The sequence below is a fragment of the Hermetia illucens genome, chromosome 5, assembly GCF_905115235.1.
Source record: "Hermetia illucens chromosome 5, iHerIll2.2.curated.20191125, whole genome shotgun sequence".
NCBI lineage: Eukaryota > Metazoa > Arthropoda > Insecta > Diptera > Stratiomyidae > Hermetia > Hermetia illucens.
Window position 1 is genome coordinate 99,362,085 of NC_051853.1, and position 144,179 is coordinate 99,506,263.

Genomic DNA, 144,179 nt, shown 5'->3' on the forward strand with positions numbered 1-144,179 from the left:
GACTTACCGCTTAGTGGCGCTAAGGGTGTGCAGCGCCTTCAGAACAATATCAGGCGAGGCAGCGTGTGTTATTGCGGGAATGATCCCGATAGACATTCTGGCAAGTGAGACACGCTGCCTGTACGAGACAAGGAAAATGAATCCTCTTGAAAAGGATGCAGAACGCCGAAAGGTGGCAAGGCGAGAGTCGCTGGAAAAGTGGCAGAAGCGGTGGGATGACTCGCAGAGGGGTCGCTGGACCCACACTTTGATTCCCCGTATTGAAGAGTGGATCCAGCGACGACACGGTGAGATTAACTACCATCTGACGCAATTCCTGTCGGGACATGGCGGTTACAGGAAGTACCTGCACCAATTCAGGCTGGATGATTCTCCCTTGTGTCCTGAATGTGGTTGCACACCTGAGGACCCGGAGCATGTTATGTTCCACTGTCCACGATTTCTCTCAGAAAGGAGGAGTCTGGAAGACTCCCTGAAAACCACTCTAAGCCCGCAGAACATCGTCGGGGAAATGTTGAAATCGGAGGAAAACTGGCGTGCGGTGAACACCGCCATCAAACAAATACAAGAAGAACTGGCAAGAGCGGAGCGCGCAAGGAGGACGCGAAGAACGGAAGGCGTGGTCGCGTAAAGCACAGTCCACCCCGCGAAGTAATGCTTTGCGGCGGTCCCGCGGGGAAGGAAAAAGGAGAAAGTGGGGGTGGTTTTAGTGGGTGAGAATCCCACACGCTGCTGCAACCTGGCGCGGCAGTGTCTTTCTAAGATTTCCACCTCCATCCATAAAAAAAAAAAAAAAAAAAAAAAAAAAAGACAGACAGACAGGCATCGAATCGATTCTAATAAGGTTTTGTTTCACACAAAACCTTAAAAACACCAGAATTCACAAAAAAAAGAGATTAACACGGCACCAAAAATTTATCTTTTAATATTTTTTAATAATCATAGTTTGCGGACAGTGGTTAAGTCTGCACGCTGAAATGTCGTTCAATTTTTTCTTTACGATGATCATAGCGCCCTCTAGCGTGGCAGCAGAAAAACCAAGTGGTCTTCTCCTCCACATCTTCGAGAGATCTATCGGTGGTGCTAGTACAATCTTTCACTATATGTCCGAACCCGAGGCGTTTGAAGCCCTCTTTTAGTAGAATTTGCTTTATCCGGACTTTACCCGAAGAGAGTGCTTTCGTAGCTGACGTTAGGGTCGCTGTTTGCGTTGGTGGTGACCTTGTCAAGATCTTTGCACTTTAGCATAACTATTAGCCGACTTACTCTGACAGTCATTCATTCGCTAAGTAAAGCCTCGATGTTCTTTTGTAGGTCACCGTGATGCTTGTTTTCCTTCGATAATTCGAGAACCAGTCCTCCTTTTCGCGTTCGCTGAATTCGCAAAACACTGTCGCTGAGCTTCTTTAATGTACTGCTGCTTCTGTTACTGCTATTACTAGCACTTCTTGGAAGTTCTGTTTCCAAGTTATCCTACCAACACTTCGCTCGTTTCTTGCTTTAACCAGAGTCCAACTTCCTGGGCTTCAAGCACCCATTTCCAGAAACCCAACCCAACAATATGGACAGAAATATAGCGGTCCTTGCACATGATATCTCGGCTTCGCAATGCTCCCCGTTGCGATCTCTATTCAAATCAAATTTATAATTATAATCGCTGGCGCAACAATCCAAATGGATCAGGGCCATGAAATGTGTTAGAGGACTTCATTCAAGACCGTAACAGTACACTACAGTATTACAGCACCCTATAAGAGGCAATGTGTCAGCACTGCGCTCACCCGAGATTAATAACCTGATGTGAGTCAGGTGCTCATTCATTGTTGAATCCACTGGTCTCCACCAGTGAAATTTGAAACGCGACCTTCCGTGCGACAGCCTTGTGCTCTAACCACTCAGCTATCCGGGCAAAACAGTATATTATTATATTTTAAAAATTTAATGCCCCCCCCCCATATGTTCATCCAAAATCGTACCCATGGCAGTAATATAGAATTTAATATGAAAGTGGAGTGGAAATCCTACTGTTGTTAACAAAGTTATAGTGGATTAAATTTGCCTCTTCCGCATCAAATTGCTACTCCATTAGAGATAAATGTTAGTACCAGGTCGAATTAAATTTAGGGTATATTCAACACCAACAACCATTCATACATTAAAAATTAACAAAACCTTTCATACCTGAGTGGTCGAGCTTCCTGTTTTTCGACTTAATTAGAATATATAAAAAAAAACCGGTTGGAGGTTTTTCTAACCTTTGCACCAGGTTCGCATTTACTTATATATCTACAATAAATAGCAATGGAAAACATATTATTAAATTAAATTTCATAGTCCTAACCTTGGATTAAATTAACTACTAAGGTTCTTGTTAGGTTAAGCATCTTTTTAATTGTGATGTCCATATTTATTAATAAAAATGTTGCTCCTAAAGAAAGGAAAAGGCCTTCAACTCCATCTGGATAAACAAGTTTCGATCGGGGTAATTAGACCTGTTTTAAGTTTTTTGGAGATAGGCACATTTTATTCGCATAGGAAATGAAATTTCCGATCTTTGGTCAGTAACACCGTTCTGAAAGGATCCGTTTCCAGCTCCACGCTATAAAGTATTTTTACTGCTGATATTCCAACTCCTGGCACCGCCCCCGAAATGATCCAATTTGCAGAGGCTACGATAATTAAAGGCAGTTGTAGCTATCGAGGTTTTGGCGAATCGCATGATCAGTAATGCCCGCAGTGCATTAAGGGAGGAACACACCTGTAAACTGCCATAGCTAAGCTTACTTTTAGATTTCATTTATATTTTATTTCAAATATTTTAAATAATACCATCTTATGTATTTAAATAAATTATTTCAGTTCTGTTTAAGGAAGTCACAATTGGAAAGCCAAATCAGTGTGCGATCTAGGATCCTCAATTTTTATCCGAAAAATTCGCAAAATATTATAAACATGTATAGTTGAACCTAGAAAACGTTGAAAACATTTTATCAGAAATGTTAAACTTTAAACAAGAAAGTGAAATTTTCGGCAAAAATTGAGAAATTTACGCTTTGAAGAAATATTTTCTTGTAATATTTGGCATTTTTGACGTTCAACTAGAAGGTACTAGCGTATAAAAGATGTGTGAAATATTTTAGCATCATCACTTTTTGAGTTATCTCGAAACGCGTTTTAAATGTCGATGATTTTAAGTAAAGTCATTCAGCAATTCCATCCCACACAGTAATCCATCAGTTTCCTTGTAAAGGTCGATATATACCTGTACACTAATTGAAATGATATCATGCAATCTGTCCAAAAATCGAATGATCGCCTCATGCAGCACAGTTTCATATTGAATCTAAATAAGGCTGAATTTTTAATGACCAATCGTCATGAAATAGCTACTATCACTGTCAATAGCAGTAACCTGTCCAGAAGTGAGCGATTTAAATATCTCGGGTCACTGCAATCAGCCCATGGAGAACTGCATTATGAAACTGCTTCACGCATTAGCGCAACCTGGATGAAGTGGCGTTCCACAACCGGTGTTTTTTGTGATCGACGTATCAACGAACGTCTCAAATTTAAAATTTACCGTAATGTCTTCCGCTCAGTCGCCCTCTATGGTTTTGGTTGTTGACCAGCAGTAAAAGACAATGAATGCCGTCTCGCGGTAATGGAGACGAAGATGTTGCGTTGGATTAGTGGCTGAACATGCCTTCATTACTCGAGGAAAAATTCCTCCTCATTGATCGTAGAAAAATTCTCAGAGAGGTATCTTCGATGGTTTGATTAAGGTAATTCCCTTTCCAGTCGATGGTAAGTTACCCAAAGGCTAGCCAAAATATGGCTTAATACGCTAGATGGAGATTTGATTTCTTTGATAGAACAAAATGGCGCAACCGATAACGATGGGCTGACCCCGTTCACAATGGACATAAGTTAAAGTATAAAAAAAGGAGAATATAACAGTTAACAGTTTAAAAACGAATTAGAATGTGAGAGATTATGAGAAGGTCAACACTCTCTCTCTAGTAGAAGCACGGGCAGTTCAAAGGCTGTAAAATATATATAAATTATTTCGAATTTCGATTTGAAATTTTCAGGATTTATTGTTCGAGTAGCATGTAAAATGTTCCTCATAAGAAAGTAGATCAGCCAACATCAAATTGATTGCCTTTTCAGTTTCGAAGCCACCACGACCTCCGATCATGAAATACTTCTCTTAGTAGGAGTTTCATTCTATAGATTACCAAAACCTCGATATAACAATATTTACGATATCCTGGTAATAGTCCAAAAAAATGTCCCTGAAAGACCTTGACAAAATTGATGTCAACAAGCCGAAATAAAATGCATATGATACTCAATCAAATTGCATATCATTGCCTTCAGATTTACATATTTTTAGAGATACATATTCGGTTGTAATTTAAATCCGTGAATCATTCATTCGTTGTAGAAACGGGTAGAAAATCTAATTGATGAGGAATAGTGAAATGTATCTAAATCAGAGAACAAATCAATTGTATCAATTTTGTTTTGATCGCGCACGCGTTCACCACTTTAACATAATCAACGAATACAGGGGAATATATGACGACAATGAACAATTTTTCACTCTATTGGTGTTGCTTGTTGGAGTATGTGCAACAAATCTCTAGTTCGTTTTTCTAAAGCTATGGTTTGAAATTACTGTTTTTTATAATCTTACTAATTAATAATTAATTAAATATTTATGACTTGACTGAAAAATATAAAATTTACGCCTTCAAATTAGCGAAAATGAAATGTAAAGCAAATCAAATATATTTTTACAAAATAAAAAATTGACAAAAAAAGGTAAAATGGAAAAGTTGCTCCAGTTTACCGTAAAAAGTGAGAAAGTGTTCCTATACTGGGTGATGTAACCGATGACAAAATGAATTGTGACACAAGTTCGTAGGGTGGACTTTGCCAGTCTTAATTAATTCTTTATAAAGTTGCTCATCTGTATTTATAGTACATTGTTTCCAAACCCGAATAGTGCAATAGATATTCGGAAGCTGTAGTACGATTAGCACACCACAAACATAAATATAAAAGGACATTCCGTAGGGCTGTGAAGAAATAAACATCTGTGAAGTTTCGAAAACAGGAATAACAAACAAATCTTTAAGTGTTAGTGCCAAATGAACTGCTGCGTTTGAGACTTGTAAGTTTCCTGATATTGTGATAAAGTTTCGTTTGACAGTTGTTTTGCCTCTTACGTTCGAAAGGAATCTTATATCTTTGATATACTGTGAAATTTGCATGGATTTGTATAAACCAAATTTCAAAAACGCCATTAAAAGACTTCCACTGCTGTATTAATGCGCTCACTCACAAGAGTTCTGTGTATTTACGGTATCGGACAGGACACCTTTAAAGAAACATAAGGAGAAGCAATAATGTTTTCAATAGTAATTATATATATATGCATGTTTTTTTAGGGGTTCGCGATCTCTGAGAGATTTTCCTCCCCTAAAACCACTTTTCGAAAAACCTACGGCTGAGATTTCCCTATCTAGCAGCTTTTTTTGCAAAGCTGTTCCCTATGAGACCATAGCACCTCAACATCGACCGTTGACTGCGGTCTTGTGAATCAAGCCACCGATAAAACAGCGTGAGAAACGCAGTGGCCTGCCGCACATTAAATAGTGGCCATTTCGTGAGAGGGAATGAGAAATGATCCCACTTACGCGATTACCAACCATTACGAATGTGGAAGAATCGTGGAATCAAGTTAACGACACGATCCACAATGTGGCTTATGCAACCGTTAGGGTCACCAAGCGATTCATCAACCAAGATACTTGGCTTTGGAATGACGATGTTGAAATAAAGGTTCATGAAAAGAAAACACCTCTCCCATAAGCTTCTCAACGATAAAACGCTGGCCAATTGCCAAATTTATAAGAATACTAAGCGGGTAGCAAAGAAAGTGGTCGCTATCACCCGAGCGGTCCATTCCAAAATCTTTACGATAAACTGGACACTCGAGATAGCGAGAGTGATATGTATCGACTTGTCAAAAGCCGACACGAGAGCACACAAGATGTTGCGTTAATGACAAGAACGGTACTTTGTTAATCGATCGGCGAACCGCGAAGAATAAATGGCGAGAATATTTGGAGCAGATTTCAACTGAAGAATTTGTTCATCCTCCACTTCCACAGTCATTCGACATTTGGAGCCATTCCACCTGTCAATGCAACTGAAGTTGAGGAAGCAATAACACGAATGAATTGGGGGGAAAGCCACAGGACTTGGCCCCATCGTATCTGGGCTCTTCAGAGCAAAGAGCTGGAACCCAACACTCAGGTGAATTTTTTATTGGGGTATTGAGGAAGGTGGAAAACCATCTGATTGGCAAGAAAGTACCACAGTTCCAATATGGAAAAGGGAAGTAGTAAAGCAGATTATTCAAATTAACGTCCGATCCGGTTGCTGTCCCATACCATGAAGATTTTTGAACGCATTCTTGATAACCGTATTCGCGAAATCGTTCAAATAACATATAATTGATCCGGGTTTGTCAAGAATTGCCGAATTACTGACGTAATACACACCACGCAGTTGCCCTTAACCTTGTGATAATCACCGCCCTCTTTATATTGTATTTCTGGAGTTGGAGAAAGAGTTTGACTGTGTACCACGTGAACTCATCTGGTATGCTCTCCGACAACACCTAGTACCAGAAGAACCCGTCCGCTGGAGTGAAGTTAGAAATGATCTCAAGCGACTTTTCCAACAATGGAATGATCGAGTCATGCAACATGGTTTCAGATTCCTATCACTCTTTGGTGGGGTATAGCGCGTCAACCACACCTACGCGCCATCGCACGCGGTTAGATAAAATGCGCTTCAGCTCCCCCACGACTTCCCGAGACACTCGCACTCCTCCTCTACTGTTCTGCCTCAAGTGCTCCTGTGGCGACCCACTTGTCGGCCATCTTGCTAGAGTGGATTCCACTGCATGGCTTAACCGGCAGTGCCATTGTCGCCCCTCCTTAATGTGTGACCTATCCACTGTCACTTTCGTCTTCCTGTCACATCGTATATGAGTGCCAAGTCTGTGCGGCTATCAAGTTCTTCATTTGAGATAGTGTCAGCTCGATACGACGCAGACAGGTATTGACGAAAGGTTGGAGCCTTTGGGTAACAGTGGAGTTCACTTTCCATGTGCTACTGCAATGCAGGAAGAACACTAGCACAGAATAATATCAACTTGATCTTAGGGATGAGATTACTGAATTTTCAGATTTTAGACAGGGCAGCGAAAACGTCGGCAGAAACCACGCTTCCTAGATGTACAAATTGATCGACGCCTTCGATGTTCTGTCCATGAATGCAGATAGGGAAAGTACGATGACCCGTCAGACTAAGAATCTTGCTTTTGTTTATATTTATCTTCAGTCCAACTCTACTTGCCTATCTTTCTAAATCCAGACCTATTTGACCAAGGCCCATGACCTGCTCAGAAGGCAAACAGTCTAGCATATTCGAGGTTTTTGTGAGAAGATGTCATCGACCATTAAATTCACCCTGCCCCTCCTGCGTAAAGCACTCCAGATAGATTCCCTGTTCACGCTATCGAAAGGTTTTTCGAAATCGATGAGCAGCAGGTGCTTTGAAGAAGTCCGGACACTGTTCCACAATAAAGGTTAGGATGTTGATGTGGGCAATGCATTAGGTTCCCGAGCCGCACTATTTCAGTTATTATCTTTTCAATAGCAGGCAGTATGCAGATACCTCTCCAAACAGGTTCCCTTCTTTGGGATGTTAACGATCATCCCTTCTTCCACTTTCTAGAAAAGGTCTTCCCTTTCGCAAGACCATCGAAAAATTTGCTACCATACGCAGGCTCCTTCGTGATGCAGTATACAGTTCTGAAATCATTGCGATCTGCGGCATCTGCCGCTTCCCTGACCAGCGCAATATCTAATTCTTTTCTATCACGGCGTACACTACGCTCAACTTCTCCAAATTCTCTCGGTATCATAGTTCAAACGCATCACGCCCGCCATCATTCGTAGTAGTCAGTAGAGCCTTCAACCCCTTCCGTTCACTGATCCGCATCCACGACTCCACAGTCAAACAGATATTATAACGCCCCCTCGGGACGTGACCGATGATCTGTGCAGCACCTGAGAAAAGAGTATTTTTGATTGCGGCCCAAAACTTATCTATATTCTCAGGGGTGTTGCCCAGTAGATCTGCCGTTCGATCAGCAAGATATCTCTCCCACTGGTCGCAGCTCCCCGACCGTGCGAGAAGTGGCGGACGCAATATGCAAGCGAACATAACCGACCATCAGATGGTTATCTCTTTTGAAGCTGATATTAACGCCTCTCTTGCTAAGCACATTTAGAAGATAACTCCTAAATCTACTGCTGATCCCGAAATGGTGGATCTGATTGCTCGCAGGGCGTCCGTTAGTAGAAACCCAACTGGTCTTATGGCAGGACCTGTGGGTAAACATTGTGCCACCAATGACGAACCGGCGGAAGTTGCAGAAATCCACGAACCACCCAACATTCCCGTTACGGTCGCCAAGACCGTGTTTCCTCATGACATGCAAGATGCAACATGCAGATTCCAGCTTGGCATTCAGATAATTCATCGCGATCACAATGACGCGTTTAATTGCTCATGGAAAGCATCTTCTCCGCTACATCGGCAGTGTCCGTTCGTGCCTATCACTGCACAATTATGATGCTCTTTAACCTGGACCGAAATCTAACAATAAGAAGTCAGTTAGAAACTGGCTCCCATGACAAGAAAACGCACTTGACAGTAGTCGTCAAAAGCATCCCGACACCGGATTCGCGTCTGCTACCACTTGGCTTTCCAGAGTATAAAAGCATATCGTCACTGGTCCAGCAAGAGGGGGAAGAGTAGTCTCCAGAGTCACACGATCTTGCTTCGCTTAGGCTCAAAATGTCCAGTTTATCTAGATGAAATACCCGCTCAAGTTGGAGAAAGCGAGCATTCTGAAGACCCTCGCTACCATTGTCAAGGAGTGTGCGCACATTCCAGAAACCAAAGTAGTCGGTTTTCGATAGTCGAAGATCGTTGCGGAAGGTCAGAGGTGTTGCTGACGTTTCAGTAGCACTAGAGTTTCAAATGTAGGTTGCTACCCGACAAATTTCTATCTCTTTTAATCGCCTTTTATGAGCAGGGAAGGCTTTGAGTATATTCTTAAGCCCCAACTCACAAGTATTTCATCTCAATAAAACTAAATTTTTGACGACCGATCCCCATGAAACATGCAAAATCACTGTCAATGGCAGTGACCTGCCCAGAACTGAGCAGTTTAGATATCTCGGGTCAATGCTATTAGCCAATCGTGAATTGCGTTATAAAATTGCTTCAAGCATTAGCGCAACCTGGATGAAGGTGCGGTCCACGACTGGCGTTCTTTGTAATCGCCCGTCCTGTCACCCTCTATGGTTCCGAGTGTTAGCCGACTATAAACAACAACGAACGGCGTCTGGCGGTGATGAAGACGGCAACATTGTCAGAGAGATGCTGCAGAGCACTGGCAGCTGGAATCGTGTTGCGCATTATGTGCGGGCTGTTCTTATTACGAAGAAGATTGAACTCGACCGGCGGAGGGATCGGATGGTAAGCGTTTCCCTTAACTAACAACTACCTTCCTCCCCTCCCCTCCCCTCCCGTTAGTGAAAGGGATTCCCAGACTTGATGGCTCCCAAAGCCAGGAGAGCCGGTTTCACGCTAGTTCTCTGATGACAGGGAGGCTTTTAGTTCGTAGCCCAACAGCGTACTGTTGGATAGGTACTGAGAACGAGGGCTGTTACACTTTTTGGGGGTCATATTTTGAGCCCTCACTCCCCTAAGTTTCACCCAACCAAATATGGAACCAGTTTCGAAAAGTACTAATTGAGCCATTTAGTCTGATACCCCATATAGCTGCGAAAAAAATTTTGCAGGCTGCTTTCACATGTGTGGGGAGCCAATCTCTCTTGTTTTATAAACAAACCCTTAAAAATGGAATTTTAATATTTGACTCGAATGTCAATTTGTATGGCTTAGGATGCTGTTAATTCGCACGAAATTGATAAGTTTGAACTGTTATAACTTTGACACTAATAGGCGGATTTTCATGAAATTGGTATGCAGGAGGCTGTCCTTTATGTCAGTGCAAAATTTAGTATACCTAGGATGAACATAAGCGGAGTCTTTCAGTCAATTCCTAAAAGTTGGCAATATACTGTTAGTAAATTTCTTTGAGCAGATACCGGAATTGGACATTTCTCGAGGATTAGATTTCACATAACTGTTTTACACAAAACCTTAAAAAGGGCTGGGGAGAAGTAGATTCGAAATCGCTTAGTTTGAACTGCTATAACTTTGGCGTTAATGGCCAGATTTCCATGAAATTTGGCAAGTGTATATAAAATATTATCCTGTATGCTGGTACAGTCCTAGAATGAATTTAAGGACGGTTTTTCAGTAAATTTCTGAAAGTTAGTAATATACTATCAGTAAGTTTATTTGAGTAGATATCGGAATGGGATATATTTTGAGACCTAGATTTCATCTAAGGATGGGTAGTTTCCGAAAATGAGTCCTGTCTCCCTTTAAGTCCGTACATTTTGATTCCTCACTCGCGCACTTTTCACTTCACGACTAAGCTAATATCAGTTGCGGAAAGTATTAATCGAGACCTTACCCTACACGATTAATCCGGTGAAAAATTTTTTTGAATCCCCCCTTTGGATGGATGCGGAGCCCCCCTTTAAACTCCACCTAAATTTATGCCACTCGGTGTATGCGTGGTATTTCGTAGTTCCCACTTGCCCACCAAATTTCGTTCTGATGAGTTTAGCCGTTTTGGAGAAAAATGCATGTGACAGACAGTGAATCGATTTTAATAAGGTTTTGTTTGACTTTACAAAAAGAAAAGAGATCAAATCAAAAATAAGAAAAGAAATCGAAATCCAAAATAGAACTCACACGCTGTTTCACTCCGAACTCGGCGTGACGTGTAGCAGTCCTTGACTCTTTTGACTCTGCGAATATTTAAGTAATCAATGTAATTAATTTCTTAATTAATTTTCGAAACGCTTTAGATGGTACCGAAGTTTTTCCTCGAACAGCCATAGCATCTGATCCTACTACTCCAATGATATTGCAACGAAATGGAAATAAACATTTCAAATGAGCATTGTTTATGATTTTCTGCAGCCAAAATAAATGAGATAAACAGAAAACTCGTCCCTTGGCAGGAACTCGACACGTAAAGTGCGTCAACAAAACGTTGCCACAATATTCAAAAATTCAAAAATTATTAACCGTTTTCTCAAATTTTATAACGCAGAAATTTAACCCACCATAGCGCGTCCTTTTCCACAGACTTTCTTTTAAGATGAAAAAAAAAGATCTCCTTGAACACACAATCCTCGATTACGAAATTAAATTAACCATTGGTAAAGTATAAAACCCGTTGAATTCACCGACAAAACTTTTGTGTCAATAAAATTTTATTTCGTGATTGAAACCATGGGTCTCTTGTTTTCCAATCGCACATTTTTTTGTTAATCACTGTTAATTACAGCAGTTTTAGACCGTTTTAAGAAGTTCTCAAACGCAGTCCATTTTAATTAGTGTAAACTCATTTGCATAATTAAATCCCCTAAGAGATTACTAGAACCTTAATTTGAGCAATTTTCCTTCTTTAGAAACTTCTCTGCTACATTTCTATCGCTTTTGCCAAACACACAACACGACAAGAATTCTGCAAACTTTGGTTGCTTGAATCAAAGGGCGTAGAAGATTCAGGAATTCACAACACTTCACCTAATAGAACTTTTGGAAGCGTTTCAAAAAGAACCCCTTTTCCTCTCGCGATGCCTAGCACTTGTTCTCAAAGGAAACTTTTCAAAATTATTTTCCACAGCATCACTTCACGGCTGTTCGCGGTGCCAATCAGAAACTTTCTCCGCCATCTCACCGGCCGTTGCACAGCTGTTCACCCACGAACCAGTCCCCATGCCGCTACGCTCGCCTTGAACTCTGTTGAACTCCGCGAATTCATGTTGCAGCAGCATGCGCGTGCACCTACGAATGCGACAAATCATTCCGCTCTGTCAGCATCAATTTGACCAAATGCATTCAATAATTGCAATCTGCGGGAAACATTAGGGTAATTGCACATTATGAAATGCATTATTTGAGAAAATTAATTCAGAAAGAGGTGAATGAGATTCCGCTCCCGTCGCGAAGCCACGGTTACTACATCTTGCTTCAGGTTTCCGACTTGTTGTAGTTATGCAGTAAGAACGCTACAAACTTAATTTTACTTGAAATATTTCACAGCCAGAATGACAGTCGGAATTCAGCTTATCTAATCATTTATCCATTTATCTTTTAGTGAATCACTTTCACGAGATGTCTTTTGACGAAAATATCCTCATCATTCCAAGCTACCTAGACAAACAATTTTTCAAAACTGCGCTCGAACATGAAACGAAGGTAAAACATATTGAAATCGTCAGCCTCAATTTGAAGAAAGGAAGTGAACTTGGGGAGAACTACATGAGCAACATTTACCGAGCTACCATAATTTATAAGCCGAACGGGGATACTCTAAAGAAAGTGTCATTGATCATCAAAACCATTCCGAAAACCGAAGATCGAGAGTTTCAGTACCATCTAGATATCCATAGAAAGGAAACAAGTCTATACATGACTGTTATCCCCAAAATGGAGTCAATTTTGAATGGAATAAAAATCGCTCCGAAGTAGTGGAAATAAAATATTTTCAAAAGAGGTAAATAACCAAAATTCATTATCTTTTTCTAGATGCTATTACGCGACGGATGAACCAGTTAGCACTCTCGTTTTTGAGGATTTAAGAGCAGATGGTTTCACCTTAGCCAATACACAGAAAGGTTTGAGCGAAAGTGAGTGCAAAATTGTTTTGGAGAAACTAGCGAAATTCCATGCAGCGTCTCTCTACTTGCTGGATAAGGTATGGAGTGATTATATTTTGGCTATTTCTAGATTTCTATTTACTTTTAGCACCCAAAACTCCTTGGACAAACTAAATACAAATATGGATTTTTCACACCTGAAAGTGTAGATGATCCCGTAGTAGAGGCATTTTTCGTGGATAGTCTGAAAACTGAAATCTCCGTTGTGGAGACTTGGCCAGGTTACGGCAAGTATGCAGACCAAATGAAGAGAATATACTTTACCATTAAAGAAAGGATCTTAGCTTTGATGTTTCCGGCTCACGACGAATTAAAAGTCTTGAATCATAATGATCTATGGGTTAACAATTTTATGTTTAAGTATTGTCCAGGAAATCCTTCTTTACCGGTCGATATTCGTTTCGTAAGTACCTTATAATGAATCAGAAGTCAAGTCAAGCCAAGATGAATTCCTAGCCACTCTACTTTTTGTTTTCAGTTGGACTTTCAGGCTAGTTTCCTTATAAGTCCAGGCATCGATCTTAATTACTTCCTTAATACAAGCGTACAATTTGAGGTATTGAAATCGCGACGAGATGTTCTTATCCAAAACTACTATTACAATTCTCTAAAGACAACATTGGAGAGCCTGGAATACGAGGAAATACCATCTTTGGAAACAATTAAAATGGAAATTCGAAGGAAAGAATTTTATGGATTTGTGTCTGCTGTTAGTGTGCTTCCTATAGTATGTATGAATCAAATAGACTCGGACGATTGTACCTTTGACACCTTTGCCAACAAGGAAACGGCTGAGAAAAAGCGGCTCGCAGCATGTAGGACTAAACGCTTCGAGGAAGTGATGAAATATATGTTGAAACGCGCTGAGGAACTAGGTGTACTAGACTAGTGGAGGATTTTTTAGGTGTGCATGAATAAATTAGATAGATTAACCTGATTATCCAACAAACATCAGAAACACAAGGTGCTAGTAAATGTTAGTTTCTCCCATTTGAAAATTTTCATTCCATTCGCCATCGACAAAGGTTGGATATTCGAGTTTTAAGCTAAGTAGAAAAGCAAAATTATGGAAACCACCTTTTCTGCAAATTGTGCGAGAATTCTAGCGACTGGTTGACCATTTTGGTGTTAAGCACGATAAGAAAGTGGAACTCCGGAAAGCGCTCATCTCCCCATGCTCCGCTATATTATTATTCGTTCGAAATATGTTTGATGTCGCTATCAAACACACTAAGAAGTGATGCTAAACTATAAAATTTTAGCGGGAATTAGAAGCTTTTACGCTTCAACGGTGAGTATTAAACAAGAAATATGGAAAATCTCGAAATGAATATCTAAGTTGCCCGTTGATAACTGTTGTGGCAGAAAGTTCAAACGAGTTGGAAAACCGGAATGAACGCTTCATGTATGGATGGTTTTGTGTAGTTCTTATATAAGAATGTTTGAGTGGATACTTTCCCCATTTGTATCTAGTTCATAATGTTTATGTATTTAGTTTTTTAGACTATTCACTTTAGTGAGATGACATTCAAAATTCTAGAATGCAATAAATTTTCAAATCAGTGTCAACTTCGTCCTATTAAAATTTTGTTAGTAATAGTGCGATTTTCACCAAACTTCGTGTCAAGGTCTAGAGTATACCTTCAATTTCTGCACTCTTGTTAATACTAAAAAGGTATAAACGTGGAGGGTATTTTGAAGCCTAGGTAGTGGTAGCCTCGTGATTTTTTTTCAAATTTTTGTGTTGGATAGTTTTTGGGTCCTTGAATCAAATGAAGAAACTGAATTGGAAAGAACTCATTGAGACCTTCCATTTGATATATTACTATATTCGGTGAAAAAAAGTTTCTACATTCCCCTTTTGCCTGTATGGGAACTCGATGTGCAAGGAGAGGGGGGGGGGGGGACTCAATATGTAAATATGTTAATTGCATGCAAAAGGAGTCGCAGTTCCCGTCTACTAAATTTCATGTCAACAGGAGAAACCGTTTTCTGAGATAATAGGGGTGACAAGCAGACAGGCTGCCTGTGCGGAACTGCCCAATCTCCCATCAGGCTTGGTCTCAGGTGGCGAATAGAGACTACACATTAATATGTAAATGTGTGTTCGTGTACTTTTGTTTTCTGCCTGTGCATGGGCACGTGTTTGCGGATACTCTGAAAGTAAAACCAACATGGAAGAAGTGAGGAAGTAACGATGTAGGGACTCGGAACCTCAGTACCGGCGGCATTTGGTAGTGAGCAAGTGGGCTCCTGGCCGTCAATATCCCTCGAACGCAGTGCCTCGGTGGTGGACAACTTTGCCACCGTGGCATCTAATGCTACTGATGTTTTAGATTTGGAGGAGGAAGTGCACAACACCAACAATAAAGGTAAGGAATGATGGTCTCGAAGGGGATGGCCGGTCCAAGAAGGCGATTCCGACACCCACTGCATCAACTCAAGAAGCATTCTAAAATCAGGAAATGGACCCATTCAAGAGAAGCTCATCAAGATCTCCCCCGATGCCAAAAATGATAAGAGCAAACTCGTGGGAACAATAAAGGCGATGAAGCCTCTAGAACGAGTAATCTGGCCAAAACTCATTGAGAATAGATCCCCGATTCGGAACAAGTGCCTTTCATGAAGTTCGGAGGAAAAGTAGTTCAACAGCCGCTTAAAAGGGAAAAAGGCATTTTGACCAGTCCAACAAAACAGAACTAAAAGTTCAGAAGGGGAAAACCTATGCCCAAAGTGGAAAAGTTGGCTAGCGAAAACCCGGGAAATATAAAAATGGTGGATGTGCTAAGATTGTAAATAAAATGAAGAAGAGCAAGGGATGGCTTTCATAACCAAGTTATAACCTCATGTGGGGAGAATGTCGCTGTACGTTCCCAAAAACATGAGATCTGCATACAGTGTAAGGATCTCACCAGAGAAGAGTCTTCTGTACTGCCTTGAAACATCAATTCAAGTTGGAGGAATTCTGTGCTCTATAACTGGCAGCGACACAATCTCCACCATCATCAGGGACTGTGTGGGAATTGAAGCCACCGCGGAATCTGGTGACCCAGAGAAGGCAGAGGCGGTGGCATCAATAAAAGCATGAGGTTCGGTATGAATTCCAAAGAGCGTATATAGAATTTTCGGAAAGGATCCTTTGCATATACCAGATATTCCCAGGTTCTATGTATCTCCAGCAACTCCGAAATTTCTACCTCAAATCAATGGTGAGATTGCATCTCGACTGTGTTCTGATATATCGCTGCTACAACTACAATCACTTATGTATTGTGGTCCAGTTTCGGCTGTCAGATTGCACGGTTAGAAGATTTGCTTTCGTGTTATTGGTTTGAGTGACCGAAGGGATATACCATGAAAAATTCGTCTAGAGCGTCGACCTGACTCACTAAGGCAGGACATTGCTAGATCAGTACTGGCAATGCAAGCAGACGGGTGAAAAAACAAAGTGCAGAGTGTTTACAGAAACTGCGCCTTCGCCAGTGAAACACCCGTAGTTGAAATTTTGGAGACATTAGAGCAGAAACTTTCTATCGTATACAGTCAGTTACGACGGTATGGCAGAAATCATTCCAGACGTGTCCAGAATGCAACATACGCGAGGAACCAGCGGAGCTTCCTCAGATCACTCAACGAATCCAAACAGAGCTTCCAGACAGTAAAGTTTTCGGTGACAGAAAGGAAAGAATATTGGTATGGACTTTGGGAGTTACCCGCCCAGATGCTGTGTGGGTCACCGCCGAAGGCACCCGCCATGGCACAACGTCTAGTATGAATTTGCGGATGTTAACGAAAAGAAAGTTCGACGAGCCATAAACAGCTCGAAGAACACACATTGTGGCGAAACAGCTGCAATAGGCGGAGCAATGCTTCTGGTCGTCGTGGTGCCTAGACGCCGCACCACCCCACAACTAGCGGTTTCGACGCCGTGCTGTATATTACGGGAGCCCAACCAAGTCACCAAGTCAGACGAATCCCGCCGGTTATCCGTACCGAACCTCCAGTTTCTCCTTCTGCTCATTAGACGGATTTGCTTCCTCAGTGAATAACCTACAAGGTCTGGATCGGGTGCAGAATTTCTGGTATTAAAAATTTTCCAGTATACACAGTCGGTCGCAATACAGCATAGATCAGGTTATGAGTCGGCCGGAGGAATTTCTACCATTCCTCACTGCGAGGATTACCCACTTTATCCCTTAGAAGGGCACGGTGCGGCACCCCGCAGACACAAGACCGATTACTTGCTTACCAATCCTCTATAAATTTATAACGTCCATTCTTAATAGAAGGGTCAACGCTTACCTCAAGACCAGGAACGTTCTGGCCGGGGAGCAGTAGGGCTGCCAAGTTAGGTTAAGGGGTTGCAAAGAGCAACTTATTATCGACTCGGTAGTTGGAGGAGAAGCAACTAGAAGCCAAAGAAACTTCTTTAGTTATTATTTCGATTATGCCCCGGTTTTCGATAGCGTCCCGCATACCTGTCTAATCGATTCCCCACGTCTGTATCGCATTGATCCGAAACTAATAGTTAGTTAAAGTTTTTGGGGACAGTCATGGAAAGGTGAAATACCGCCTTATCAGTGCGTACATTTGAGAGTGCTAATACTTCAGAGCCCATCCATGCACGGAGGGGTATCTACCAGGGGGATTTGTTGAGTTCCCTTTCATGGCTACTGAATGATGCTGGAGGGCATGGTTTTATAATAAAATATGGCCTATTTGCTAAGCGCGAATTGACACACTTGATGTACTTAGATGACATCAAGTTGTGCACTGATACTGACGACCACCTTAGAAGTCTGTTGCGAATAGGAGACATGTTCAGTCGTGATATTCGGAAGGAATTTAGGTTAGACAAATGTCGAGTCCAAACCATCCGCAGCCGGACATAGAAATGATTATCTCCACGTTCAAGGTATGTCCGAGATAGACTTCTACAAATGCCTAGGAATTCTGGAAGGAACCTATGTTCGAGTTGGTGATCTGAAAGATGCTCTGCTGTCCAAATTCTTGCGAATAATGAATAACCGGATTGAATGCATTCGCTATCCCTTCATTGGCTTATCTATTCGGAACATTGTATCGGAGGAAACGCGATCTGCAAAACGTACAACACAACTATATCCAAATTCCAAATGCATTATCCAAACTCTGCTGTGAAGCGAATGAACCTGCCTCGTGACATCGGAGATAGGGGCGAGGTTGACGTGGCCGCACAACATCATAGCTAAGTCGACTTGCTGCCCGCTTATTTTTACAGCAAAGAGCAGGCGAGACCCCTACATGCGGCTGCTTGTAAGGTAGACTATGGACTGACTCCACTTAACTGGAAGGATCGATCGTTCAATTCTCTGAGTGGGGTGAAGTCGGACCAAGAGGGAATCGATGAATGAAGTGGAAGGCAATGCACGTTTAACTTGGCAGCCATTTGTCGATTTGCATTTGTCCTACAAGTGGCTGTGTGCTGAGGACCTCTTTGCTGAGACGAAGGGAGAACGACTAGTGCAGAATGTGTGGTTCGACGTAAGAGACGTTGGACCATCTCATTTCTGGCTGCACTGCTATGGCACCGGTGCAATACATTACCAGGTATAATGCTGTATGTAAGGTGATTCATCAAAACCTTGCCTACAAGCATGGGGTGATCAGAGGAATATGTCCGGTTCACCGATATGTGTAACAGTACTTGATAGTTTTGCTTGCAGCATGTATTGAGACGGGCGAGTTTTAACTGATCGCCATATTCCGCACAACAAACGGTACTGATAGTCGACAAGACGGGTCGTTTCGCGTATATTATTGATGTTGCTTCCTCCATAATAGCAACATTGAACGGAAATACGTGGAGAAGAAGGTGAACTATGAGCCACTGGCTCGGGAAATAAAAAAAATTTGGCGTTTCGAGCGGGTGGTTGTAGTTCGCATAATATTATCAGCTACAGGTACTGTACCTAAATCCCTCACGGTTTCACTTGATGTCCTGGGGCTCTCACACAGTCTGGTTCAGATCATGCAGAAATACCCCGTTCTGCATACGTAGTGAATGCTGCGGGGTGTTCTCGACCGATTCTCCCATTGACCTTCCACCAGAGCCGATTTATAGTTTAAGTAGGTAAGATCGTTCGAGCCTAAATGCATGGCACTTAGTGCTAGCATTAGGTAAAATCCGATATCTGGCGAGATTGTGACAACTGGAAAATAACAATCGTTGACGCAACAGTCCATATTGGATCAGGACCTTGAGGTGTGTTAGAGAACTTCATTCAAAACCGTAACGGTACATTACAGCACACTGTTGGAGGCAATGTGGTCAGCATTGTGCTGGCCCGAGATTATTACCCCGATTTGACTCAGGCACTCATTTGCGGTTGAGTCAACTGGTATCCGAGATTGAGTTACGATAACAAATCTCTCTGCAACTAGTGAGATTTGAACCATAACCTTCCGCTACGACAGCCCAGCGCTCTAACCACTGGAGCCATCCGGACACACAGAATACATGTGGGTGAAAACAAAGCTCCGGGCCTGGACGAAATAGCAGCAGAAGGGTTTATATATTATATATATAATATATATAAGAACGGTTTTTTCAAGATATTTCTGTGAGCACATTTTAAAATTATATCAGTTCACAAGTAACATACGAATTCATTAAACAACTCTTGAGGAGTAAGGGAAAAATTTGTTATTGATAATTTTTTACAAAATGGAGGCCTGGAACAGTACAGTTCGTACAAACAAAAAAAGATTGTTTAGAAAAAATATTCGTTTTTTCAGCGAAAAAAATTCTTTCTTCATAAATTGCTGAAATCGTATGTACTTCACTAGATAATCAAACGAAGAAGTTACAATTAAATTTTCACGGCGATCGAATGAAAACTTTTCGAGTTCTACTGCTCCCCGATTTGGAGAAAAAAGCATTTTAAGTTTGAAAACGCTAACTTTTCAAAATAATAATAATATGATTGTATGCGCTGGAATGTTGCGTTCAGTCTCTTTGCCATATTGTAAAGTGAGTATTCTGTGGCTTAAATGCTATTTTCTTCTTAGGAATTACTCCAGAGGATCTAATTTGAAAATTACTTCTAAGTTGGTTTTATGCAAGACCTCCATTGATTATGAATCTAGGGATGTTTAAGCGTATTTTAAACCGCTGGAAACTAAAGAAAAAAAATCCAAACAGGTGTAACTCCTTAAGTTCGCCGTGGAGTCCAGTCCGAATATGCTCGCTGAGTCGATCCAAGCGTCCATTTTCGCGGGGATATTGTTTGTAGCATGGAAGTGGCAGAAGCTGGTACTGTTGCCCAAGGCAAACTTAATCATCATTCATCACATGTCATGTCATGTCAGACACTATGGAGGAAATTAGTGGTTCGTGTTCCTACCTATCTCGCTGATACTATCGATATCTACTTGCGAGAACCGGTTACCGGTTAGTATGACATCGATGCTGGAACGAAGGAGTACGTTATCTCCGTGAGTTTCCCACAGGACTCCACATTGGGCCAGTTATGTACTTAACCTTACAGTTTCAAAGGAGTGTTGGGCTACGCCGACGGCATTGCACTGGGTGTCGTAGTCAAGCATCTCAAAGATGTCAAGTTGTAGTTATGCGAAACAATCAGTTCTGTTGAGGCTTGGTTGGCTAGCGTTGGGCTGGTATGTGCTGGGACAAAGACGGAAGCGATCTTCATCACCAAGCGCCGGAAAAGAATCATCATCATTTCCAAATACTTGTGAGTGATAATAGATACAGAGCTCAATTTTATGTAGCACGTGGCATAGAGTTCCGAAAAGGCAACCGCCGCCAATTTGGTTCTGGCAAGAATAATGCCCCATGTTGAAGGTCCGCGGCATACTTGCGTGCGGCTTGTAGAATGGTGTGTTTCATCTTGCCTTTGGCCGGGAAACTGGAAGCTGGGCACTTTGAGTATAAAGGTTTTGTGTCCATCTTATGTGAGACACTCTCTATGAACCATTCGTACATTGCTAAAAATGCAAAATATTCCTTCATTAATTGCTAAACTTCAGATGTACATACATATCAAAGACATAAATATTGTACTAGTCCTAAATAAACAAACGTTGCCCGCCCAAATTGATCTAACGCATCTTTATGCATTTCCACTTTACTCCATGTCAAGAAGATTATACACAGGAAGAGCGACTTCAGCGGCAAAGGGGAATCTCATAGTGTACCTTTCGGGTAGGGACGAGGTGGGTAAGTGGTATTGGTGTGTTCATGGCGCCTAGATGATTTTCTTGTGTGTGTTTCTTCATCATATCCCAGCATTTCCTCATTTCCTAGGACAGAAAACATGGATATAATGTCGAGAATGTTCCACATGTTTGCCTATACCAAGCTTCCCATTGGGGAATTTTGAAGCATCATTCGCTCATTGATTCCATTAAAATCCATTACCATTAATCCAAAATGAATCTTTAAGGAAACTCTGCCTTTGGTTCCCGCTAAGATGCGCAAATCCATAAATAGCTGTGCAATGTCTGTTGTTGTGATAGATGCTGCCATATACTCGCTGTAACTCGCAGCCATGTGCTTGCAACCACGTCGAGGTACACCAATGCACTGCATCACATACAAGGCACTAAAGCCAGCCCTTATCCGCGGAGTTTTTCTCGTGCAACTGACATCGCGGTTGATCGTGTACAAGGCTTTTCCGTTCTACACAAAATTTCATCGTGGCATTCGGGAAGCCGAAATCCGCATCGAACTCAGACGTATGCTAGTACCATGGTAGGTTTGCATAACATACTAAAAAGTGAGTTCGCTGGGGGACGTGCAGCAACACCTTGCCTTACGGTGTACGACCCCCATAGCAGGTGCAATTATTTATTAGACACGGGCGCCGAGGTCCAGTTCTCCCTGTTCCCAAACTCAACTAGCTTTTTTTTTTCCAGCAGCTGAGATTAACGGCTACAAACTCCACGCCCATCACAACTTCCGGCTATAGGCAAGTAGCTGTGAGTCTTGGCTTGCGTGGCACTTTTTCGTGGCGCTTTATTTGGCTTACATCAGCAACATCACTACTGCAGTACATCACTACCGAGCGTAACCTCCCTGAGCGAGTTAAGTATGATACGAATCTTCTCGAAGGTACATCCTTTACTATACCAGAAGCTCGCCGTTGCGCGGAAAGAGTTTGAACAGCTACTTAAGCAGGGTATATGCAGACCTTCCAACAGTAGTTGGTCATCTCCACTCCATCATGATCATAAAGCCCAAAAGCAAATGGTAACCTTGTGGAATTATAGACGCCTGAATGCTTAGATATTTCCGGACCAGTACCCCATTCCACTTACCCAAGACTTTACACATTATTTAGAAAAATGTCGTGACCTTTGATCCAAGACCTATCAACGATTCCCTGAAGCTCTCCCAGATAATTCCAAAATAGGAATTTGCATACCTTTCGGAACTTTTCACTTCACACGGATGGCTTTTGGCCAGCGCAATACGGTGCAAAACTCCACTCTGTACTACGAAATCTTGACTTCCGTTTTGTTCACGTGGATGGCATTCTGGTCGCACCTTCCACCGAGGCCGAGCATTTGGCACATCTTGAGTGCATTTTTGAACAACTCCTTGATAATGACTCAATTCTTATCATTGAAAAGTGCCGATTTCTCCAGCAACTGGTGAAATTTCTAGGCCATTCTATCCTCCTGAGGGCTTATAATCCGACCCAGACAAAGTGCAACCGGTCGCGACTTTTCCGCCGCCAAAGACGGGTAAAGGCCTTAGAAGGTGCTTGGGTATGGTAGACTTTTACCGCCCTTTCGTGCTTAAAGGCGCTTATCGCCAGACATTACTTAAAGTCTTCCTATCATGGAGGTTGTAGGGTCCCCAGGAACCATCCAAGCATTTGAAACAATCAAGCAATCAGGTTGGTAGACGCTATTCTTTTGACATTCCCTCAACAAAGTGCACCTCTAGCCATGTTCGTCGACGCCTCAGACATCGCAGTAGGCGCTACTCTTCATGATGAAACAAAGCTAGCAACCGTTGGGTTTCTTCTCAAAACAGTTGAATCCCGCTAAACGAAATTACGGCATTTTGATCGTGAATTACTGACCGCCTGCAGTCGCACTCCAAATACAGTTTAAGGAGTTCTCCATTTTCGGCTCAACTTCCTCTATCCACTGCGAGATCTCCGAAAACGGACCTAAGCCATATATTCCGGCTGCTTTCCGTAACAAAGTGTTTCGATCAGTGCATAATCTTGCGCATCCCGGCATTCGGACAACGAACCGAATAGGCCCCAGCAAATATTTCTGGTCGTCCATGAACAAAAATGTAAATTTTTGCGCCAGCGGGTCCATCGCATGCTAAAGTTGTAAGGTCACTAGGTATGCTAAAAAGGAATTAGGTGTTTTCCTTAAGTCAACAAAGCGCTTCCGCACCATTCTTCTCGAAATTTTAGGCCTTTTGCGAGATTCGTAGGGCAACGAGCATTGCCTCACGATCATTTATCGGTCATCTGCAGTCCAATGGGATGCCATTATGGTGCGCGACAAGCCGTTCTGTTCTAATGTATGAATTGCCTAATTAATAGATGAATTATTACAACTCTTTGAATGAAACTTAAATCTTCAACGAACATTCTAAAATAAAGAATTTTGCCATTGGTTATTTGCAGAGGAATAAAATTTGACTCTCCCTTAAAACTGAAATGCAAAACTTCAAATAAAATTCGATATCGCACATTTTTTAGTAATTTATTAAATTGTTCAATTAGTGTAAATACTGAAGAAAATTTATTTATTTATGAAATCGATTTCAAAGTTCCCCGATTAAACAATGACATCAATCGAATAATCCATAACCATCGTATTCCATCAGCAAAATTTTATGACTTTCTAGGAATCGTTCTGAGGAGCAAGAGAGATCTCCGATTTTCTTCGCCGTATCTTCATTCCTCATTGTTTCGATACAACTATTGGCTGAATCCTCTTTATTCATTGCTACTACGGGCAAGACCAGAATTGAACTCAAGAATCCATACATTGCTTTCTTCCTAATTTCGTCTTTAACATTTTGAATGGTAGGAATGTTTTTATAAAAGCCTCGCTCGAGAGCTGCACGAAAGGCTGGGTAATAAGCCTCTTCAATCAGGTGATCTTTACCACTGCACAGAATATCTACTTGTAAGCTGCTGGCGAAAAAGTAATTAATGTCGAGCCCTATACTCCCTCGCATGCTTCCTTGGAAATCAACCTAGAAATAAATTAATACAAATAACTAATTTGTATCTACAGAATATTTATATAAATCTATAAATCTGTAACACAAACAGGATGTAGTTAAAGAATTATCTTTCGCCGAATACTTACGAAAACAGCATCATTTGGTGAATCCCCTTGGTGTCGGAAAAGGATATTGTTTACCCAACAATCTCCATGACAGATTGTTACTATATCATCTGATGCTATTCGAATGGCATCTAAAATCCTATTTGTTGGAGTTTCGTTTTTAAGATTATCTTTTAGTTTATCCACGATTTTTTCATGGCTGTGCCATTTTGATGCATGGCCGATAAGCCTTGACAGATTCAAATATAATCGTTTTCCTAAATTGGTTGGTGCGAAGAGAGCTGATGTAAATATTCCGCACTTCAATTCTTCTGATGTGTTCATCGACGGTTCCTTAATTAAGAAACTTCATTAAGAATGTTAATTTTTGAAAACAACAACAACCGATCCATACTTTTTCCAGAAGTAACATGCCACCAGCGTGATACTGCGCTAATTTAATTAAAGCAGCTTTGCTGTGATCCATGTCTAGGCCTTTCACCCGATCTGCTATTCTGTATCCCGGTACTTTCATGTCTTCGAAGACCATTGTTGCGATAGGTTCACTGGTAATGTAATAGCACCTAGCAATCAAATAAATTTAATACACTGCGAGGGATGGTCAATTAGTGATTTGAACTTACTTCGGCGCGATTGTTATTTCATCTAGGCAACTCTCAATTAGCGGCAAGAATTCAGAATACATTATCTTCTCTTTGTTGAAGACACCCATTTCAGCAATTGATGCTCTAGCTCCGTCCATGGGAATACTTTTGATAATGAAATTTATTTCGCTGCTCTCCGATCTCTTTTGGGTATAAACAACTTGCACACGGTAAATAAAGCTCAAATAATTTTCACCCGTGTTACTCCCCATTGAAAAATCCAGACTACATATGTCGACATCTTCAGATCCTGTTTGACTCGTTAGAACCCTTTTGAAAAATGTTTCGTCGAGGTATTCAGGAATGTTGTTATTATTCTTTTGGATAATCATTATGAAAGCTGAAATGCAGACCTGTGTGTTAATTTACAAATATCGATATGGTCAACTAATTTTTATAAAGGCTTCGTGAAAACAAAATCTGATTACGGTCTGTGTGTCAATCACATGCATTTTATTAGAAAACGGTTATGCCTTATTGACATGAAGTTTGTTGGGTATAGAAAATGCCTTATCCCACATATGAATACCGTGAATCTGCCTTGACGACATGTTCAGTTGGGGCTCAACATATCATACGTGAAAGGGGCAGGGTGTTTTTTTCTCTCCGAAATATTCTCCAAACTTTATGCCAATGTCAGGTTTTGATTAATAAATTCTAAATCTAGTGATACTTTTAGCTTCGTTCCCAAGCTAGAAGTGAAGAATCAAAGCCACACGATTCATTCTGAACAACAACATAAAAGTGGACCCCCAAAAAATTGGTTATCTGATCACTAACGCGGCCAAAATAGCTCACATAGTCCCTATAGAAACCACTCTGAAAAACAGGAACTGGTGCCTCCGTTGAGCGAAAGCATCAAAACTTCTTTAACACAACATGAAAATTGCTATGCGTTGTTGTTCTTAGAAATTTCACCAAAATTGAAGTATAACTCCTGAGTCTGGCACTTTTTTCTCAGACATCTCAATCGCTAAAATGGACCGTTAACGGCTCTCCTTGGCCTCTCTATTCCCTCCCGAGATTCTAAACTGAAATGCCGCTAGCGCAAAGCGTGAACGATAACGGCAAAAATTTTTAACAAGATCCATTTTGAAAAAATTTGACTGGAAGTGGTATAGTTGAAGTAAATGAAAAGGAGATGTTTGAAGAGAAATAAAACCAACAAATCGAAAGGGATTATCACATAGCGTTATTTGCCGGGGGTACGCAAAACCACGCATTCGCGGAATCATTGCAAGTGGGAAAGATGATTTTCTGTCTTGCCAAAAATACCATATACACATACCACAATGGGTCTGCTTTGTATCCACGAGAGAGGATGTTATAAGAATGAGAATAGAGGTGAAGTCCTGGTTCCCCCTTTTGGGCTCCTTATCAACCTGGTTAAAAAGTCTACCATGAATATCCTTCACCATATCATCGGCTATCTGCAAATCATTTAGTGGTACGGTATGTGGGTACTGATGGATTGTTTCAGTTTCCTATGGAAGAAACTATTCCTATCGCCAAATGACGCTAATCACGAAAAAATAAGTGTTCAATTTGGAATGCACAAATTCTTCCACACCCTCTTCCTATATTCAAACATAATTAATTGGATTTTTTTTTAAATTGGGGTCAATTGTTTGACAAACTTAAATCAAGGACCCATTCTCAGAGACTACCTAGCCGAAAAATTTGAAAAAGTAAAAGTGATACTCCTGTATAACGTCTAGGCATCAAAAGAATCCCATGCCAATATCGCTCAAACTAAGTTAAAAACAGTACATTACTAAATTTACTAAATTGTGTAACTGGAACCACCGTTTTTCTAAGATCATCAATAAGCAACATAAAGCATAATGTAAGGTATGATACTGGAAAGTTTGACGAAAACCCTCAACTATTATAATTAAAAAGCTATTATATAATAAATCTAAATTGTTATTCCCATGTTATTATAATTTCTCACTCTCACTCTCTAAGGCATCTTAAGATGTCAGTATCAAATTTAAGTGAAATCTGTCATATTTATAGGCCATCTAAGGGAGAAAGCTGAAAAAGGCCTTGAATGGCTGGCGCCGATGGCAATTACGGAGGAGAGGAAAAACGCAAATAAAAATCTCTTGAACTTACATCTAAAAATAAGTTTTACCTTAACCTAATTAAGAATTGGTAACTAATCCTAAAGGAAATTGATTAATTCAAGGATGTTATAAGGGGGTTGTTTATAAAAGATAATCTGTCATAAATTTTTTTCGTTAAATTATTCAACTTTACATATAATAAATCAACCTTGGCAGAGGAGTGCAGCGCACATTTTGTAGCAAGTATTTCACTGTTGTCAGGTGTCGGGATAGTTGAGTGGTTAGAGCACAAAGCTATCGTGGTTCAAATCCCACTGGTGGCAGTGGAATTTGTATCGTGATTTGACGCCGTATACCAGTCGACTCAGCTGTAAATGAGCACCTGAGTTAAATCAGGGTAATAATCGCGGGCGAGCGCAATGCTGACCAGTTGCCTCCTATAGGCTACTATAATCCTGTAGTGTACCGCTACGGTCTTGAATGAAGTGCTCTAACACACTTCAAGGCCCTGATCCAATATGGATTGTTGCGCAAACAATTTTTATTACTATTTCTCTGTTTTCTTTTAGCGCTGGCATATTTTTGTTCTTGCTTTTTTAACATTTTTACGATATTCCAGAAGGGTTTACCCGCTTTCTTAAGATAACCTATCGTATTGTTGTCAATTCCTTCTAAGGGCGTTTCTTTGAGCAATGAGTATGTTTTACTCTGAGGGAAAGGAAACGTTAACCATTTGTTTGTAGGGTGTTCGTGCTAACAAGAATTATGGTTCCCTAAATGTCGGTACTTGCAAATAAAAATCAACAGCGAATAGGAAAAACAAGTTTTTATTATTTCTAATATTATAATTAATCGCTAGAAATACTGCGTAATTACACTCAAAGTTGACCGAATGTTCGACTGAGAAATGCCTTGAAGATCAATATCGATGTTCAAAGTGGATTGACACCTTCCCCAATCAGCCTCTTTAAAGTTGGGCAAAAAATTTTTCTGGTTGAGATGGGAGAAGTATCGAGTTTAAAAATTACTAGTAGATGGTCTGAATTGAGTTCATTTAGTACTTCGAAAAGGGAACAAATGTTTGGAATGCTGCAAATTGCCACATTTATAATAGATTCTATGGTGATGCTACTAACATAGTATGCTGCTCCCAAGCCCAGGTAAAGGAGGAGTATACTCTGTACTATTCTCAGTAAAACAAAAATCAAATGCTGAGATCAGGGAAAGAGAAAAATAGAGTATAGTTGGAGTTATTCTACTATGCTAAATCCTACCTGATCTCTCTTGGTGGACAGGTGCCACGACAGGCCGACCAAGAAAATGTATACAATGTCGTTACAAACATGATGATCGGGTCACAAGCCTCGGAGAAATACTAGGGAGTCCATCTCAGTCGACGCGGCAGGACGGACCCCGGTCCTGTCGAGAAATGGGCAAGGGTTCTTGACGCATGGACGGTGTCAGGACGTAAGCAAGTTAGTCCGAACAAAACAAACAAAACAAATACCTGTCTGCGCGCTAAATGTTGGTACCCTAACTGGAAAGATGGGGAAACTCGCAAGAGCCCTTCGGAAAAGGCGCATTGACATCTGCGCTCTGCAAGAAACCCGATGGTCTGGTGCCAAAAGCTGCGACATTGAACGCGAACGCGGTAAAAATGGCTATAAACTTCTCTATTTTGGTAACCCACAAACTCAATATGGTGTTGGCATTGCCATCTCAGAGGGTTTCCGTGATGCGATTAAAGAAGTCGAACGATTTGATGATCGTCTGATGAAGCTCACCATTATACCAACTGATCGCACCATTCACTTCTTCACCGCGTACGCATTACAGACAGATCGACCTGATGCCGAGAAAGATGCCTTCTGGCAGCTTCTCGATATTATTATTGCCGGCGACCTTAATGGTCATGTGGGTGAAAAGGCAGACGGTAACAGGTATCATGGGGGAAAGGCGTTCGGAGCGCGCAATGAGGGTGGCGAGCGTATAATCGATTTTGCGGACACCCATGACCTTGTACTTATGAATACATGGTTCATAAAGCGATTGTCTCATCTTCCTACATTTTATAGTGGGAACAGTAAAACGCAAATCGATTATATTCTCATAAGACGCCGACATTTTACCAATGGCACTGATGGCAAACTCGTTCCCTATGAGACCATCGCACCTCAACATCGACCGTTGATTGCCGTTCTGCGAATTAAGCCACCGATAAAACAGCGTGAGGAACGCAATGGCTCGCGGCACATCAACTGGTGGCGATTTGGTGAGAAGAAAGAAGAAACGATCTCACTCATATGATTGCCGAGCATTACGAATGTGGAAGAATCATGGAACCAAATAAAAGACACGATCCACAAAGCGGCCCCTGCAACCCTCGGGGTCACCAAGCCGGATAAGCGGTACATTAACCGAGATACCTGGCTTTCGAATGACGATGTTGAAATGATGGTCCGTGAAAAGAAATGCCTCTACCACTAATTTCGCGACGATAAAACGCTGCTAATTGGTAAATTTGTAAGAATGCCAACCGGGAAGCAAAGAAAGCCGTCGCTGTCACCCGAGTGAACCATTACAAAAATCTTTACCATTAACTGGACACTCGGGATGGCGAGAGAGATTTCTATCAACTTGCTAAAAGCCATAACGAACGTACACAGGATATCGAACACTTCTGTTGCGTTAATGACAGGAACGGGGCTTTGCTTACCAACCGTCGAGCCGCAATGGATAGATGGCGAGAATACTTCGAGCAGATTTCAACTGAAGAATTTGCTCATCCTCCACTTCCAAAATCATTGCCAACATTTGGATCAGTTCCACCTGTCAGCGCAACTGGTGCTCAGAGGTAGCGGTGAGGAAGACGGGGCGGCAACCTTGTCGGCAGAACCAAAACCAAGTTGCCGAGGAGAACCTCCATAGTGGTGGCACCGAGGGACGCTGTACTCACTTTCATTTGCCGGCCGTGATGCAGAAGGCGAATGTTTCAAAGGCCTAATCAGGGCATTCAGACCCGAGTCTGCACGGGGACTCATCTGAAGTGGCAAATTGGTGACGAAACCTTATCAGGGGTATACTAGTACCATGGGAACCGGGAAAGCCCCTGGACTCTCATACTTCGGGTGAACTCCCGTTGTATGCGAGTACAGCTCGGTTATTTGCGGTAGGCCCCCTAATGGGAGTTTCATGGGGGTTGTGGTTATGCTCAAGCGAGAAGAGACCTTCGGGCCTCGGCGTGGTGTTGCGTTTCAACACGGGTGCGTACTCCTTAGTTCGGAAGAGATTTAGGTAATTCTTGCATCAACCAGTATGAATGCTAAGCCATGCACTTGGTATAGACTGGTACCGTTGTTGTTTGTCTCAGCGGAGGTCTGATTGTGGTCACAAAATCAATCCGTGTCTGAAGAGGACCGTAGGATCAAGTCTCCACGACAGGTACCTACGTGAAACACACAGGGCTTAGCTGTCAGCACAACTGATGTCGAGGAGGCAATAAAACGAATGAATTCGGGGAAAGCCACAGGACCTGACGACATCGAATCTGAGCTCTGGAAAGCGAAGAGCTGGGACCCAACACTGTGGCTCAGTGAATTCTTTAACCGAGTTATTCAGGAAGGAAGAACACCATCTGACTGGCAAGAAAGTCCCACTGTTCCAATATGGAAAAAGAAATGTAGTCCAGCAGAATGTTCAAAATACCGTCCGATCCGATTACTTTCCCATGCCATGAAGATTATTGAACGCATTCTTGACAACCGTATTCGCGAAATCGTTGAAATAACCGTGAATCAGACAGGATTTGCCAAAAACTGCGGAACTACTGACGCAATACACGCTGCGCGGTTACTCATGGAGAGACACCGCGATAAGCATCGCCCTCTTTACATTGTATTTCGGGATCTAGAAAAAGCGTTTGACCGTGTACCACACGAACTCATCTGGTATGCTTTACGACAACACTTAGTACCAGAAGAACCCGTGCGCAGGGTCGAATTGTTCTACCACGATCCGAAAAGTAAATTTCGAAGTATGACGGGTGTATCAAAACCGCTTCGTGTCTCTGTTGGTGTTCATCAAGGAAGCGCCCTCTCACCACTCCTCTTCGTTCTTGTCCCGGACACCGTCACACGGGATATCCAACGTCCAGCGCCCTACACACTGCTTTATGCAGATGATGTTTTCCTAGCATCTGATAGCAAAAATGATCTTGAGCAACCTGTCCAAAAATGGAATGATCGCCTCATGCAATACGGTCTCAGATTGAATCTAAACAATACTGAATTTTTACCAACCGATCCCCATGAAACAGGCACAATCACTGCAGTGATCTGCCTAGAACTGAGCGATTTAAATATCTCGGGTTAACGCTATCAACCAATGGAGAACTACCTTACGAAATTGTTTCACGCATTAACGCAACCTGGATGAAGTGGCGTTCCACAACTGGTGTTCTTTGTGATCGATGTATCAACGAACGTCTCAAATCGAAAATTTACCAGAATGTTGTCCGTAAACGGCGTCCTGCGGTAATGGAGACGAAGATGTTACGTTGGACTAGTGACGTGACACGTTTTGATCACATTCGAAATGAAGGTATCCGCGATCGTTATTTGGTTGCACCGATCGTGGAAAAGTTGCGAGAGAGGCGTCTTCGATGGTATGGTCACGCAATTCGTACTAACGAGAATTCACTTGCCAAGATTGGTCTGAACATTGAAGTCGGTGGTAAACGACCAAAAGGCAGGCCTAAACAAGGGTGGCTTGATACGACGAGCCCACCCCACTTGTGAATGGGACAAAGGCTGAAGAAAAAGAAGAAGAAGTGATCGGCAAATAGAAGAGGAGAGATAGGATGAGATTATAGAAAAATATTTAAGATGTTTCCTGACTTGTTGTTTTTTCTACAGCCCTAATTCGGGTGCTTGCAATTGATGTCCACCCATTTAAGAAGCTATCCTTAGTTCACATAATTTCCACAGATCATTCCTACACGATCTCTCACTAATGCCGTTCCTATTTTGAGCATATCTCATCTTATGTTATAAACTTCAACGCACATTTTTCTATCCGTATATAGCTACAAATACAACCTTTATTCAACCTCCTTTATATTTTTCCAATAAAACATACGTACATAGATATTATACTCTCCCTAAACAAACAAACTGCCTATTTCCGAATACTGTATCTTTATATGCACGTATGTAAACTCCTACCCATATTCCTGAGTTACTTCGTGCACAAAAGCATACATATGTACATATATAGTACGCATACTTATTACGGTTGGTTTAACGAACAAATATATCTATCTGAATTAGACACTACCTGCAAACCTCATTAGCACGCAGACATGTTTGTATATAGGTATTATACTATATACCTATATACAAACATGTCTGGTTAGAGTAATTGATATTCATATACAAGTGACAAGTGACTAAAACAAAATAATTCTTTGAGACCCCATTCATAAGAACTCATTTCGTTGTAGTATTGACGAATTTATATGTGATGATGACGTCATATAGGTTGTAGAATGCACGAAATTCACAAAAAAGACAGTTTCACCCCCATATAACTTTGTTATTAATAGTTGGATTTTTTTTCAAACTTATGCATTATGTTCTTTATTAAACCCATGCCAAATTATGTACTTCTGAAATGAACATAGGGGGGTTGCCGTGTAAATTTCTAAAATGTGGAAATATACTATTATTAACTTTATTTCTGCAGATATCGGAACCGGATGTATTTTGAGGCCTAGATTTCATAGAGATGCACCACTATGATTTTTTTCAGATTTTTCGGTTGGGTAGGTTCTGATAACGAGACAGACTACACTTTTTGATGGTCATATTTTGAGCCCCCACTCGACTATGTTTCACCCAATATCAAATATGGAACCAGTTTTGAAAAGTACTAATTGAAATTTTATGAAAAAAAAGAATTTTGCACCCTCCGTTCACATGTATGAGGAGCCCCCCCCCCCCCCCCAATCGGTTTAACCGTAGAGGTAGTTTCATGATTTTTTTCATTTTTTTCGGCGGGGTAGTTTCTGAGAATGAGTCCTTTAAAGAAATCATCACTTTTCAACCCTCCACTCCCCGCTTTTTTAGGAAATCTCAAAACTAAGACCGGCTTGGAAAAGTACTAATTAAGAGCTTTCATTTGATACCCCACATGACTATATCTGATGGAGACATGTATGGGGATCCCCCCTAAATCTCAACGCAGGAGGATATCACTCACTGCATGTCTGGGGGTCCACAGGTCGCACCTTCTCACCAAATTTCGTGTCAATCGGTAAAGCCGTTTCTGAGAAAAGTGCCTGTGACAGACAAATAGACAGACAGACAGATGGACGGACAGATAGACAGTGAACCAATTTTAATAAGGTTTTGTTTTGCAAATCAAAAATAAAGTTCTTATCACTGGAGACTCTTGGAAGTCTCGGTACTCATCACAAAAATGCCGTAATTTGAAGGTAAACATTTTAATAACGCAATCGTATGTTGACAATTCTAGTATAATCTGTTTTCACTGCCATTAACATAAACTTCACTAATTCACTAACTTTCGAAAAACGGACCTGTCAACAATACCTTTGTAATTAATTATTACTTGTTTGAACCTCCGAAAATTTAATTACAGCCAGAACGCGAATTTTTTGAAGACTCACACCTCTAAGCTGCAGTTGACTAGAAGATTGAAATAAAACAACGGCTGCTTTTATACTGGCTGATCATCTTCAACCATTAAAATAAATTCAAAGCAGTCAGACCCTGAAAGCCACCACATAATCGCCCATATCAGAAAAATAAATTGCTTTGTAACGATGAATGTTTTGGGACTCTCAAAATAAACCCACGTGGTCGAAAATTTCATATCAGATAATTTGGATTCATTGTCTTCTCCGACAAAAGCCGATGTACATAGACTTAGATTTTGTATGATAAGTTGATTTCTTCAGCTGCGAGTTGCTCGTAATTATGATTCTCTTGAACGGAGGCACTACCCATATTTGCTCGCTGCGAAAGCCATATATAATTTTAGCGGATGATTAGCGAAAATTTAAAATTATGGAATTAAAGAAATTCAATTCATTTGACAGTCGAAAGGCAGAAATAATGGCAAGTTAACATTAAAATTTCTAATGTAGATAGAGGCTTGACTTGGCTTGGCTTGGGAGAGCTTGACAGTTCTTTCACCACACTAGCTATTGTCACGCACGAGGACAGAATGTTAACGGATGTATTACAAAAGAGGAAAAGGAAAAAAAGGCTCCTTTGCACTATTTATAATTCTCCTTCGAAAAATTATTAAAAAAATAAATTTCTGCAGTGCTCTAATCACTTGGGGTTACTAACAATTGATAGAGTAGAATGGGGTCAAATAGCTATGGAGGGGCAATAGGTAGGTGACATGTTCGTCCTAATGTTATTGGACAAATTAAAATAAAATTCACTTTGAGTCCGTTTGGAAAGGATCGTATGACCACTTTATTTAAGTTCCAAATTTAGACTAAAGACTACTTACACTATTTCTTACAAAGTAACCTATCTTGTAAACATTATCTTATCTTTATCATGTGTCGCGCACATGTCCATATTGCATTTTACAATGCGCAGGTCAAAGTGTCTTCATTAATGAAGACACATTTCTTACGAAATAGGGTACAAGCAATATAAATAACATTATGCTTGTACCATTTTTATTATCAGGCCCGTTCACACATGTTACAAAACAAGATGCGTTCTTCGAACAAGGTCCTGTTATTATCTTAAGATAAGAATATGTCTACAACTATGGTACAGGCAATATAAAATACATTATGCCTGCACCCAATAATATTTATTCTATATGTATACCCTAAATATTTATATTGTGCTATTACTACCCCTCCCCTTAAGCTGATTCGTCCCGAATCTGTTTGTGATCGGCGATGTAGCGTACGATACGTTCGATTTCATTTTCGACGTCGAAATTCACAGGTCGGTTAGGTCGTCTGATCGTCGGCTTACCACGGCATTTTCTACGCATTACTATGATACCAGCCGGAATCACTGTTGCCACGACGAGGACAAATGCATACCATGCATACTCATTGTTGTTGACTTTGTCGGCATCAAATTGTCGGATCTTCTCCAAATTGCGGAGATGTACCTTATGCAGGTACGGCAATGTCAGCTGTGTCGAATGTGCTGACACATTAAGCTGGAACTGCTTTGAAATTTGCGGAACCACTGATGACACCTTACCTGTAACTTTGTACAGTGTGTCGTTGACGAGAATATCCTCTTCAAACTGTACGAGGAATGTACCCGTAACAGTCACCGAGTGATTTTTCTCTACTATTGTGGCTGTTGCATCATTAATGATCAATGTATCATCATCAACCCTTTCGATTGGTGAGATGTGATATGAAGTGACCGTTTTACACGTTGCGACGTTTCCATTGAAGATCATTGCAAGGCATTTATCAAAACGATCGTGCTTGCAGACTGCTTTGCCCTTACCTTCCTTACAATTAACCAGTGGCAGTGTGTTTTTTTTTGCACTCGGCAACATACCTATTACTTAAATCTAATATGGTATTGTTATGAATTACAGGGTACATAACTATGAGAGAACAAATAGTAATTATATTTGGTACTTTAACTAAATATTTAAACACATTATTACTAATATATATTTTAACAGTAGAAGATGAAGTCAATTCACTTATAGTAATGGGCATTTCTTCCTGTTTTACGATTGAGAGGACCCCTTGGTCTGTTAAAATGACAGGATTTACAATGTTTAATTGAACAAGGGTAACCGAGTAGACAGCGTTCGTTAATAAGGATATTACTCTTTGATTTCTAATGGTAATAATTTGAAATAACTCAGGAAATCTTGGTTCGCTGATATCATAATACTCTTTTTTTATTAAATTTATGCGCTTAGAGACGACAATAATCTAGACATTTCATTCGCATCTGCGTCCAGTGATTCCTTCTGTTCCGATATTGAAAACATTTCAATTCAGTTAAATTTATATTATGGATAAGGTATATATAATCTTCGTACAGTCCCACGTCCCCTTTTCGTAATGATATATAATTAGATGAACTATAGTCAAAGATTTTACCGGCGACGGTGGTGACCAATGTTAATCTGGGAAGAGAAACATTAACGAATATTATCTTTGTGCACCTCTTTACCATCTACTAGTACCGCAGTACCTAAATCTTTCTGCACATTTTTCCTATCATACTTATTCGAAAGCTTATTCCCACAACGTTTATTCCTTTTGACAAATATTTCTTGCCCCTTTTTAAATTTTCTATTGACCCTTTTTTTGTTGTGATAATTATTTTGAGCTTTTTGGGCATTTAACAAAAGTTTTTCCGTATTAAGTTTATTTGAATCAGAGATGTTCCAAAGTAAGTCAATAGGTCTTGCTTTTGTTACAGAGTGTATAGAATTGTTATACTTTATTAACGCTAATTGGATAATTTCACTAAGATCTGTTAGTTGCATATCCTTTTTTATCGCTCTCGATATTTCTGCTAGAGTTGAATGGAATCTCTCGACTTGTCCATTGCTTGTACTGTGCATAGCTGGAACTTTATGGTGAGACATACCAAAGTGGTCCCTAATAAGGGATTGTATAACATTTGAACAGAGTGATGGCTCATTATCCGTAACTAATGTTTTCGGATTTTTGAAGAAACCAATTATTTTCGTAAGAGGAATTTTAATATCTACAATTGAACGTGAATCAATTTGTTCCACTAGAGCATATTTTGAAAATTTGTCTATGCACGTAAGGAAGTAGTTATTCTGAGTACTGTAAATATCCATATGCAGGATTTCACCAGGATATTTGGGTAATGGCGTACACTTCATAATTTGCCTTTTCGGATGTCTTTGGTATTTAGACTCTACGCAAATTTTACAATTACTAACGAATTTTTTTATTTCCTTACGAAGTCCAGGAAAAAAGTATGTATCCAGAATTTGGTCATAGTTCTCCTTCGCTGAACGATGCGCTCTATTGTGTTCCATTGCAATAGTTTCCAGCTGATCATTTTCATTTATTAAATCCATCACAATCTTTTCGGTATGCTTAAAACGAACCGAGGGAAACAGATTGATAATATCATTCTGTATTTTTCCAAGAATTTCCAAAGAACAGTGGAGTCCATTAACTACCTTCGCGTCAACTATCTCCTTTAACTTTGAATATAGACTTTCGGTGTTCGAAAAATCAATTTCGTGACGTAGGTACCCATTAAACAATCTAATTGTTGTTACTTTTAGATCCTTGCCCACCGAAAGAATAATCTGACTTTTAAAGCAATTTATAGGCGTTGACACTGTCCTTATGACGTGAGATAGGGATACCTCACTGTTATAGCAATTTCCGCTAGATTCACCATTTCCAGTAAGATTCTGAATATACTGGCGAGATAGCGCGTCTGCGACAACATTTTGAGACCCAGGCTTATAATGAAAAGTCGGTGTGAATTCTTCGATAAAGCTTTTCCAACGCTTTAGCTTGGTGTTAGGATTTCGATCAGATATCGCGAATGTTAGTGGTTGATGATCGGTATAAATGTGAAGATTGTTTACTCCATAGAGATAATTTCTAAGAGACTGCAATGCCCATACTATGGCAAGCATTTCTCTCTCATTGGTCGCATAGTTTTGCTCAGTCGCACTAAGCGTTCGTGATACGAAAGTAATCGGATGTTTGTCCTGAGATAACACAGCACCAATTGCTACCGATGAGGCATCAGTTGTGAGCTCGAATGGTCTGCTGAAATCCGGAAAACGTAAAGTAACGTCCTCTGATACTAAAATCTGCTTTAACTTGTTGAAGGCATCTTGAGCATCCTTCAACAATGTAATTTTCTTTTTCTCTGACTTTTTTGTACTAACATTACTATTTTCTCCTCGCAATAATTGAGTCAAAGGTTTTGCAATTTTTGCATAATCACGTATAAACCGTCGATAGTAACCCGATAATCCTAAGAAGGATCTAAGGCCCTTAATAGTAGTTGGCTCTTTGAAATTAAGAATAGCACTTACTTTGCTATCTGCAGTTTTTAAACCATTTTCAGATACAACGAAACCCAAGAACTCGAGTTGCGTTTTGAAAAAATTACATTTTCCCAATGAAATGCGCATATTCGCATCTCGAAGCTTTTTTATTACTATTTCAATATCTTTTAAATGACTCTGAATATCGGAAGAAAAAATTATAACGTCATCAATGTAGACGTGGCAACGGACTCCTATGTCGTCCCTTAATACATCATCGATCGCTCTCTGAAAGATACTCGGAGCATTTTTCAGACCAAATGGCATTCGACAATATTCGTATTTGCCATTATTAACGGAAAACGCCGTTTTCTTACGATCTTTTTCTGACAACAAGATTTGATGAAAACCTGACTTTAAATCTAAAGTAGAATAATACTTGGATTTTCCTAAATTCGACAATATAACTGAAGTATCTGGAATAGGATATTTATCCGGAACAGTTTTCGCATTTAGTTTTCGAAAGTCAATTACCAGACGTAGTTTAGGATTTCCCATTTCATCTACACCCTTTTTATTAACTACCCAAATTGGGTTATTATAAGGAGAAGAACTCTTTCTGATTATACCATCACGTAGCATAGTTTCAACCTCAGAATTTACAAATTTAGTTGCCGTCATCTGGTATGGGTAACTCCTTGAATATATTGCTTCGTCAGTGGTAGTTTTAATCGTAGCCACAATGTTAGTATTATAAGGCAATGCTTCATTTGGATCAGCAAATGCTTTTTGATTTTCCGTAACGATTTTCTTAAACCCGTCTACGCCTTCCTCAGGAATAGAATTGTAATCTAAATCCTGTAGGAGATTTATTTGTGTGCTATTAGAAGGAAAAACCTCTTGAATTCCACCTATATAATAAAGTTTACTACCAGTGACATCAATCATTGCATTGATTTCCTTTAGAAATCTGTAACCTATAATTCCATCCATATCATTTATTTCAGACAATACATAAAAATCAGAAGTACGTCCCATAATGCTTATCTGACATTTCGCGGTGATACGTGTTTCCCCATGAATGGAATGTACATCAAATTCATCGTTTTTTAATTTAGATACACCAACTAGAAATGGAAGATTTTTCACATAGTTTCTTTCGGCACCTGTGTCCAAAAGAAGTTTAATTTTCTCACCGTTTAACAAAGGGTGTTGAACGTATGGAAGACATGCTTTTGATTGTAAAATGTCTACAACAGAACTATCCTTTAATTTCTCTACCCGGAATGTGTTCAATTGATGTCTTTTTGAAAAATTATTGTTTGATGATTTCGAACGAAAATTATTATTTTTTCCCGAATTTTGTCTAAATCGAGACGTTGATGGATCTACATCCATTGGTTCAGGTGGAGATTGAGCTTCATCTCGGGTAGTTTTGTTAACCACTTTATAATGTGGACTTTTACCCAAATTACTCGTATGTTCCCTATCAGAGTTCGAATTAGCAAAAGCAGCGGCGAAATTATAGCGTTGTCTGTTAGACTCTAGTTCCTGTGCGAGAGCCAAGGCAGATGGTAAATCCTTTGGTTGACTCGCAAAGAGAGTATCACCGATAGGTCTTTTAATACCAGAAATGAAAATACGCAATGCGTCGTCTCTATACTTTTCATTCAAGGATTTCAAAACTACGCTTTCATCGCCATATTGCATAATAGCTTTATTGGTTATTAAAGTCAATTGTTTTTCTACCATATCATAAAATTGTGGAATAGAAAAACGACCTTGTCTAAGAGTAGACAATTCCTGCTCGAGTAAATACAGTGGTCTCTTATCGGAATACGTATGGTCCAATCTAGCCAATATAGCGTCAAAATTCAGTGGTGTACTGAACGACGATAAAACCATATCAGCAGAACCAGTAATTTTGTTGCGGATAATAGCAACAGCTTGATAATATATATCAGAACCAACATATGGTTGATACGGCTTTATTGCAGCTTTGGCTGACTGTCGCCATGATGGATACTTATCCATAACACCGCTAAACTCGTGCATTGATTTTGGTAAGTCAAGCCTCATATTACCACCAACAACCCTACTTGTGATGGCAATTTCCTCATACCTCTGTACAGAAGGACCTGGTGTCTTCAGTTGCTGCAAAGAAGACTGAAATTCTTCCCTTAATTGCGAAACAACCACATTAATATCACTCTGTTTTTCAACAGGTGGTGCTGACGCTCGCAGTTCCTGTATGGTAGAATGAAATTCCTGCCTTAACTGAGAAACAACACTGTGAATGTCACTCCCTTGAGTTGACGGACCTGGCTGAGATTTCAATTCCGCAATTGCGTCTTGAAATTCCTTCCTAAGCTGAACAGCTAATGAAAGGTTAACCCTTTCAATCATATTCGAAATAGCTTCGGCAGATAAAGACATTTCTATTACTTTTTTTCTAAGAGATTTAAAAAATTTAAACTGTCGATTCGGTTAACCCTGTAATCGGCCCTTTTTAAGCTTAAATTTCTCAATTTAATATATTAGGATGTTTTTAAATTAATTGTACATACATAATACTCGTACAGATATTGATATCTGTTTGCAAGTTAGACACACGCCACCAGTTGATTCGATTCGCTTTGATTAGATATCTCGTTCACCCAGTCACAGTCACTTGTTGCAATATGTAGGTACGTCTGAAAACTCCGCTGCCAGCCGCTTCACTCGATTATTGTTTCGTTTTAAATTCGCACGATCGTGGACATTTATATAACTAAACTTTCACACACTTTTTTACGAAATGAATACCGACTCCTTATACAAGGATTAAAGATTGTGGTTCAAACCACGTTGGGCGCCAATTAAAATAAAATTCACTTTGAGTCCGTTTGGGAAGGATCGTATGACCATTCTATATTAAATTCCAAATTTAGACTAAAGACTACTTACACTATTTCTTACAAAGTAACCTATCTTGTAAACATTATCTTATCTTTATCATGTGTCGCGCACATGTCCATATTGCATTTTACAATGCGCAGGTCAAAGTGTCTTCATTAATGAAGACACATTTCTTACGAAATAGGGTACAAGCAATATAAATAACATTATGCTTGTACCATTTTTATTATCAGGCCCGTTCACACATGTTACAAAACAAGATGCGTTCTTCGAACAAGGTCCTGTTATTATCTTAAGATAAGAATATGTCTACAACTATGGTACAGGCAATATAAAATACATTATGCCTGCACCCAATAATATTTATTCTATATGTATACCCTAAATATTTATATTGTGCTATTACTGACATATCACACGTATTGCATGTATTGGATTCACGTTATCGATTGGATTCATGTTATCGACCATTATTCCGGCTGTCCGGGTGGATTTTTTTCTAGTTAGTTAGGTGAATGCATTTACGCACAGAGTGTTGTACTTCTGGTTCGGTACGTCGTCGGACTACCAACTATACACCTCCCCACCGTCAAAGAGCTAGCCTAAAACCGTTTCTCACATTACTTCGGACAAGTTTCCGAACTTTCCCGCCTTGCGGAGCCTTCAACTCTGGGAATTTCTGTCACCAACGAGAGGGCAGAGAAGGTAGGGAACTGTCAGTTCAAGGAACCCCTACCATCCGACTCCTCCACCGGTCGAGCTCTATCTTCTTACAAACGAGACCCACCCGAACATAATGGGCAACACGGCTCCACCTGTCAGCATTTTTCAGTATCTCTTTAACATTGTTGCTTGGAGGGAGATCCCCTGCGTTTAAATAGAGCTATTGACGAATCTCGTCCCACCTCCCACAAGAAAAAAAATATGTGATGGGCGTCGTTCACAACTCCATTGCAAAACACACAATCCGGAGATCCCGCCTTTCCAATCTTATGCAGGTAGGACTGAAAACCTCGATGCCCACTTAAAAATTGAGTAAGGAAATAGTGAGTTTCAACATGATTCAGCCACGCACCTAAGCTGCCGATGAGCTGCGCAGTCCATCTGCCTCTAGTTTCATTTTGCCAAGAGAGCTGCCACTCGTCTAGAGTGCGTTGCTGTTCTTCACAAAACAACCTCCCTTGACGTAAGACCCCATTAGCGTATTTAATGTCGAATCTGCAGCTGCAGTATTGTTCGCTGCCACTTTGATTTGCTCAAAAAAGCTTATCTTTGAGTGAAGAGTCAGCCTGAGGTACTTTACCGCTGATTTTGACTCGATTATCGACTGGGGACGCAGGGTCGGAATTCTCTTTTTAGTCAGAATGACTACTTCGTTTTTTTCCAGCGCAAGGTTGAAACCATGAGTAGTCGTCCATCCGCTTGCCCGTCACATCAATATGCCGAGTCTGCTTTGCGCCTGTTCTACAGTGCATCCACTACCAACCACGCCGCCGCCAACAAGCGCCGTGACATCATCTGCATAACCGACCAAGAGCGACTCTTCTGGCATGCCGAGTTTCAGTAGACTATCATAGGTAAAAAACAAATATTAGGCGAAAACGGCATTTACGGTTTCTTACCAGAGCAGAGGCAAATCGTCAGATGCTGCCTCGCCTCTGTCCTGGAATCAGCGTGACCGAATCGACTCGTAGGTGTTAAGTGCTCCTTTATATAATTCGCAAAACACAACATGACTACGAATTATATTGAGCGCAAATCCGTCCTTACTTTGGACCAAAGCTTGGACAGAGCTAAACATACTTTCTTCTTTTAGGGTTGTGGGGCCCTAAGTACGCATCGACTTGATGTCGGACCGGACAAAATAGGGAGCAACTTACTCCCTTTTTTTTTGGTTCACGGACCCCTCATAGCGTTCCAGAGGCCCGACCCAAGGATTTATCTCTGTGTTACCTGAGGTGACCTTCATCCTCCTCTAACCCTCTTGTGTTTCATAGAGCAGGAAATGGTTCTTCAGATAATCCCTCAATGTCCGTAAGAGATAGTTCGGCACGTGGACAGTATTGTCTAGTGTGCCTTGAATGTCTTTCCATCTTATATAAGTAAAGGTGTTTCTGACGTCGAGCAATACGAAGAGCACCACCCGTCCAGTTCGGCGGCTATGAGCCTCCGCTCGTCGAAAGGCATCAACGACAAGCATGACAGTATCAATTGCGGATTGCCCTGCTCTAAAACCAAACTGTCGGGAAGATAAATCTCCGGCAGCGCGTATCGCTGGTAAGCTTTTCTAGCACTTTTCCAGCGGTGTCAAGCATACATAATGGGCAGTATGAAGACGGCAACTCGGGGTCGCCTTTCCCTTTGTGGATCAGCGCAAGCCTTGCCACTTTCCAGTGAGCAGGGAAAGTGCCCTCTTTCAGGCAAGCGCTAAATGCGCCGGGCGGTAGGTCTGGCCAGTGTTGGAATACCAGCTACGAATACCAGTTACCTCTGTTAGAATACCATTGGGTCCTGGTGCTTTCTTGCTTTTCATAGAGAGGACTGCCTGTTCTGCTGATTACAGCACTCTGTAGGAGGTAATGTGGTCAACATTGCGCTCGCCAATGATTATTATCCTGATTACATATGTTTGATTTGATTTGAGTTGACTCAGGTTCTCATTCACAGCTGAGTCGACTGATATCCGACGCCAAGTCGCAACACAAATCCCTCTGACACCAGTGAAATTTGAATCGCGACTTTCCGTACCACCAGCTAATGATCTAACCACTGAACGATTCGAACAAAATAAACCTGGCGATACAAGATCTTTCCCAGAGAGCAGAAGAAAGGAAAGGAATGACCTTTAAGATTTCAAAAAAGGAGATCGTTGGATGTTGTCATAAAGATAGTTAATCTGGGAACATATCCAGGAACATCTCGAACCCTGATCGATACTGACCACATTGGAGTCCACTCTGAATCATTCTCCATTAACCACATCAGAACCCTGCGAATTACTTTGAAACAGTGCAAATTCTTTAGATCTGGTTCACCTGCTCTGCGAAGATTTTGAGAAGCCTTTCGACAGCGTGAACCTGCAATAAATGCTCTTCAGAGAGAGAGAGAGAGAGAGAGATTTTTAACTGAGCGAAATATAATGAAGCAATATGTCAAATATTACGGTAAAATTTCTGGAGAATTTGAGGTGGAAAGAGAAACCTGCCAGAGTTGCATCTTGTGACCAAGATTATTTCTTCTTGTTACCGTTGATATTCATTATGTTGCTTCGCCCAAAGATCGTGGAAGAGGTCAATGGACGATAACGTTTGTTCTCAAATACCTTGAGAACGTTTATTTGCTGTTTGCTCCCTCACCGAATTGTGGGTCTTGGGCAAGTGGCTCTGCATTTGGAGAGAGACGCAAGCAGAGTCGAATTGAGAATTATACAAAGTTATCAGTTTGTCGGATCATTGCACTATTTCCATCTACATTCATGAGCAGAACATTGAAGGAATTGATCAGTTTCCATATCGACGGGTGAATGGTAACCAAATATTATATTCCAGCTTTTCTTCCCGTAGGGCTAATATGGGATAACATCATGTTTAACAAGGGCCTGTTTCGATGGATATTCCGTTCTTCCTTCCTAAATTCACAAACTCCATGCACCAGAAATGTTAGTGTCGATAAGAGGAACCTTTCTAAGATTCCCGGCGAATCTCGATTCCTTCGACTTGATCTAATACCCACATAACTATTATCTTCACAAATGCCGTAGTCGCCAAGTTTCTTGTAAGTAAGATACGCTTTAATGCTGCCCCCTTGCTCCCCTTGGTTGGCGCAGGTTTGATGGTTATACCGTCAACCACCAGGAATGAAAAACTTAGGTGTCATATAGTTTGGACGAATCGATTTACCGTCCGCGTCTATTACCGTGTCACGGATTTAGAGCGGAATCCATCAGGATACCGACATTGACTTCATGCCTCGCCCATAACCCGATTCCCAGAGCTAGGGCATGTTCCGGAAGAGGACATCGTCAACCAGTAACGGGTGATAGTCAATAACAACCAATTTTCCCAACCAATTACGCAATAAATCGTTAAATAAGTTTTACTTGAGATCGGTGGGGAGTCGTCAATTTATCGGACTAGTTGTGCTCCTGTAGGAGCAATTCAAGTACTCCGGCAGTAACGCATTCTATGAACCCAGTAGCCCAGAGAAGCTGAGCAACTGTGGACGTCGAGCCAATAAAGAGGATTTGATCGTATTCCAGGTCGAAATCATAGAATATTCTGAGATTCTCCCAGACGCTGGGCCAATGGTTCCAAAACTAAAATTTACTTTGGCAACTACCAACACTATTTCTGCCGTTGAAAGAATTTCAGCTGAATCTTGTTTACGTTGCAGATGCCACGATTATCCGTGCTGAAGCAGAAGCTTGCGGTATGCTCCAATCGGATCCCTAACTATGAAACGAGCTTTCAGCGAAGGACAGACAATACCTTATTCTTCTAAAACCAAAGAGGATTTTATAAAAATCTTAGCAACTCATGTCGCGAAAGTAACCTCGATCTGGATTAGGCAGAAGATTTCCGGAGGAAGTGTTTGCAGCCAGCTGTGCCATTGCAATCGACATCTTAGGCGTTCATACGAGACCGTTCCCGAAATGACCGTGCCAATATAACTAAAGTCGACGTAGAAGCAGCCCTTGAAAAGACAGGTAATTGGAAATCACCAGAAGCTGACAAGATCCACAACTTCTGGCCAAAGCGATCTAATGGCACTCACAGGATATTGGCAAATCGTTTTAATCCGATGATTGTCGATTCGAAATTAGTTCCATAATTTTTCATCAGGTATCTTTACTCATACCCAAGGAACCGGTTGCTTCTTGCCCTTCAAAATGTTGACCAATTACTGGCCTTCCTACATCAACATCTTGATGTTCATAAATTAAAAGCTGAAGAGCAAAAAGGTTCCGCAAAAGGTCCGTGGCTCAAAGAACAGCTTATAATCGATACAGTAGCTGTAAAGCAAGCTATCCACCAAAAACGAAATACCTGGACAGCCCACATCGGTTTTATATCGGTTTTACTCCAAATCGTATTCGTGGTTCAACAAGTGTTACGCTTGTACAAAATCAACTCGAATGTCGTTCTTCTTCTGAGAACAGTAATGAAGAATTGGAGCACGAAGCTATCGGTATCCTCACAAACATCAGGAGAGATACCAATCAGGTGTGGCATCTTCCAAGGCGACTCTCTAAGCCCGCTGTGGTTTTGTTTGGCCTTGAATCCACTATCCCATCTTTGCATGAAAGCAAATAGGGGTTCCAAGTAAACCATGGCATATTGTCGAAATGTACATTATATCGTTAAATGTATATTGACATCAAATTGTATGCCATACTTTCGGTATACCGACTTAGAATCTGTGAGAATAGTTCTTGCAAGCGACAACATGCACAATAGAGCTCCCAGAAAACTGAGGATCAATCTCTTACGCCATTAGGGAGGAAGTGAGGTACTTGGTTTAAAAACATTGCACTAGAATCATGTGCATTCTCTTCGAGAGTCTTTCTTTGAGAGGCAATCATCATCATCAACGGCGCAACAACCGGTATCCGGTCTAGGCCTGCCTTAATAAGGAACTCCAGACATCCCGGTTTTGCGCCGAGGTCCACCAATTCGATATCCCTAAAAGCTGTCTGGCGTCCTGACCTACGCCATCGCTCCATCTTAGGCAGGGCCTGCCTGGTCTTCTTTTTCTACCATAGATATTGCCCTTATAGACTTTCCGGGTGGGACCATCCTCATCCATACGGATTAAGTGACCCGCCCACCGTAACCTATTGAGCCGGATTTTATCCACAACCGGACGGTCATGGTATCGCTCATAGATTTCGTCATTGTGTATGCTACGGAATCATCCATCCTCATGTAGGGGGCCAAAAATTCTTCGGAGGATTCTTCTCTCGAACGCGGCCAAGAGTTCGCAATTTTTCTTGCTAAGAACCCAAGTTTCCGAGGAATACATAAGGACTGGCAAGATCATAGTCTTGTACAGTAAGAGCTTTGATCCTATGGTGAGACGTTTCGAGCGGAACAGTCTTTGTAAGCTGAAATAGGCTCTGTTGACTGACAACAACCGTGCGCGGATTTCATCATCGTAGTTGTTATCGGTTGTGATTTTCGACCCTAGATAGGAGAAATTGTCAACGGTCTCAAAGTTGTATTCTCCTATCCTTATTCTTCTTCGTGTTTGTGTTTGACCAGTGCGGTTTGATGTTATTGGTTGATTCGTCTTCGGTGCTGACGTTGCCACCATATATTTTGTCTTGCCTTCATCGTACCTCTTGCATTTACCTCAGCATCACGGATCACTTTCTCGAGGGCCAGGTTAAAGAGGACGCATGATAGCGCATCCCCGTTGTTGATGTCGAATGGTCTTGAGAGTGATCCTGCTGCTTTTATCTGGCCTCGCACATTGAGAGGCAATCCTCTAGCCAAATACAAATACAGCTACCGTTATGGCAGATAATAAATTATCTCCTTTGAATTTAAAAAGCAGACAGTGGAATCCCATATCAAATGTTACTTCAGTTCAACAGAATATCAACATGTGGGAAGAGAAACAAATCCATTCACGGAGGTCATCTAAAAAATTGTTTGTTGCCAGGCATTGACATCTAAGCCTCTAACAAATGGTTGACTAATGGTGTACTATTTAATGAGCATTTCTAACTTGAATTCAGGATACCGCGCTTCCAATAAAAGATTACAAACATACAAACAGTATATCCTTCATGGCTCATCAATCACTAACTCCAGTTGTAGTGTATGCAACTGTGAAGAGGAGACCATCCAGCGCATAACACTTGCAGGATGTTGTGCAGTACCAAGCAGTCCGTCTGGAAGATTATCCATCAAAACCTTGCTTTGGGGTATAACTTAGTGGCATAAGGGTGATTTATCATAAGTATACTCTGCAGAGGGTCTTGGAAAATGATCGAGCCCACTATTATGGGATCACACTATTGCCACCGACCACAGTATTAATCACAATAGTTCTGCTTCTCAAAAAAGAATGAGCGTCCTTCATAATCAATGTAATCTTACCATTGGATCGAGACACTGTTGAAAAACAGCAAGAAATAATCCGGAACTACGACCTTTGTGCAGACGATATGAAGTAGACATGGAGACTACAAAGGATCGAAGCAGTGCCAGCTGTAATTTTAACAACAGGATTGATCCTGCAAAATTTACGTAAAGGGTTGAAAACATTCGATGTACATAAAGGCGAGACTATACATGGAGACGCAAAAAGCGGTCTTCCTTGCAACCTATGCTATAGTACGAAGATTCCTGTCCGGTAACAGTCTGGCCTAGTGGGCTCAAGTCTTGATTCGCATTGTCCTCCATCTATGTATGTATATGTCTCTGCAGTTTATAGCCGTCGAGTCACTGCTTGAAGTGCTTGGGACGATCGGGATGTAGCAATATATTTTCGCATGGACGCACACGATTTGCGTTGAAGCGCATCGTCGTTGTGATGCGGGCCTTTGGGTGTTCCCTTTAGCCCACTCTTAGGTTGGTTGCCCCTCGATCCGGTCTGTCAGAAAGAGGGTTCCTGGCATTTTTTTAAATATAGTATTTGTTAATATTCTTGAATGATGTGCGCTAACACACTTTAAGGCCCTGATTATTATTTGTTAATACTGGGGTGTATAGTGTTGGCTGAGTAGTTTAAATTGCCTTTGGATAACTCATATTTTTTTCATAGTTTAATACCTAAAGCCGTTACGCATTCGTTTATACAATAGAATGTCACATATCAGCCTGATGTATATAGAAATATATTCCAGGTCTTGACTACACTTGAAGAATGCGATCACCATCAAGTCTCCGAGGAATACATGAGGACTGGCAAGATCATAGTCTTGTACAGTAAGAGCTTTGACCCTATGGTGAGGTGTTTCGAGCGGAACAGTTTTCGCAATCTGAAACTGGCTCTGTTGGCTGCCAACAACCGTGCGCGGATTTCATCATGGTAGCTATCGGTTTTGATTTTCGACCCTAGATAGGAGAAATTATCAGCGGTCTCAAAGTTGTAATCTCCTATCTTTATTCTTCCCGTTTGACCAGTGCGGTTTGATGTTGTCGGTTGGTTGGGTTTTATTGCTGTTGTTGCTACCTAATACTAGCACTAAGTCCCAAGCATGTAGGCCTGGACGATCCTAACTATTTAAAGATAAAGGGTGGTGGTAAGTTAGTGGGACAATTCATCGAAAACTCCCTACAACATCAAGCACGTATGCAGAATGGTATATTTTTGCATCGTTTGAACCAGGCTGTATGAGAATTTCAAGACATTATGGGAAGTCGTGAGGGATTTAGGTGCAATACCTGTAGCTGACAATATTGTGGCAACTACAACCACTTTCTCGAGACGCAAAATTTCTTTGATTCCACGAGCCAGTGGATCATAGTTCATATTCTTCTCCATGTATTTCCGTTATAACAGCACGTCAGGCTTGTTGTGTGGTATGAGGTGATCAGTTAGAACTTGCCGGTCCCAATACGTGCTGTAAGCAGAACTAGCAAGTGCTGCTTGCAGCTCATATCGGTAAACCGGACATATTCCTGTAATCAGCTCATGCTTGTATGTAAAGTTTTGATGATTCACCTTATATGCAGCATTATGCTGCATTGCCCCGGCGTCATTACCATCATTACAGTCCAACTAAAAATGAGAAGATCCAACATCTCTAACGCCGAACCATACATTCTGCACTGGTCATTCTGCATCCGCGCTTCCATTACGAGCTTTTAAAAAGTCGCATGCGACCACGCCGTCTCAGTAAAGAGCTCTCCAACACATAGCCGTCTGTTCGCGAATTGCCTTCAACTTCCATTCATCGATCCGCTCATGATCCGACATCATCCCACTCAGAGCATTGAAAGTTCGATCCTTTAAGTTAATTAGCTTAGATGTGGAGATCACTTATTTCCGGCTTGCCGCTTTTATTCAACACTTGTCTAAGCCAAATTCCATCCGAATATCACCGTTGAACAGGTACACAATTCGCAACAGACTTTTCAGGTGGTCGTCAGTACCAGTATGCAACTTGATGTCATCATAATACATCAAGTGTGTCAGCTCGCTTAGCATAAAGGTCATATTTGATTGTAAAACCACGTCCTCTATCTAGCATCATTCAGTATTTATGAAACGGGGTTCAGTGCCAAGCAAAACCAAAGCGGACTCAACGAATCCCGCTGGAAGATACCTCTCCGTATATGGATAGGCTCTGAAGTATTGACATCCTCAGATGAACGCATCGACAAGGTGGTATGCCACCCTTCTATGACTCTTACCAAAAACTTTATGAGGTCAATGCTATGCAGACGTTGGATATCAATTAGCCAGGTATGCGAGACCCTGTCGAAAGCCTTGGCATAATCGATATAAACACCAACAGCTCTACTACCAAACCCTATCTCCACCTCCACGTGGTGACCGCTGGGAGCTCTTTCATAACGAAAAGCTGCAGACGGAGAAGGATGAAGGCGATGAACTGGTCCTCCAGGTTGGGGGTTGGGTAGGGCTGACAACCCTACACGGAAAACAACTTGTTACGAAGCCACAACAGGAGCCTCGGACAGGACGGATTTTAAAACGACGGACCCGGCAACGACAACGGAACAACGAGTTGCCCATTTTCTCATGGAACGTGCGCTCCCTGTACAGAGATGAAGCTGACAAGCAGCTAGCCAATACCCTGTCCCAATATAAGGCTGATATAACAGCGTTGCAAGAGAAGCGATGGATAGCGACCGGTCTCCTGGATAAGAGCCACTACACCATATATTATAGCGGTCATCCAGTAAACCATGTGCTCGGAGCAGGTTTCTTAGTCAGCCAAAAAATGAAACCTGCTGTTATCGGCTTTGAAAACATAAGCGAACGGGTATGCACTCTGCGCTTGCGAGGCAAGTTTAGAAATATAAGCCTCATAAACGTTCATGTCCCTACAGAGGAGACTGCAGAGTCGGAGAAGGATACCTTCTACGAGGAAGTATTATAGAACGAACCCTCGAAGCCTGTCCCAGACATGATATCAAAATCATACTTGGGGATTTTAACAGCCAAGTAGGGAAGGAGCCAATATTCAGGCGATACGTTGGCTCCCATAGCTTACACGAAAAAACAAATGATAACGGACTGCGGACTATTCAATTAGCAGGGTCACATGAAATGGTTGTTGGAAGTACCTGGTTTGCGCGGAAGGCGGTCCACAAACATACGTGGGCCTCTCCAGACGGGACTACTTTCAACCAAATTGACCACGTGCTGATCAAACGCCGCCACCTCTCAGCCTTGATGAATGACAGAACATATAGGGGGCCAATATAAACTCGGATCACTATCTCGTTGGCATGGTGCTCCGAGCCCGAATAACAATACCACCTAGAATCCCCTCTGACAATCAGGTGAGAGTGAACACTGAAGCAATCCACAACACAACCCTCCGCGACACCTATAAGAGGGAAATGGATGCCGCAATAACCGCAGTCAACAGAGGACCTGGAGATGAAGCATCAACAAATGATCTTCACAATCACCTGAAGAACGTTATCATGGATACGGCCACAAACCTACTTGGCCCCAGCCGCAAAAGGAGTCGGAACGGCTGGTTTGACGGTGAATGTAAGCTAGCAACGGAACGGAAGAATACCGCATACCGAGTAATGTTGCATTCTCAAAGAACGCGGGCACGCGCAGAGACTTATCGCGAACTCCGTCGAGCGGAGAAGCGACTTCACAGACGCAAAAAGGAAGCCTGGGAGAACCAACAAGTCTATGAACTAGAAAAGTACAGGGAGCAACCGCACCAGGCGCGGAAGTTTTACCAACAAGTCAGCAGGATGAAGCCTTATACATCTCGATGCTCATGCTGCCGAGACAAAGAGGGAAATCTGATTTCCGACAGAATGGGCATATTAGAGCGATGGGTTGAGTACTTTGATGAGCTACTGAACAACCAGAACATCGGCGAGTTGGAGGTCCCGCCAACTGAAGACGACGGACAAATACTGCCACCACCAAGTTTAGGAGAAACAGTCCGTGCAATTCATCGGCTAAATAATCATAAGTCGCCAGGAGCCGATGGAATTACAGCTGAATTGGTTAAATATGGAGGCGACCAGTTAGACCAAGTGGTTCATTAATTTGTGCTCAAGGTATGGGACAGCGAATTAATGCCTGACGATTGGCAACGAGGCATTATCTGTCTCATACATAAAAAGGGAGATATCACACAATGCAGCAATTATAGAGGTATCACGTTGCTGAGTACCATCTATAAGATATTCTCCACTATCTTGCTAGTCCGGATAGTCCCATACGCCCAGAACATCATTGGCCCATACCAAAGAGGCTTCACTCCAGACAAATCAGCGACAGATCAGATTTTCTCTCTGCGGCAAGTGATGGAAAAACTGTTGGAATATGGACAACAGTTGCACCATCTGTTCATCGACTTTAAAGCCGCCTATGATAGCATAGCCAGGGTAAAACTGTACACGGCCATGAGAGAATTCGGTATCCCGACGAAATTAATAAGACTGACTAGGCTGACCCTGACCAATGTGCGAGGCCAGATAAAAGCAGCAGGATCACTCTCAAGACCATTCGACATCAACAACGGTCTACGACGAGGGGATGCGCTATCATGCGTCCTCTTTAACCTGGCCCTAGAGAAAGTGATGCGTGATGCTGAGGTAAATGGAAGAGGTACGATCCTCTTCAAGTATACCCAGCTACTGGCCTATGCTGACGATATCGATATCATGGGAAGAACCACCCGAGACGTACAAACTGCCTTCATCCAGATCGAGCAGGCGGCGCGAGATCATGGGCTGCACATCAATGAAGGCAAGACAAAATATATGGTGGCAACGTCAGCACCGAAGACGAATCAACCGACAACATCAAACCGCACTGGTCAAACACAAACACGAAGAAGAATAAGGATAGGAGATTACAACTTTGAGACCGTTGACAATTTCTCCTATCTAGGGTCGAAAATCACAACCGATAACAACTACGATGATGAAATCCGCGCACGGTTGTTGTCAGTCAACAGAGCCTATTTCAGTTTACAAAGACTGTTCCGCTCGAAACGTCTCACCATAGGGTCAAAGCTCTTACTGTACAAGACTATGATCTTGCCAGTCCTCATGTATTCCTCGGAAACTTGGGTTCTTAGCAAGAAAAATTGCGAACTCTTGGCCGCGTTCGAGAGAAGAATCCTCCGAAGAATTTTTGGCCCCCTATATGAGGATGGACGATTCCGTAGCATACACAATGACGAAATCTATGAGCGATACCATGACCGTCCGGTTGTGGATAAAATCCGGCTCAATAGGTTACGGTGGGCGGGTCATTTAATCCGTATGGGTGAGGATGATCCCACCCGGAAAGTCTATAAGGGCAATATCTATGGTAGAAAAAGAAGACGAGGCAGGCCCTGCCTAAGATGGAGCGATGGCGTAGGTCAGGACGCCAGACAGCTTTTAGGGATATCGAATTGGTGGACCTCGGCGCAAAACCGGGATGTCTGGAGTTCCTTATTAAGGCAGGCCTAGACCGGATACCGGTTGTTGCGCCGTTAATGATGATGATGATGATAATCGATATAGCAACTAAAGAGGTTTGGTTGGCATCTAGAATAGTTGCTTCTACTGCAACTACCGATTCGATAATGAGTTGCTCATTGCAACCGTTTGACCCGACTCGGCAACCCTTCTGCTCCTCGGACAGAATATTGTTGGTTTTCAGGTGCGCATTGGCCCTTCTACTATTAATGAACCTTATGAATTTGCAGAGGGTTGGTAAGCGAGTAATCGGTCTTGTGTCTACGGAGTTCTGCACCTTGTCCGTTTTAAGGATAAGGTAGGTAATTAGGTAGGTACGTTATTTTTATTTCTATTTGCTTTATTCCTTTTATTTTTTTAGTTTGTTTTCTTTTATTTTATGGCCTTCCTTGGATTGTTTCTCTCCGCGTTTACCTGAATTTCTATTTATTGAAATGAATTCGGGCTAAATTCTTCCTCCTCTTCCCCTACTCCTCTCTAGTAGCGCAAAACGCTCTTAGACATAAGGAGCATCCTCCAATATAATGGCCTGAGGATGTCAAGGTAGGGAGGGAATCTTGAAGGCTTTCGCTTCACAATACATCTGACGCAGGGGAGACATCGATCGAGGATACGATTCGTCGTGGACCTTCCTTTCTAATCGCGGCGCTCGGGTCCGAAGTTTTACGGATCCATACGGGCGGTCGATCGGTGATTTTTTTTATTTTCATTCCAGCTTAGCTCGTGTGATGTCATTTCGATAGGCCGCCAATTTGTTCATTTTTCAAGGTCCGGTGCGTAACATCGCATCGGAGGACAGTTGATTTTTTTTGTAAAATGACACGTGAGGGGTCGAAGTGTTCGAAGCACCTCCCCTGCGATATTCCAGATCCTGGCTAGCACAGAGGCGCGCAAGCACATGTCGATAAAGCTTTGATATTTGCGGGCGTATCCTCAGGGTCAATTTCGCCATGTTTTTAAGTTTTTGAGATAGTTCTCCTCTCTTGACTGTCTCCGACCGCTGGGGATGGACTTTAGGCTATCACAGTCACTTTTTTGTTATTGTTAAGTACCAATGCCGAGGCAAGGGTCCATCTGCGGAGCCCATATATTTTGAAAGAACGTTTTATCTTTGCCTTTCCTTGTTTATTCTAGAGAAGGTTTCTTGTTAAAAATCACTCACACATTTTTCATTTCATTTCAGCATTGGAGAGCAGAGGCTTTTTAGTTTCCTTCTTTTCTAAATAACATCATTGTACTGCGTTTCCAATCCAAGAGCCCATTTAACTTTGCCTTATCCATTTTCCTACGATTCCATTGTAGTATTACAGCCTGATCGTCTGCAATAGTCCAATTGAATTCTAAATAACAGTGATGTGATAATGAGGCTTCGTCTGGCACATACCAGCCTCTTTTCAACTCCAACATTTTTCAAGTATAGAAATTCTAATTGAAATGTCAACTATCTCACTTCCGCGGTACACACTAGGTTCGCAAGGAATGAAATCAAAAAGCTTGATTTCCTTTAGGACTAGAAATATATTAAAGATTTGCATCACAACTTTCCGTGCGCTTGGCTACACATACGCTAACATATTCCTCAGTTCTTAAGCAGGCAGAGGATATAGAGAATCATAAAGGTACACAGAAGCAACTATGATGCTTATTCTCTTACCACCAACCTGGTATTGCAAGATAACCGCAGTTAAAATCGTCCCAATACTATTGTTTCTTCTTGTCGGTCTTGTGGAGTGTCCATAGTAGGTGATCGCGCTCCATCTCTTGCACCAAGAAGATGTAATGACCATTCTGCAGCCTTTCCAGTCTATGGCATGTCTGAATAAATTACACGTTTTCAGGTAAAAGTAGCCTTAAAAAAAACCGCTAATTGAAAACTCTGCGGCGCGCAGTGTGATGCTCACTGGAGTTAAAAACCGCCAGTAGTTCGCACATGCGATAGTTAATCGTAGCTCCCCTCTCCTTTATGTTTTGAGTTTCCTTCTGCCATGCCTTCTTCTTTCGTTCTTTTGAAGATTTAGTAACTGTACCACGGACCAATCAGTAATTGGGTTTTCAGTTCTTTCCATTACGGGGGGTGCTCTTTGTTCTGGCTGATAATTTCGTAGCCACTATTTGTACGCTTTTCACTAAAATAAATCTGGTGATGCCTCTAAAATTCGTGCTTCGTAAAGACTTGGTCCTTTACTGGGCTTGGGAAGGCTCTATTAGAAGACACCGCTAAGGTCGAGGTAGTTGATCAGTCCAGTCTTCGGGAAAAGGTCCCTCCCTGGTGAATAGAGATAGCATCATATTTCACTATACAATTACAGACTTTACACTGTATTTTAGCAGCAGTTGCTCCAATCTCTATAGTTCCCTGACTTTAACTCATATTCTTACTTGTACAGTCATTTGAAAGGCACCGAATTTTACTTTTCGTTTCTGAAAGTCGGGCAGTATAGAAAACTCAAGTCCTGAGTTACGGGCACTCATCCGCTTTCTCCCTATATGGTTTGAAAGCTCTCCGCTATAGCAACTTTTTGCCCTTTTCGAACTGCTCGCCTGACTTTCTTTGACAGAGTCTTATGGATAATATGTATACATATAAGTCAATTGTTTTGGTTGGCCATTCTCATAATTATTCAGATGTCTTGCTTCAAGTTCAATTTTTAAACATTTATTGGCAATTTATCAATTTGTATGTGACTCAAGCCAAATGGTACAAATACTGAATGAAATTTGTCAATCTGTAACACTTGTTAATAAAGTCTGTTAGTCAAACAATACTATTAATCAAACAATCCATAACTATCGTATTCCTTCAACAAAATTTTTTGACTTTCTAAGAATCGCTCTGATGAGCAAGAGAGGTCTCCAATTTTTTTTGCTTTTTCTTCATCTTTAGACGTTTCAGCAGTATTCTGAGCTGAGACTTCTTTATTCACTGCAATTGTAGGTAAGACCAGGATTGAGCTAAAAAATCCAAACATGGCTTTCCTTTTAATTTCATCTTTGACATTTTGAACTGTGGGAATGTTCTTATAAAAGCCTCTTTCTAGAGCTGCACGGAAGGCAGGGTAGTAAGCCTCTTCAATAAGTTGATCTCTATTGTTACGTAAGATATCTATTTGCAGGCTGCTGGCGAAAAAGTAGTTAATGTCAAGTCCTATACTCCCACGCATGCTTCCTTGGAAATCAACCTGCAAATAAATCATTAGATACATTCAGAAAATTTCTTTGAACTTCAACACAATTTAATGTTCATATGAAACAGTTTAACGTTTTTCCTTGCTGGATACTTACGAAAACAGCATCAATTGGCGAATCCTCATTGTATTTAAACAGGAAGTTGTTTACCCAACAATCTCCATGGCAGATTGTTAGTATATCATTTTGTGATGGTCGGATTGTATCGAGAATCTTATCTACTAGAGTTTCATTTTTATAGCAGTATTGCAGTTTGTCCATGATTTTTTCATAGCCGTGCCATTTTGATGCATGTCCGATAAGCCTTGAAGCGTTCATATATAATAGCTTTCCTATATTGTTTGGTCCTAAACTAACTGATGAGAATATTCCTCGCTTTAATTGTGCAGATGTGGCCAACGAAGGTTCCTTGAAAAAGAAGGTTTATATAGAACTGCAAAGTTTTAGAAGAACCGGTTCATACTTTTTCCAGAAGTAACATGCCACCAGCGTGATACTGCGCTAGTTTCGTTAAAATAATTTTGCTGTGATCAAGGTCCAGGCCTTTCACCCGATCTGCTATCCTGTATCCCGGCACTTTCATGTCTTCTAAGACCATGGTTGCGATTGGGTTGCTCGTGACATAGTAGCACCTAGCAATGAAATCAGTTTAATGTACCAAAATAGATGGTCAATGAATGATTTGAACTTACTTTGGTGCAATTTTCATGTTATCTAGACAATTCTCAATTCGTGGTAAGATGTCGAAATACATTACTTTCTCACTGTTGAAAATGTCGAACTCTACAAAAGCTTCCCTTGCTCCGTCCAGGGGAATACTTTTCACAATGAAGTTTGTTTCGATGTTTCCCGATCCTTTTAGGGTATAAACAACTTGAACGCGGTAAATAAAGCTAAAATAATTTTCACCAGGACTGCTTCCCATTGAGAAATCCAGGCTAAATAATTTGACATCTTCAGATCCAGTTTGGTTCGTTAGAACCCCTTTGAAAAACTGTTCGTCGAGGTACTCGGGAATGTCATTATTGTTCTTTTGAATGATCATTGTAGAAATTGGAATGCAGACCTGAAAATTTAAATGATTACTTTTCTAATCGGGTTGAGTTACCGTATGATACGTTCTAATAACATTCAAAATATATTTATTGCCTGAAACACAAATTTTATTCGGAAACGTTGGTACCGATTGGGATAAAATTTGATAGACGATAGACTATCAGAAATAAATTGCCTCATTGCGTGGATGCAGCATCCTTGCATACGTTCATGCTACGGGGCAAATGGCGGCAGTGACCACTATTTTGTTGAAGTAAGATATCGATGCAAGGCAGCAAATACTGGGAGTAGCAGGTATACCCCAACAACTGTTATCGAAATACGTATATTGGTATGTTAGAAGTACATATCCTGTAGACGCTAAAAGATGAAATAAATTGAAAGACGTAATTAATACGACTGCAGAGAAAACCATCAGATACGAACCTGGCACAAAAGGAACGTATAGTCTAACGATGCATATCAAGACCGAACCACAAAATCCAAATGAGACTAAAACGTATAATTAGGATGACCCGCTGACATCTACAGAAAAAAGAAACCAAAACATGCAAATAAGGAGGTCTGCAGATCGAACTAAAGCTTTCAGAAGCACTATTTAAGACCTTGCAGAGTCGCTGAGGGGAATTTTATTAAAGATATAGAGCAGTCGGTCAAAGGGGGCGAAACGCGGATTGGTACACACGATGGAGCATTAAACCTGGGAAACGTCTGCTGAACCAATAGCAACAGCTATCTCTGTAGTCCAAACTCCACCTTCACGTGGTGATCACTGTGAATTCTTTTTTAATGAAATCAACAACGGAAACGGACTCATAGAACGTGTGAACCCCGTACAGAAAACGGGCTGCCTAGCATCTAGCCGATACCCTGTCCTGATGTAGGGTTGATGTAACACCCTTACAAGAGATGCGCCGAAAGGGACCGGTTTCCTGGAGTAAAGCTACGACGCCGTTTATTATACCCTGCGCTCAGAGTAGGTTTACTAGTCAGCCAAAAAAAATGAAATCTGCTGTTATCCGCTTTGAACTTTGCGTTTTTGAGGCTAGTTTCGAAACATACGGTAAGGCTAATTAACGTTAACGCCTCTACAAAAAAGACTACAGAGTGGAAAAAGGATACCTCCTACAAGGTAATAGAACGAACCCTCGAAGCCTGTCCAAGGTGTGATACCAAAATGACCCTTGGAAATTTTAACAGCCAAGTTGGGGCGGAGCCCGTATACAGGTGATACGTTGGCTCCCATAGTTTACTAAAAACTACCAATGGCAACCAATGGATTATCCAACTAACATTGTCGCACGAAATGGTTGTTGGAAGTATCTGGTTTGCGCAGAAATCGATCCACAAGCATACGTGGGCCTCTCCAGACGGGACCACTTTCAACCAAATTGACTATGTGGTGATCGAACGCCACCACCTTGCAGTCTTAATAAATGTCAGAACATATAGGGGAGCCAATATAGACTCGGGCAACTATCTCGTTGGCATGGTGTTCCGAGCTCAAATAACAGTTCGAATCCGCTCTGACAATCCAATGAGAGTGAACACTAAATCATTCATAACAGAGCCCTCCATAATACCTATAAGGGGAAATGGATGCTGCAATAACCGCAGCTAACAGAGGTCCTAGAGGTTAACCATCAACGAATGATCTTCACAATTACCCAAAGGAAATTATCATTGACACGGTTACAAACATACTTGGCCCCAATCACAAAAAAAGTCAGAACAATTGGTTTAACGATAAATGTAAGCTAGCAGCGAAAGGGAAGAATACCCCAAACCGGACAATGCTACACTCCCAACGAACGCGGCAGGTGCAGGTACCTAATACGAACTTTGTCGAGGGAAGAAGCGACTTCATAGAAAGAAAAAGAAAGCCTGGGAGAACCAGCATATTTGTTAACTCGAAAAGCACCACGAGCAACCGCACCAAGCGTGGAAGTTTTACCAACAAGCCAGTAGGATGTAGCCTTGTACACCTCTACTGTTGAGACAACGAGTTAAATCTGATTTCCCACAGAATGGGTATATTGGAGCGATGGGTTGAGTACTTTGATGAACTGCACAAGAACCAAAATATCGACGAGTTGGTGACCTAACCAAATGAAGACGACAGAAAAGTGCTATCACAACTAAGCATAGAAAAAACAGTCCGTACAATCCATCGGCTTAAAAATCACAGCCAAGTTGGTTAAATATGGAGATGACCAAATAAGCTAAGCAGTTCATTAACTGATGCTGAAGATGTGGGGGAGCACTAGCGAAGAGTAATTACTTTTCCCGTACATAAAAAGGGAAATATGACGCGATGCAGCAACTATAGAGGTATCACGTTGCCGATTACCATCTATAAGATATTCTCCGTTATCTTTCCAGCCCGAATAGCCCCATATGCCCAGGATATAATTGGCGCTTGACAAAGAGGCTTCACTGCAGGCAAATCAGCAAAATATCAGATTTTCCCTTTGCGGCAAGCAACTGAAAAACTATTGGAATATGGCAATCAGTTGCATCGTCTTTTCATAGACTTCAAGACAACTAGGGTAAAACTGTACACGTCTTTGAGAGAATTTGGTATCCCTCTCCCTCCCCACTCTCGAGACCATTCATTATAATAATGGTCTCAGACAAGGGGATGAACTCAGGGAAGAGTAATCCGCGGTGCTGATGTTAATGCAAGTAGCACCATCCTCTTCAAATCCACCAAACCACTGGTCGGGCAGAACAGAAGCGACAACATGAAATCGCACTGGTCAACTAAGAACAATAGGTCGAAAATCCCAACCAATAACAGCGACGATGATGAAATCCGCGCCTTAACCTTACTGTGCAAGACTTTTCTTGCCAGTCCTCATGTGTTTCTCGGAGACTTGGGTTCTTAGTAAGAAAAATTCTGAACCCTTGGCCTCGTTCTAGAGAAAAATCCTCCGAAGAATTTTTGGCCATAACGACCATATCTGTGAGCGATAGCACGACCGCCTAGTTGTATAATAGATAAAATCCGAATCAACAAGTTGCGGTGGGCGGGTCCTCTATGATGAATCTATAGCGAAGATATCTATGCTGAAGAAAGAAGACGAGGCAGACTCTGCCTCAGATGGAACGATGGCGTCGGTCATCGAATTGATGGACATCGGCTCAAAACCAGGATGTCTGGAGGTCCTTACTAAGCCAGGCCTAGACCGGATACCGGTAGTTGCGCCGTTGTCGATGATGGAGCAGAAAAGAATATTTCGAGGAGCTACTTAATTCAACAATCTAATCCCGCCACTTCGAAGGAGTAGAGAACATACGGGCACTTATCTGACCACCTACACTGACAACCAAGCTTCTTAACCTCATAAACACTCATGTGATGAAACTATGTTGAAAGATTGGTGGAAAAGTGTTATTTGCCCTGTTTATAAAAGAGGTGATAAACACTGGTGCAAAACTATAGAGGGATATCGTTGCTGTGCACATTTTACAAACTGCTGTGCAAAATAATATAAATAAAGCTTGAACCCCGCTCAAATAATATTGATCCCGAATACCAGGGAGAATTTTAAACCGGAAAGTCGACGATTCTTTAGTCTCAGTGACGCAAATACTGAGAAAGTGCTGGGAATATAACATGAACGTCCATCAAATGGTATACGTCATCGATCGATCGCTCGATGCTATACAAAATGGTTTGCTGTCCTTACGTAACTGATTAGACTAATTAGAATGACAATGACTCAGTTTAGCGTTCAAATAGAGATACAAAGCGAACTATCGAAATGTTTCTGCACACACTCTGGATTAAAGCAACGCGATTGACTGGCCACAACTCTATTTAACATCTAAATGGCTACTGTGCAAATCATCCCAGGTGGTGGTATAAGTATCCTAGCTTGATCAAGAGTAAATACAAAGGAGACACTGAAGTTGATAAAGTAACGAAAAAATTGCCATAAAAAAAGAGGAAACCAATAATTTTGGCACAAACCAAAAGAAAGATGCTCAGAAAAGGAAACAACCAAATAGAAGAAATCAACATACATAAAAGTGTACGATGGAGACAAATTTCACATTATATAAAACTTTAATTCATCCTGTCCTGTGTTACGGCAGGATGAACCAAATTGGAGAGTAAAAAATTTATGTTTTCGAATGTCGAGCCTCCAGGCGACTCTTAAACCCAGTGAGGACGAACGCGGATGGCGAATGAGATATAACAATGAGTTGTACCTACTGTATAAAGATCCAGAAGCTGACATTCATAATAAGATTTGAAAGTTCGAATAGCCAAGTTATGTAGCCAAGTTATGGTCAGGTCGCGATCGCTCCACCGAGAAGAGTGGAGACGATAACTTCTAGAGGCCAAGGACCGGCATCGGACTATAGGATCACGGAAGCAGAAAAAAAAGCACACCAGAAGTTGGGACACGTTGGGTTTCTACTGGATGCAGTTACTTACCGTGCAACATAGAACTTACTTCATTGAAAATTTGTGCCGATGGATATAAAGATGCGAAATTAGTTGGGAAGTGCCAGACTCTATCGAAATTTTTGAAACGCACCAAAGACCTGCTCGAATGTTTGATCCACAAATCAGGCTAATTTCGCTATACTTCTTCTTATGCCGTAACAGGCGCGGAGTTTCTTCAAAAACCTGGTTGAAGACATATTTTTGCTGTCTCATCGAGTCATAGCTCTGGATTTGGAGTAGGAGGCAAGTAAAGTTGTTGTGAAAATAAACGCTTTTGTTGTTTTGTCCAAAATCTGCAAATGCAACAATTTCAACACTAACATCAAGTTGAATCTATTCAGTATGTTACTAACTTTCTTTTAGATGTTTCCTTCAAAGTTCTTCGAAAGCTTCAAGCCTTCTTTAACATTTATGCAATTTTGAACGATGGACGTGGTCGGTGTATGAGCCACTATGAAAGATGAATGACAATTCCATTAATGCTATGGCATTTACTATCTCAAACTGGCTGACGAGTGGATAAAGCAGCGCAAGCTTCGGAAAAAGTCCCAGAGGTAATGGAAGCACATTTCAGCGAACCGTTAAAAATGGAATATATATGTATATTGGAAATTTAGGATTGATTATGGCTGCGGTATGGGGATCCGAGGGATCGTTTTTTTTTGTATCAATTTTATCTAAATATAGTGTAGAATATATGAGCAACGTGATTTTTAAGGTTTTGTGTAAAACAAAACCTTATTCAAATCGTTTCAATGTCTGTCTGTCTGTCTGTCACACGCATTTTTCTCCAAAACGGCTAAACCGATCCGAGCAAAATTTGGTGGACATATGGGAACTATAAAATCCCACGCATACAGTGAGTGGCATAAATTTAGGTGGAGTTTAAAGGCGGGCTCCCCATACATGCAAAGGGGGGATTCAAAAATTGTTTTCACCGGATATAGTTGTGTATGGTATCAAATGAAAGGTCTCAATTTGTACTTTCCGAAACCGATATTAGTTTTGGCATAAATTGCAAAGCGCGTGAGTAATGAGTCAAAATGTACGCAGTTGAAGTGAGACAGGACTCATTTTCGGAAACTACACAACCTAAAAATCCGGAAAAAATCGAAGTGGTGCGCCTAGATGAAATCTAGGCCTCAAAATATGTCCCATTCCGATATCTGCTCAAATAAAGTTACTAATAGTATATTACTACTTTTCAGAAATTTACTGAAAAACCCCCTTAAATTCATCCTAGGACTTCTGGGTTTTGTACCAGCATAGAGGACAGTATTTTGTATATACGCGCAAAATTTCGTAGAAATCTGGCAATTAACGCCAAAGTTATAGCAGTTCAAACTTAGCAATTTCGTGCGATTTTACCGCTTCCAAAGCCATGCAAATCAGATGCTGACGTCATAATTACCCGGAATAATTGACATTCGCATTTATGAAGAATCTACTTATCTGCAGCACTTTTCAAGATTTTGTGTAAAACACTTATGTGAAATCTAATCTTCGAGAGATGTCCTATCCCGGTATCTGCTCAAAAAATTTACTAATAGTATATTATGAACTTTTAGAAATTGACTAAAAAACTCCCCTTAAGTTCATCCTAAGTGTACTAAATTTTGCACCGACATAGAGGACAGCTTCGTGCATACACATGCTAAGCTTCATGAAAATCCAACTATTATTGGGAGAGTTATAGCAGTTCAAACTTATCAATTTCGTGCTAATTAACAGCATCCTAAGCCATACAAATAAGATGCTGACGTCATAATTAACGAGAATAATTGAAATTCCATTCAAGAAGACTCTAATTCTCCCTAGCCCTTTTTTATTAAGGTTTTGTTTGTAAAACAAAACCTTATTAAAATCGGTTTACTGTCTGTCTGTCTGTCCGTCTGTCTGTCTGTCTGTCGGTCACACGCATTTTTCGCGGAGACGGTTATAGCGATTGACACCAAATTTGGTAGAAAGATGGGAACAGTGAACGCTCACGCATTTAGTGAGTTACATCCTCTTACGACGAATTTAAGGGGGGGTCCCCATACATGCAAAAGGCTGGTGTAAATTTTTTTTTATCAAATATAGTCATGTGGGGTATCAAATTAAAGGTCTCGCTTAGTGCTTTTCGAAGCCGGTCTTAGTTTTGACTTTTGTTGAAAAGGTGGGGAGTGCGGGGGGTCGAAAGTGGTCATTTTTTTAACGAACCCATTCTCAGGAACTACCAAACCGAAAAATCTGGAAAAAATCAGGAGGCTGCCACTATATAGTGCCTAGGCTCCGAAATACCCTCCATATCGATATCTTTTCAAATAAAGTTAATAATAGTATACTACTATAATTTTTAGTAATTGACAGGAAAACCCCCCTTAAGTTTACCGTAGAATCACAAAATTTTGGAGCAATGTAGGCTACGGTATAGATCATGATCTTGCCAAATTTGGTGAAAATCGCACTATTACTAACAAAGTTATACTAGGTCAAATCTGCGCTCCTCTGCAAATTCAAGACTATGAATGTCAATATCACTTGAAAGTGGCCATTTTCACATAATATATGCATATTTTACGTGCTACATGCTAATGGGACAAATGCACACCCAAATCTCATTATAAAAGAAATATACAAAACCTTTCATACCTGAAGCGTCTAGCTTCCGGTTTTCCGACTTGTTTATATTTGATGTTGGTTAAATTGTTGGCATTTGCTAATAATATTAAACTCAGAGTGTGAAGCGTATGAGGTTGACTATTTCAATACGGGGCTTTCCATCAAATGATTTATTTAAATTACTTTCTAAAAAATAGATGCCAATAGAATTTTTAACTATGTGACACGCAACTGTCAGGCTCACCGCTCCTCACATCTTCTTCTTTTTCTTGAGCCTTCAGTTCACAAGCGGGGTCGGCTCGTCGTGATCGGTTTCGTCATTTTATTTTATCGAATGCCTGATCAGGATGTAATCGCGAGACCTTCAAATCCCCATCCTCTGTATCATGCGACCATTGTTTTGGCCGGCTTTTTGGTTGCTTACCATTGACTTCGATGTTCTGACCAATACTGGTTGTTGAATTCTCGTTAGCGTGAATTACGTGACCGCACCATCGAAAACGCCTCTCTTGCAATTTTTCCACGATCGTTGCAAACCCATATCGACCGCGGATATTCTCATTTCAGACGTAATCAAAACGTGTCACGCCACCAGTGCAATGCAACATCTTCGTCCCCATTACCGCAAGACGCCGTTCATTGTCCTTTATAGTCAACACTCAAACTATAGAGAGCGACAGACGGACGACATTGCAGTAAATTTTAGATTTGGGACGTGCGCTGATACGTCGATCACAAAGAACACCAGTTGCGGAATGTCACTTCATCCAGGTGGCGTTAATGCTTGAAACATTTCATTACGCAGTTCTCCATTGGCTGGTAGCATTGACTGGAGATATTTAAATCGCTCAGTTCTTTCAATGGCAGTAATCTGCCCCTCCAGATATTTAAATCGCTGAGTTCTGGCAATGGTGGTAACCTGCCCGGAACTGAGCGATTTAAATATCACCGGTCAATACTATAAGCCAATGGAGAACTACGTTATGCTCCTCACATAGGGAAACACAAAACCTTTTATACCTGAAGCGTCAAGCTTCCGGTTTCCCGACTTGTTTTTATATTCGGAGTCGTTCGAAAATTACAATGTTAAACAGGTAAAATCTCACATGCCAGGTTCATGTCGACCGCCGTAATGAAGTGCGTATTAATCGGCCTGAATGACGTTCAAATGACTTTCATAAAAGGACAAGAAAGGCTTTACATGTGTTTCTTCAAGAAACCTAAGATTTATGGTCTAGGTGTAGCAGATTAATGGTCAGTTAAGGTTCGATGGCTGAAAATAGCATTCTACTTTTTAAATGCGTTTTTCTCGAAACTGCATGTTGAAAATCTGCTGCCACCATAGAAATTTTTTCTTTAAGATGATTACTGCGCCCTCTAGCGCGGCAGCAGAAAAACACCTTTCTTTTTGAAAAGCGTGCATAAGTTGCTCTGTATTTCCACAGTGAACTATGCTATCGAACAGGAAAATCACTACCCATGCTCAAGATATTAATGAATATACGATGATAAATTCGTATTTGTACCTACAGAATGCTAGCTTTCTTCAAGTTTAGCGGAAACTCTTGCGGTATAAACCTGATGTTTTGGGGTTAATCGTGGTAAGATAGCGGTAATCTGGGCAACAAGCATGTCCTAGGAATTCGTATTAGACAGAATATCAACTGCACGGCTTTAGACCAGCATAAAGAGAATCTAATAGTAAAGTACACATAAACAGAAACTTCCAATCCAAGACCTTTAAGCAACTTAACATGGTCAAAAAAAGTTTCTTAAAGATGACATTGCGAAAGCAATAGCTGAGCTGAATGTCCCGATGGGCTACAAATTATGCTGCCTATTGTTTGGAATATAGGAGATCCTTCATCAGACGTTGCCTCACTTCTGCCCTAGGAGCAGCGTGACCAGAAGTGGCAGCAGATGGAAAACGCTCCTTTATATGTATAATCGCAAAAATACGACAAGGATGCCAATTATATCCAAGTTAAACCGCCAAAAGTATGAGCCTAACCTAAACTAAAGCTATTGTTTGGGATATGGGGGATCCTAAGTTCATATCCACATGATGTTGGGCCGGACCAAATGGAGAGCAACTTCCTTCCACGTTTGCTGGTCCACGGACCCCTCGTTTGGAGCATAGCAACCAAGCATTCAAAAAGAGAGACTAACAGTTTCGTCCAGGGCAGAGGCAGCGTCTAATGTGTTTTATGGACCTGGAGGATATCTGTTGTCGCTGACAGTGTAGGAGAACGAGACACACGCACAAATTGTGGAAAGCAAAACGTAACGAGTAAAGTAATAAAACGGATTTTATCCTTTCACTTGGGGGTGTGAATAATAATGATTTGGCTGTTATACACTATACCACAAGAGAGTAGGTTGATTTTCCAGTCAAAGACGTCAAGGGGAAGTTCTTTATCAATGAGGATGAGTAGGAACATTCCACCACGGTGCTCAATAGAATAACATCCGATAAAACTTTAAACTCCATTTTTCGCAGATGAAGTAAATAATTGGCGAATACGAACTGTTCTTCCACGCAAAAATGAAGTCATCTCCAGCACTAATGCGTTCAACAGGGTTAAAGCTATTGGCTTCAATGTCTTTTCGCGGAATTGTCCATCACAACATCGGCAGTTTTTGCGGTTGCGCTACAATTAATTTACTCTGAGTACCTCAAGCCGTTTCCAAAGAATGAAAGAAGGGTATGACCATTAAGATTCCGAAGAAGGATATCTTTCTTGACTGCGACAATTGTAGAGGTTTTCGCGAGCTACATTCTGCCGACGATTTTATTCCTTGTATTATTAAGCTCAGACTGTTGCACGCGAAATTTCTCTTTGTATGTTGGAACTTTATACGTGCATATAGAATTACTGCCACCAATACTCGAAAGCTCCCAATCCTTTCTCTACCGTGCGATGCAGGTATTCTCGCTTCCCACAATATCAATCCGCTCAACTACTGGTATGGAAAAACCCTCCATGAATATCGGCTCTCAAACTTTTCTAAAGAAGTAGGATTCTGAGTTGATAAAAACAGGGAGTCAACAACGGTTTGTTAGGAGCCTAGAATTCCTCATTCAGCCAAAAAAAAAACAAGTGGAAAACGTGTCAGGTATGAAAGGTTTTGTTGATTTTTTATCTAAAAACATATTCGTATACGATGGTTCCATTTATGGTACATATGACTCTTAATGCGTATACGTTAGATGATATTCAATTCGATGTGGTACTGATATTTTATCTTTTAGGGAGTAGTAAGTTGATTCTACTACCAAACCTCATCTCCACCTCCACGTGGTGACCACTGGGAGCTCTTTCATAACGAAAAGCTGCAGAGGGAGAAGGATGAAGGCGAGTCTCCCGCAAATAAAAACGGGACAAATTGTACCAACTGGCCCTCCAGGTTGGGGGTTGGGTAGGACTGACAACCCAGCAAGGAAAACCGATGTTACGAAGCCACGAAAGGAGCCCCGGACAGGATGGATCTTACAACGACAAACCCGGCAACGACAACGGATTAACGATTTGCGCATTTTCTCATGAAACGTGCGCTCCCTGTACAAACTGAATGCTGCTGAGCAGCTAGCCGATACCCTCTCCCAATATAGGAATGATATAACAGCGTTACACGAGATGCGATGGACAGGGACTGGTTTCTTGGAGAAGAGCCACTACACCATATATTACAGCAGTCATCCAGTAAACCATGTGCTCGGAGTAGGTTTCTTTGTCAGCCAAAAAATGAAACCTCCTGTTATCGGCTTTGAAAACATAAGCGAATGGCTAAGCACTCTGCCCTTCCGAGGCAAGTTTAGAAATATAAGCCTCATTAATGTTCACGCCCCTACAGAGGAGACTGCAGAGTCGGAGAAGGATACCTTCTACAAGGCAGGAGAACGAACCCTCAAAGCCTGCCCCAGATATGATATTAAAATCATACTTGGGGATTTTAACAGCCAAGTAGGGACGGAGCCCGTATTCAGGCGATACGTTGGCTCCCATAGCTTACACGAAAATACAAATGATAACGGACTGCCGATTATTCAATTAGCAGGGTCACACGAAATGGTAGTTGGAAGTACCTGGTTTGCGCGGAAAGCGGTCCACAAACATACGTGGGCCTCTCCAGACGGGACTACTTTCAACCAAATTGACCACGTGTTGATCGAACGCCGCAACCTCTCAGCCTTGATGAATGTCAGAACATATAGGGGGGCCAATATAGACTCGGATCACTATCTCGTTGGCATGGTGCTCCGAGTTCGAATAACAATGCCACCTAGAATCCCCTCTGGCAATCAGGTGAGAGTGAACACTGAAGCCATCCACAACACAGTCCTTCGCGACACCTATGAGAGGGAATTGGATGCCGCAATAACCGCAGTCAACAGAGGACCTGGAGATGAAGCATCAACAAATGATCTTCACAATCACCTGAAGAACGTTATCTTGGATACGGCCACAAAGATACTTAGCCCCAGCCGCAAAACGAGCCGGAACGGCTGATTTGACGATGAATGTAAGCTAGCAACGGAACGGAAGAATGCCGCATACCGAGTAATGCTTCATTCTCAAAGAACGCGAGCACGCGCAGAGACTTATCACGAACTCCGTCGAGCGGAGAAGTGACTTCACAGACGAAAAACTAGAAAAGTACAGGGAGCAACCGCACCAGACGCGGAACTTTTACCAACAAGTCTAATACACCTCGATGGTCATCCTGCCGAGACGTACAGGGAAATCTGATTTGCGACAGCATGGGCATATTGGAGCGATGAGTTGAGTAGTTTGATGAGTTACTGAGCAACCAGAACATCGGCGAGTTGGACGTCCCGCCAACTGAAAACGACGGACAAATACTGCCACCACCAAGTTTAGCAGAAACAGTCCGTGCAATTCATCGGCTTAAAAATCATAGGTCGCCAGGAGCCAATGGAATTACAGCCGAATTGGTTAAATATGGAGGCGACCAGTTACACCAAGTGGTTCATCAATTTGTGCGCAAGGTACGGGACAGCGAATTAATGCCTGACGATAGGCAACGAAGCATTATCTGTCTCATACATAAAAAGGGAGATATCACACAGTGCAGCAATTATAGAGGTATCACGTTGCTGAGTACCATCTATAAGATATTCTCCGCTATCTTGCCACACCGGATAGCCCCATACGCCCAGAACATCATTAGCCCATACCAACGAGGCTTCAATCCAGACAAATCAGCAACAGATCAGATTTTCTCTGTGCGGCAAGCGATGGAAAAACTGTTGGAATATGTATAACAGTTGCACCATCTATCCATCCACTTTAAAGCCGCCTATGATAGCATAGCCAGAGTAAAACTGTACACGGCCATGAGAGAATTCGGTATCCCGACGAAACTTATAAGACTGACTAATCTGACCCTGACCAATGTGCGAGGCCAGATAAAACCAACAGGATCACTCTCAAGATCATTCGACATCAACAAGGGTATACGACAAGGGAATGCTCAAGCGTCCCATTTAACCTGGCCGTCGAGAAAGTGTTCCGTGATGCTGACGTAAATGCAAGAGGTACGATCCTCTTTACGTCCCCCCAACTACTGGCCTATGCTGACGATATCGACATCATGGGAAGAACCACCCGAGACGTACAAACTGCCTTCATCCAGATCGAGCAGCCGGCGCGAGATCTTGGGCTCTACATGAAGGCAAGACAAAGTATATGGTGGCAACGTCAGCACCGAAGACGAATCAACCAACAACATCAAACCGCACTGGTCAAACACGAAGAAGAATAGGGATACGAGAATATAACTTTGAGACCGTTGACAATTTCTCCTATCTAGGGTCGAAAATCACAACCGATAACAGCTACGATGATGAAATCCGTCCACGGTTGTTGTCAGTCAGCAGAGCCTATTTCAGTCTACAAAGACTGTTCCGCTCGAAACGTCTCACCATAGGGTCAAAGCTCTTACTGTACAAGACTATGATCTTGCCAGTCCTCATGTATTCCTCGGAAACTTGGGTTCTTAGCAAGAAAAATTGTAAACTCTTGGCCGCGTTCGAAAGAAGAATCCTGCGAAGAATTTTTGGCCCCCTACATGAGGATGGACGATTCCGTAGCCTACACAATGACGAAATCTATGAGCGATACCATGACCGTCCGGTTGTGGATAAAATTCGGCTCAATAGGTTACGGTGGGCGGGTCACTTAATCCGTATGGATGAGGATGATCCCACCCGGAAAGTCTCTATGGTAGAAAAAGAAGATGATGCAGACTCTGCCTAAGATGGAGCGATAGCGTAAGTCAGGACGCCAGAGAGCTTTTAGGGATATCGAATTGGTGGACCTCGGCGCAAAACCGGCCTAGACCGGATACCGGATGTTGCGCCGTTGAGGATGATGATGAATACTCGAAAGCTCCCAATCCTTTCTCTACCGTGCGATGTAGGTATTCTCGCTTCTCACAATATCAATCCGCTCAACTATTGGTGTGGAATAACCCTCCATGAACATCGGCTGTCAAACCTTTTCAAAGAAGTAGGATTCTGAGTTGATAAAAACAGGGAGTCAACAAAGGTTTGTTAGGAGCCTAGAATTCCTAATTCAGCAAAAAAAAAGAAGTGGAAAACGTGTCAGGTATGAAAGGTTTTGTTGATTTTTTATCTAGAAACATATTGGTTCGATGGTTCCATTTATGGTATATATAACCCTTAATGCGTATACGTTAGATGATATTCAAGTCGATGTGGTACTGATATTTTATCTTTCAGGGAGTACTAAGTTGACATCTGAGAGGCAACTTTACCTACAATAACTTTGTTAATAATGGTAGTTTACCGAACTTTCCGTGAAAAAAATGCCCTAGGTGGGTCGATAGCCGCCCCCCACCCCCGCTTAAGTTCAACGTACAGCAATCCAATTCACCGCATACATGGGGGTTCACAGACGCAACCTTTCAAGCAAATTTTACGTTAGGAGGTGTAACTGTTGCTGAGAAAAGTCCGTGTAACTGACAGATAATTAGACAGATAGACAGACAGAGAGACGTACAGAGAAATAGACAGATAGTAAACCAACTGTGAAAAGGGTTTGGTTTTCAACAAACAGCAATTTTGAACAGCGCTTGAGGTATGAAACACTTTGTTTGTTTCCTATGTAAGTATGTTTGAGAGTAGAATTATGCAACTTGTACGTAGCCATTAAAATATGTATACTTAGCATGTCAAACTACACTACTACTACTTTGGGATATTGATAGTTAGTATTTTGGGTGCAATGAATTTATACAACTTTATTCTACTGAAACTTGATTAGTAATAGTACGACTTTTACCAAACTTGGGGATATCATTCGTCATACTACAGTCTATGTTACTAAATTTTTTTTAACCATAGTATAAACTTAAGGCGAGGTTTTAGTCAACTTCCCTAAAAACATAGTAATATACTATTATTGACTTAATTTGAGTAAATATCAATATGGGGAGCATTTTGAGGCTCAGGCACGCAGAGGCGACATCATGATTTTTTCATATTTTTCGGTTGGGTGATTTCTGGGAATGTGTCCGTTAAAGAAATTGTCATTTTCCACCCCTCCCACTCCCCGCTTTTCTAACAAATCTTAAAACTAAGACCGGTTTCGAAGAGTAGTAATCGAGACCTTTCATTTGATTACCCACATGACTATATTCGGTGACAAAAATGTTTACACCCCCTTTTAAATGCAAATCTCAACGTGGAAAGATATCACTCCCTGTGAAGAGTGGCCAGATCTCCCATCAATCGCGACCCCAGCTGGCGGATTAGGGCATACCTATTGATGTGTAAATATGAGTCCATGCACTTTTCTTTTCTGACTGTGTATGGGCTAGTGTTTGCTCATCTCTGGTGCGTGGACCAAAATGGTTATGGGAAGGATACCTAGAACATAAAACCACCATGGAAGACGAGAGAAGGAGTAAACTTACGGTGCAGGGGCGCAGAACTCCAGTACCGGCGGCTTTTGGGAGTGAGCAAGCGGGCTCCCGGTCGTCGATATCCCTCGACCGCAGTGCCGCGGTGATGGACAATTTGGCCAATGTGGCATATAATGTTGTGATTTGGATCTGAAGAAGGAAGTGTTCAAGCGAAGTACGACCTTACCGAGAACACCAGTAGCAAGACCAAACAAGGATGAACTGAAGATGGATCGTTGGACGACAAGAACCATGACAACACCCATCGCACATGTTTAAGATGCGTGACAGCAGGAGGTGCTCCAGGAACAAGAAAGCGATTCATTCAAAAGAAGCTCATGAACTTTGAGATCTCCACCAATGCTAAAGACGGTACAGGCAAGATTAATAACCGCCAAAAGTGAAAAGCGTATAAAAGGAGTAACCTGTCGGGACTTATAGGGAGCGGAGTCCCGATCCGGAGGAATTACTCTCTATCCAGCTTGGGGCAAAAATAGTTGAGCTGTACGAGTTTATCAAGGACAAGCACAACGTCCACAAAGCCATAAAGAATATGATGAGGGCTATTAGAGTCCCCTATAATAGATCGCAGATGGAGGAAAGGAAGACTAAGGATAAGCCAAACCCTGCTGCACCAACAGTGTCACAAGCGACCCAAGTGACACCTAAGCGTACTACCATCGAATTACGGCGAAATAATCGAGTACGGGAAAAAGAAGGGAATCTTTGAAATAATCAGCAAGCGCCTAAGAGAAAAAAGGCGGACAGGAAACTCTGAAAACCAGCACAAATAGCTCTGAAGGAGGAAAGCGTACAGCGAATGTAGGAAAGTCGACCAGCGTTGCGAAGCCCAAGACGAATGGAAACGATGGATGGACTAAGGTTACGAGCAAAAAAGTGAAAGGAAAATCAAAAGTGAGAACTCGTCCGGACGCGATTGCTATCTTCAGTAAGGGCAATCTGTCCTACGCGGAGATACTCAGAAAGGTCAAAACTGATCCCGACTTAAAAGATCTGTGGGGAATTGTGAACCGAATCTGAAGAACCCAGAAAGGGGATCTCATGTTCGAGCTGAAAAGATCCTGCGTGGGCAAGGCTGATGACTTTCGCGCTCAGGTGAAGGACTCACTTGCGGGGAATGCCACAGTTCGTGCCCACAAATATGAGATCTACATTCAATGTAAGGATCTCGATGAAGTAACATCGAAAGGGGAAGGGAGGAGTCTGTTGTGAGTTTACGAAAAGCCTATGGCAGTACTCAAACGACCACAATACGAGTACCAGCGGAGGCAGCGCAGAAGTTGTTGGCGGCCGGAAAAGTTCGGATTGGATGGGTTGTCTGCCGTTTAAGAGAACAGACTTCATTAAAGAGGTGCTTTAAATGCCTCGTGTTTGGGCACTTCGCGAAGGCATGCACCAGCAGCATTGATAGATCCGATCGATGCAGAAGGTGAGGGGAGAAAGGTCGTATTGCCAGGGAGTGCAATAGGGACCCCAAATGCCTATTGTGCAAAGAAAAAGAGGGACAGGATAACCAGTATATTGCCGGAAGTAGTAAATGCCCGGAATCTAGGAATGAGCTCACTGCAATGAGAAAATGAAGTTTACTCAAATAAACCTGAATCATTGCAGGTTCGCTCAGGATTTACTTGAGCAGACCACGTTCGAATCTGAGATGGAAATCGCCATCATAAGTGAGCCGTACAGAAATCGTCACGGTCCCATATGGGTCATAGATTCGACTGGCGGAGCGGCGATATGGGCTTGTGGTCGACAGGCCATACAATGCACTGCAAGTCACGCAGCCAGTGGCTTTGTGTGGGCAAAAATAAGCGGTGTATATGTATACAGCTGCTTCGCCCCACCAGGTCTGACACCGCCTGAATTCGAGGAAATGGTTGATAATCTTGTTCTCGATGCAAGGGGACGAAGTGCAAAGGTGATTGCTGGTGATTTCAACGCTTGGGTCCTTGAGTGGGGTAGCAGAGAATCAAATGCCAGGGGGCACAGTTTATTAGAAGCTTTTGCGTAGATGGGCATAGTTTTGGCTAACGAAGGTGCTGTAAACACCTTTTAGAAAAGTGGGTCAGGTTCGGTTGTAGACCTGACCTTTGTCAGCCCTGCGCTGGCGCGTGGTATGTCCTGGTACGTCGGCGAACGCTACACCCACAGCGATCACCAAGTGATCTTCTTTGAGACATGTATCCAGCCATAGGGCAACGACCCATCATGCCCGAAACTGAGAAAGATTTCTGGGTGGTCTGCAAAAAATTTGGATAAACAGACCTTCATAGAGGTCTGGTTAGATCAACCTGATAAAGCAGGCGCCTCTATGGAAAGAGCCGTCCATGTGGCCCAATGCATCGCCAAAGCATCCGACGCGTCCATGCATAGCAGGTGCTCATTTCTCAGTAGGAGACCAAACTACTGGTGGAATGGTGAACCAGCTGGTTTTCAATCAGCCTGCCACCCGGCTAGAAGAGCGGCTCAGAGGGCAGTAGGTAGACTCGATCAGGGGCAAAAAGAGCGCGTCTATAAAGCAGCCCGCAAAATCCTTAAGCTCGCCATCTAGCGTAGCAAGAGGAAATGCTTTAAGGAGCTCTGCTCAGAAGCGAACGTAAACCTGTGGGTGGCGGGGGGTGCCTACGGACGATTCAGAGGCCGTTCATCTACACAGATAACGTGTCCTACCCTCTTTGCTGAAAATTATCATGTTATTCCGCCAGCAAGAGGAGAGCACCGACACATTCCAACCACCTCTGAATGTGACGGCAATTCCAGAGACAAGCTGCTGGATATATGCGCAAGAATAGGAGACAATAAAGCGCCGGGACTGGACGGAGTACCGAATAAGGCTCTTAAGCTTGCAGGGAAATCCAGACCGGACATGTTTGCTGAGTTATTTGAAGCGTACATGTCCGAAGAAGAAGTTGGTACTTCTCCCTAAACCTCCAGGTGAACCATCCTCATACCGACCCATATGTCTTCTGGACACTGTGGGGAAAATGTTAGAGCGGGTAATCTATAATAGATTACTCCCGGTTATTGAGAGCCAATGCGGCCTTTCAGGTCGGCGGTATGGGTTCTGTAAAGCCAGATCAACCATTGATACCACCAAATTGGTTACTGGCTTGGCCGAAGATGGAATTCACGGAATGGGTAGTACCAGCAAATATTGCGTGGTAGTAACCCTGGACGTGAAAAATGCATTCAATTCGGCCAATTGGAATCTAATACGCAAATCCCTAGCGAAGATTGGTATTCCCGCCTATCTCGCTGCTATCGTCGATAGTTACTTAACTGAAAGGAGGCTATGGTATGACACTGAAGACGGACCGCAGGAGTACGTTGTTTCCGCGGGTGTCCCACAGGGCTTCGTATTGGGCCCACTACTGTGGAACATCATGTACAACGATGTACTTAATCTTCCCCTTCCGGAGGAAGCCACAGTGGTGGGTTACGCTGACGACATAGCGTTGGTTGTTGTCGCAAAGAATCTCGAAGATGCTGAGTTATACACAAGCGAGTGCTGTTAAAAGTTGGCTAAAGAGCTCTGGTCTGACACTTGCGGAGGAAAAAACGGAAGCGGTCCTCATCACGAAGCGCCGGAAGAGAAACCACGCCTGTATTAGAATCGGGAATCATATCATCATTTCCAAGCCGACCATCAAAAACTTAGGGGTAGTGGTAGACAGGAAACTCAGCTATAAGCAACATGTGCAGTATATTTGCAGAAAATCATCCACTGCTAGTATGGCCCTCACGAGGAGGGCCACGGCATACCTTCGTCTCTCTTGCTCTATGCAACCCTAGTTTGGAGGGAGGCGTTGCGGATGTCAGGGAACGCTACCAAACTGAGTTCAGTCTACAGGAGAACAGCCCTGAGGGTATGCTCTGCCTTTAGGACTGTCTTAGATGATGCAGCATTCATCATCTCTGGAATGATGCTGATCGACATCTTGGCAGATGAGATGGCGGACATACACAATGCGAAGACAACCTCTTCCACATCGCGGACGAAGAAGACTGAAAGGGAGAGATCCATAAATAGATGGCAAGAGCAGTGGGAACGCTCGGGAAAGGGTCGGTGGACTCACAGGCTCATTCCTGCAATCAAGGAGTGGTTGGAGAGACGACACGGTGAGATTAATTATAATCTCACCCAGCTTCTCACGGGACATGGAAGATATCTCCAATACCTTTACAGGTTTAAATTGGAGACCTCACCCGATTGTCTAAATTGTAATATTCACTATGTATTTTCCCATCGAATGGGAATCTAACCTATCTAAGCTACTAATCAATCTCGATTCTACCTATATACAGCCAAAGGAAAGAATAGAATAGTAGTAGTAAGATACGAATCTAAATTCTAATAATAATAATCTAATAAAGGAGAAACCATGATCAAATAGATGATAACATGCTAATTTATTTTCAAACACGTAAAAGTAAGAGTGGAAATACCCACTCGTTATTGGAGGAAAGCTGTATGTAGTTAAAGATCGATAAGGGAAGAATTCATTAATATAGACACGTCAATGCATGGGACGTTTACCCACTATGGTCGATAATTAATTGACAAACAAATAATCAAACAAGCAAAGAGAAAATTTACCCTACCAGAAACATGTCATATCACCAACTAGTGTTACGTAAAGACAATTGCATTTTAAAACTACGCTCACCTCTGGCAACAAACTGACCGTGATATTTCGGAACTTATTAGGAACCATCACAATTATCCAGTGCTGTGTATGCAGGGTAAAACTAGAGGTGGAGATATTGAGGAAAAAGGTGGAGTCTTTCTATGAGTAGCTAAACTTAGTTGAGGCGAGATTTCCTAAAAGTCGAAAGTCGAACTCTGTTAATACCTCGGTCGAAGATGTAATGGGAAGGCTTGGTCATGGTGTCAACTATGACAACGGTGAATAGTTTGTAGATTTTTGTAACTTTCGAAGCCTTCTCATTGGAGATAAATTGTTCGCGCACTGGGACTATTACAATCATAATCAGACCACACCGTGGTCAGCAGTACATTTAGAAGTTATTTCCTGAACGTAACAGGAGGACTGACTTCGTCTTCGAAAGGAACCATCATTTAGTGGTTGCTTATCTTTGAGTAAATGTCGCTCCTGCGCATGCTCGCATAGGAACACAGCCTGGGACACCAAACTGAATATGACTTGGCAACAATGAGAAAACCTTCCAGCTACACAAGCGATGCAAATTCTAAACAAATCGCTTGAGAATGTTGGTGGGCACTGGGGGTGGAATGGTCTCCTGCGCCACATGACCTGGCTGAATGTGGAAGCCGACCGATGAACGGTCGCTATACTACAAACGATCTCAAGTCAGCCTCAGGCATTCGAGAGTGCCTTTAATGTATTCTGTTCTGCAAGATATAGCAAAAAAACATTGCTACCATTAGGGAATGAAGGTCTGATCAACCTCAGGAAGCTGCTCAGGGAGGACTTAAACTGCTGCTATTCCCACAAATACTACCAACCATACAAGCACTTCTGGAAGATATACAAGTCCGCCTGGAAGCGGTGTTAGCTCAGTGAGATTTTGGCCAAGGAACATAGAAGGACATCCATTCTTAAAGAGTCAGAACGGACGAAATCCTCAGAACTATATTTCGTTTAAATGTATTCAGCACTCCTGCGGTCGCGCGGGCGTAGTTTTCATAACGAAAGAGGGCAGGCGCGACTTCGTGTTCACGATCAATTAGTCTCATTTTATTCGTGATGAAAACGCTAGCGCGACCATACAATGGACGCCCTTTTTCGCATCTGAGCGCGCTTACCGCAAAGGTGAATACCCCGGAACCGCTCTTTTCGAGGTAAATAGTTGGTTGAACAAATATAAAGTTTATGAAGTTGAATTTCTCCATATGTACTGCGATGTTATCAGTAACTGTATGCTTCCTGAGCAAAGAGTTATATCTTTAAGAACCAATTGACTTCCTTTATTTTATTTACTATTTTACTCTGTTCTGTCCTCAGCTTTGCAACATGGCGATATTTTATTCGCCTTTTCAAAGGTCAATCTGACAAGAGAATACCGTCAATAATATGTAATATTCCCTCTTTAGCCCTTAGCCTTCCCAAATACTCTTCTCAATTTCTTAGTTCCGATCCCGAATTTTATTTATATTCATTCAACATTTAAAATAATTAATTTTATTTATTTAAAAAAAACTTAAAAATTGGTCGCTTTTAATTGAACAATTCTAAATGTTATTTTTTAACAATTTTTGAACGGTGGGAGGCAAAAATTGACCCAGCAAATCGTTCGTTGACCTTCATAGACTTGCCCATATTACCTATTGTTTGATGCGTAACGATTGGCCTTTGTAGGAATGAGATCCACTTGCAATGGATTGCAAACGGTTGCACTTGCTGTTTTCACCGTATCAACGTTGAATTTTTAAGTTTAAGGTCGGGGTTGACAAGAGTACGAACTAGCGGGACTGGGACTGACTAATGAAGGTTGGTAGCTGATCATCTAGACAAAGCAGAGGAGATCGTTTTTGCCTGTCCAAGGAAGTGGGAGTTTGGAAAGGATATCAACTGTTTTTTTTTAGAAAGGAAGGTGGCTTTAACTTTTATGAATAATAATAATTTGGTAAGCAAAAGTGTTCCTGATACATCTGAGAAGAAGAAGATCAAGTGCGCGATGTTGTTCGCATCTCCTTCCGGATAGATCACTTTATGGAATTTCGTGTGAGGATGTGGTGCTAATGTGAACGCGGTATTTACTAGTGGTTCGTTTTTAAGGTTTTGTATAAACACAAAACCTTATTAAAATCGGTTTACCGTCTGTCTGTCTGTCTGTCCGTCACACGCATTTTTCTCGGAAACGGTTACAGCGATTGACACCAAATTTGGTAGAAAGGTGGGAACTGTGAACGCTCACGCATATAGTGAGTTACATCCTCTTAAGTCGAATTTAAGGGGAAGTCCCCATACATGCAAAAGGGGGGTGTAATTTTTTTTTCATCAAATATAGTCATGTGGGATATCAAATGAAAGGTCTCGGTTAGTACTTTTCGAAAACGGTCTTAGTTTTGACATTTGTTGGAAAGGTGGGGAATGCGGGGGTTGAAAGTGACCATTCCTTTACGGGGCCCATTCTCAGAAACTACCCAACCGAAAAATCTGAAAAAATCAAGAGGCTGCCACTATATGGTGCCTGGGCCCCGAAATACCTGATATCTGTACAAATAAAGTTAATTATCGTATATTACTATAATTTTTAGTAATTCGCTGCAAAACCCCCCTTAAGTTCATGCTAGGACCACGAACCGCAACCGCAACAGTATAGGGTGTAATATAGAGCATGATGTTACCAAGTTTGGTGGAAATCGCACTATTGCTAACAAAGTTATAATACGTCAAATTTGTCGCTTCTTTGCAAATTCAAGGTTATAAATGTCAATATCATCCGAAAGTGGATATTCTCACATAATATTGTATATGCATATATTACGTGCTACGTACTAAGAAATTCACAAAACCTTTCGTACCTGAAGCGTCCAGCTTCCGGTTTCCCGACTTGTTTTTTGTTGAAAACAAAGCCTTACTAGAACCGGATTATTGTCTGTTTATCTGTTTTTCTGTCGGTCACATGCACTTTTCTCAGTAATCGTTACACCTATTGATATGAAATTTGGTAGAACGGTGGTAATTCTGAACGTGCACGCACGCAGTGAGTTACATCATTCTAGCTTGAATTTAAGGGGGTCTCTATACATGCAAAAGGGGGTTTAGATTTTTTTTTCAATTAGTAGAATGGTCATCAAATGAAAGATTTCGATTATTTATCCTAAATTGTCAATTATTTCCGATTCGTGCTCGGAAACTATCCAACCGAAAAATCAGAAGAAAGAAGCATGATAATATCTCCATACGACATCTAGGTCGGGAAACCCTCTGCATACCGATATCTGCTCAAATAAAGTTAAGATTAGTATATTAATGTATTTTTAAAATTTATTGTGAACCCCCGTCAGATCGATTTTAATAGGATGCATCATACTGGAAATCCTATTATTATTGACAAAGTTATAATAGATCGAAGTTGATCCTTTCGCGTCAAATTGCTACTCCCACTAGAGAAAATATTATTTCCACGTCGAATCGGATATCGGGTATATTCAACGTGTGGTTACAACGAGCTTTATATAAGTGGCACCATCGTGTTGCCAAATATTATTCCATAAACAAAACCTTTCATAGGTGAAGCGTCGAACTTCCGGTTTTACGCTTGTTTTATTTTGACTTTTCAGTTTTGGCTAGTGTGAATTCTGAATTTTTAAGATCCGGTGCGGTCTCACTCATCGGTGGAAAGGACACATGAATTTTAGTGTAATGACATGTGAGGGAGCGAATTGCTCAAAAGACAATTCTTATTGGATTGAGGACTTCCTCTTTCCTTCTTCCTCCTCCAATTTCAATAGGCTGAGAATTCCAAGCCAGGGAGGAAACCCCAAAGGCAAAGGCAAATTTTTTTTTTTTTTTTTTTTTTTTTTTTTTTTTTTTTTTTTTTTTTTTTTTTTTTTTTTTTTTTTTTTTTTTTTTTTAGCTTCAAAAGCTACCGCAGGCTCCTGCCACACGGTTATGTGGGACTCTTACCCACTAAAACCACCTCCTTCTCCTTCTCACCTACTTCGCCGTGAGGTCGTTCGATCCATTTCCGGATATCCCATATGATTTTGTGAGTCCAACGGCCTTTTTCTGACTCGTCCCACTTCTCTTGCCATTCCGCGACAGTTTCACCTCGTGCGAACTGTCGCCGACGGGCAGGAGATTCTCCGGTGAGGTACGTTCGATCGTAAAGTCGTTGTGTTTCTTTCGCCAGAATCTCAATCGGGATCATTCCTGCTATCACGCAAGCTGCTTCAGTAGAAATTGTTCTGTAAGCGCAACATGTTCGGAGTACACTTATGCGATACGCAGCTCCAATCTTTTTCTTATTTATTGTATTTTCCAGTGCATCTGCCCATACTGGGGCTGCATACAGTAGGATCGAACTGACCACCCTTGAAATAAGGAGTCGACGGCTCGGCCTTGGGCCACCTATATTTGGTAGCATTCTCGCAACCAGGGCTCCGATGTTATATGCCTTGGTTGCTGCACCCTCCACATGCAATCTGAAATTCAACCTCTGGTCAATCATTACACCTAAGTACTTAAGTGCAGGCTTGGAATAAATTGTTTGCGTTCCAACTTTGATCTTCATGGAAGTGCACTTTCTCCGCTTGGTAATAAGTACTACTTCCGTCTTATGCTCTGCGAGCTGTAGACCAGCATTCTTTAACCAGGATTTAATCTCATAGACTGCTTCATTTGCATAGAGCTCGGCTTCCTCGAGAAGGCGTGCAACAACCGTCACACCAATATCGTCCGCGAAACCAATGGAAGCCACACCAGTAGGAAGGTCTAGGGTCAGTACCCCGTTATACATAATAATCCACAAGAGTGGCCCTAGGACAGACCCTTGTGGAACTCCGCATGTCGTTTGGTAGGATTTCATTCCTTCATCTGACTCGTAGCACAGAGTCCTATCGATTAGGAAGTCGGCAACAATACGCACCAGGTACTTCGCCACGCCTAAGTTCATTAGGGACTCAAGTATCTTGCTCCATCTGGCGGAATTGAAGGCATTCTTCACATCAAGTGTAATCACTGCACAACATTTGCCCTCGTCAAGTGCGGTCTTAGCTGTGTTAGCTACTAGGACAAGTGCATCGGTTGTAGACCTCCCCTTTCGAAAACCGAACTGATTTTCGGAGAGACCGCCATCCTTTTCGGCAATTCGAATTAATCTGTTATAGATTACTCGTTCGAATAGTTTACCAGTATTATTAAGAAGGCATATCGGCCTGTAGGACGAAGCTTCACCCAAAGGTTTGTTTGGCTTGGGGACTAGAATTAATTTCTGCTTCTTCCATTGTGTAGGAAATACTCCTTCTTTAAGGCATGTGGTGAACGCCTCGGCAAACATATTTGGAGCTATTTTTACTGCTGCCTTCAGAGCTTTATTGGGGATGCTATCCAAGCCAGGTGCTTTGTTTCCAACAATTTTATCCGCAGCTTCGAGGACCTCCTTTTCGCTTACCATTGGAACTTCGGCGGTGTCTATCTCGACAGTGGGAAGGTCAGCGGTACTCACATTCTGTGGGAAAAGATCCGTTACTATCTCATCAAGCAGAGTAGGGGAAGAGATCGGTGGGGAGCGTTTGCCTTTAACTTTCGATATTACGGTTTTATAGGCGCCACCCCAGGGGTTCGTATCAGCTTCATTACACAGTCGCTTAAAGTGTTCGCTTTTACTTTTCATGATGGCCACATGTAGTTTCTTCCGAGCGTTTTTATATTCTTCATGTAATTGCTCGTATCCAGATCGGTTTCTATTTCGCTGACTGCGCCTTCTGGCCTTGAGGCAGGCCTTGCGGCATTCTCCGATTTCAGAATTCCACCAAAAGTTCGGAGCTCGCTTCTGTGATACAACATACCTTGGCATGGATGCGTCACATGCCCGTCGCAACTTCTCGCCAATCTGCAGAGCTTTATTTTCTGCGCTTCCTTCAAGCGCTGTATTTTGCTGCAGAACCTCTACGAAAATCTCCTCGTCAAACCTATTAGCTGCCCACCTTTCAGCTCTCGTCCGAGACCGTTTCAATCGTTTTCCATGTCTGATTTCAAAAATGATGGCCTGGTGGTCGCTATGTGTATATTCGTCACTGACATACCACTGCAGATCCTTAGCTAAAACATCGCTAACAAAAGTGACATCTATCACGGACCCCATTTCTCTCTTACGAAAAGTGTTCACGCATCCAGTGTTAGCCACTACAAGATTCAGACGAGAAAGAGCTTCGAGTAATATTCGTCCTCTTGCGTTCGTTTCTCGGCTGCCCCATTCGTCAGCCCATGCGTTGAAATCTCCAGCCACTATCTTAGGACTATGGTTTTGTGCGTCTGTTACTAGCCTCTCCACCAAAGAATGGAACTCCTCTGTCGTAAGGCTTGGAGCCGCATAACAGCTGTAAATAGATATTCCGCCTATTTTTGCTCTAGTGAAGCCATTCTCGAGGATCTTGGTGGTTCCTTCTATGGCCCGATTTCCGCATGTCCATATCGCTGCCTTTCCGCTCTTATCCGCGACCCATACTCCACTGTCCAGGTTTTTGTACTGCTCGCAGATAATAGCAACGTCTATTTTGTTTTCGAATATCGTCTGGGAGAGCAGGTCCTGAGCCGCTTGGCAATGGTTTAGGTTTAGCTGTAGGAACCTCATTTGCGCATAGTGTTGATCGCCTTCCTATACACCGGACATGTGCTGCTGCCTGTGACATGGGCGCTGTCAATGTCGTTTTTTTTGCCTGCAGAACAGACAATTGGGTTTTTCTTCGCAGGCTTTTGCAATGTGGCCTTTATTTCCGCATTTACGACACAGGTCGGACCTATCGTGAACGCTAGTACACTTCTTCGCCACGTGCCCAAATTCCAAACACCTGAAGCATCTTTTTAGAGTTATCTGCTCTCGTAGTCGGCAGACGACCCAGCCAATCCGAACTTTACTGGCTGTGATAGCCTTTTTGGCCGCTTCAAGTGTTAGGCTTATGGACGCAGTTTGTGTGCCGCCATATGCCTTCCTCAGCCGTAGAATATCTCGCTCCTGGACCGACTGTATTCCCAACTGGGATCGTAGCGCTTGACAAATTTCGTCCTTCGTTGTGATCTCGTCCAAGTCTTTACACTCAATGACCACACGATTTTGACTGAGCTTCACTTCTGCCGCCTCACCCAGTGACGACTCGATTTTTTTCTGCAAGTCTTCCGACTTGTTTTCGCCTGGTTTGAATTCCAGCAATAGGTCGCCCTTCTGTGTTCGCCTTATGCGGTTCACACTTTCACCTAGCTCCATTAACGAGGTGTCTGTTTTAACCTTGCGCAGAATATCAGCGTACGTAAGCTCACTTGTTTTTGTTATTATTAGCGCATCGGGCCTGCTTCTCTTCTGCAGCTTTTTCTTCTTTTCCACCTTAGTCCAAGTAGAACCTTGATTGGAGTTACCGTCTTTCGCCGTAGGCTCTGGTAGTCTTTCGCGAATTTGCCATGGAGGCGTTTTCTCCATTTTGCGTTTTTGGCTACGCCGAGGAGATTCCGGTTCCCCATTAGCCTCTCTCGGTCTTTTACGGAGCTCCGGAGTTTCCTTAATAGTGAAGGGGCTGCCCCTAGATGGAAGCAGCACTCTAGGCGTTGACTGCAGTTCTACAGTTTCTCCCTGTTTCTTCCGTTCGCTACTTTGTTTTAATTCTTCTCGTACTTCAAGATACTCAGCTCTAATAGCACGCACTTCGTTTTTCATCGCGTGATGGACATTATGCCGAGCGTTTACATACTCCATGAGGTTTTTTATCATTGCCCCTAGCTTAGTTATCGCCTCCGGCTCACTACTCGCATCCTTAATCGAGGCGCGTTGGCTAATTTTGTCAGCATTATCGGGCTTTGCTGCCGGGGATCGCATGACTCTACTGCTCCTCTTAAATGGGTCGCCTCCAATATTTACCAGTGGCGTCTTCTCGCCGACGCCCTTACTAGTGGGGACCAGTCTGGATGTTGTGTTAACATCCAACGTCCGGGCGGATGTCTCTTCTCCGGGTTGATTATATTCACCTTCCATTTTCTTAAATAATCTACTAATCAAAACAAATCAAGCAAGTTACCTACCGTAGCACTGCATTCCATAGTGTTTGTGAAGATAATAAGCTGTAATTCTTGACGAATAGAAAATTCAAATTTCGTTTTTAGTGGGATTCAAACCCAGGGTGGAAATGGAATTCTGGTGAATGAGAATCAATAAGTTATACGCAGCATTATACGAACAGAATTCAAGGTTTAAAATGTTGATAAAAAATGCGCCGTCCTTGCGCAGGCTCGAACCCGAGACCTCGTGATCGACGAGCAGACAAGCTCGCACCGCACCACGTATATCACTATCGTCAGCTTCCTTTTTTATTCACTAGTCAAGTTTGTAGCCGCTAATACATTCAGTAAACGGCTAATTAATATCTAGCTCAATACAGAGGGCAAACAAAGGAAATGAAATGAACAAAGAGAAAAATTATCACTGAAGAGTCAATGAAGAAGAATTTCTTGCAAAGTACTCAGATAATTATACACTTTTGTTTGTCACTTTCACCTTATTCACCAACTTTCACTGTTTTTGTTCTTTGTTTTGCTCACTGCTTCCAAAATTGTTATTAAACACCAAATAGACGCGGAGCGTTTTAAAGTTCGCCTGGCTCAGTCGACTGTTACTGTCTGTCTGTCTGTCTGTCTGTCTGTCTGTCTGTCCGTCTGTCTGTCTGTCTGTCTGTCTGTCTGTCACAGCCGATTTATTCGGAAACGGCTGGACCGATTGTCACGAAAATTGGTAAGAGTATGTGATCTGCCGTTCCCTTTACATGCAGTAACTGGCGCCATTTTGTGTTAAGTTTAAGGGGGGGCTCCCCATACATGTGAAAGGAGGCTGCAAAATTTTTTTTTACAGAATGTAGCCATGTGGGGTATCAAATTAAAGGTCTCAATTAGTACTTTTCGAAACTGGTTCAATATTTGAAATTGGGTGAAACATAGGGGAGTGAGGGCTCAAAATATGATCATCAAAAAGTGTAACAGGTCTCGTTCTCAGAACCTATCCAACCGAAAAATCTGAAAAAAATCACAGTAGTGCATCTCTATGAAATCTAGGCCTCAAAATATATCCGGTTCCGATATCTGCACAAATAAAGTTAATAATAGTATATTTCTACATTTTAGAAATTTACCCGGCACCCCCCTTATGTTCATCCCAGAAGTACAAAAATTAGCATAGGTGTAATGAAGAGTATGGTGCAAAATTCGGTAAAGTTTGAAGAAAATTCAGCTATTATTAACAAAGTTATAGGGGGTAAAACTTTACCATTTTTTGTGAATTTCGTGCACTCTACAACCTGCATGACGTCATCATCACATATCAATTCGTCAATACACAACGAAGTAAGTTCGTATGAATTGAGTGGAAAAGGATTATTTTGTTTTAGTTTTTTATTCATTTGTATTTGAATATCAATTATTCCAACGAGACATGTGTGTATGCAGGTATATAGTATATGCGTGCGAATGGACTCTTGCGGGTAGTGCCTAATTCAGATAGATATAAGAAGTAAATCGGAAATATGGGTACGATCAATTCATATATGTGCATATATGTGTACAGTATTAGGAAATAGACAGTTTGTTTGTTTAGGGTGTGCGTAATATCTACGGCTGTAATATGTACGTATGTCTCGTAGTTTGGAAAAATATCAAGGAATATGTTGGATTTGTAGCTATATACGGATAGAAAAATGTGCGTTGAAATTTCTTAGATAAGATGAACACAAAACCTTTATACCCGAAGTGCGAGCTTCCGGTATTCCGACTTGTTTTAATTTCCAAGTTTAGCTGGAGTATTTATCTTTCAGTAGGTTCTCGCGAAATCAAATGTATGCACTCTTCTTTTCAATCAGATGCCAGAACTGAAGCCAGCCAGAAGGTACTAATTGAGGCTTTTCATTGGGTGTCCCACATTAGCATAGTAGTATATTAATTGGAAAAAAAGTTATACCACTCTTTCACATGTGTGCCCCCCCCCCCCTTAACCGCAATCAAGAGAAATGTCACTTCGTGCATGGATGGAATTCATACATTCCAACTCCTCACCAACGTATCTGCGGAGGTTGGCATCCACACCTTACACGCACATAATTGTGACTCCTGCATTGAATAGTCAATAGGTAGAAGACAGAGAGCAGATCAATGACTGCAAAAATTTTCGATCAGATTTGATCATCGGAAAAGGTCCCTGTAAATGAAGAACATTGGGAAGAGTGGATTGCATTTTAAATCTGATAATTGGAATTTGGATGGATGATTACCAATATCATCTTACCTTTTTTTCTTCACTTTTAGTCTTTTTCCTAAAAGAAAACCAGTAACACAAACACATATGATCCTCTCAGTAGTTTTCAACGATGGGGAAATCTTTTGTAATTAACCTGTAAATAGTAGGTGAACACGCAACACCATCAGATGTAAAAAGAACACCAGGTTAAAATTTACGTTTGCAGTTTTTAAAGCAAATAAGTTTGTCAATGAACCTTGAATTAGAACCATTTTGGATTCATGTGGAGCATGCAACGTTATGGAATAAATCCAACACACCTGTCTATCAAAACTGCACCAAAGTTGCCTCTAAATTATAATCAGTATCACTATGATTTTGTGACTCTCGTTTGACCAAAATACTATCTACATATGGCATTTGCGTCAATAAGATAACACCAATGAATCGCAAGCTACAACAAGTATTTCGAAAACTGCTGAAACTCACAATTGATATCCGATATCTTTGAGAAAGTCGAAGCTGAAATGATAATTACTGAAACGAAAAGCGCGAGTGACTACTATCAAAACAGCACTCCAGCATATATACGTACAACCCCTAACAAGTTCAAACTTTGAATGAAATCTGTCCTGCTATACTATCTGAAAGTTTTGAAGCGTTTGAGTAAACATGATAGTAACGTAACGTCGATACATTCACAATATTTTGTATCTTATCGTTTAATGGTTTGAGATAATTTCTAGAGTGATTCATTTAATTACGCAACACTCATTCTTACATAATCGGAAAATGTATTCTCATGTTTTCTCAGTTCTTGAAAACAAGGTACAAATTGGCCAGATTCGTGACGTGCTTAGAGTAAAAGGATGCGGCATCCAACGCTTTAAAAAGTAGTGTCGCCTCAAAGTGGCGTTTTTTAATTGTATTATGGAAAAGTTTGAATATCAACCCTACCCGGAGAAGAAGAGAGGATGGGGAGGATATGAAAAAGAATCAAGAAATTCCCCCCTTTCTAATACCTCAAATCACTCAAAAAGTCAGGCTATTTTCGTGTCAAAACGGTTGGGTTTAACTTCAAAGCCCAACCGTGCAAGGGTAAAGGAGGTAACCAAAGAAGAAGCGGGATATCCCCTCTCTCAAGCTCCGTTGGAAAATCGTAGCGGTCAACTGCCCTTAGAAAGCTGTGATGTCTAAAATGGGGAGAGGGAGTTTGATATCCGTGTACAAGGTGAAACAACCTGTCCTTTAACAGTAAATGTTTTTGATGATCATATCACCATTCATATATGTTGATGATTATCCACTTCATTTGTGAATCAATTGTACATTGTTCATTCCACCGTAGTACCCGATCGGACAAACGCTAGTCTTTCAACCACGTCTCGCGAGTAGCGCGGTACCCAACCGAGTCTGACAGTTCGCCGCGCGGTGAACCGCTAAGACGGTTAATCGCAAGTGCATATGAATCATTATTGTCAAAGAAGCCTTTTATTTACTAAGGCAAATACGTTTATAAGATGATAAATACACATGTTGTTCAAAAGATCTGTTTGTTTCATGTATCTTCTTTATATATGTTCCTTTAATAGTAAATGGGTGTTCCTAGCTACTTGGCTCGGCTAATCGAGAGTTACCTTTCGGACAGATTTCTCTGGTACGAGATGGACGACGGGCCGAAGGAGTACATTGTGACAGCAGGTGTGCCTCAAAGTTCTGTATTGGGACCATTGCTGTGGAACATAATGTACGACGGAGTGCTTGGCCTACGCGTGCCGGAGTAGACAACGCTGGCTGGTTTTGCGGACGACCTGGCGATAGTTACAATTGCAAAGCATCCCGAGGATGTGGAGCTTTATGCAAATGAAGCCATTCATACCATCAAGTCATGGTTACGAATGGCCAAGCTAGACCTGGCGGACAAAAAAACGGAGGCGGTCCTCATTATCGACCGTAGGGAGAACAACACGGTTAACATCTGAGTTGGTAATCGTGAGGGCGTCTCAAAATCAATTGGTGATGATCGATGACAAGCTGAGTTTCAAGGGACACTTGGATTATGCGCGAGAGAAGGCAGCAAATGCCAGCTCATCCCTTGCAAGGATGATGCCTAACGTGGGAGGGCCGAAGTATAGTCGCAGGCTACTCATCGCGGGAGTAGTGAGGTCGATCCTGCTAAACGCGGCCCCTGTCTGGGCGGGAGCGTTGAACCACGCTGTCAACCGGAGGAAGATAAGTTCGGCATACCGGCCAATAGCGCTAAGGGTGTGCAGCGCATTTAGGACGGCGTTGACGGAGGCAGTGTGTGTCATCGCAGGAATGATCCCTATAGATCTTCTAGCGAGCGAGGCACACTGGATCTACGAGAAACGGAAGGCAAATCCAGTCGAAGTGAATGCGGCTTTCTGAAAAGCCATCAGGAGAGAGTCGTGTGGCAAGTGGCAACAACGCTGGGATAACTCCGACAAGGGCCGGTGGACCCATACATTGATCCCGTGTATCGAGAAATGGGTCAACCGAAAGCACGGAGCATTGAATTACCACCTGACACAATTCCTTACGGGACACGGTGGCTATAGGAAGTACTTGCATCGCTTCGAGTTGGACGAGTCTCTCAACTGTCCTGAATGCGGTGCTACACCCGAGGACCCGGAGCACGTTATGTTTCATTGTCTCAGATTTCTGCAGCAGAAAAGGAGGTTGAACAGCATCTTAGGGGCGGACATCGAGCCCTCGAACCTGGTGGAAAAGATGCTGAAGTCGGAGGAAAGCTGGATGGCGGTAAATGAGGCAGTAGCCGTGGTGCACACAAAACTCCTGGAGTTGGGTCGAGCTCGGAAGGCGGCGCGACGGAGACGTGACATGGACGAGCTGGTATAGCGAACCAGAGCCTCCCCCGCGAAGTAATACTTCACGGTGGTCCCACGGGGAGGGGCGGAAGAGTGGGAGTGGTTTTAGTGGGTGCGAATCCCACAAAGTGCTGCAACCGGGCGCAACAGCGTCTTTCTAAGATTTTCACCTCCATCCATAAAAAAAATAGAAATATAAACACATGAATAGTTGACACAATACTTAAAGATAATGACCACAATTATCTACATAAATATATATAAGCACCTGTTGCAATAAAACTAATTCGTAATTCTGTTTGAGAGATTTCAACAATAAATTTCTAGTGTGCTCAGCATTCGTCTTATTAATGACATAGATAAAGAAATAGTGTAGACGTTTGTTTATTAGGCACCCTTTTTAATAAGTTACACATTTTACTTTAGGGTTTCTAAGTATTGGCTTAGACCTATGGGGAAATACAGCATTAGACGGGTCATTTGGAATACTGAATCCAATTTTTACCATACCTTCCCATTCTCGGATGCAAGAAACATAGAGAAAGCTTAGAATCGAGGCGAGACATATGAAAGTCTTCCACATAGATGGCTCAAAAGCAGCCAGCGTTCCGGAGCATGAGTCTATCTCTCAAAAAAATCGAGAAGTGAGTTTTTCTCATGGGTCAATTTGCAATGGGTTTTCAGGCTAAGGAATATGCAATCCTAACGGCGGAATAACTGATTAAGGAGCAGTTGAGCAGCACGTGCGTCGCAATCTGTGGCGATATCCAGACTGCACTGACTAGTCCTTTGATCACTTAGAAAATCATTTCGGAATACATAAACCGATTGAACTTAATTTCTAGATTGAATACGGGGGATCTACTGTGGGCACCTGATTACTGTGGTAGAGAGGGAAAAGAAATCTTGGATGTCTTAGGAAAAGAGGGTTCAATTGTGCTTCCCATTCACTCCCTGGTGGGTGCCTGAAACGCGCTTCAGTTCCAGCCCCTACTTCCGAACGCTCCTGCACTCTTCCTCCACTGTTCTGCGCTAAGTACCCTTGCGGCTACTCACTCATCGCACATCCTTAATATGTTACCTATCCATTGCTAATTCCACTGTGCATCGACCTGATGCCACGAAGGCTTTGAGCCTTTGAGCACATTGCTACTCCAATATAGCAGCACAGAAAGATCCTCAACACAGAACAATCTCGACTTGATCCAGGTGTTGATATAACTGCATTCCCAGATTTTTGACAAGGTGACGGATCTAGCGCCGTTAATGCATCGGATAACATCCAGATCGGTGCCACTGTCGGCAAAAATCACGCTTCCTAGAAATACAAATTGATCGACACCTTTGCTTTGCTTTTTAATGCATAGGGAGAGTGTGATAACCCGTCAGAATGAGATTCTTGGTTTTGTTGATGTTTATCTCACCTCTCTTTCCATATCCAGAGCCATTTGGCCAAGGTCCATTAGCCGGTGAGAGAGTAAAGATATGTTATGGTATCAGCTTAGTCGAGGTGTTTGAGCAAAGATATGATCGTCCATTGAAGCTTTCCAGCTACCCCGGCCAAAGCAGCATGACGAACGTCACCGATAACAAGAATTATTCCTTCGGTGACAAGATGCAATCCTGGTGGATACCGCGTTGAATCTCGAAATCCTCTGAGCTTCTACGTGCGCGCAGCACGTGTCATTTGCCATATTTCGCCTCGATAATAGCTGTTAGTTTCTCCGGAATGCCCTGTGTAGAGCACGACGGATGCATTCTCTGATCACACTGTCGAAAGCCTTCATGAAATCGATGAAGAGCAGGTGGAGTAAAGTGACATGATACATAGAATAACAGGGACAGAATACTGTGTACAATAATACACAGCACAAGCAGTTTGTTTAATATATAAAATAATGCACAACTACGTGTCTGCACATTTTAAATGATGGCACCCTAATTGGAAAGACCAAAGAACTCGCAAGAGCACTTCAGGGAAGGCTCATTGCCAAAAACTGCGACATTGAACGGGAACGCGGTAAAAATGACTATAAACTTCTCTGTTCTGGTAGCCCACACAATCAATACGGTGTTGGCATTGCCATCTAAGAGGGTTCCCGTGATGCCATTGAAAAAGTGGAACGATTTGATGATCGGCAGATAAAGCTCACCATCATACCAGCTACCACTTCTTCACCGCGTATGCACTACAGACAGGTCGACCTGATGCCGAGAAAGATGCCTTTCAGTAATCTCTCGATGAAAGGATTTGTCACGTACTTGCTGACGACTATGTAATCATAGGTCATGTAGGTGAAAGGGCAGACGATAACAGGTGCCATGGGTGAAAGGGGTTTGGAGCGCGCAATGAGGGTGGCAAGCGTATAATCGATTTTGCGGACACTCATGACTTCGTACTTATGAATACATGGTTCTTCAAACGATTGTCTCATCTTCCTTCATTTGATAGTGGGAACAGTAAAACATAAATCGACTATATTCTCATAAGGCACCGAAATTTTACAACCGTCACTAATTGCAAAGCCGTTAACTATGAGACCATCGCACCTGAACTTGCCTTTTGAATGAATGTCTAAATAAAGATCCGTTAAATGAAACGCCTCTACCACAAGTTTCCCAGCGATAAAATGCGTACCAATTGGCAAATTAATAAGAATGCCAACTGGCAAGCAAAGAAAACAATGGCTGTCACCCAAGCGGACTATTACAAAAATCTTTACGATAAACTGGACACTCGGAATGGCGAGATAGGTCTGTATCGATTTGCCAAAAGCGAAATGAACGCACCCAGGATATCGAACACTTCTTGCTTCTTGCTCCGGCGGGGGTCTGATTGTGGTCACAAAATCAATCCGTGTCTTAAGAAGACCGTGGGATTATGTCTCCATGACAGGTACTCACGTTAAACCCCCAGGACTATCGTGTCAGCATAACTGAAGTCGAGAAAGCAATAAAACGAATGAAATCAGAGAAAGTCTCAGGACCTGGCGATATTGCATCTGAGTTCTGGAAAGCAAGGAACTGGGACCCAACACTGTGTGTCAATGAATTCTTTAATCGGGTTATTCGGGAAGGTAGAACACCATCTGATTGGCAAGAAAGTACCACAGTTTCAATATGGAAAAAGGAAGGTAGTCCAGGAGAATGTCCAAATTACCGTCCGATCCGATTACTTTCCCATACCATGAAGATTTTTTAGCGTATTTTTGACAACCGTAGTCGCGAAATCGATGAAATACTCGTAAATCAAGCCGAATTTGTCAAAAACTGCGGAACTACTGACGCAATACACGCTGCGCGGTTACAGAGAAACACCGTGAGAAGCATCGCCCTCTTTACATCGCGTTTCTGGATCTAGAGAAAGTGTTTCACCATGAGCCCCACGACAACACTTAGTGCCAGAAGAACTCGTACGCTAGGTCCAATTGCTCTACCAAGGATTCGAAAAGTAAGGTTCGAAGTGTAGCAGGTGTACCAAAACCATCAAAGAAGCGCCCTCTCACCACTCCTCTCTGTTATGGACATCGTCACGCGGGACATCCAACGTCCAGCGCCCTATACTCTGCTTTATGCAGATGATGTTTTCATAGCATAACTTGGCAAAAATGATCTCGAGCAACTTGTCCAAAAATGAAATGATCGTCTCATGCAACACGGTCTCAGATTGAATCTAAATAAAACTGAGTTTTTGACGACTGCTCCTCATGAAACTGGCATAAACATGGGACCAGTTTCAAAAAGTACTAACTGAGTCCCACATTGCCACATTCTGTGAAAAAAAAAATGTTCACCCTCCTTTCGCATGTATGTGAAGCCCCTTCTTTAAACTTAACACATAATGGCGCTATTTACTAAATGTAAAAGGACCCACATAGCACACGCTCTAACCACCTTTCGTGACATTCGGTGTAGCCGTTTCCGAATAAATTGGGTATGACAAACAGACAGAATTGAGTTTGGAGAAGGAGGTGTTTAAATGAAGCACAACTCTGCTAAGAACATGAACTCTAAAGGCGAAGAATGATGGGCTCAAGGGAGATAGCTGACCAAAAAAAACGATTTCGACGGAAATCGGATCTGATCAAGAGGTAATCCAGCAGCAGCAAGTAGATCCATCGAAGAGGAGCTCATCAATTTTACGATATCCTCCATTACCAAAGATGATAAAAGAGAAAGCTCATGCGAGCTTAGCAATTGCAAAATATGAAGGAACCTGTAAAAGTCGTAATGTGGCCAAGACTCACCGAGAACAGAGTATTGACCCAGAAGAACTACATACAGCCGAAAATCCTAGCGCCAACAATGTCATTGGCGACTCAAGTGACACCAAAGCACAAGATCATCGCCCTTCGCTCAAGAGTGCGAGACAAACAGGGGAAGCTTTAGGAAATCAACAGACACCAAAAAGGAAAAAAAGGCGTCTTCACCAGTCCAAACTAAATGAACTAAAAGTTCAGGAGGGGGAAAACATGTGCACAACGTGGGAATGCCAGCTAGCGAAGCGAAAACGAAGGAAAAAAAACGGCGGTTGAACTAAGGTCGAAAACAAAAAAGGAACAAGAAACCAAAGGGTCGAATTCGCCCGGAGGCAATTGTAATCTGCAAGAAATCTATAGTATGCGAAGATACTGAAAAAGGCGAAATCTGTTGAAGTTGGAGGAATTCAGGGAACAATCTATTGTGAGCCTCCGAAAAGCTTGTGATGGTACTAAAACGGCCATAATGCGACTGCCAATAGAGGCAGCGCAGAAGTTATTGGCCATGGGGAAGGTTCGGATTGGATGGATTGTTTGTCGACTAAAGGATCTCTCTAAAGAGGTGCTTCAAATGCCTAATGTTTGGACACTCCGTGACGGCATACACCAGCGCAATCGATCGGTCCGTTCGATGTCGACTTCAAATGCATTTTGTGCGAGGGAAAGAGAGACGGGATAACCAGCATATTGCCGAAGGTGGTAAATACCCGGAATTTAGGAAGGCGTTAAGTGCCATGAAAAAATGAGGTTAATACAAATAAACCTCAATCATTGCAGGGTCGCATAGGGTTTGCATGCGCAGACCACTCAGAGGTAGTTAATGAGTATAAATCTCACACTGGCGTGCCTAGGCAGGAGACTTTTGAAGATTCCCACCTCCCTAAACGAAAAGATAGACAGATATCGAATTGATTTTAATAAAATTTTGTTTCACACGAAACCTCAAAAATAAAATAGAAATCCAGACAAAATAAGGAGGGCATAACAGCACATGAGACAACATGGAAACTATGCACACAAGATCATGGGGATCTTACATGAAAGAGAAGTTTTGCTTTTAACAATAAATCGTTGCAAGGGTAATATTGTTCGGATAGCTGAGTGGTTAGAGCTCATGACTGTCGTACAGAAGGTCGCGGTTCAACTCTCACTGGTGGCAGCGGAATTTGTATCGTGATTTGACGTCGGATACCAGTCGACTCCGCTCAGCTCAGGGTAAAAGTGAAAAAGGGGAAAAGTGAAACTAAGGTCAGCTCATATGCTGACACTAACCAATACCACGTCCCTGGTTACCACTTAGTGCCTCTTTTCAATAAGGATCGCTATTTATATTCGTAATGATGTGTCCTTCTCCATTGTCCCTAATCTAAATTCCACTAATCCGGACTACGTCTGAATTAGAATTAATCCCTCGAAGCACATCATATTCCTCTGTTGCTTATATCGCAGCCCTAATTCATCTGATTCCGATGCTATACGTTTCTTTGACGCACTCTCCTCTAATATTGATAATTTTACCCAACAATTCCATTTGTCGATTTCAACGTGCACAATGCACAGTGTCTCAGATTTTCAGTTAACACAAGCCTGGTGGGAAGATATGCCGAGCTTCTGTGTGAGTTTCATAACTTAGGGCAACTAGTGGATTGTCCAACAATAATTCCTGATAAACCATGTGAAAATGCTCGCCTCCTGGATCTTTTCACGTTGTTAAACCCTGAAAAGTACACAGTCTCCACAGCAACGCCCTTAGGAAGTTCGGACCACTGCATCATTTCTTCAAAATTTAGTACCACATCTCTAGCAAAAAGTGCCCTTATTTCACCAAGCGCTTAGTGTAGTATTACGCCAGAGCCGACTGGGTCGCGTTTAATAAATATGTAAGAGTGGTAAACTGGTCTGTGTTGTTCGCTGTGAAGTGTGTGGTCTTCTTATGTGACTGCATGAATAATATAATTCAAAATAGCATATACTAATATTATATATATATATATATATCCATTCATAATATGTAGTTTAAAAAACTCTAAATCCTCCACCCCTTTTTGGTTTACAAGCGATTGCAAAATAGCTATTGATGGGAAAAGAGCGGCATGCCGGGCATAGTTATAAAAACTGCCCATCGGAAGAAATGGGGCAAACGTAACATCTGCAAATCCACTAGTGAAAAGTCAAATTTCAGTTTGATCAAAGTATAAGGCAGAAAATTTTCACAAGCCAAAAGGCTAGCAAAAGTTTTTGGTCGCTTGTAAAGACACTGATAAATAATTTCGGAAGCTCCTCTGTTCGACCTCTCATACATAATAATAAAATTTTCAATGAATCAATGGAGAAGGTCAACTTATTCGCCGAAATTTTTTCTGCGAACTCTAACCTACCATTTTCTTCGCAGAGCTATCCCAACATACAAAGTTGTGTCTCTCATCAAGGACTCTTGCACTTTTGCACAAGGAAAGTCTTTAAATGTTAGCCAAGCTCGATGTGTCTAAATCAGCGATCCTGATGGTATCTCGTCCATAATCCTAAAAAGCTGCGGCTCTTCTTTGGCTAGACTTCTGCGCAAACTTTTTCATCTGTCTTACGCCTATACCTAAAAAAAGAGAGACTTGTGATCCCTCTAGCTACCGAGCAATAGTATTTACTTCAATTCTGTCAAAAGTTTTCGAAAAACTTATCAATTCTAAATTAACGACCTACTTTGACTGAAACCACCATATCAAAGGCAAGCAGTGCGAATTTCGTTCTATGCGTTCGACCGGTGACTTGACGACAATTCTCACGGAAAAATGGAATCATTGTCTTAATTACGGCAAGGCCAAAGTTGTTGCCCATGGTATTTCGAAGGCTTTTGACAGAGTATGGCACCTTACCCTCCTAGTGAAATTTCGCACATTTGGTCTTGATGACAAGCTTGTCAAATAGAATGTAAGTTTCCTCAATGGTCGTTTCATTCGAGTTCTATTTGACCGTATTGAATCAGAACTTCATACCCAAACTGACGGAGCACCTCAAGGTACTGTTCTGTCACCCACCTTCTTTCTCATCTTCATTAATAACCTATTAAATTGCACTTTCAATCCAATCCACAGCTTTGCTGATGACAGCACCCTTGACGTCGCGTATTTCTTTTATTCGCTGATTGACTCTCTTCGTAGTACATTGCGTGTCAACCCGGAACGCATGTTTGAGTCATCGAATGAGGACATATCGTCTATTACTGCTCAGGGCAAAGCCAGCAGTTCACTGCTTTGAAAATCCAATGCTGTCTAATTTCGAATAAACTATGTGCTCCCCACTCCTCACGATCTATTCTTGTCAATGGTGGGAATATTGCTGACTCTCCCTCACTTGTCTTACATGGCTCACCACCGATCAGCTCCGCCAGAAGAACTACAACATCTGACGAATACCATAGCAACAAAGAAAGCCAATCTGTTGATAGGCTGCGACACAATTGGATACTTTTCAGTCTAGATCCCACTGCAGAGGTCTCCAAACCCTTTAGAGACCCCAGGAGAATCAACTGGAAAAAGTTTGGTCAGGTAATTAAGAACAAACTCTCCTTTGCGCAAATTGGTAAGATTGGCACGACAGACGAACTGGAGTCAAAGGTCGGGGCTCTGGAAAGGGCGTTCGATACCTCCTTTAAAGTCTCGTGCCCTACTAAGTACAGTAAAAAGACACGGCCACCGTGTCTCCAGCCTCAGGAAACTGACCAGAGAAATTTTCAACATCTGCTACAGGCATAAATTTTGGCAGCCATACCAGGACTGCCTGAAGAAGTACAAGTCGGCCATCAGGACTGTCTTGGTTGGAGTATTTTCAAAATACCGAAAACACCAGTAAATCCGTGAGGCTCAGTAAGATTCTGTTCAAGGAACATAAGAGCCCATCTGGAGTAATAAAAACTTGTCGTTTCTTTTTCGTTGGTGTGAATATTTATTCTTGCAAATACCGATATCTCGGGAACCACTTGTTCCCTTCATCAGTGCTAACAACACCGCATAATTTTACTCAGATAAGAGCCCATCCTTTCTTAAAAAGTCGGAAAGCTCGTCGACGGAATCCGCTAGCGAAACTTTGGAGCTGCTGGTTCAAACGCACTTTCCTGCCAGTGAGAGGACTGTGAGTTAGAACCTTGCTTGGAGGGTTTGCTGCCACCCCAGCTGTGCGAGACTGTCAAATCGGTAATAACCGAGGATAAGATCGGATGGGCTATAAAGAGTTTCTACGCATATAAATCTCCAGGCCCAGATGACATAATGCCAGTCATGCTACAAAAGCAGCTGGAAAGGGTTGTGCCGTGGCTTGTTCAGACTTACTGGAACTGCATCACTTTAAGATACGTACCACAGTCCTGGAGACGCACACGAGTGATTTTCATACCGAAAACGGGCAGGCGAGGTCATGAAACCAAGAAGGACTTTCGACCTATCCGCCTCACCTCTTTCGTACTAACGACACTAGAGCGCTTGCTCGACATCCACTTAAGGACGATTATGGAGAGAACGCTTTTCTCTAAGTCCCAGTATGCCTACCTCAAAGGAAAATCCACAGAAACCGCTCTCCACAAGGTAATTGGCACGGTTAAGCGGTCGCTGTAGTACAAGCAGTATACCCTAGCTGCCTTCTTGGATATAAAGGGAGCTTTCAACAACGTTATTACCAACGCCATCAAGTAGGCCTTGACGAATATTGGATTGGAGGGGTATCTTACGCATTGGATTATATCCATGCTAAGTACCAGGATAATCCAGTCGGATCTGGGAGGCAACCACTTAACCAGAGCTGTGAACAGAGGCACGCCCCAGGGTGGCGTCATCTCTCCGGTGCTCTGGTTAATGGTAATGGACGAAATTTTACGAATATTGGACAGCAGGGGGTAAAGGTGGTGGCGTATGCCGACGACTTGGTAATATTAGTATCAGGGATGTTTCCGCCCATTATGAGCGACATCATGGAAGGAGCGTAGCAAAAGGTGTGCCTGTGGGCCGCAAGATGCAGGCTCAGCATAAACACAACCAAAATGGAACAGATGCTATTCAGCACCAAGCCAAGGATACCTCAATTCCACCTATCACGGCTGAATGTGAAAAGATTGGTTCTTTCCTCTAATGTAAAGTATCTGGGTGTAATCGTGCATCCAAAGCTAAATTGGAGATTTAACATAGAACTGAGGGTTAAGAAGGCTCGTATAGCCTTTGAAAATTTGCAAAGAAATGGGGTTTCCGGCCGAGGATGGTTCTCTGGATGTACACCGCTGTTGTGCATCCGATACTAACGTACGGCTCTATTTAATGGCAGCAGGCTTTGAGCAAAAAATACAATAGGATGAAGCTTAATAGGATTCAAAGAAACGCGTGTGAAGGTGCTACTGGCGCTCTGCAGTCCTGCCCGGCAGATACTCTCAATGCACTCCTGCATCTCCTCCCCATAGATCTTTACATTAAATACGTTGTAGCGTGCAGTGCCGTCAGACTACGTGAGTCCGGATGCTGGACAGCGAACTCCTACGGCCACAGCAACATCATAGACGAAGTACCTCGAGAAATCTGGGCATTCTCCACGGACTATGCCATATGCAAGCTGAACTTCACGAGAAGCTTTGATGTGGACTTTCCAACCAGAGCAAAGTGAAAGCCCGGCGGTGTGTAAGGTAGTAACTCAGTATTCTTTACCGATGGATCAAAGATGGCCTGTGGAGTCGGCGCGAGGGTCTTCTCGAATACACATAGTGTATTCAAGTCATACGATCTCCCAGGGTTCGCCAGTGTATTGCAAGCAGAAGTACTAGCGATATTGAATGTCTGCCGGTGGCTGCAACGAGATTCAAGCTGGAAGCGGAACATAGCCCTTTTTACCGACAGACAAGTGACCATCAAGACATTATACTCAGCGGGCCTGAAATGGCGAAAGCTTACCAGCTGTGCCAAGTCAAGGTGAATTTTTCCCGCTCATAATATAGCCCGATGACGAGAGTTCCTGTGCTAGGCGTGTGCAAATGCATTCATGCCGCCAGGCTCGGCACACCCTACAATTCGCATTGCCGAAACTGCGGAAAAGAAAGGGAAACCCTGATGCACTTTCTCTGCGACTGCCCAGCTCTAGCTAGAATCAGGCTACGGACACTGGGTACACCGTTCTTTGGGGACCTCAGAGAGATTTCTAGCTGCAGGGTGGGAGAGATGCTTTCCTTCGTGAATGCTACGGGATGGCTCTGAAGATTCAAGCCGGCTGGACTCGCCTTCCTGCTCCCATAACAGCAGTCACAGTCTTAGGAGTTTGTGGCATTAAAACGGCGCAGCACAGCGGTAACTGGGTTCCTCGGAGCGGCTACTGATTCCTACCTACCTCCCTCACTCAACATACTTTTCTATTCTTTTCTTCGTCTCATTCACAAGCGGGGCCGGCTCGTCGTGATCGGATTCGCCATTTGGCCCTATCAAATGCCCGATCAGGACGCAATTTCGAGGATTTGAAACCCCCATTCAGAGACTCAAGCCACCGTTGTTTCGGCCGCCCTTTGGGTATTAACATCTCTAGTAAGATCAGCTGGACCGACCACATCTTCAGCGTTGCGAAAAATTCAATGAAATGTTTGGAAATGTTTGATTCATTGCAAAAAATATTTTCCACCCATCAACCTAGCGCAAATCTTCAAGACTCACATTAGACCTAGACTAAAATACAGCTCTCACATTTGGACGGGCGCAGGTATAACTGCACAGTTTGCTCTTGATAAAATTCAATGAAGAGTTTCTAAACTCATTGGTAATGTGAGCATTACTTCACAAATTGAGCCTCTTGAGTACAGACGAAATATTGGATGTCTTTCTCTCCTCTACCGTTATTATAACGGTCAGTCATCATCATCAACGACGCAACAACCGGCATCCGGTCTTGGCCTGCCTTAATAAGGAACTCTAGACATCCCGGTTTTGTCGAGGTCCACCAATTCGATATCCCTAAAAGCTGTCTGGCGCCCTGGCCTACGCCATCGCTCCATCTTAGGCAGGGTCTGCCTCGTCTTCTTTTTCTACTATAGATATTACCCTTATAGACTTTCCGGGTGGGGTCACCCTCATCCATACAGATTAAGTGACCCGCCCACCGTAATCTATTGAGCCAGATTTTATCCACAACCTCACGGTCATGGTACCGCTCTTAGATTTCGTCGTTATGTAAGCTACGGAATTGTCCATCCTCATGTAGGGAGCCAAAAATTCTTCGGAGGATTCTTTTCTCAAACGCGGCCAAGAGTTCGCAATTTTTCTTGCTAAGAACCCAAGTCTCCGAGGAATACATAAGGACTGGCAAGATCATTGTCTTCTACAGTAAGAGCTTCGACCCTATGGTGAGACGTTTCGAGCGGAACAGTTTTTGTAAACTGAAATAGGCTCTGTTGGCTGACAACAACCGTGCGCGGATTTCACCATCAGAGCTGTTATCGGTTCTGATTTTTAAACCTTGATAGGAGAAATTTTCAACGATCTCAAAGTTGTATTTTCGTATCTTTATTCTTCCCGTTTGACCAGTGCTGTTTGATGTTGTTAGTTGGTTGGTTTTCCGCGCTGACATTGCCACCATATACTTTGTCTTGCCTTCATTGATATGCAGCCCAAGATCTTGCTCCGAAAGCCGCCTGCTCGATCTGGATAAAGGCAGTTTGTACGTCTCGGGTGGTTCTTCTCATGATGTCGATATCATCAGCACAGGCCAGTAGTTGGGTGGACTTAAAGAGGATCGTACCTCTTGTATTTACCTCAGCATCACGGATCACTGTCTCGAGGGCCAGGTTGAAGAGGACGCATGATAGGGCATCCCCTTGTCGTAGACCGTCGTTGATGTCGAATGGTTTTGAGAGTGATCCTGCTTTTATCTGGCCGCGCACATCGATCAAGGTCAGCCTAGTCAGTCTTATCAATTTCGTCGGGGTACCAAATTCTCTCATGGCCGTGTACAGTTTTGCCCTGGCGATGTTATCGTTGGCAGCTTTAAAGTCGATGAATAGAAGGTGCAACTGGTGTCCATATTCCAACAGTTTTTCCATCGCTTGCCTCAGAGAGAAAATCTGATCGGTTTCTGATTTGCCTGGAGTGAAGCCTCTTCGGTATGGGTCAATGATGTTCTGGGCGTATGGGGCTATCCGGCCTAGCAAGATAGCGGAGAATATCTTATAGATGGTACTTAGCAACGTGATACCTCTATAATTGCTGCACTGTGTGATAACTCCCTTTTCATGTATGAGGGAGATAATGCCTAGTTGCCAATCGTCAGGCATCGGTTCGCGGTCTTGTCCCTTGTAGAGGCTTTCCCAAACGCAACACCTGGTTAAGTAGCCGCTATCATCCCCATACTCTAAGGGTTAGTGCTATACGAATGTAAAACAGTCTACCATCTTCTGTCTCGCCGTCTGACTACAACATCCCGATGTTTAGGCAAGGAGTGTATCCCTGTGGCTGTGCTATCACTTTATAGCATCAAACGGAATCCCCTGGGCTTTGACATCATCATCAAAAAAAATCATTGGTTTAATTTGATTATGCCATAAAGCCGGTTGAAAAACATCTGCTGCAGCTCACTTATCGCATCTGGTGATATCACTTGTTGGAGGCACGTGAGACTTAATCACTAAGTGTAATTTTTACTTTTTTGCATCAAGCACTGGACTTTACTCGCTTCCAAATCGCTACAAAGAAAAAAGTTCCTCAAAGAAACACAAGACTAACATCAATATAAATGATGTCATTAGAAACTCGAATTTCAGATTAATGATGTCCGTAGACCCGAAAGCGGTGCAAGAAAACTGATGGTCACATATTACTTATTATCGTCACGATCGTCGCATATTACTAATTATTTCAATGAATATAATTGGTTTCAAAGTAACTACGTATGTAACATTTTGTAGTAGTATAAAATTGTCGAGTTCTATTTGTTTCATTCATTAAAAATAGTAGCCATGCTATCTATACTATGTACTTTTTAGTTGATTTATCGCACGAGGGGAGATTTTATCAGCTGAGTCAATTTCAATGATAACGGTGCTAACTATAATAAACGTGCAATCTCGGGGGAATTCAATCACTGATATTATATCTATTTGTAATTCGAACATTAATAGAAACTGAAAATCGGTCCCCAAACACTTCTATTCTGCACATTAGATCACATTTACTTATCACCCTCCACTGTTATGTATGTATCTTGATCTGCAAACAAGTCGGAAACCAAAAGCTGTTTCTGCTGTGTTCTAAAGATAAATGAGTTCATTCAGAAAACAGTTTTAACTTTAAGTTTATCATAATCGTGTTTACTACACCATTGTTTCCCATTCCTCAAGTTAACTTAAGGGGAGATGCTTAGCTATATGTAGGTAATGAGTGGATATTATTGATGGTGTTAAAGCGGATATTAAATGGCGCCTATTTCAACGCCTACATTACGAGTTAAAATAAATTTAGCAGATGTATCGATTGTTTACATTCTAAAATCTACAAATCAAAACTAAATAGTACGAATCAAAACTTTCGTTCGCTATTCCACCTTTTTCATAGCCATAGTAATATAACTTTTCACCGTATTGTTCTAGAAAAGTTCAAACAGGAAAAATCAGACTGGATGATCAAGCACCGCTAATGCCAACAGAGATATCGAGTATATCTATTCACTAAAGTATAGTATCCAAAACACAATCTTATCACTCTCGGTTTCAACCTGTGCAAAAACCCAAGTTCAGTACTGTGCTGATAATTCTAATGTAATTGTTGGGCTGTGTTGATAATTCTAGATTATTTACGTTCACTGCCACTGACGTAAACTTTTCACATATTCACTAATTTTCGAAGAACAGAAGAATGCTTTACCTTTCAGCAGTAGTTATTAATGATTACTCTTTCGAATCTTCCTAATATTTATACGAAACAAAGTGTGGAGGAAGTTTACAGCACAAGTATTATGATCAATCACAGATCTAATGTGTTGTTGGCTAGAAGGCAAAGACACGAATAAAATAACTGGCTGAAGGTCTTCAAAATTTATAATAAAACTGGCGGAGCTTCTCCAAATCAGAGAAATACGTAAGTTGCTTCGCGGAAAAGAGATTTAGAATCTCTCAAAATATACGTCGACCGAATATATTCGATATATCATATCAAAACATTTGGTCTCGTTGTCTATATACCATACTCCGACTAAGGCCGATGTAGAATTCGCTTCAAATTTACTCGCATGTACAATGGTATGATAAGTTTATTCATTGAACACTGAACTCTCTGATACTATTATACTAGTTGCTTACGATACTCTTGAATAAACTGATTATTTTTATCTGTTAACAGACATTGGCTAGAACTTTAGAATGATGGAACTCACTAAATTAATGTGCAGGACACTGGAATAATGGAAGACGGAAATAATGGAAGCATTTTATTGAAAGGTGCAACATGCAGCGATATCAATTTAAAGGTCTGTAATAAACACGGGTGAAAGGATAACTACCATTCCAGTTTAATATTGCCACCAATGAAAGCAGACCTACTATATACCTGACTTTGCGAAATTTGTTATCTATTAACGAAGGAAGATAACACATCTTGTTTCGTGGTAAGTATAATTCTTGATTTCTGGCACTGCGGAAATTCAAAGGGGCCAATAAAGCAAACGATGGTTTGCTCCACGAATGTTTTTGGGTTATTAACAGGGTAAGCTCTGATAAATTTCCCAAGCTGCTGAAATTGTCATTGCGCAAAGTAAGTACGGGGCCGAATTGAGGAACAAACAAAAAGGAGTACCGGAAGCTCGTGCTTCGGGTATAAAGGTTTTCTGTTCATTTTATGTAAGCAACTTCAACGCACATTTTTCTATCCGTATATAGCTACAAATCCAACATAATCCTTCATATTTTTACAATCTACAAGACATATGTACGTATTACAACCATGGATATTATACTCACCCTAAAAAAACAAACTGCCTATTTCCGAATACTGTACATATACGTGCACGTATATAAATCGATCATAACCATATTTTTGAATTACTTCGTGCATAAAAGCATACATATGTACATATATAGTACGTATTTTAAGTTAAGTTTCACCTCTTATAACTTTGTCAATAATAATTGAATTTTTTCAAACTTGACCAAATTGTGCAATATGTTATCTCTTATACCCATGCCGTACTTCTGAGATGGACATAAGGGGGGTTGCCGGGTAAATTTCAAAAATATGGAAATATACCATTATTAACTTTATTTGTGCACATATCGGAACCGGATGTATTTTAAGGCTTAGGTTTCGTAGGGATCCACCACTGTGATTTTCTTCTGACTTTTCGGTTGAATAGGTTCTGAGAACTAGACCTGTTACATTAAATATGGCCATCAAAAGATGGTCATATTTTGAGCCGTCGCTCCCCTATATTTCACCGGATATCAAATATGGAACCAGTTTCGAAAAGTACTAATTGAGCCCTTTCGTTTGATATCCGATATGGCCATATTCGGTGAAAAAAAAATTGCATCCTCCATTCACATGTATGGTCCAGACATTTCCGAATAAATCGAGTGTGACAGATAGACAGACGGACAGACAGACACCGACTCGATTCTAATGAGGTTTTTTTCACACAAAAATTTAAAAAGAGAGAGAACTTTCTCTTTCTCTATATTTAATTTCAGATGATGAGACAATTTGTTTTTATGTAATCATGTCACAATGTGGATAAGACGTCGATCAGCATTTTGCTAGATGCATGAGAAACATATTTTCAAATATTGTTCATAGGATCATGTTTATCTAATAAAACACTTTGTTTACTGGAGTCATATTCTTGGAATGTAGACAGTATCGCATCTTCATGTTTTGAGAATCTTGTATTTGGATCGTACATATCTCGCATGGTGTTCATCATCTGTCATTCATTCTATTATATCACATCAGGTAATGAAGAAACTTTACACCGTGGTAGATTTTATTATTTTCCGCTCTTAAATGAACTTGTAAATCAAACATTATAGCTCTTCCTTGCATGAAAGCAAAACAAGACGGTGCAACAGCACACACTTCAAGAGCATCGATGGCTGTTTTGAGGTAACTCTTTCCAGAGCGCCTTATCTCAATTAGAGGCGATTTGGAATTGCCGGCACGCTCTCCCGGTCTGTCCCCTTGTGATTTTTTTCTATGGGGTTTTTTGAAATCCCGTGTTTATGTGAACCGTCCACGAACCCTACAAGATTTGAAAACCAACATCCAGGAAGAAATTGCCAACATAACACCTGCTATGCTAACAAGAGTCATGACAAACGCCAGAAATCGGTTTACGCAATGTATGGAGAATGGGGGACGTCACCTAACAGATTTGATCTCCAAAACAATGTAAACAAGTCGGGAAACCGGAAGCTGGACGCTTCAGGTACGAAAGGTTTTGTGTATTTCTTAGTACGTAGCACGTAATATAAGCATATGTCCACTTTCGGGTGATATTGACATTGATAGTGTTCAATTTTCAAAGAAGCAACAATTTCGATGTATTATAAATTTGTTAGTAATAGTGCGATTTCCATGAAACTTGGTATGATCATGCTCTACATTATAGCCTACATCATTGCAGAATTTCGTGCCGCTAGGATGAATTTAAGGGGGGTTTACAGCCAATTACAAAAAAATATAGTAATATACTATTATTAACTTTCTTTGAACAGATACCGGTATGAAAGGTATTTCGGAGCCAAGGCACCATACAGTGGCAGCCTCCTGATTTTTCTCAGATTTTTCGGTTTGGTAGTCTCTGAGAATGGCCCCCTTAAAGAAATGATCACTTTCAACCCCCCGCACTCCCCACATTTCCAAGAAATGTCAAAACTAAGACCGGCTTCGAAAAGTACTAACTGAGAGCTTTAATTTGATATCCCACATGACTATATTTGATGAAAAAAAAATGTACACCCCCCTTTTGCATGTATGGGGACCCCCCCTTAAATTCGACGTAAAAGGATGTAACTCACTGTATGCGTGAGCGTTCACAGTTCCCACCTTTGTACAAAATTTGGTGTCAATCGCTATAACCGTCTCCGAGAAAAATGCGTGTGACGGACAGACAGACAGACAGACAGACAGACAGACAGACAGACGGACAGACAGACAGACAGACAGACGGTAAACCGATTTTAATAAGGTTTTGTGTTTACACGAAACCTTAAAAATGAATTTTTGACGCAGTCGTGAAAAAAAGTTCAAATTTACACCCTATAAGCATTTTGTAAAAACCCAGTCGCAATATTCCAGGCATCGTTTCACTCTTATTTTTGACAAACTTTTGTGTAGAACAAAACCTTATTAAAATCGATCCATTATCTGTCTATCTGTCACACGCACTTTTCTCCAAAACGACTGAACCAATCCGAGCGAAATTTGGTGGACAGAAAAAAACTATAAAATCCCATGCATACAGTGATAGCCATCAATTTGGGTGAAGTTTAAAGGGGGGCTTCCCATACATGCAAGGGGAGATTTTAAAACTTTTTTCACCAGATACAGTTGTGTGAGGTATCAAATGTATTAAATGAAAGGTCTCAATTAGTACTTTCCGAATCTGATATTGGTTTTGACGTGAATTGCGAAGTGCGCGAGTGCGGAGCTAAAATGTACACACTTAAAATGAGACAGGACTGATTTGTGGAAACTCTCCAACCCAAAAATCCGAACAAAATGAGGAAGTTGATATAATAAAACTTATATAAAATTTACGGGTCAAAATATATCCCATTGCGATATACTCAAATAAACTTACTAATAGGTACGCCAAGTTTCACGAATATTCGGCTGTCAGTGTCAAAGTTACAGCAGATCAAACTTCTCAATTTTGTGCGAATTAACTGCATCCTAACCCATGAAAATACTTTGAATTAATAAAAACTTGTGTTACCTATTCGCTAGTGTTAATTCATTTGTCTTGCAAATACCAACATTTCGAGAACTACTTGTTCCCTTCATCAGTGGAAACAAGACTTGTTAGAAATACCGCGCAGTTACACTACATGGAATTAAGGTGCTGACGTCATAATTAACGAGAATAATTGACATTCGAGTGAAATATTAAAATTCCATTCCTAACAAATCTACTTCTCCGCAGCCTTTTAAGGTTGGTCGGGAGTGGTTTTTTTACCCACTAAAACCACCCCCGACTTAAATAACCGGCTCCAACATTTTCCCCATAGTGTCCAGACGACATATGGGTCTATAGGAGGACGTGGAAACTGTTAGTACCTCACTCTTGCTGTCCAGAACTGCGTTCTCCATCATACCGGGAAGTGAACGCGATGTTGTTTTGGGGGCACATGGGTTGCAGCGTGGATAGGGGGACCGCCTTTTTGCGTCTTCTGATCTCGAGCTGGAAGAAATGCTCTCTCCGCTCGAGAACAGGGTACGGGCCTTCATATGGAGACGGCAGCGGCTTCCGGACGGCATCCGTCCTGACCAGGACGCGCGTGTACGTGTCCAGTTCCTTGAGCGCACAGACAGATGCGGACGAGTGTCGGGTGGGAGGCGTGGTTTTGATTGTGTCGAAGATTGTCCTTCAGCAAACGCAGCAATCCCGACTTTGTGAGACCCGATCTCTTGTCGAAGACCGGATCATTTGGGAGCCTTGGGTTCTCCCAGTATACCAGCTCGGCGGGGCTGACAGCAAATTCCTCTCGGCGGGTTGTTCGTAGGCCGAGTAAGACGAGAGGCAAGACTTGACTCCAGGACGGATCGTCGCGTGCCATAATGGCGGTTTTCAGCGTCCGGTGTCAACGTTCTAGCGCTGTCGTTTGAATCCCAGAAGTTTGCCTAACCCCGTGAAAAGGGTGGACTCAAATTGAATTCCCTGGTCAGTGATGACCACTGCAGGGACGCCAAGGCGAGGGATCCACTTTCGACAAAGGGCTTCGGCACAAGATTGCGCCGTAATGCCTTTAGAAGTATTGCCTCGGGCCATCGCGTAAACCTGTCGATGATTGTAAGTCAATACTTGAAACCGTGCGAGTCTCGCAAAGGTCCTACTATGTCGAGGTGTATGGTGCGGAATCGCTTGGTGGTGCGGGGGAATGAGCCCACCTCTTTCCTTTCATGCCTGGTGATTTTACACTTCTGGCACACGATGCACTCTCTGGCCTAGGAGTTGACATCCTTGTTCATGCAGGGTCACAAGTATTTCTCGATGACTAGCCGATTTGTTGTCCTGATACCTGGATGCACTAAGCTGTAAACCGCGTGGAACACTTCCTTGCGAAAGGTGGCCAGGATGTATGGCCGGGGTCCCTTTTCCGAGTCTTCGCAGCAGAGAAAAAGGTTCGAGCCGCAGATGGACAACTCCCGAAATTTGTATTTGGGGTTGGATTTGAAGCTCTGAAGTACTGCGTCATCCTCCTGCCGAGAAATCGAGTGCGCCGGGGATGTTAACCTCGGAGACACGTGACAAAGCGTTAGCAATTATGTTGTCCTTACCGCACACGTGCTGGATGTCTGACATAAACTGGCTTATAAAGCTCAGGTGTCGAAGCTGACGAGGGGACGCTTTGTGGGGCTTTTGTTTCGAGGCATATGTGAGAGCCTTATGGTCCGTGAACACTGTGAACGGCCGCCTGTCTTCATGGGAGAAGCGGAAGTACTTAATGCTCAAGTACGCGGCGAACAGTTCTCGACCGTAAATGCTGTAGTTCCATTGAGCGGGGTTTAACTGTCTGGAGAAGAAGTTCACCTTTTGGTGAAGAGTACCACCTACTGCGATGTCAGAGGCATCAAGAAAAACGGCTAGGGGTGCATCTTGTCGGGGAAATGCCAAGAGTGTAGCATCAGCTAGTTGCTGTCGGGATTTATCAAACGCGGGGACAGCCTCTTCAGACCACACAATCTCGACGTGGCGTTGCGTTCTGGGTGGCCGTCGCCAGAACCCCCCGCGGACCTAGTTTTTTGAGGTAGGCGCGAATTCACACGTGATCGTACATTTGGTGGCTTTCTCGTCGAATCTGCGATGGTACTAACAAATACTTCGGCCCTTAGGTTGTCCTGACGACCTACTACCCGATCGCCCTTTGCGAGCTCGCGATCTGGCGCCCGAACGCTGAACGTCCAGCGTCGCCATACTGGCTGCTAAGGCGGCTATCTCGCGCTTCAGCTCGTCAGCTTCGTCCGACGGCTATTGAACAGCCGCTATTGTCGGGCGTGCGTGCACCTCGTGCACCTTGTCGGCCGCAGCTGCCAGTGCCTCCAAACAACCGGAGATGCAAGCGAGGACCGCCTGGGTGCCCTCCGGGAGTCGACGCAGCCAGAGCGACTTTATCAAGTCATCGATGATCTTGCTCCCACCCAATTCCCGATTCCCGATTTTACCACATCGTCCACCAATAGGATGGACTCCTCATCCAGACCGACCACCGCGCAATTGAAGGGGGTCCCATCCGCCGTTATTCCGGACATCTGGAACTGTACTTCCAGATGGATGAACCACAGCTCCGGGTTCCGCCGCCAAAATGGAGGAATGCGCACGGCGAGGGCGGTCACTTACGGGTCCGATGGGCCTGCCGCGTCTTTATTGTCTACCGACATATTCAAACGCTAATGCTACGATGCGAGTTTTCTGTCGAGGACGCGGCGATACCGAATTCTGCGAAGCCCTAAATTGACTACGGAAGGCCGCACCCACAAATGTCCGCAAGAGCGAAAAAGAGAATCCAACGACGCTCCCCGAAGCGGACGTTTGATGGGCAGACCAAAAAGAACAATAGCCCGCCAAAAGAGTGGAAAACCCGCAATGAAAATTTCACAAACACGTCGACGCCGTCTCTTGCAGCCGTTTAATTTTTATTCTTATATAGTTCTATTTCTAAGGACTACCTAACTAGGTCTACAAATAAATTTCGAATGTTGCTAATCCTGCTGCGCCACACGCTCACTTTCCTTGTTTAGGCTCGCTTCCTGATTTTCGTTCAGACGACTTGCCTCATCGGTTAGAATATCTACCGGGATCATCCCCGCAGTCACGCATGCTTCCTCATAAGCAGGCTTGCCAGTGTTGAGCTGTCGCTTTCTGTCCAGTAAGTTTTGAGTGGGGATTAAAACTCAGCTTGGAGTCGAATGTTACTCCCAGGTATTTCAGCGATGGCTGAGAGCTAACAACGTGCGCCCCGATGCAAAGTCCAATAGTTTTATGTTTCCGCCGCTCTGTAAACAGCTCCAACTCCGTCTTGTGTGCGGCAAACTTCAGCCCGTGGTCTTTAAACCAAGCCTTGGTGGTCCGTATAATCTTGTTCGGATATATCTGTAGTTCGTCGGGGTGATTGGATGTTATGACCATTCCAACGTCATGTGAATCTGACGACAACGGCTTGTTTAGCTACTGGAAGCTGTAAAATGCCATTGTGCATTTAGTTCCATAGCAGAGAGCCCAGAACAGACCCCTGCGGAATTCCTGCCATTATTGCATAGATCTTCGATCCTTCGTCGGTATCATAAAGTAGCTCTGCTGTTGGAAGTAATCGATGATAATATTTAATATATATTTTGATATTTGTGCCGCGATGAGCGCTTCGATGATGTGGTTCCATCTGACAGAATTGAACGCGTTCTTAATGTCAAGAGTCACCAGTGCGCAGTATTTCCCTACGTCTTAAGCTTTTCTGGCTAGCCCAAAAACCAGTTTAGTAGCGTCAACCGCTGACCGAGCCTGCCGGAAGCCAAACTGCCTATTCGATAAATAACCCCCACTATCGCTTAATGGATATAGTCGGTTATAGATTACCGGCTTGAGGGCCTTGCCTATTGTATTCAGAAGGCAGATAGGTCTACAGGAAATTGTTCACCTATCGGCTTACCTGTTTTCGGAACCAATACAAGCTTTTGTATTTTTAACTCGGCGGGGTCGGACCCTTCTTTTAGGCAGTTGTAAATATCCCTGCGAACATGCTTGGGGTTATTCTCATTGCCAGTTTCAGCGTCTTGTTGGGAATTCGATCAATGCCGGGGGCTGCGGTATCCCTGACCCTTTTCACTCCGTCCAAGACCTCGTCCGTGGTTACTGGAGGTATGTCTTCAGCGCTCATTGGTGTCATTGTGAAGATTGTTTCCATATGTTGGGGGAATAATGTCGAAACAATCTCCTACAATAATCTAGGGCACATATTAAGAGGGGACCTTTTACCTTTTATTGCTGACATAACGGATTTGTACGCTCCTCCCCAGGGATCTTAGTCTGCCTCCTCACAGAGTCGCTTGAGGCAATATTTTTACTCCTCGTGATGACCCATTGGAACTTTTTGCATACTTGTTCATGTTCGAGGTACCTTTGCTCATACTCTTGCGTGTTTCTTCGGCGTTGACTCCGCATTGTAGCTTTCAAGCATTCCATGCGACACTACGCTATTTCAGCGTTCCAACAGTACTTAAAATTGCACCTCCGAGAGCGTGCATGACACATATTTGTCGTCATTTCTATTAATCATCATGCTATTTTCACTTCTTCTTTGATAAGTATACAGATAAGGGCTCTACGCACTCTCCATTTTGGAACAATTGAATATGACGTTAATAGAAACGTTTCTAAACGTTTTAAGATTCCCCGAAACGATAAGAAACATATGAATGGGCAATTGAAATGTTGGAGTTGGGCAATACATGTAATTATACGATAAGGCTAATGAGGCTATACGCAACGCCTCGTAATTCAAAATGACAATGCAACTTGAATGTCGGACACTTTATATGATATAGACATATTTGCAGCAAAAACTGATAATTAATCGATGATAAAAATTTATGATGAACAAAAAAATATTAAGATACTCGTATATGAAACCAACAGGAAGTCAAAGATCATAAAATAAAGACATGAAAAGGTCAACCTGTAATTCAGGATGTCAATATCAAAATTAAACAAAATGAGTGAACGTAGAGGCCAATTTTATTTCTTCTTTGATAAAATAGAATCTACTTCTGCAATTTGAAATGTTTTTGCCTAAGTTTGTTTCTTTACACTTACATTCATTAAAATCTTCCATAGAAAGTTTAACCGGAACTATCTATATATTCGGCGTTCAATAATCCATGTTTGTCATATTTCTTAATTGAAATTTTCATCGCTTCCAGAAACCGCTTTGTAGCAAATTGACTGGGTTTAATCTCCCCCTCTCGAACTTTCTCAGCGGACATTTCCGCAGAATCATCTTAACTCATTGAAACGACTGGGAGCATACTTGCTGAAGCAAACAGTTCGTATATTTCCTTCTATTTGACTTCCCCCTTGATGTCGCTCAAGCTTGGAATCATTTTAAATGCATGTTTTTCTAGAGTATTTTTCAAGCCCAAGAAGTATGCTTTCTCGATTAGTTCCTCCTTCTTGTTCATTAGTACATGAGGCGATGGGCTCATAGCTAAAAAATAGTTTACATCAAGCCCCAGACTAACAAATGCACTTCCCTGGAAATCAATCTGAAAAACACAATTTGACATTATACTTAGTGGTATAGCAGATAATACAGTTAAGATACTCACCATAACTACATGAGTTGGACTACCTTCTTCATACTTGAACATAATATTATTGACCCACATATCGCCATGGCTTAAGACTAAAATATCCTCCTTTGATAAATGTGTGGCTTCTATAACCCTTTCCACAAATTTCTTACTATCAGATTTTTCAGTTTTTCTACAATTTTTCCATATTCCTGTGTATCACTAATATGATCGGCAAGAGAGTCTAGATTCTGTTTGACAAATTGTTAGAATCTTTCTTTTTAAGGTTTTGTGTAAAACGAAACCTTATTAAAATCGATTCACTGTCTGTCTGTCACACGCACTTTTCTCCAAAACGGCTTAATCGATCCGAACGAAATTTGGTGGATAGCTGAAACTATGAAATCCCACGCATACAACGAGTGATAGTCATGTGGGGTATCAAATGAAGGGTCTCGGTTAGCACTTTCCAAAGCCGGTCTTAGTTTTGACATTTGTTGGAGAGGCGGAGAGTACGGGGGGTTGAGAGGCTGCCACTATATGGTGGCTAATCTCCGAAGTACGTTCCATACCGATATCCCTTCAAATAAAGTTAATAATAGTATATTACTTTAATTTTCAGTATTTGGTTGCAGCACCCTCCTTAAATCCATGCTAGCAATGTAATATAGAACTTGATCTTACCAAGTTTGGCGAAAATCGCACTATTTCTAACAAAGTTATCATAGATTAAAGTTATCATTTCTTAGGAAATTCTAGATTTTGAATGTCAATATCAGCCGAAAGTGAATATTCTCACAAAATATATGCGTATATTCCGTGTTACGTACTAATGGGACAAATTTACATCCAAATGTCTTTATAAAAGAAATACACAAAACCTTTCATACCTGAAGCGTCCAGTTTTCAGTTTCCCGACTTATTCATCGTTGCTGAGGAGAATATCCCCCTGCAATGCAGGTGAATCTCGAATCGAGGGATTCGATAAAAATAGTCTAGTTTGCAAGCGCCCTTCTCACGTTCCGCAGAAGTAGAATGGAAGCAGCATGGTATTGACCCAATTTGTACAATGCTACCTTGCAATATTGTTCATTTAATCCATTGACTCGGTCCGCAATGCTGAATCCAGCTGCTCTCATATCCTCAAATACAAATGTTGGGGCTGGGTTCTCTGGTAGGTAATAACATCTTTACTGAAAACAAAAATGTGTCATAAAACAATAAGAAAATAGAAATTTAATTGATTTTGTATTATTATGCAGGGTGACTTCAAACAAATATTATAATTTGAATTATTTACTTACTTTCATTTCGTTTTTAAGGTTTTGTGTAAAACAAAACCTTGTTAAAATCGATTCAATGTCTGTCTGTCTGTCTGCCTGTCTGTCTGTCTGTCACACCCATTTTTCTCCAAAACTGCTAAACCGATTCGAACGAAATTTGGTGGACAGATGGGAGCTATGAAATCCCACGCATACAGCGTGGCATAAATTTAGGTGGAGTTTAAAGTAAAAATGTACGCACTTGAAGGGAGACAGGACTCATTTTCGGAAAGTACCCAACCTAAAAATCCGAAAAAAATCAGGGTGGTGCGCTTAGATGAAATCTAGGCCTCGAAATATGTCCCATTCCGGTATCTGCTCAAATAAACTTACTAATAGTATATTATCAACTTTTAGAAATTGACTAAAAAACAACCCTTAAGTTCATCCTAAGTGTACTAAATTTTGCACCGACATAGAGGAGAGCCTCGTGCATACACATGCCAAGTTTCATGAAAATGCACCTATTATTGGGAAAGTTATAGCGGTTCAAACTTATCAATTTCGTGCTAATTAACAGCATCCTAAGCCATACAAATAAGATGCTGACATCATAATTAATGCTGACATCATAATTAAATTCCATTCAAGAAGAATCTAATTCTCCCTAGCCCTTTTTAAGGTTTTGTGTAAAACAAAACCTTATTAAAATCGATTCAATGTCTGTCTGTCTGTCACACGCATTTTTCTCCAAAACGGCTAAACCGATCCGAACGAAATTTGGTGGACAGATGGGAGCTATGAAATCGCACGCACACAGCGAGTGGCATAAATTTAGGTGGAGTTTAAAGGGGGGCTCCCCATACATGCAAAGGGGGGATTCAAAAATTTTCGGATATAGTTGTGTAGGGTATCAAATGAAAGGTCTCGATTTGTACTTTCCGAAACTAACATATCTGTTCAAATAAACTTACTAATAGTATATTAATACTTTTTAGAAATTTACTGAAAAACCCTGAACCACCCCTAGAACTTCCGAATTTTGTACCAGCATAGAGGACAATATTTTATATACACCTGCTAAATCTAGCCATTAACGCTAAAGTTATAGCAGTTCAAACTTAGCAATTTCGCGCGAATTTACTGCTTCCAAAGCCATGCGACGTCATAATTACCCGGAATAATTGACATTCACGTGATATATTGAAGAGGCATTTATGAAGAATCTATAATATTTATCTGCAGCCCTTTTTAAGGTTTTGTGTAAAACACTTATGTGAAATCTAATCTTCGAGAGATGTCCCATTCCGGTATCCTCTCAAATAAATTTACAAATAGTATATTATCAACTTTTAGAAATTGACCGAAAAATTCCCCTTAGGTTTATCCTAGGTGTACTTAATTTTGCACCGGCATAGAGGACAGTCTCGTGCATACACACGCCAAGTTCGATGAAAATCCAATTATGATAATAGCGTCAAAGTTATAGAAGTTCAAACTTATCAATTTTGTGCTAATTAACAGCATCCTAAGCCATACAAATAAGAAGGTGTCGTCATAATTAACCAGAATAATTGAAATTCGAGTGAAATATTAAAATTCCATTGAAGAAGAATCTACTGCTCCCTAGCCCTTTTTAAGGTTCTGTGTAAACACAAAACCTTATTAAAATCGGTTTACTGTCTGTCTGTCTGTCTTTTTTTTTCCTGATGGAAGGTGGAAAGCTTCAAAAGCTACCGCGGGCTCCTGCCACACGGTTATGTGGGACTCTTACACACTAAAACCACCTCCTTCTCCTTCCACTCTCCCCGCGGGACTCCCATTTAGTATTACGTCGCGGGGCTGGATCAGAATTTATTCTGCGCTCATGTCAACATTCGTGTTCCTCTCGCGTTCATTCTTTCGGATGACTTCCTCCTGCCTAAGCTTCTTTCCGATGACTGTAATCACTTTTTCAACTTCGGTCCATATCCCCTTGGCTTTCACCATAAGCTCCATGATATTTTCGGGTGTAAAGTGCTCCCCGGTACTACTAATGTAGCCCTTTGGGTTTCGAATCTGAGGCAGTGAAAAAAGACGTGTTCTGCGTCCTCTGGAATGTTTGCACACTGTGGGCAATATGGCAAATCATCGCGCCCAAATCGGTACAGATATGCTCGATAGCCTCCGTGTCCGCTCAATAATTGAGTTAGGTCGAAACCTACTTCGCCGTGAGGTCGCTCGATCCATTTCCGGATTCTCCGGTGAGGTACGTTCGATCGTAAAGTCGTTGTATTTCTTTCGCCAGAATCTCAATCGGGATCATTCCTGCTATCACGCAAGCTGCTTCATTAGAAATTGTTCTGTAAGCGCAACATGTTCGGAGTACACTTATGCGATACGCAGCTCCAATCTTTTTTTTATTTATTATATTTTCCAGTACATCTGCCCATACTGGGACTGCATACAGTAGGATCGAACTGACCACCCTTGAAATAAGGAGTCGACGGCTCGGCCTTGGGCCACCTATATTTGGTAGCATTCTCGCAACCAGGGCTCCGATGTTATATGCCTTGGTTGCTGCACCCTCCACATGCAATCTGAAATTCAACCTCTGGTCAATCATTACACCTAAGTACTTAAGTGCAGGCTTGGAATAAATTGTTTGCGTTCCAACTTTGATCTTCATGGAAGTGCACTTTCTCCGCTTAGTAATAAGTACTACTTCCGTCTTATGCTCTGCGAGCTGTAGACCAGCATTCTTTAACCAGGATTTAATCTCATAGACTGCTTCATTTGCATAGAGCTCGGCTTCCTCGAGAAGGCGTGCAACAACCGTCACACCAATATCGTCCGCGAAACCAATGGAAGCCACACCAGTAGGAAGGTCTAGGGTCAGTACCCCGTTATACATAATAATCCACAAGAGTGGCCCTAGGACAGACCCTTGTGGAACTCCGCATGTCGTTTGGTAGGATTTCATTCCTTCATCTGACTCGTAGCACAGAGTCCTATCGATTAGGAAGTCGGCAACAATACGCACCAGGTACTTCGCCACGCCTAAGTTCATTAGGGACTCAAGTATCTTGCTCCATCTGGCGGAATTGAAGGCATTCTTCACATCAAGTGTAATCACTGCACAACATTTGCCCTCGTCAAGTGCGGTCTTAGCTGTGTTAGCTACTAGGACAAGTGCATCGGTTGTAGACCTCCCCTTTCGAAAACCGAACTGATTTTCGGAGAGACCGCCATCCTTTTCGGCAATTCGAATTAATCTGTTATAGATTACTCGTTCGAATAGTTTACCAGTATTATTAAGAAGGCATATCGGCCTGTAGGACGAAGCTTCACCCAAAGGTTTGTTTGGCTTGGGGACTAGAATTAATTTCTGCTTCTTCCATTGTGTAGGAAATACTCCTTCTTTAAGGCATGTGGTGAACGCCTCGGCAAACATATTTGGAGCTATTTTTACTGCTGCCTTCAGAGCTTTATTGGGGATGCTATCCAAGCCAGGTGCTTTGTTTCCAACAATTTTATCCGCAGCTTCGAGGACCTCCTTTTCGCTTACCATTGGAACTTCGGCGGTGTCTATCTCGACAGTGGGAAGGTCAGCGGTACTCACATTCTGTGGGAAAAGATCCGTTACTATTTCATCAAGCAGAGTAGGGGAAGAGATCGGTGGGGAGCGTTTGCCTTTAACTTTCGATATTACGGTTTTATAAGCGCCACCCCAGGGGTTCGTGTCAGCTTCATTACACAGTCGCTTAAAGTGTTCGCATTTACTTTTCATGATGGCCACATGTAGTTTCTTCCGAGCGTTTTTATATTCTTCATGTAATTCTTCGTATCCAGATCGGTTTCTATTTCGCTGACTGCGCCTTCTGGCCTTGAGACAGGCCTTGCGGCATTCTCCGATTTCAGAATTCCACCAAAAGTTCGGAACTCGCTTCTGTGATACAACATACCTTGGCATGGATGCGTCACATGCTCGTCGCAACTTCTCGCCAATCTGCAGAGCTTTATTTTCTGCGCTTCCTTCAAGCGCTGTATTTTGCTGCAAAACCTCTCCGAAAATCTCCTCGTCAAACCTATTAGCTGCCCACCTTTCAGCTCTCGTCCGAGACCGTTTCATTCGTTTTCCATGTCTGATTTCAAAAATGATGGCCTGGTGGTCTCTATGTGTATATTCGTCACTGACATACCACTGCAGATCCTTAGCCAAAACATCGCTAACAAAAGTGACATCTATCACGGACCCCATTTCTCTCTTACGGAAAGTGTTCACGCATCCAGTGTTAGCCACTACAAGATTCAGACGAGAAAGAGCTTCGAGTAATATTCGTCCTCTTGCGTTCGTTTCTCGGCTGCCCCATTCTTCAGCCCATGCGTTGAAATCTCCAGCCACTATCTTAGGACTATGGTTTTGTGCGTCTATTGCTAGCCTCTCCACCAAAGAATGGAACTCCTCTGTCGTAAGGCTTGGAGCCGCATAACAGCTGTAAATAGATATTCCGCCTATTTTTGCTCTAGTGAAGCCATTCTCGAGGATCTTGGTGGTTCCTTCTATGGCCCGATTTCCGCATGTCCATATCGCTGCCTTTCCGCTCTTATCCGCGACCCATACTCCACTGTCTAGGTTTTTGTACTGCTCGCAGATAATAGCAACGTCGATTTTGTTTTCGAATATCGTCTGGGAGAGCAGATCCTGAGCTGCTTGGCAATGGTTCAGGTTTAGCTGTAGGAACCTCATTTGCGCATAGTGTTGATCGCCTTCCTATACACCGGACATGTGCTGCTGCCTGTGACATGGGCGCTGTCAATGTCGTTTATTTGCCTGCAGAACAGACAATTGGGTTTTTCTTCGCAGGCTTTTGCAATGTGGCCTTTATTTTCGCATTTACGACACAGGTCGGACCTATCGTGAACGCTAGTACATTTCTTCGCCACGTGCCCAAATTCCGAACACCTGAGGCATCTTTTTAGAGTTATCTGCTCTCGTAGTCGGCAGACGACCCAGCCAATCCGAACTTTACTGGTTGTGATAGCCCTTTTGGCCACTTCAAGTGTTAGGCTTATGGACGCAGTTTGTGTGCCGCCATATGCCTTCCTCAGCCGTAGAATATCTCGCTCCTGGACCGACTGTATTCCCAACTGGTATCGTAGCGCTTGACAAATTTCGTCCTTCGTTGTGATCTCGTCCAAGTCTTTACACTCAATGACCACACGATTTTGACTCAGCTTCACTTCTGCTGCCTCACCCAGTGACGACTCGATTTTTTTCTGCAAGTCTTCTGACTTGTTTTCGCCTGGTTTGAATTCCATCAATAGGTCGCCCTTCTGTGTTCGCCTTATGCGGTTCACACTTTCACCTAGCTCCATTAACGAGGTGTCTGTTTTGACCTTGCGCAGAATATCAGCGTACGTAAGCTCACTTGTTTTTGTTATTATTAGCGCATCAGGCCTGCTTCTCTTCTGCAGCATTTTCTTCTTTTCCACCTTAGTCCAAGTGGAACCTTGATTAGAGTTACCGTCTTTCGCCGTAGGCTCTGGTAGTCTTTCGTGAATTTGCCGTGGTGGCGTTTTCTCCATTTTGCGTTTTCGGCTACGTCGAGGAGATTCCGGTTCCCCATTAGACTCTCTCGGTCTTTTACGGAGCTCCGGAGTTTCCTTAATAGTGAAGGGGCTGCCCCTAGATGGAAGCAGCACTCTAGGCGTTGACTGCAGTTCTACAGTTTCTCCCTGTTTCTTCCGTTCGCTACTTTGTTTTAATTCTTCTCGTACTTCAAGATACTCAGCTCTAATAGCACGCACTTCGTTTTTCATCGCGTGATGGACATTATGCCGAGCGTTTACATACTCCATGAGGTTTTTTATCATTGCCCCTAGCTTAGTTATCGCCTCCGGCTCACTACTCGCATCCTTAATCGAGGCGCGTTGGCTAATTTTGTCAGCATTATCGGGCTTTGCTGCCGGGGATCGCATGACTCTACTGCTCCTCTTAAATGGGTCGCCTCCAATATTTACCAGTGGCGTCTTCTCGCCGACGCCCTTACTAGTGGGGACCAGTCTGGATGTTGTGTTAACATCCAACGTCCGGGCGGATGTCTCTTCTCCGGGTTGATTATATTCACCTTCCATTTTCTTAAATAATCTACTAATCAAAACAAATCAAGCAAGTTACCTACCGTAGCACAGCATTCCATAGTGTTTGTGAAGATAATAAGCTGTAATTCTTGACTAATAGAAAATTCAAATTTCACTTTCAGTTTGATTCAAACCCAGGGTGGAAATAGAATTCTGGTGAATGAGTATCAATAAGTTATACGCAGCACTATACGAACAGACAGACATCAACAGTCGACTGAGCTAGGCGAACTTTAAAACGCTCCGCGTCTATTTGGTGTTTAATAACAATTTTGGAAGCAGTGAGCAAAACAAAAAACAAAAACAGTGAAAGTTGGTGAATAAGGTGAAAGTGACAAACAAAAGTGTATAATTATCTGAGTACTTTGCAAGAAATTCTTCGTCATTGACTCTTCAGTGATAATTTTTCTCTTTGTTCATTTCATTTCCTTTGTTTGCCCTCTGTATTGAGCTAGATATTAATTAGCCGTTTACTGAATGTGTTAGCGGCTACAAACTTGACTAGTGAATAAAAAGGAAAGTGACGATAGTGATATACGTGGTGCGGTGCGAGCTTGTCTGCCCGTCAATCACGAAGACTCAGGTTCGAGCCCGAGTAAGATCGGCGCATTTTTTATCTGTCTGTCTGTCCGTCTGTCCGTCTGTCCGTCACACGCATTTTACTCGGAGACGGTTGTAGCGATTGACACTAAATTTGGTAAAAAGGTAGGAACTGTGAACACTCACGCATACAGTGAGTTACATCCTTTTACGTTGAATTTAAGGGGGGGGGGGGGGGGGTCCCCATACATGCAAAAGGGGGGTGTAAATTTTTTTTCATCAAATATAGTCATGTGGGGTATCAAATGAAAGGTCTCCATTAGTACTTTTCGAAGCCGGTCTTAGTTTTGACATTTGTTGGAAAGGTGGGGAGTACGGGGAGTTGAAAGTGATCATTCCTTTAAGGGGGCCATTCTCAGAAACTACCCAACTGAAAAATCTGAAAAAAATCAGGAGGCTGCCACTATATGGTACCTGGGCTCCGAAATACCTTCTATAGTGATATCTGTACAAATAAAGTTAATAATGGATTATTACTATAATTTTTAATAATTGACTGCAAAACCCCCCTTAAGCTAATGCTAGCACGACGAAATTGCACAACAATATAGAGTATAACATAGAGCATGATCTTACTAAGTTTGGTCGAAATCGCACTATTACTAACAAAGTTATAATACGTCAAAGTTGTGGCTTCTTCGCAAATTCAAGACTATGAATGTCAATATCATCCGAAAGTGGATATTCTCACATAATATATGGATATATTACGTGCTACGTACTAAGAAATACACAAAAACTTTCGTACCTGAAGCGTCCAGCTTCCGGTTTCCCGACTTGTTTATATTTGATGTTGGTTAAATTGTTGGCATTTGCTAATAATATTAAACTCAGAGTGGAAGCGTATGAGGTTGACCATTATCAACACAGGGCTTTCCATCAAATGATTTATTTTAATCGCTTTCTAGAAAATAGAGGGCAATGGAATTTTTAGCTATATTACACGGAGCTGTCGTGCTGTCGCTCCTCACATCTTACTCTTTTCCTTTAGCCTTCAGTTCACAAGCGGGGTCGGCTCGTCGTGATCGGTTTCGTCGTTTTATTTTATGAAATGCCTGATCAGGATGTAATCATGAGACCTTTAAATTCCCATCCAGCGTATCAAGCCACTTTTGTTTTGGCCGGCATTTTGGTTGCTTACCATTGACTTCGATGTTCTGACCAATACTAGTTGTTGAATTCTCATTAGCGTGAATTACGTGACCGCACCATCGAAAACGCCTCTCTTGCAGTCTTTCCACGATCGATGTGGGTTTGCATCATTCTCATTTCAGACGTAATAAAACGTGTCACGCCACCAGTGGAATGCAACATCTTCGTTCCCGTTACCGCAAGACGCCGTTCATTGTCCTTTATAGTCGGCCAACACTCAGAACTATAGAGAGCGGCAGACGGACGACATTGCAGTAAATTTTAGATTTGGGACGGGCGCTGATACGTCGATCACAAAGAACACCAGTTGGGGAATGCCACTTCATCCAGGTTGCATTAATGCTTGGAACAATTTCATTACGCAGTTCTCCATTGGCTGATAGCATTGACTCGAGATATTTAAATCGCTGAGTTCTGGCAATGGCAGTAACCTGCCCTTCAAGATATTTAAATCGCTCAGTTCTGGCAATGGCAGTAACCAATGCTATAAGCCAATGGAGAACTACGTTATGTTCCTCACATAGGGAACCACAAAATCTTTTATATCTGAAGCGTCAAGCTTCCGATTTCCCGACTTAATATTATACTTTTTTATTTAAGGATGTAGGACAAATGACTGCTGGCATTTTATATGGAGCTATACACAACGGAGTTGCGAACCAAATTCTTACAACTCTATGTTGAAAATCAACAATTTGCTATTTGAATGTTCCGTTGTTTAACCTTGAACCGTTTCGTTGTATTATAGGCATTGGGGTCGTAAAGAACCCGCGTAGTGCTGGAAGATGGACGAAAACACTAATTTATGCGTGCGAACTTACAGGAAAATCAAGAAACTTGAATAAGGCGACGTTTGACGGAACTTAAGTTGCCTACAGACTCGCTGAAGAAAATTGTGTATACAAGGTCTGCAGCTTCTACAAGCATTAAAACCGATACACTACTAGTAGCGATATGAATATGTCATTTATTTCCGAAAAAAAACAATGAAAAATCTTAATTTTATCCACAACTTGGTAATGAGAAATTAAGCCCATTTCCAATTACGTAATTTTCGTAAACCGCTTGAAAACACTACGAGGCGACGACGAATCTGCGACCGGTTCATCATTACAATTATGTATTCTATTATGGGCGGTGTATCGTCCGAAATATTTTGCTTCACACAAAACCTTAAAAAATATTTTAAGTACAACTTTAATGAAAAAGTAAGAAAAATGTCGAAGTATTATAATACATTCACGTTATCATAAATATAGTTAAACTTTTACACTTTAGATAGTTCAGCCCTCAGTATGCAACTAAAATCTATTTATATTTTAATACTGAAATCATTCATCAGCATACTGTTTTCATTTTATTATACTATTCATTCAAAGTGACTCTGTTTTCGCGATTTTATTCCACTTTTCGTATTCCTTACCATATCCATCAATAAAAAATAGATGCGCCGAAATCTATCAGGGTTTGCTAAGAGATCTTTAGAAGCAGAGTAACTCTTGGGAAAAGCCCTTCCATTATATGTCAGTTACGTCTGTATTGACTCTAATACTTTGAAGTCAGTCAACACTTTTTTCGTCCGGAGACTCTCGCACTAACTATAATAGTTATCTCGTGACCGTGCCATCATTGCCAATATCCTCCAGAAAACGTAAGATAAAAGCACAACAGAATGAAACCCCAGCCCGAAATCAGAGGGCCATCAGCTTAACTTTACTCTATCCCCTTTACCCTGTAGTTTTCCATGGAGAATATACATAAATTAACAAAAAAATCAACGAAACAACAGGGAAGGAAGAAGAACTGAGTGCGTTTGAGCGCAGCACAAAAATGCGTCGTTCGCCGCAGCGATCAGTGAAAGAGGCAGCGAGAGACGACATACCTGATGTGACACCGGGGCTCCCCAATAAGGAGAAAGCCTTATCAAGAGCCGCAACTGACAGTGCGAAAATGGCAGCTCCAATACCTTGTAGTGCCCCTGTTCCGAAAGAAAGCTCAGTCAGAATCGCTCGTCCTGAGCCAATGGATTCGGACACAAACTGAGTGCAAGTGCAGTCGACCGTCTTAACTAGACCCGAAGAGGAAAGGCTCATCAGGAAGTGCGCAGCGTTGGGGGAAGCGTATGCGGTCGGCAACGTTCCTTCAGAGGAACGTCAGCAAAGGCATCAAAAACGGGCTGATGGAACTGGAGGAACTATTGGAACGCATCTTCTTCTATAGGCGACGCTGCTTGCGTCAAACTGACAGCAGATAGCCCACTGCAAAGCAAACTGGGGAAAAAACGGAAAGAGAACGACGCGACGTGCCCGAAGGAGATTTTATCTAAGTGGTTTCGAAGGCCCAAAAAGAGCCAAAGAAGGAAAGAAAGAAACAACTGACTACGCCGCCAGAGAAACGTCTGTCCAAAGACAAGGAGGCTGCCAGCCAAAAGCCAGGAGCAGAAAAGACGAAGAATCGAAGAAGGACTAGACCGTCGGCTTTGCTCTTTAAGCCGACGGAATGCAAGACATTTGCGGAAGTCCTTAGTGAAATCCGCTACAGGATGAAACCCGAAGATAACGGAGCAGAGGTGCCTTCCATACAGAAAACGAGGACTGGCGGGGCTCTCATCGAACTGGGCCGAAGGACGACTAACAAGAGTATGTTCTGCGAAGCGATCAAGGGGCTATTGTGGGAGGAGGCTCTTGTTTCCAGCCTAGAGCCTATGTGCTCTCTAGGAATCCGTTATCTTTACTGCCTCACAGAAAAGGTCGAAGGGGAGGAGGCGATAAAGCGTGAATCTCCAGAGGTAACCAATGCCTGGGTAGGTATCAATTTCTGTAAATGCACGAGGCCAAAAGCTCGCCGTGGTGGAAGTCTCCGAGCAATATGCGAGGAAACTCCTTAGCAGCGGGAGAATGAAAATTGGATGGGTAGTATGCAGGGTGCGAATGCCGATAGTCCGCAACAAGTGCTACAGAGGTCTGAACTATGGAGACACGTCAGCAGCTTGCAAGGGTCCGAACAGGAGGACAGCATGTCGGAGATGCGACCAAGCGGGTCATCAAGCGAAGACGTGGAATGAAAGCGAGAGTTGCGTTCTCTGCAGGGATCGTGGCACATCTGCGGGTTCGGGACGGTGTCCAATCTTCAGGGCGGAATGGGAAAGGGCTGAATGGTTAGAGCACAAGGCTATCGTACAGAAGGTCGCGGTTCGAATCACGCTGGTGACAGTGAGATTTGAATCGTGATTCGACGTCGGATACCAGTCGACTCAGCTGTGAATGAGTACCTGAGTCAAATCAGGGGATCATTTCTTTAACGAACCCATTGTCAGAAAGTCCCCAACCGAAAAATTTGAAAAAAAATCAAGAGGCTGCCTAAGCTCCGAAATACCCTCCATACCGATATCAAATAAAGTTTGAATTTTTAACAAAACCCCCCTTAAGTTCATCCTTCCACCACGAAATTGCAACAATGTAGGGTATATATACATAGAGCATGATCGTATCAAGTTTGCTGGAAATCGCATTATTAGTGACAAAGTTATTATAGGCCAAAGTTGTCGTTTTCTTGTAAATACAAGATTCTAAACGTCAATATCACCTGAATGTGAATATTCTCACATAATACATGCATATATTATGTGCTACGTACTAATGGGACAAATGCATACACAAATGTGTTTATAAAAGAAGTGTACAAGACCTTTCATACCTGAAGCGTACAGCGACGACTTGTTAAGGATTTGTGTGAAACAAAACTATACTAAAATCAATTTAATGTCTACCTGTCTGTAAGACGCGATTTACTCGAAAACGGTTAAACCTATTGTGGTGAAATTTGGTGAGAAGGTGTGTGCGAGTGGTGTAATTTTCTGTTGAGTTTTAAAGAGGAAGGAGTGGAAGAGGGTATACAATTCATTTAACAAAATATAGGTATGTGGGGTATCAACTAAAAGGCCCTAATTAGTACTTTTTGAAATTGATCTTATTTCTAAAATAAGGCGAAACATAGGTTAGTGAAGGCTCATAATGTATGCCCCGAAAAGTGAAATAGCTTTCGCTCTCAGAACCCATCCAACCAGAAAATCTTTGAAAAGTCAAAGTGATGAATGACAAATAAAGTTGATAATGGTATATTTCTATATTTTAGAGCTTTAGCCGAAAACCCCCTTAAGTTCATGTTAGAAGTACAAAATTCGGTATTAGTATAGGCAATAATATAGAACATGAAAAGTTTTGCCTTCTTACACATATATATACATATATGAACCGTACCTCACCTAAATTCTGCACAAATCATATCACTCATTGCATGTAGAGAGGTCCACAGACCACACATTTTTACCAAATTTCGTAACAATACATTCAGCCATTTTCGTGAAGGCGTGATAGGCAGATATTAAATTGATTTCAAAAAGTTTTATTTTATACCACCACAGACAGACGCGTTATTCAGGGACCGGTTCTCTGAAGAAGAGTCGTTACACCATATATTATAGTGGCCATCCAGTGTGCTCGGAGTAGGTTTATTAGTCAACCAAAAAGTGAAACCTGCTGTTATGGGCTTCGAAATCATAAGCGAACAACTATGCATTCTGCGCGCGCGATGCAAATTTAGAAATATAAGCCTCATTAACGTTCACGCCCCTACAGGGGAGACTGCAGAATGAGAGAAGGATACCTTCTACGAGGCAGTAGAACGAACCCTCGAAGCCTGCCCCATATATGATATGAAAATCATACTTGGGGATTTTAACAGCCACGTAGGGACGGAGCCCGTATTCAAGCGGTACGTTCACTCCCATAGCTTACATAAAAATACAAATGATAACGGACTGCGGATTATTCAATTAGCAGTATCATAAGAAATCGTTGTTGGAACCACCTGATTTGTGCGGAAAGCGGTCCACAAACAAACGTAGGCTTTTCCAAATGGGACCACTTTCAATCAAATTGATCACGTGTTGATCGAACGCCTTGATGAATGTCAAAACATATAGGGGGTCCAATATAGACTCGGATCACTATCTCGTTGGCATGGTGCTCCGAGCTCGAATAAGAACACCACCCAGAATCCCCTCTGACAATCAGGTGAGACTTAACATTGAAGCAATCCACAACACGACCCCCGCAACACCTATAAGAGAGAAATGGATGCCGCAATAACCGCAGTCAACAGAGATCCCGGAGATGAGGCATCAACAAACGATCTTCACAATCACCTGAAGAACATTATCATAAATACGGCTTCAAACATAATTGGCCCCAGCCGCAAAAAGAGTCGGTTCGGCTGGTTTGACGATAAATGTAAGCTAGCAACGGAACGGAAGAATGCTGTTTTCCGAACCCACTGCACGAACTCTGGTGAACAGAGAAGCGACTTCACAGATGGTAAAAGGAAGCCTGGCAGAACTAACAGTTCTGTGAACCCAAAAAGTACAGGAACCAACCACACCAGGCGCGGAAGTTTTACCAACAAGTCAGCAGGATGAGGTCTTATACACCTCGATGATCACCCCGCCGAGACAAAGAGGAAAATCTGATTTCCGACAGAATGGGTATATTGGGGCGATGGGTTGAGTACTTTGATGAACTATTGAACAACCAGAACATCAGCGAGTTGGAGGTCTCGCCAATTGAAGACGACGGACAAATACTGCCACCACCAGGTATTGAAGAAACATTCCGTGCAATTCATCGGCTTAAAAATCATAAGTCGCCAGGAACAGATAGAATTACAGCGCTTGTGCTTAAGGTGTGGGATAGCGAATCAATGCCTGACGACTGGCAAAGAGCACTATTTGTCTCATACATAAATAGGGAGATATCACACAGTGCAGCAATTATAGAGTTATCACGCTGCTGAGTACCATCTATAAGATATTCTCCGCTAACTTGCTAGGCCGGATAGCTCTATACGCCCAGAATATCATTGGCCCATACGAAAGAGGCTTCATTCCAGGCATCTGAGTAACAGATCAGATTTTCTCTGTGCGGCAAGCGACGGTAAACTGTTGAAATATGGACATCACTTGCACCATCTTTGCATCGACTTCAAAGTCGCCTATGATAGCATAGCCAGGGTAAAACTGTACACCGTCATGAGAGAATTCGGTATCCCGGCAAAATTGATAAGACTGACTCTGACCAATGTGGGAGACCAGATAAAAGCAGCAGGATCACTCTCAAGATCATTCGACATCAACAACGGTCTACGACAAGGGGATGCCCTATCATGCGCCCCCATTAACCTGGCCCCCGAGAAAATGGTCCGTGATGCTGAGGTAAATGCGAGGGGTATGTTCCTCTTTAAGTTCACCCAACTACTGGCTTATGCTGACGATATCGACATCATGGGAAGAACGACCCGAGACATACAAACTGCCTTCATACATATCGAGTAGGCGGCGCGAGATCTTTGGCTGCACATCTTTAGTTACTATTCCGTTTATCGTTTTTAAATGCAATGCTCAAACTGTGCAAAAGTTTTACTAGTTTAATATTTTTATTGTCATTTGCTTATTCGTATTTTAACGCAAAATATATCAAAGTTTTATTTTTTTTTAGTGACTCGAATAAACACGATCCATTCACTTTAGCTAACACTTCAATCCTCAGTTTACATTTTTGTTCCTGATTTTCTTTCGGTCTGGATCGATTTAATTCTCATTATAACACCACAGTAAACAGGTGAAATTATGTACGCCGTTTATCAAATAAACAAGCCGATGCAAAGTATATGTACGTTAATTCTAATTTCCTAATTGTCTGTTTTACAATAGGCACACAAAATGTATTTCTGCAGGACGAGTAATATTTAGATGCATACAACGAATTGATTCTGTAATAGTTTCGGCGATGCTTTCATACTTTCACTTTCGGGAAGGAATACTGAAACACTCAATCAGCTATGTTTAAATTAAGGGAGATTATGTAGAAAAATAAAACCCTCGTTGGAGGTGACTTTATCGCAGTCTCAGTATTTGAAGCGAACTAAGCAAAAAAGTACAATTTCCTCGCCTGCGGTGATATGATAAAAACACGTCATTGATTTGTAGATAATTAATGAAGGAGTTTCAGGAAATTCTATATCCATGTTCGTTATAACGAAAATTTAATCTCTGATCATGAGTCCTTCAACAGACATATTGTAAATCAGAGAGCACAAAAAGATGCAGCTTGCTCCCTATGGAAGACCTCATCAAAAAACCTTGACTATTAAACAGAAAAACGAGAATTGAGTTGGAAAGACAGACCTCTTCCTGAAGAATCTATAAAGTACCTTCCAGCTTCTGGATACACAAGCCTAACCACAGTCAAAAGGGACGACTTCAATATGGTTCGCAAAACTATGGCTGTGGACAGAAATTTTAAAAAAAAGCTGCCTTTTTGCTAAAAATTTATTTAAGTTATGTTGAAAGGATAGCTGTGAAAGGGTCTAATCAGACTGCAATAAATAATCAACATAGATAGAACATGACATGACATGACAATGGAAAGTAGTAGAAGTTATATAATGATCGTGTTAGCCGAAAGCTTGTGCCAACTACGGCCAAGTTGCTTGGAGGGCTACTTCTGAAGAGAGTTATGCCAATATTTTTAATGCAAATCTGTGTAATATAAATGTATGCTGAACAAGTTGCATACCTTCATCTCACTTCACTTTTCGAAATCGTAAAATATTATGCATATGATCTTTGTATTATGAAATACAAAGGTGCATATTTTGAATTGAAAAGAATGCCACTGGTACCGTAAAGCAGCTTTCTGGGTCTATCATTGTGTCTTTTGTATGCTAACGATACCCTTTCCAGAGAAAACGCCAAAGCGGCGTTTAAGCTCTGGCGCCTGCCCTTGGCGAAAACTATTTCCTAGTTTTGTTAGTAGGATTTTTTAATGCAAACTCCAATTGCTGTTTTTGGTTTCCGCATGGGAAAAATCGAACCATTTTTTGCTAAGGAATCTGATATCCAATTTCCTTTTTCGTTACAATAACTAGATACCCTAAGGAGTTCCAGCGAATGGAATCTAGATACGCTTTGCTAAATTCCTAAATTATTTTTTATGGTGATCAATAAACTGTCAGATACCAGTTCACTCAGCTGCAAATGAGTACGTGAGTCAAATCAGGGTTTAACTACAGGCGAGCGCAAGACCAAGTAAATGGCCTCCAACAAATAAAGCGCCCTAACACGGTTCAAGGCTAGTCCCAATGCCAACGATTATTACTATTATATAAGGAGCTGCTATCCCAGCAAATTACTATCCCTCTGTCATTCGATCAATCCTGAGTCATCCAGGTCGTCGCTTATAGGATCTCCCCGGAAGACCGTTACACAGTGACGCAAGTAAAACGCGTATTTCCCTTTTGCATCCCGCATGGCCTGGTTTTGAGCCAACGGAGTAGATGGTTTTCAGCCAGGGCAGTAGAAGACTTCAGTGCACGCTACGCTTCTTTCTGATCGATTCCAGTTTACTCTGCCCAAGAAGCTAATTTTATTTCTGCCACAAAACCATGATGTAAGGTAATCCAAGAGTCAAAAGGTATTGCGAAATCTGGATTCTGTTCTTCTAACATCTCTTGCAATGTTCGGTGCTCCTCAGGTCTGCGGTTTTCCTACAGATCGAATCAAACAATTCTATAAGCTGTTTCCATAGCAGTACTCTGAATATATGGTAGTTATATACAAGGGTATGTATGTCCAAGGGATGAGTGGTGTATTGACAGTTGCGCCGAATATCACGCTCATGGTACCAGTTAAATCGATGCATACAGTTCTTTGCGGCGAGGTGATTACAGTGAATACGGTTTTGTCTCACCTTAATCCACCACACCACATATGCATAAGCAAACATTGAGCTAATGCTAAATTCGCATTACCAAATATCGAGATAAAGATTTGCTCATAAGCTGTGAGAGGTCGTTTTTTCTTTACATCTTACTTCTTCCATTCCAAATAAACTTCTTATCTAGATTAACTTCCAGATACGTAAGTTTTCTGGAAAGTTGAGGAGGTATTTCCCCTACTTTTTTAAGATCTCTCAGTTTAGCAAGTTTTGCAAATAATACCAATGTAACTTTTTTGAATTTACTGAAAGGCCACTCCCAAGGCAATAAATTGCAGTACGTTGAATAGTTCTACATATCATTCCCAGGTTCGCGACGAAAGTGGCAGTTATTCGGAGCTATTCGCTACTTCTATGCAAGTAACGGTCAACACTTACTACAGGACATAATAATTTCTAAGCAGTTCTGGTAATATAAAGTTATTGGAAAAGCGCACAATTAAAAGCTTAATACTCCCCTTTCAGAGTTGAGTTCTCTGTCTAGTCACTAATACTGCCATGTGAATGTATCATCCAGTCCTCCAAAAATAAGCTGATTTCTTTAGTTTCTTCAGATTAACCATTTATCTTTCCCAGGCTCTGGTTTGTATGCTACCCTAATTTTCTGCAGCAGTAGGCACTCCCTTACCAGTGTGGTCCTCCCGTGCGTGAAGCGTCCGGTCCGATACTGAGTCAAGGTAAAAATGCTCCTTGCCCAAGGTCTGGCCGTCGCCGATTCGAGAACTGTGGTCTTTGACCGGATAGGCGGTGGCCCTGACCTCGATGAGACTGTCCGCCCATATAAACTTTGGTCGGGTATTGCGTCAGCTGCTCGTATAAGTACAGAAAGAGTTAATATAGTTACAGTTCTCCTAAATGAGCACGAACTCCTATTTGGGGATCATCCAAGATTATTGCTGCCAAAAATGTTATTCTATACGAAAAACTCGGCATAACCGAAAATCTGCAATAAGGGGTACAAAGATATAACTAATGTCTAAAATCTTCTTGATGGACCATCGACCAAAACCGTAGCAATTACCCTCGCCTCACGACTGGATGGAATTGTTGCACCTTTCCTGTTTAAAACCTTAGTCAGAAAGTCAGTAGAACTGTTATTCGAAGGGGAATGGTCAAAGTCGGCTTGAAGCAAGCTAATCACATATTTAGCTTTTACACAAAGCCACAGGCACTCTCCCTATCCTCGATTAAGCTTTCATACATTTTTTATGTTTGCTAGAATAGGTAAGTATCTATAATCGCCGATTCCCATTCATAAAAATGTGCATGAAGTGCATAAGAATGTCAATATAAAAAACATGTGCCGAATGATTATCTGGACTGGACATCGCTGCACATGGTGAGCTATTGATTAGTCCGAACGTGTGACTGTACCAGGAGCGAAACACCACAGGAGATTCGCTGCCTGGCCCCTTCGAAATAGTACTTCTTTCATAACTACGTAGCAAAATTGTTAAATCCTTTTCACGGGGATTTTCCGTATCGTACCGTAGTTATAAACCCTGCATACCCTTGAAATTTCTCTCCCGCCTCCCAGTTCTTCTTTCGAAGTTCCTGTATCTTCATTCTTATTCTTTTTACAAACACGTTTCAAATTCGTTTGGTTGATTTTCTGCGTTTCTATACTTCGAAAATCCTCTTCCAAAGGATTTGAAAGAGTGGTGTTCATAGTTTCTAATGGGGGGTCTTTAGCCAAAGGGGTCTTTGCCGCCAAGGAGTTCACTAAACTTTACCTAATCCATTTTCCTTTAATTCCGACATTGTATTATAGTCTGTTCGAACATCAGACACGACCTTGTGGTGGGGGAGCTTATGGTAGTTTACTACTACACTAAGAGTGTCCAAAACACATGAAGAAAGGAAACAAAGGCCTGTAACTCTCCAAGTGGTTAGAAGTCACAGACTTCGAATCCACCCGCGACTCTGAGAAATCAGGTGGTGGCCGAGCCACGGATTTTGGAGGCCTCACCTAATTCATGTTCCCCACGGAGAAATCTGTGGAATACAGGCTCTTCATTTCAGTGGAAAATCTACACCCGGAAAAACGGAAGAAAGGGAAGCTGGTGATGTGGACGCAACTTATCTAACTCCGGTATGTGAAAACAGATCCATGCAGCCCGGACTCCGTGAAATTGGGAGGGCTTCTAGCTGACGACAACGGAAGGCACTGCGAAAGAAGGCAAACTTTCTTGCGAATGAGGACATGGACGTCGCTATACCACCAAATGTGGCAATATTCAGAGAAATCATCATCATCAACGGCGCAACAACCGGTATCCAGTCTAAGCCTGCCTTAGGAAGAAACTCCAAACATCCCGGTTTTGCGCCGAGGTCCACCAATTCGATATCCCCAAAAGCCTGGCGTCCCGGCCTACCCCATCGCTCCATCTTAGGCAAGGTCTGCCTCGTCTTCTTTTTCTACCATAGACATTGCCCTTATAGACTTTCCGGGCTGGATCATCTTCATCCATACGGATTAAGTGACCCGCCCAACGTAACCTATTGAGCCGGATTTTATCCACAACCTGACGGTCATGGTATCGCTCATAGATTTCGGTGGAAGGTGAGGACAAGCTGGTAACCCCGGTGAGATCCACACTGAACGCAGTAGACTTTTCAGTTAGCGGCGGTTTTCATATAAGACTGCACTTACTGTTACAAACATAAGAGTCAAATCAACCTGCAGCATGCCAAAACTTTTCCCTATCTACTGGCGGCAAAGCTGGCAAAGTTGTATGACTGTGCTTATATATTTCTGGTTCGAGAGCCATGGGTTCGTTTTATGATAACAGAATCTGTGGCATTGGATCAGTCAACGGAACCGGGATCTTCTTCAATGAAAGATCCTCGAGATCCAGGGCCTGCGTTCTGATGTCAAAATTGTTAGAGGCAACCATGCTGAGACAATTCTGTTCACAGGACCTTGTTGCAGTCAAATTACAATATCAGGTTAATGGTAAGAAGAGAAACGTTATAGTTGCCTCTGCCTACTTACCCTATGATCCTTTGTGCCCTCAGCCGATGCAAGAACTAAGGGATCTGGTAGTATATGCAGAATTAAGTGGCCTTGAACTTTTAATAGGTTGTGATGCGAACGATCAGCATATTTGTTGGGGCAGTAGCAAGTGCAATCCTAGAGGAGAGAAGCTGTTTAATTTTATCACTTCAGCTGATCTGGGGGCAAGAAGAAGTCTAGTAATTGACCTAACAATCTGCACTTTAAAGTTGTTAAAGTTGATTAGAAACTGGCAAATACTAGATGAAGTCTCACTCTCAGATCACCGTTACTTACAATTTAGTCTATTATTACAGACGAACAGCCTGTAACACAAAGACGGAATCCTAGAAAAACAGATTGGACAAAGTTCAATGAACTTCTTGGCGACAAAGTTGAGCTCCCTAGGCGACTAAGGACTTCTTTGGTGATAGAAGAGTGATTTGAAGAGGCTTGTCCTATTTCGCGAGGCCAAAGTGGTAAAACGGTTCCATGGTGGAGCCGAGAACTGCAGAGACTCGGGAAATCTACCAGACGACTTCTAGATCGTACTTGCAAAAGCAATAAAGATAAAGACTGGCTAAACTTCCGGAACTCACAGCGTGAATATAAGAGGCTCATAAAACGTTCGAAACGAGACTCTTTTAGAGCGTACTGTGAAGAACTGGAAGGTGAAAGGGAGACTTCCACATTGTGCAGAGTCCTTAATAAGGATGAGTCTGCCAAGTTGGACTCTCTTAGACCAAATTCTTCCTGTCAGAACCAAACAAACATACTACAAAGTTTATCCTGTCGAAAAGCAGGAGGACTTGCAGAAGTATTGTGGAGATTGTGACTGGCCATAATTCACTAGGTGGGTATATGTTCAGAATAGGAATTAACCAAGATGATCCGAGTCCATCCTGTAATGAGGAAGCGGAATCCACGGAACATTTTCTATGTGAGTGCCCCGCTTACGGACGCATCAGACTTAAGATTTTTGGTGCTGATGTGCTCCAACTAATTCACATCTACTAACGGAAATTCTGCGATGCATAAACGAATCCAAGATATTCCGTTCGACAGGAGAATCGAGTACAATGGACCACTAAAGTCTGAGTGCTCAGAGGCTTTCCCTCTCCCCCACCTCAAACATACACATACTATATACTGACCAACGGACTGCAAATTTTGCGTAGTATGCATCAGTCTATTTTGAACCACATCCTACATTCGCACAAGTAAAACTGGCTGAAATAATGGAATCAAACAGTGTCTTCAAGGTTGTACTTGCTCTGCATCCTCTCTTGTGAATGACATTTTTGTTCCTGCTTTTCATCACAAAAATTCTATAACCTAAGTAAATCTGATACCACTGGTTTTGTTTCAACGAACCAATGCCTCTTAAACTAGAAAGATATAAGGGAGGACCTGTAGCTTTGCCAGTCCCTGAATAAAAGAAAGAAAGAGAGCGAGAGAAGAAGAGCCTTACATATAATGGGAAGCAGGTAGAAAATCGGATTCCGCTGCTGTCCCCAGGTTTCCCTTGCGTACTATCGCCGAAGGCTCTATTACTTTGACTTCGATTTTGCTAACGCGGTCATTGTTTGGCAGTGCCCATATCCTTATTTGCAAAAGGTCTTGTCTCTCCGTTCTTCTATTTTCAATTGGTATAGGGGGGTAGTCAGCATATATCTGATCGTATAAGTTGGCATCGAGCTAGTTCCGTTCAAGCCTTCTATTTCCCCTTTTCCGGTTTTTTCGGTTGAAGGTTTAGCATTCTAACAAGTAGCTCCTCTGCCTGTAAGATCCATTGAGGCGGAACACACAGATGATGTTGCAATTTTCTTTTATTTGTTTGAGTTACGAACTATTTTCGTTTCCCTTCTCCAAATAAAAATGCCACGCCTGCAAAATACTGACATGATTAAATTTTAATATTGTCTTCTTCTTTTTCTTCAGCCTTTGTTCCGTTCACAAGCAGGGTCGGCTCACTGTGATCGGTTTCGCCATTTGACTCTATCAAATGCTTGATGTTGATCCAATCTCGAGGCTTTTAAATCCCCATCCAGCGTATCAAGCCACCGTTGTTAAGACCTGCCTTTTGGTCGTTTACCATCGACTTCGATGTTCAGACCAATCTTGGCAAGTGAATTCTCGTTAGCACGAATTGTGTGACGATACCATCGAAGACGTCTTTCTCGCAACTTTTCCACGATCGGTGCAACCCCATATCGATCACGGATATCCTCATTTCGGATGTGATCAAAACGTGTGACGCCACTAGTCCAACGCAACATCTTCGTCTCCATTAGCGTAAGGCGTCGTTCATTGTCTTTTATAGTTGGCCCACATTCAGAACCATAGATAGCGACAGCACTGATGACATTGCGGTAAATTTTAGGTTTGTGACGTTCGTTGATACGTCGATCACAAAGAACACCAGTTGTGGCCACTTCATCCAGGTTGGATTAATGCGTGAAGCAATTTCATAACGCAGTTCTCCATTGGCTCAGTTCTGGGCAGGTCGCTGCTGCTGACAGTGATGGTGCCTGTTTCATGGGAATCGGTCGATTAAATTTTAATGTTTTGAAGAAAAGATACGGTGATTTAATTTAAACGCCACCGTCTGAAGCATATTTTCTTTTCTTCCACTTCATTCGCTTCAATACCTCCATTACCCTCCTTCGTAATTATGGAGTTGAGTTGCTTTCTTCGTGGGAATTGATCATAATTCATCCAGTTCTCTTTGCCAGCACTTGTTTTTGTAGACAAGCACCAATCTTAGGCATTGACACCGACTAATAATTTTCTGAACAAATTTCCGAGAAATCCGGGTCCCCTCTCTTATTTGCCCATCGGTGATGATGGTGGCATTGATGGAAGTTGTGGAAACCCAAAATGAAAACGGTGCAACGGTGCACCAGCGACACACGGAGACTTCTTCATTGCTGAACTCCGAAATGGAGAGCGGGTGGGATAATAAATATCAACACCCATAGCGAAAACCACCATCAAAACCTTCACATTAAAGTACATTATTAGGAAAAATCCGCCATCCGTTTGCATCCAAAGATAATCAAATCAAAGCAGGTGTCTCACAAAGAAGCGTATGTTTCCGACCTGCCGGTTAGCTTTGATAAATGAAATTAACTATTTATGAAATGAATTTAATTAATGAATTTAACGCTTTAACAAATGAAAATAGTTTCATATGTTTTAATAGAAATTATCCATTTTCAAGACAAATAAACACGGAGTGGATGTCGACAAAAAAAGCTTACGCATAAAGTTTTAATAGAAATTTAAGCAAGCGTGAAAAGGAACTTTTAACTTTCATCGATGAAATTAAGCATCAACTTCCTCTAAGAAACTTCGTCGGCGCTGAACAACGGATGGCTAAACTCGGCATTACTCTGAAGCTTGCTCACCTTGAGTTAGATACGGTTAACACTCTGCATACTATTACGCTCAGAGAAAGGTATGTCATTGAGTTGTCGAGAAGATGCCAGGTAACACGACGGTACGTCCACGTAATGTGGCGCTCATTGCCGCGATGATTGCCTAGGAAGTTATTCATTTCATAATACTAATCAAAGCCACATACAATGGCGAACGAATTTGCTGCTTCATCTTTAATAGAAAAGCATGACCTGTTTTGGCAGAGATCACACAGTGCAGCAATTATAGAGGTATCACGTTGCTGAGTACCATATACAGGGTGCGGCAACATAACTTCCTTTTTTCAAAACTCAATAAAAACTATTTTATGCATTGGAAAATATTTATTTATTTTTTATAATGTAGGTACATGTCTAAAGTTTTTATTTACATTGTTTTGAAGATCAAATCTGTTAGGTGACGTCCCCCATTCTCCATACATTGCGTAAACCGATTTCTGGCGTTTGTCATGACTCTTGTTAGCATAGCAGGTGTTATGCTGGCAATTTCTTCTTGGATGTTGGTCTTCAAATCTTGTAGGGTTCTTGGACGGTTCACATAAACACGGGATTTCAAAAAACCCCATAGAAAAAAATCACAAGCGAACAGATCGGGAGAGCGTGCCGACCATTCCAAATCGCCTCTAATTGAGATAAGGCGCTCTGGAAAGTATTCCCTCAAAACAGCCATCGATGCTCTTGAAGTGTGTGCTGTTGCACCGTCTTGTTGGAACCAAGTGTCCCCCAAATCCAAATTTTCTAGCCGTGGGAAAAAAAAATTCTGTAGCATGTTTACATACCGTTCCGAATTCACTGTCACTGTAACCTCATTTTCCTCAAAAAACCAGGGACCAATAATTTCAGCTGAGGAAATTGCACACCACACTGTGACTTTGGGTGAATGCAAAGGCTTTTGATGCAATTCTCGAAGGTTGGTGTCAGCCCAGTAGCGCATGTTTTGTTTGTTAACCGACCCATACAAATCAAAATGGGCTTCATTGCTAAAAAAAACAATGGCACCCTCGGAAACGACATCAAGAAGAAGCTCACACGCGTTCATCCGAGAATTGAAGTCACGTTCTGAAAGTTCCTGCACTATCGCCATCTTATAGGGATTCTTCTCACAGAACGATCGGATAGTCCGAGGGCAGATGCGTGTTTGCGCGCAGAACGTCGTGCCGATCGCAACATTGACGCTCTCACTGCTTCAATGTTCTCAGGTGATTTAACGGGCCGAGGGACTCCAGTTCTTCCTTTTGTCGCACTTGCAGTTTGTCTGAATGTAGTGACCCATGTAACAATTGATTTGCGGTCTTTGACGGGAGCCAACGGGGCTAAATTAAAGCGATTCCGAAATGCACGCTGTGTTGCAATAACCGAACATCCGCTTGAAAAGTAAACCTCAACGGCAAAGGCACGCTCCTCACTATTCCAACGCATGATGGCGACTGAACCGTGTCGGGACAAAACTTTACAGTATCCCCTCTTGAACGAGACTAGCGCTCCGCTATGACATCAACTAACTGAGTGGTGCGCATTTTAAAAAAGGAAGTTATGCTGCCGCACCCTGTATAAGATATTTTTCGCTATCTTGCTAGGCCGGATAGCTCCATACGCCCAGAACATCACTAGCCCATACCAAAGAGGCTTCACTAAAGGCAAATCAGCAACAGATCAGATTTTCTCTCTGCAGCAAGCGATGGAAAAACTGTTGGAATATGGACAACAGTTGCACCATCTAGTCATCGACTTTAAAGCCGCTTATGATAGCATAGCCAGGGTGAAACTGTACACGGCAATGAGAGAATTTGGTATCTCGACGAAATTGATAAGACTGACTAGGCTAACCCTGACTATTGTCCGACGCCATATAAAAGCAGCAGGATCACTCTTAAGACCATCCGACAATAAACAACTGTCTACGACAAGGGGATGCGCTATCATGTGTCCTCTTTAACCTGGCCCTCGAGACAGTGATCCGTGATGCTGAGGTAAATGCATGAGATACGATCCTCTTCAAGTCCACTCAACTACTGGCCTATGGTGACGATATCGACATCATGGGAGGAACCATCCGAGACGTGCAAACTGCCTTCATTCAGAGCAGGCGGCGCGAGATCTTGGGTTGCATATCAATGAAGGGAAGGCAAAGTATATGGTTACAAAAACTGCTTTGCTCGAAACGTCTCACCATAGGGTCAAAGCCCTTACTATACAAGACAATGATCCCGCCAGTCCTCATGTATTCCGCGGAAACTTGGGTTCTTAGCAAGAAAAATTGCGAACTCGAGAGAAAAAACCTCCGAAGTATTTTTGGCCCCTACATGAGGATGGACGATTCCGTAGCCTACATAACGACGAAATCTATGGGCGATACCATGACCGTGAGGTTGTGGATAAAATCCAGCTCAATAGATTACGGTGGGCTGGTGACTTAATCCGTATGGATGAGAATGATCTAGCCCGGAAATTCTATAAGGGCAATATCTATGGTAGAAAACGAAGACGAGGCAGGCTCTGCATAAGATAGAACGATGGCTTAGGTCAGGACGCCAGACAGCTTTTAAAGATATCGAATTGGTGGACTTCGGCGCAAAACCGGGATGTCTGGAGTTCCTTATTAAGGCAGGTCTAGACCGGATACTGGTTGTTGCGCCGTTGATGATGATGTTTTGGCAGAGGGCATTGGTTATAAAGGATGCCAGACCATTGTTCATCGTTGACATACTTATGTTCAAACCTTTAAAAGAAAATTGACGCTCGATGTTCTTAATAGAAAATGAAGGATTCCTTTTCACCCACGTTTCAATTTCCATTGAAACCACAGTATGAACATCTAATAAAATAAGTACACATCTTTGGCACTAAATCACATGTAGATGTTGCTAAATGTTTAGGGCCTATGATGTGTATGGATAAGCTTCCGCAACAAATTTGCAGGTCCGGACCACTGCCAACTACGTATACTCTGATTGGAACTTCATCCTTCAGCTTTTTCTGTCGATATCCACCCTGTGTTGACTTGTCTTGAAAACTGTTTATTCGTTTTGCATATATGTGGTTGTTATTTACCCCTTGGTAACTTTTCCACGATTTGCTGCGGTGCCTGCAGTTCTCTACTGTTCTGCGCCAAGTGCCCCTGGGGCGACTCACTGGTTGACAACTGCATGGCCAGCAATGATATTTCCGCCTCCCGATCGCAGTGCGTACAAGTGCAAGGCCTGTGTGCCGACCCAGTTCTTCGCTTGAGATAGTGTCAAGCCAGCGTAATGCGATAATATGACGCAGATAAGTATTGACGAAAGCTTGGAGCTTTTTAGTATCAATGGAATTTCCATGTGCTACCCCCAAATAGCAACACAGAAAGCACACTAGCACATAACAGTCTCAACTTGATGTTGATGTTAAGACAACTGCATATTCGGATTTTAGAAAAAAAACAGCGAAGGCGGATCTAGCGCTGCTAATACGTTTGCAATATCCACTTCGGTGCTTTCAAGATATGCAAACTGATGGACTCCTTCGATGTTCAACCCATTAATACAGAGGGGAAGAGTGCGATGACCTGTCAGACTGACAATCCTGGATTTGTTGGTGTTTATCTTCAGCCCAACTCTACTTGCCTCTCCTGGTGAACTTGCCTGTCACATTTAGTTTACTCTGAATCAGTATTCTACAAACTGACAATATTAGATATTTTGACTTTCGCCTCGGTCGACGTTTTACTTGGAGAAGATACATCGAAGCTAGACGAACGCAAGTGAGACTAGAAGTAAAAAGCATCTACTAGTTAACCCACTGATATTCTAATTTATCATTAATCAACAGATTACTTGTGTACTGCAATACTGTTCACATTGCCTCCTACAGGCTATCCTGTAGTACGCCGTCACGGTCTTGAATGAAGTGACACACTTCAAGGCCCTGATCCAATATGGATTGTTGCGCCAACGATTATTATTATTACTTTTGTACAAGTCATTAAATAAACCCATCTGGACGTACTTAATTCAGTTATGGTGAGCAACAAAATCTTTCGAGCTGAAAAAGGATCAGGCAGACCATCAAAAGTCTTTTTCTTTTTGCGGAGCAAATAGAAACCGAATTAAGGGCTCGGGGAGAGCAAGTAAATATAATATAAAGAGTGATACTCTTAGTGCGGTGGAGGTTGTGGATACTCTACTATTTAGCCTCCTAGAAAGTGTACAGCGTAGGGAGAAAGGATTGGAGGGAAATTAGCACAAAGGGATAAAGACGTGGAACAGTTAAGCAAGATAGTGAGTGAACTAAAGCGGCAATTAAGGGAAGCAGAAGAGTGCAACGTGGAATAGGAAAAGCAGCTAGACAGAACAAGGTGTTCGCGGAAGTAAGGAATTGAATAAATACGAAAGGAGGAAAAGTGTCAGTGGCGTGAGTGGAACAGGAAGTGCTGGTGTCACTTCATCGAAAACGCGCGTATGTGAAGTACAGGTTAGGTCCAGAAGCGAAATTAACAAAATGGATCCGGTAGGGAATGATATCTATGATAGGGTCATGGATATGGTGATAATGTTTGTTCCTCGTTTCGGAACTGTCTAAATTTTTAGACTGCGTGACGCAGCTCTATGAGCGATTACCTGAGGAGCAAAAGGTTCTTCTGGTTAGTTGCATCAAATACAGGCTGACAGGGGATGCCTATTATTTGATATCCACAGCGGACTGTACAACAATCAGAGATTTGGAATTAACTCTGAGCAATGCGTACGTCCCAAGGAGATCGTTAGATGAACTTCGAGATGAACTAAGAATGTGCAGACAGCGGCCCGGAGAGGAACTGGAGGAATATGCGCAGGATGTCCTTAGCGTGAAGTATCCTGGCGGTGACGAAGGTGTTAAAACAGAATTTGAGCGCGATTGTATCTGTGCTTTTAAGATAGGTGTATTGAATGATGGTACAAGAGGGCATCTGGTGGGTAGAAGTTTCACAACACTAGATCAAGCTAAAGCAGATGCCATTTGTTATGAGGACGACTGCCGAGGGCTATTAGGTTATTCGCGTTTCAGTGATCGCCCCTTCGGACAGTTCCCGGGAAGTAGCTTTGAGGCTACCAGCAGGGTTCCTTTCGGGAGTATGTCATATACGACCGGGGTGAACTACAAGCCACCTTTGGAATCTGCAGAGCACCCGCCGCTCTCTACTAATGTCAGCAGTCGCAATAACAATTCTTCCTGCTCGGCTGGATAGGATCCCCGACAATGCCCTTCGTAGAGTTCAGGACCGCCTCTTGGCAGGAAAAGGAAAAATGTAGATTGTTTCAATTGTGGGAAATTCGGGCACCGGGCAAGAGAGTGTAGAATGAGACAGGTTGAGCCTTTTTGCATTCACTGCCGAAAGTACGGACATACCTTGGGACAATGTTCTCGACAG

The 144,179-nt window shown here is 42.2% G+C and overlaps 3 protein-coding genes across 10 annotated transcripts; 1 reads left to right on the forward strand and 2 right to left on the reverse strand.

The window, feature by feature from the left end:
- The first annotated feature begins 4,762 nt into the window (after window positions 1-4,762).
- Window positions 4,763-14,534, forward strand: LOC119658456. Its single transcript, XM_038065862.1, has 5 exons — window positions 4,763-5,179; window positions 12,404-12,773; window positions 12,835-13,003; window positions 13,054-13,368; window positions 13,444-14,534. Exons 2-5 carry the CDS (start codon window positions 12,421-12,423, stop codon window positions 13,852-13,854), a joined length of 1,248 nt encoding a protein of 415 aa, XP_037921790.1. The 5' UTR covers window positions 4,763-5,179; window positions 12,404-12,420; the 3' UTR covers window positions 13,855-14,534.
- Window positions 14,535-23,790: 9,256 nt separating this feature from the next.
- On the reverse strand, window positions 23,791-33,693 carry LOC119658177. Its single transcript, XM_038065444.1, has 5 exons — window positions 33,621-33,693; window positions 24,920-25,280; window positions 24,691-24,859; window positions 24,318-24,629; window positions 23,791-24,201 (listed from the first exon to the last, which is right to left on the reverse strand). The coding sequence occupies exons 2-5, from the start codon at window positions 25,270-25,272 to the stop codon at window positions 23,791-23,793; spliced, it is 1,245 nt and encodes a 414-aa protein (XP_037921372.1). The 5' UTR covers window positions 25,273-25,280; window positions 33,621-33,693.
- A 22,538-nt stretch (window positions 33,694-56,231) lies between these two features.
- On the reverse strand, window positions 56,232-104,966 carry LOC119657908. Of its 8 annotated transcripts, XM_038065078.1 has the most exons (9): window positions 104,761-104,966; window positions 62,646-62,743; window positions 62,300-62,585; window positions 58,260-58,358; window positions 58,009-58,193; window positions 57,470-57,843; window positions 57,241-57,409; window positions 56,874-57,185; window positions 56,232-56,770 (listed from the first exon to the last, which is right to left on the reverse strand). In XM_038065078.1, exons 5-9 carry the CDS (start codon window positions 58,027-58,029, stop codon window positions 56,360-56,362), a joined length of 1,287 nt encoding a protein of 428 aa, XP_037921006.1. In that variant the 5' UTR covers window positions 58,030-58,193; window positions 58,260-58,358; window positions 62,300-62,585; window positions 62,646-62,743; window positions 104,761-104,966; the 3' UTR covers window positions 56,232-56,359. The 8 variants fall into 8 exon arrangements, with proteins under 8 accessions (XP_037921006.1, XP_037921007.1, XP_037921009.1 ...); XM_038065079.1 differs by lacking the exons at window positions 62,300-62,585; window positions 62,646-62,743; XM_038065081.1 differs by lacking the exons at window positions 58,009-58,193; window positions 58,260-58,358 and having other exon boundaries at window positions 104,761-104,965.
- Window positions 104,967-144,179: the final 39,213 nt, after the last annotated feature.

What these genes read in the sequence shown, in the direction of transcription:
- LOC119658177 (XM_038065444.1), bottom strand. Translation starts at nt 25,272, where the DNA reads ATGATTATCCAAAAGAATAATAACAACATTCCTGAATACCTCGACGAA. An exon ending in GCATGTTACTTCTGGAAAAA is followed by an intron (nt 24,630 to 24,690) that starts GTATGGATCGGT and finishes TTCTTAATTAAG; the next exon opens with GAACCGTCGATGAACACATC. An exon ending in CACCAAATGATGCTGTTTTC is followed by an intron (nt 24,202 to 24,317) that starts GTAAGTATTCGG and finishes ATTTATTTCTAG; the next exon opens with GTTGATTTCCAAGGAAGCAT.
- LOC119657908 (XM_038065077.1), bottom strand. Translation starts at nt 87,891, where the DNA reads ATGTGTTTGTGTTACTGGTTTTCTTTTAGGAAAAAGACTAAAAGTGAA. An exon ending in AACATGAAAATTGCACCAAA is followed by an intron (nt 57,410 to 57,469) that starts GTAAGTTCAAAT and finishes TTTCATTGCTAG; the next exon opens with GTGCTACTATGTCACGAGCA. An exon ending in CGCCAATTGATGCTGTTTTC is followed by an intron (nt 56,771 to 56,873) that starts GTAAGTATCCAG and finishes ATTTATTTGCAG; the next exon opens with GTTGATTTCCAAGGAAGCAT.
- LOC119658456 (XM_038065862.1), top strand. Translation starts at nt 12,421, where the DNA reads ATGTCTTTTGACGAAAATATCCTCATCATTCCAAGCTACCTAGACAAA. An exon ending in GGAATAAAAATCGCTCCGAA is followed by an intron (nt 12,774 to 12,834) that starts GTAGTGGAAATA and finishes ATCTTTTTCTAG; the next exon opens with ATGCTATTACGCGACGGATG. An exon ending in TACCGGTCGATATTCGTTTC is followed by an intron (nt 13,369 to 13,443) that starts GTAAGTACCTTA and finishes TTTTGTTTTCAG; the next exon opens with TTGGACTTTCAGGCTAGTTT.